Source organism: Alnus glutinosa, chromosome 3, assembly GCF_958979055.1.
Source record: "Alnus glutinosa chromosome 3, dhAlnGlut1.1, whole genome shotgun sequence".
In the NCBI taxonomy this organism is placed as follows: Eukaryota; Viridiplantae; Streptophyta; class Magnoliopsida; order Fagales; family Betulaceae; genus Alnus; species Alnus glutinosa.
In genome coordinates, this window is record NC_084888.1 from 20498792 (window position 1) to 20632446 (window position 133655).

Genomic DNA, 133655 nt, shown 5'->3' on the forward strand with positions numbered 1-133655 from the left:
CCTTCAACTATGAGACTTGCTTGGGAGGTGTTCATGTTGGGTTACGTGTCAGAGTGCTAGATATGATCGCTGCATCGGGTATGTGAGTGTTATTGTCTATCTATTAGCTTTGTCTTCTAATAGTGGATTTCCTGGGTTTGGCTGTCCCAGAGTGATTTTTTTCTTAATTGAGTTTCCACTTCGTTAACAAAATAATTGTGTTATTTAAATTTCGCATTTACATTATTTTGTTACACGTTGCACAAGCACACGGTTAAATTAGAAGTCATCTAGTTTTCAATTGGTATAAGAGCTTGGTACACTTTGTTTAGATTTAATTCTTAAGTGTTTTCCTTTTTTACTTCTATTTTATCTTGCTATATCTCAAAATCTTAATACTGTTCCTGCCTTTGATGATACGAACTATGGCTATTGGAAAGCTCGTATGTGTTTCTTTTTAAAATCCATTGATTGTTGGCAAATTGTTGAATCTAGTTAGACTAAGCGAGAGGATACAACTCTCGAATTAGTTCCTGCAAGAAACGCACGACTTTCCAATAATAAAGCCCTCAATGCTCTATGTCAAGCGCTTTCATCGTCTGAATTCACAAAATTTCAAACTGTGAATCCGCTCAAGCAGCATGGAAAATCTTAGAAACAACATATAAGGGCACAAAACTTGTAAAATCTGCCAAGCTCCAGATGTTGATTTCTAGATTTGAAGAGATTAAGATGCTTGAAGATGAGACACTCGGAGAGTTTTACACTAAGATGAGCGACCTGAGAAATTCGATGGTTAGTCTTGGGAAGTCTGTTTCGGATGTAAAGCTCATCCGAAAAATTCTAAGATCTTTGCCTGAGCGTTTCAGAATAAAGGTGAATACCATTGAAGAAAGCCAGGATATAGAAGAGATGAAGTTTGAAAAGTTAGTGGGATCTCTTCAAATTTATGAGCTTTCCATGCCTCCAGTCAAGAAGGTTAAGACAATTGCCCTAAAGGCATCCAAGAAAAAGCCAGAGTCTCATATGAAGAAGACTTTGATAATGAAGAAGATGTTATGGCAATGCTCGCCAAAAATTTTGGGCGATTAATGAAGAATGATAAATTCAAGAAGAAATTCTCCGAAAGACTGAAAAAGGCCCCCAAAGAATTTGAGCCTGAAGAAGCTGAGAAGAAAGACACAAAAGGCCCCAAATGTTTTGAATGCTCAGGCTTTGGGCATTTACAGGCTGACTATGGGAATCTCAAGCAGGGTAAAGGAAATGCCTATAATGCGACTCTCAATGATGAGTCAAAAGAAGAAGAAACTCTTGCTCAAGATCAATTTCTAGCTTTTGTGGCTCCACATGAAAACCAGGAGGATTCTCAATCCTACTTCTCTGAGCACAGTTATGAAGACGGGGAAGAACTCAAAGAGGCCTATAAAATCCTTTATGTAGAGCTAGAGAAGTTGAGGGAGACTCATAAGCAGCACATCCATGAGTTGAACAGTCTACAAACAGAGAAGAGTTCCTTGCTGCTCAAGATTCAGGATCTAGGGAGAAGCTACTGGAGACACAGCTATAGTTGGAGAGGGTTACTGATGAGAAACTAACCCATATGCTGTCAATCCAGAAGAACCCAACAGACAAGATCGGACTCGGTATGTAGCTTCTCCCTTTGTTATCCCTTCTACTTCTAGGACTGTATTTGTCAAGCCCACAGTCCCCGAGTCTCCATCCATCAGCCTAGATAAAGGAAATGAAGTAATTGAAAGGGATGTTCCGGTTAGTGCTAAGGCTACTCAGAAGCCTCATATCATTAGAATGCCTCCTATATGCCACCACTGTGGTTTAAGTGGGTACATCCGACCCCAGTGCTCCCTCTCAAAGCTCGAAGATCAAAGGTCAAGAAAGAGGTGCCAAGACCAGCTACATTTGGTACTAGACCTCTGGCACAACATCAGGCTCCATGGCATTAAGCTCCCCAATATCAGGCTCCATGGCATCAGGCTCCCCAGCATCAGGCCCCTTGGCAATAGGCTCCTTGGCATCAGGCTCCTCAGCATCAGCGGCATCAGTAACAATTTGTTTCTGCCAATCAGAATGGCAAACCCAAGAAAAACAAATCAAGGCACTACATGAAAGAAGCTGCAGAAGCTTGAGGATGATCAATTCTATATGGAGCTGCCTATATGGACCAGATGAAGTCCTGTCAACAACCATCACCAGGAAGGTAGGCATGGGTCAGAAATGATGAAGGCGTTCACCCCTTTAGGGGAAATGGGCTCACCTAGATGGTGAGGGTACACATGCCTAGGATTTGGTTCCTAATCCTAGAGCATCTGGTTTGATTGCATTGCACTATTTTCTGCAACATATTTCTGCTTACTTTGCTAGGAACCATCATTATGTTCCCCTTATTTCTCTTTTTGTTCTTGAGAAAATACTGCAGGTACTATTTAGGAATGACAGAAAAAGCACGTTGAACGGTTGCTTTTCTGTATTGGTAATTTTGATCCTTTCTCCTTGAGGGCAAACATAGAATTTTATTTTCTCTTTTTTCAATAGCTTTGTAGATATTATATGTATTTTTGCCTAATATCTAAGATCATTGTGCATTGATTGACTATGCTTAGATATGATTGAGAGTTTATGCCTGATATCTACTAAGTTTTCCTGTGCATCTTAATGCTAGATAGTTTATGCCTGATTTTGTGCATTATCCAAGGCTGCCCTAAGATACTTTTTTTTTTTTTTTTCTCTCTCTCTGACTCTTAGCTTCTGAAAATTCTGATAAGATAGATTTTTTTTGCTAAGATGGTCAAATTGACCAACTTCCTAGTTAAACCTAGGACTTAAAAATTTTGGCATTATTTTTAGGTTGCAGCACCAAGTGATCAAAAGCATTCAAAAATCAATAAAAATGGATAAGTAAAAAGATCCACTGCTTATTGTGCTATAAATCTGTTCTTGAACTTGTTCCCATAGAAACAGTCAGTGACCAAATCATTGCGGAAATAGACGGTCACTAAAGGACTAAGTAAAAGAAAAGTGTTGCATCTTAGGGGGAGTGTATCAGATGAGGGTGGCTAGGCCTTAGTAAAATAAGGTTTGACTTTTGATTGATCTATCATTGATTTTCTCCCTTGTTTAGAAAATTCAGTTGCTTTAAAGTCATATCAGTGAACTTCATACCTTATTGAGAAAGTCTTCACACACACACACACACACACACATTGCATGAGTGGAGTAATCTATTTAAAATTTCAATCTGTAGGGAAATTTGTGCTAACTGAACTCTTAACTCTCAATTATGTCTTTGCATATTGTTTGAAATGTTATTTGACTGTTTTATCAGTTGATTACACATGCGTGTTCTGAAACTATTTTTAGGGAAATATATTTTTTTGCAAATTTTCCTTAAGTTTCAGATATTCAGTGTGAAGCATCCGGACGGTATTGTCTTGCGTCTAGACGGGTGTGGTTCAGACGGCCGAACGGTCAAGTGACACGTCTAGACGCGCGCGGTTCTGCCGAAGGGTGACATGGCAGCCTGCGTCCGGACGGGATAAGTGATGTGTCCGGACGGTTACCCTACACCATTATGTCTTCAGATAGTTCTCAGCGTAGGGTCCAACAGAGGATGGAAGAAGCTCGAGCTGCCTCTTTAGCAAAAGTAAAGAACAAATAGGCTATTCCATAAAGGAATGTCCTCAAAGCGGATGTAATGGTAGCTCCTCTGGATTACATTGCTGAGATCATCCACGACAATCATTGGGGATATCTCTACAACTGTGCTTGCACAGTATATCCCAGGCTGGTGAGGGAGTTTTTATGGGTATCTGGAGGTGATTCAGGATGAGGACCATGAGATCATACTTCAGACTTTCGTTCAGGGCCACATACTTCAGATTGATCCTCAGGTCATCAATGCCATCATTGATGTTCCAGTCCTACCTGTTTCTGCCAGTCCCTTCACAGAGGACATGGAGCCCCCTACATTGGAGCAGCTCAAGGATTACTTTCATGCCCATCCACAGGGCTATGAGCGAGCTCATGCTTTTATAAAGATAGGTGCCTTTTCTCCCTCGCACCGACTGCTTGCAAAGATTGTTTTGCACAATCTATGGCCCACAGCTCGTAGGAGTGAGCTTGTTCTAAAGAGGGTCCAGCTTTTATATGCTCTATGTATGAGGATGGCATTTTACTTGTGTAAACACATCCTTAATCTTATGCTGGAGATGAGAGACGAACACTCTACCGAGCTTCCTTTGATTGCTTGATCACCAAGCTTATCATTCAGTCCGGGATAGACGTCTTTGCCGAGTTAGTGATGAGGATACAAGACTCCCTTGGCAGTCAGACTCTTAGGAAGTCTAATGCCCCAGCTGAGGTTCGAAGGTCAAGGCGAAGCTCATCAGCCTCCTCCAGTTCAAGATGATCAGCATGTAGTAGCTTCCTCTTCTCAAAACGCTCTTCCACTTCCTCTTTATGATGCTGGATATGCTCAGTTACTGGCAGCATTGAGTTCTATGCATGGAGATATCATCTCTATTCAGCGGGAGGTTCGCTTTATCAGTACTCGAGTTTAGCAGTGCTAGCTCGCTATTCATGAGTGTCTCAAGCACCATCATCCAGATGAGGATTGATTGATTTTGTTTTGGTGTTTTTGATTTATTTTGAGACAATTTTATTTTCCTGTTTTGGATAATTGTAAAACTTTATAACTATGGATTTTATTTATACTATGTTTACCCTTATCTTGTTGAGACTTTAAGGGGGAGTATTTATGGTTTTTCTAATACTCTATTTACCCTTTGTTCTTTTGAGATAAAAATGGAAAGTATTTTTTGTTTTGGACTGGGAATGTAATTTTAAACCAATCAAGTTATTTTTGCCCCAGAATGGCCAAATGGGAAGTTTGTTCGTTTGTGTTTAGCTGCATTCTGTTTGACAAAATCACTTTTATGTAAAGTTCCTACATAATTAGGGATCCCATTTATTTTAGAGTCTTCGTTTTAGTAATGTGTTTCAAGAAGTTCAAAGAAGATTCTGTGCAAATTCCTAGTCAGAAAAATCGGATCCCAAGCTTCCATCCGGACGGCCCATACATACGTCCGGACGCCCATCACTGTCTAGAAGATTCGAATTGTTCAAGCTTGCATCTGTCTGGACGTCCTAGTAACGCGTCCGGACGCTTTTTAGAGTTTGAGAAGAATCCAGTGTTCAAAGTACATCCATCCAAATGACGTGGCAATACCGTCCGGACGCCAGTCAGTGTTCGACAAATAAAAAGATTTCCTTCGCAGGCACAACAACTACAACCGTCCAGACACTATCCTTGATAAAGCAAGACGTGGAGAAGAATTGCAACCGTTCAGACATTAGGGCAACAACATTCAGACACCAGTCCTTATTATGAAAATTACGTGCAATAGAAGTGCAACCGTCCGGAAGCTAGGGCAACACCGTTTGGATGCGGCCTTGATATGGAATTGCGTGAAGCACATTATAGAAAGCCAGTTGCACAATTGTCCGTCTGGACGCTCTCAGCTACTGTTCGGATGCCGCCTAGAGAAATCCGTTCCAGACTCAATTTAGGTTTGCTGAGCCTACAAATAGAGGCCTCCAGGCATGTACAATTTATAGAATTTGGTATTGAATTCTTCAAAGCTTAGAGAGTATATTTTAGGGAGATATTGTGTTGATCCGTTAGCTCTCAAGCCGTTGTCGTTGTGCTGTTGCTGTGCTCGTTTATTGAAGTTTATCTTAGGGTGGAGCCCTAAGGTAAAGGAATCCATAGAAGACCCCTTCAACAATGAGACTTGCTTGGGAGACGTTCACGTTGGGTTACGTGTCAGAGTGCTAGATACGATCGCTACATCGGGTATGTGAGTGTTATTGTCTATCTACTAGCTTTGTCTTCTGATAGTGGATTTTCTGGGTTTAGCTGTCCCGGAGTGGTTTTTCTCTTAATTGAGTTTTCACTTCGTTAACAAAATAATTGTGTTATTTAAATTTCGCATTTACATTATTTTGTTACACGTTGCACACGCACACGATTAAATTAGAAGTCATCTATTTTTCTAAGATAAATCATTCTTTCATGGAATGTACGATTGCATTTAGCGTATGCAACAAGCCTTTTAAGTCCCTAGGACTACGTAGTGGACGAGTGAAGTTTCGTGAGGGTTAGCCATTAATGATATCCACAAACATTATGCAAATCATGCTATCCAAAAGAGTGAAGTATCACCAAAACTATGATTTTTATTCATTAGTAAGCTTAAAAGAGTAAACTCCATCTTCAAGATGAAATGGAATTTGAAAGTTTAACCATTTACAAAATGACAGGCTAAGGCATCACAAGTTTAATAAGTGTAAAGTGAACTAACACATAATTATGAGGCTTCAAATTCTTCCCAATGTGCAATGACTCAATACCTCAAAGTTTGGGTTCCCATAAGAATGAATAACCATAGCATAATAGTAAGAGTCTTGTTTTTTTTTTTTTTTTTTTTTTAGGTTGTACAATGCTTAGTTCCCTTAAGCTTTCTAATTGACCCATGTAGTGAGTGTTAGGCCAATGCTCCCAAGCCAGATGGCTTTAGGGCACTAGGTGTGAAAACACCCCTAAGAGCTTAATAACTCGAGTAAAAAAGGCTACGAAACTAACATTGAAACAAACACAATCAAGTTCACATGTCATACCTCACAAACTATGCCAAGGGATCCATCCAATAAGTCACCCAGGTTCACCCAAGACATTGAAACAAACACATCAGGTTCACATGTCATACCTCACAAGCTATGTGCTAATGTGCTCGTGATAGTTTAAATTGAAACAAACGAATCCTTAGATGCCAAAAGTAAGTAGCATGACTTTAGAATCTTTTCCAAATGATCATATGTTCAACATTCTAAGCTCACCAATGAAATTCAAATCACAATTTTTAGATCAATCAAAGTCTTAAAAATAACATGAACATGCAATTTCAAAATTTTTGGACTAAGGTGTGTGTGTGTCTTTTCTATACCCCAAAACTTAAATTACACATTGTCCTCAATGTGTAGATAAAATAGAAAGATCATACCCGGGAGATAGGATATCTGAATAGGAAGGTAAGGTTCAGAGCACACCCCCAAACTTGAATGAAAGCACATTTGTCCAGAAAAGTGCAATCCCTGGTTCTGTGCTGGATGTGATTGAGCCTAGATGAAGGTGTGCTCAAGCCCAGTGAAGAATTTAAACCTGAAACCATAAATTATATAGAGAAAAGAAGAAAAAAAAAAAGTGACTAGATGGGTTGCCTCCTATGAGCGCTAAGTTTAACTTCTTCAGCTAGACAAAGGAAAATTACAAAAATAAATAGAAATCATAAAGGCTATAGCAGTGACAATGCAGGATCTGGCCTCAGTACCATTGATCGGGGCAGATGCGCTTGAGTGTAGGACATGCAATTTTCTAGACTGAATATAATTTTAGATCTTCGTCTTGAGGCTGAAAGTTTATCTCAAAGTAGGGTTTGCTATGCCCATTTACCATGAATGTATGATTTTTTTTCTTCGTTATGAACCTCTAATGCTCCATGAGAGAAGACCTTAGTAACAATGTAAGGACCATACCACCGAGACATAAGCTTACGAGGAAAAAGTTTCAATCTTGCACTCAAAAATCTAGACAAGATTGATTTCATGGCCATGTGTTTTAGTTCTCAAGAACTTAAATAAAATTCAAAATTCTTCTAAAACACATCAAAACAACTTGTAACCTTATTTTCTTTTGATCACTAACATGATATATACCTTACATAACATATTCCATAATCAAATAAATTTATTTCCTTGATTATGCATAAAAAAATAAAAAATAAAAATCTTACAAGTTTAAATATGTACCAGGAATTTAAAATCCCATACTTGATACGCATTAAAAAACATAATAAAACGTGTTAAGAAAAATTTAAAACAACATTTTGACTTTTCCAATGCGTTAACCAACCTGTTTACACTTCAATTTTAAAGCACTCACAAACCAAGCTCAAAAAATCGAAATAAAATAGTTACTGTTGGAATTCAGAAAATTCTAGATCTATCAACGAACGAAGAACGGATCATAACTCTTTCTTTACTCATCGGAACGTGAATCCATTTGAACCATTGCATCTAAAATGATTTTTCCATGTAGAAAAAAATTTTTATATATATATATGTTACGACTTGTCAACATTGTCAAAAATTCGTAATTATAACAGCCCTTGCTAACACTGCTTCGTACAATAAATTATGAACAAAAAAACCAAACGTTCTCCTATTGACTTGAAACATTCCAGATCAAATCCTTACATATTAAATAAACATGTTTTAGGACTGAGTGATGAGTGCCAAATATTGTATATTTGAATCCCTTAATTCACATTTGTTAAACCTTTAGCTTTGTTATTTTCTGATTTCTTGGTTAGTTTTGGTGTTTCAGTGTTTCAGTGTTTTGCAGGACTTTGAGATAAAATTGCAGTATTTTTTTGGAATTTGCAAAGAAGTAGGAGAAGAAGTCTTCAGAGCCATTCAAAGCACGGGAGTTAGGGCTGACGTGGCAGCACTACTGGAGAAACAAGCACCTAGAAGGCGCTCAAGCGACCCAGAAGTCGCTCGAGTGACTATCAGGGCTGACGTGGCAGACGCGAATTTTCATGTTCTGACGGTTGCTGACACTCTAAACCCTAACATTCTTTTCTCCTATTAGGGTTTTAAGGGGTAGAGGCACCATTTTGAAAATATGGCCCTAAACCCTAGCATTTTTTTTCTCCTATTAGGGTTTTGAGGGGTAGATGTGCCATTTTGAAAATACGGGGTTTAACCTAATGTTTTGCTATAAAAACCCCATGATAGGCACCTCTTTTTCATTCAGAACATTGTACATACACATCATTTTTCAAGAGCATGTTTTTAGTTCTTTTATTTCTTTTGTAATTTAGTTTAATTTCTATCTTTCTATCTTCTCCATTTCTTTAGTTTCTTTTTTTTTTTTAATGTTTTCATTACAAGTTTGGTTTTTTTTATCAAGTATAGCTAAATTTTCAACTAAGGTTGAGGATGAAGTCTCACCATTGATTAGCAACAACATTTTCATATAAGTCTATACTATCCGATTTTATGGGTTTTTTATTTCTAATTGTTGTACTTCAAGTCAATTATTGAGATGATTCCTAGATATCTATTGTGATTTTCGGACACATGTGATGATTTAGGATAGTTTCATTTAATTGATTGCTTGGGTTTTTATCAAAATGTTGGATATTCATTGTGTTTCATTCTAAGAATATATTTAATAATTTGGTTTAAACTAAATATCTTTTGTGATTTGTGCAAAGAACGGATTCATTGAATGATTTAATTAATTTTTGAAGCAAAGTAAAACATATATAAGATTTGAATGGTGAGAACTTCGGATATGTATTGATGAACATGAGAATATGTCGCTACAATTTGGTGGGTGTGGATTCTAAAACCTTAGTACCTTTTTCTTTTCTTTTATTTTACTTTATTTTATTTTATTTTTCTTTTATTCATAAAAACCTCAAAAATTGGAACTAGATTAAAATAAGATTAGTTTAAATAAAGATTAATTTTCGCAACACAATTCCCTATGAATTCGACCTCGCACTTGCATACACACTATATTACAAATGATTCGTGCGCTTGTGAGTATTTTTAATTTGCACATCACTGAGAACTATCAATCAAAATCTTCGGAGCTGTTGGATTAAAAATCCAACACAAGCAATACAACATAAAGCTGAAAAACATGAAAAACGTGTGTACAAATCTAAACTAGGTTTTCTTGAAGTTGGCTCTGATACCACTTGTTGGGGGATCATGCACATACAGAGTAAACACAGTGGAAACCGGTCCCCGAAAAAATTTACTTCAAGATAAGGCTAAATTAAACAAGTACACAAGTTCGTAATATTTACAATCGTATTCGACCTCTCCTAAGCATGTAGGGATGTTTACTTTTGGCTGAAATTGTCCTTGCATATTGAATGATCAAAAACACGTTCTTGACGCTCTTGGTGTTCTTTATTAAACCTTCAGATCTTCTCTTTGATGACTGATTATTATTGTGAATGTGGAGTAAAAAACTATTCTCAAATCAATAGAATACGTAAAAGCAAAAACTTGAGAAGACCAAATATTCTCTCTTGAATATTTCTCATGACTCTCTTGTACGTTCTTGTGCCTTTCACAAAAAAAAAAAAAAAATGTGTGAAACTTAAGTCTCGTAGTTTTTCAACTTATAAATCAAAGAATTCTATCAACTAGTGAATGTGTAATTTATGTTTCACTATAGTCTTCTATTTATAGACTTGGATTGACAATCATGATTGGGATAAAAGATAAACTCGAGTTGTAATTGAACTAAGATTGGAGTCATAGAAGAACTAAGACTGGAGCCATAATAGAACTAGGACTCGAGTCATATAAGAACTAGATTTCCTAGTCCTAACCCTAGCCCATTACTAATTACTCTTAAGCATGGGCTTGAGTTTTATCCCTTAGACCCAATGTTTCTTTAACTCCTTTTAAGCCCATTGGAATAAATTTCAGAAGCTTAAAGCTCTTTAATGGCTTAAGCCCTTTAAAAAAATAAATTTCTAAGCTCAATCATATCTAAGTAATAAGCCACTTAGAAGTTAAATTACATTGGCCCATGTTTTATCAAATAAAACAATCCAAATAAATAAATGCATAACTGAGGCCCAAATCATATAGTCAATTTACATCAGCTCAAAAATGTAATATAATTAACTTCAATAGGCATGTGACAATATTCACACAGCACTATTAATCACAATTGATTCCACTAAACAAATGTGATTGTATTTTAATAAGTATTTTTTCGATTTAATGAATTAATCTTTGTGACGTACTTATTTATTACATATTACCCTCCATAGAATCATTTCATAGCTAAACCAAAGTCAATAAACTGTAACTTTGTTCACTACATCTTTTTCTTGATAACCTGATTTAATTACATGATTATCCTTATTGTACCCTGTGAGATTTCATCTCACTTTGCACAAAATAAAGTTTCAGTATATCCCACTAAAACACTTAGGCCCAAGCTTTAGGATAATCATTCTCATTAAATCTACATCAAGGGGAATATTCCTTATTTATTTTGTTCTTGTCAAATGATTTGGATTCCTCCTTGAAGAAGGTGTTCTCACAATGCTACATTCAATCATTCAATGCACGAAGATGTTGACCATGATTGATCTCACTCATGTATACATCAAAGTGACTTACACTTTATATCTGAATTCACAATCTTCTCAGGATTTAGAATAATCGTTACAAGTCATCGTGCACGTACATCATCCTTTATCACAGTGTTGAAAGTATGATGACTTACGTAGTCCGTTCGGTGCATGACACTACCTTGCTCTTACACCAACATATTAATCCAAAGCCCTACCTGCTTCTCCTAATCAAGATAGATCGTTGAGGTTGACATGTTATATTCTAGATGGATTTCCTAGTTCCATTTATGACTATAAACAATCTTTTATAAGTTACAAGGACCTATGACTATGATCTTCTGTGTAATAATCTCATTACTCAGACCATAGTCAAATACAATGTAACTTAGCGGCCTTACACATATATAATATGAACATATTCAAACATATATGTACATATAAAAACATTAATGTATATGTACAATGTTCAATATTATACAATTATAGAAACACATCATCAATGTAATTAAAGTTTTAAAAAAATGATTCTAGAGCGAAAACGCTCTCACCTTCCTAGCCTTCTTCCCTGACCAGTCTCCTGGTCTAGCTTCCATGGGAGGAGGGAAGCTCCTTCCTTCCTTCCCTCCCCCTTTCCCCAACTCCCGCCTCTTTGGAGGCTCCTATCCGGCAAGAGCTCGCTTTTGTCTTATTCGCCTCTATAGAGGTTTTCCGGCCAGATTTCTTTCTAGCCATATCCGCCTTTTCGAAGGTTTTTTATTTGCTTTCCTATTTGTTTTTTCCATTTCTTGTCTCTGCAACACACCCACCACGGATCCACCGACGGAATTAGGAAGGGCTTTGGATCCAAGTTTTCAAACTTAGATCTACAAGCCAGCTCCTCTTTTGGTGTGTCACATGCCTCTCAGCTGTGAAGTCTGTCGCATTCCACCTCCACCAACACCACCCGATCATCGTCTGACTCTCCCCGCCAAGGAACGTGTCCTGCATGCGCCAGTGGGTGTTTCACACTCATCAACATGTGAAGGCTCCTCCTCCCCCACAGCTTCCCCATGCCGCTACTGATGGCGGTTTTTGCTGTCTGCAATGTCCACAGCCGGAGAACGGTCATCCAGAGCTGGCGTGTGGAGTACATGCGCTGGCGCCGGCGAAAACATAACGACCGAAGTGTGTTGCCCTTTTGTTGTTGGTTTTATATTATCTTTGTGTGTCTAAATGGTTGGACTGGACTTATGCGCTCGTTCTTGGCCGGGAAAACACCGGTATTTTGAAGTTCTTCGATCTTATGTTTTTCAACTTAGATCTATTAACTCCAGATGGCCTTTCCACCATAAGCTCCACACCATCGGATTCTCGGCTCGTTCCCCTTCAATCCACTGTCAGCTGCTTCGTCTTCAGATACTCACGCCCCGGAGAGTGCACTCCACGCGCCAGAGTCTACTGCCATGCAAGCTGATCTTCATCTTAAGCAGCCACCAGCACCGGCTCCACGCAGTGGTTATATTATCACTGTTAATTTGTATTAAGTTTAATATTTTCTGTATTTATTTTGGCTGTGGTTGGGTATCGGTTTCTCTAGTAGAACCAACTTTCATATTCCTTGATCTGAAAATTGTTGTGCCAATTCCTTTTCACCCCCTGCAACGGGATTGTTACTTCCTTATCCAAATCAGTGCCCGCCCATCCCTTTCCACAGGTTTGTTTCGTTGGACAAGGTTGAAGGCCTTTGCACGGGTCATGCCCCTGTTTTTCGCTGGTTTGGTTTTATCTCCGCCTTGTGCGGACAGACCCTTGGCTTTGTTCAAGGTTGATAGGGGCGGAACCTTTTCAATTCTTATGGAATTGAAAACTCACCATTCCCTCCTTTGTTACCACTTGGGCACTACAATCTCTGATTGGGGTTTATTACCTTTCTACTTTCTTGTTTGTCATGTTTGTAATAATTGTTTTCTATTAAGCTTTGGTATGTCAAGGCTTTAGTTTGAAATTTCGTTTTCAAGTATCTAAAAAAAAAAAAGAAAAAGTTTTAGACACCAGTCTCAACAGGGCTACCTTGATGGACCAGGATTGGGAAAAGCTATGGGTCAATTTATTAAGTAGTGGGTTGTCCTCAAGGGGTAGTTTAATCGGCTGGAGACCACGCCTCATGAAGCGGAAGTTACTAGTTCGAATCCCCCTTTCCCTTCTTGTGTAGACATATAAAAAAATAATAATAAATAAAGTAGTGGGTCAGTTACCCAAGTCATGTAATGTCTATATAAAGCAGTTTGTCAATATTAACTCAGTACAACAATTTAGCATCAGACTATTGAGCGGAGGTTCTGGCACCTCGAAGAGCCAAGTTATCAAGTTCTTTTCTTTACATTTACATTCACTAAAAATCCAGGTCGATAACAAAATTCTAGCTAGATTGTGGTGTATTGAGAAATTTTAAAAATTAGGGTTCCATAAAGCCGAAATTGGGGATTTTGATATTTTGGCGTTAATGTTTCGAAATTGATGAGTGGGACTTACTTATAGATGTTAGAACAACATGTGGGTTCACTCAAATTGCAACGAGTTCAACTAATTCGAGCGAATTTGAGATTTTTGGTTGTTTATAGACGGAAGATTGGGGATTTCGGTTTTGATTTCTAATTTCTTCAAATTGATGGTTCACATACGAAATCGTGTTAAATTAGTGTTAAATGAGAGAGAAACGGGGTTTTAGGGATTCACTTAGGTGCTAATATTTGATTGTGTAGTTGGATATTAGGAACAGATTAAAATGAAGAGATTGTTGGATATTGGAATCTGCGCTCGGAGGGAGGTAATTAAGTAGAATTGGTTACTCTATTATTATTTGATATTTTACAAGAATTAATAGTTAGTTATTTTGATAATTTTTAGTATTTTTACATGTTGAGTTATATATATATATATACACTTAATTTGGGAATAAATCATGCAAGCAAAATTAAAGCAATCTATAGGAACAATATTGTTGTAAAGCAAATTAAAAAAAAGCCTCTATTTGTTCTTAATTAATTAACAAGGAAAAATGACATCATGTACAACAACTTAAACTTAAGGCCCATCATCACCATCTCCAATCAAATTACAAATATCTGAACACTCCACCAAACTGCATGCACAAAACACAAAAATAATGGAAGATTCTTCATTATATATATATATTGGTAATAATGGAGGATCGATTATTTAAAAAAAAAAAAAAAAAGAGTTACCAGTACTGACGGCTTCGAAACCCTTGCTTGAAAACAACTAGAGGTCTGCAAAGAGATGGATGTTGAAGAGAGCAAATATTACATGATATTCAGAATATCATGAAAAAAAATTTCAAAATTTTGATTTTTAGAGAAATTGCGTATGTGCGTAAGTACCTTCTGAGATTAAGAGGACCTTCACCTGGAGAGCCATCACCACCCCGGATGCAAGTGGTGACACACTTGATTGTGCAAGACTCTGCTTTCCTTGACTTGGGCCTTTGTATCCTCGCTCTCTTGCAATCCTCGGGCGAAACACACTCACCTGAAAGTGTCTGCGGTATATTCGACAGAGTCTCTGCTTCTGGGGGTGCTTCAATTGCTCCTGCTCCTGCTCCTGCTCCTGAAGTTATCACAACAGCAGCAGCAAGCAACCCAGTTACTGCCAGGCTACAGCTCCCAAGAAGACGGAGACCACTGCTCTTAATTGTGTTCTTCTTCTTCTTCTTCTTGTACATTATTATACTACAACTGTAATTCTTGATATTAATGCAGTTGACGACTCCAAGATATGTTGAGCTTCTTTCAAGGATTCCCGGACTTGGGCTATTATAACTTAGCATTCTCCTGCTGCTTTACAATCCAAAGAACAGAAGAAAAAAAATGGTCTTTCTTTCCCGGATTTAATTTCCTTATCTTTTCACTTCCAGTGGCAGACTACTTGTGGTCCTAGTCTGCCTAAGCTTCTACTACCAGCAGTTTTTTATATTAATATTTTTACGTCCTGATTGAAATAAAATACAATAAATACTTATTGATTTTCTGTACCAACCAAACGGGGTCTTATAGGCCTGCCCATTGTAATACAGCAGCTTTATTGCATAAGAATATAAAGATCTCGTCCAAAGTCATTTGAATACCCCACCTACACGTGGAGCTTAAGGATAGGATCTCGTTTGATTTGATTCTTACTGATATTTAAGAGTAACCTTATCGATCTCATAGGGTTCTAAGAACAAACTTCTTTAATACTGTTGGTACAGTTTCTGGTATGATGTGAATCTGCACGTTCCTTTGATGTTCTTCACGCTTCTTGATAATTCTGCAAAACAACAAAAACTAGGGACCCTTCCAGGGGTTCCGCTCCGATGCATAAGTTAGCTTCTGTGAAAAAATAATGCTTTATGCATAAAATTTTGAAACTTAGTTTATACCTGAGGTATGGGCCTATTTATAGGCAAAGAGGTGAAGTCAAACCTGGATTAGGACTCCTGCTCCATGTTGATCTAGAACTGCTGTCAGAGTTCTAATTGGATTTTAATCCTTTATTAAACTTCTAATTGGATATCTTCTTAGACTTCTGATCTGATAATTCTTCTTATTTGATTGGAGCATAAGTCTTATCCCAATTCTCTGATTTATCTGAAGTAGTTGTTAAATGTCTATCTCCTCCTTGGATCGGGTTGAGTGGAATTTATCCCCAACAGTTACCCCCCAATTCCCTTATTTGAAACTTGCTTGAATAATGGGAATTTCATGTCTAAGGAAACCCGAGCTTTGTCTCTTTCTGAAAACCTGCTAACCTACAAAACCTGAGGGTTAAATCTTACCCCACATTACCTTCTTGTTTTTTCTTAGGGTTTTCTCCATGTCTCTTGAAATGGCTAACTCCTGGAAAACTCGTGGGTTAAATCCGACCCCCCTGGCTCTCTTTATTTCTTTCTCTCGGCAATGATTGATCCGAGAATGCTTTCTTGTTGCTCTCGGCAAGGACTGATCGGAGACTCTCGGCTAGGACTGATCCGAGAGTTTTTCTTCGTGCTCTCGGCTAGGACTGATCCGAAAAGTTTCTTCTTCGTGCTCTCGGCTAGGACTGATCCGAGACTCTCGGCTAGGACTTATCCGAGAGTTTTTCTTCGTGCTCTCAGCTAGGACTGATCCGAGAAGTTTCTTCTTGGACTCGGGTAGGACTGATCCGAGAGTTTTTCTTCTTGTACTCGGCTAAGACTGATCCGAGACTCTCGGCTAGGATTGATCCGAGAGTTTTTCTTCGTGCTCTCGGGTAGGACTGATCCGAGAGTTTTTCTTCGTGCTCTCGGCTAGGACTGATCCGAGAGGCTCCTTCTCGGCTAGGACTGATCCGAGAAGTTTTTTCTTTGCGCTCATCCCTGTTCGTCTCGGGATTGGGCAATCCCGGCCTCTTGCGCAACAATTCGGCATTCTGCTGAGTTAAGGATTCGATCTAGGCTTCCAACGCTGCTATGCGATCTTGATCTCCACCGCCGGGGGAGGGAACGGTGGAGGCTGCGAATTATTCTGAATAACTGGCTCCATTCCAACTATGGGCTCTTCGTTTGTCTGGCTTTCGGAACGTGTGTTCATCACCATGCTGGATCTTCTTTTTCTTTTATGAGGAACGAAAAATCGTTTCCCACAGACGGCGCCAAACTGTTGGTACAGTTTCTGGTATGATGTGAATCTGCACGTTCCTTTGATGTTTTTCACGCTTCTTGATAATTCTGCAAAACAACAAAAACCAGAGACCCTTCCGGGGGTCCCGCTCCGATGCCTAAGTTAGCTTCTGTGAAAAAATAATGCTTTATGCATAAAATTTTGAGACTTAGTTTATACCTGAGGTATGGGCCTATTCATAGGCAAAGAGGTGGAGTCAAACCTGGATTAGGACTCCTGCTCCCTGTTGATCTAGAACTGCTGTCAGAGTTCTAATTGGACTTTAATCCTTTATTAAACTTCTAATTGGATATCTTCTTAGACTTCTGATCTGATAATTCTTCTTATTTGATTGGAGCATAAGTCTTATCCCAATTCTCTGATTTATCTGAAGTAGTTGTTAAATGTCTATCTCCTCCTTGGATCGGGTTGAGTGGAATTTATCCCCAACAATTACATAGTCTACCATGACAACGGAGTTTGTAGCTTTGGCTTCTTGTAACAAAGAAGCATAATGTTTAAAGAATTTATCGTTGGAAATTCCTATTTGACCTAAACCTATGCCACCTGAATCTTTACATTGTTGTAGTCATGCAACACTGTCTCGAGCTTATAGCCATATTTATAATGGCAAATCAAAGCATATTGGTTTAAGTCATAATTATGTAAGACAATTACTCATTGATGGAATAATTACAATTGATTTTGTGAGATGTATTCAAAATTTAGCATATCAATTAACTAAAGGACTTGCAAGGGACTTGGTGTGAAAAACATAAAAAGAAATGGAATTAAAGCCCGTAGAGAAATAGAATGATCACTAATACTGAAAACTCAACTCAACACTTAGAAATATCAAGATCTTTGGTTCAATGAGCTAGATGTTGGGTTCGCAAAGACCATATATTAGATTAGTTTTAAACCAATTTAACATCCCAAGGTTAAGATGCTTGGAACCTGTAATGTTATTGTAGAGGGTGTGCATTATCCACTTAATAGGGCTTATAACAAGGCACTTTTGATAAGCCAACTTATATGAGTGTTAGAAGTTGTGCCACCTTTTATGATACTAAGGTTTTATCTCTAGAACGCTCTTGAAACCAGGATATAGACACCAGGCCAATCCACATGTTGGCTTATAGAACCACACAAAGGGTTCAAAGCTTGTGTACCATGATATCCTGATTATCTTTGACATATTATCACCAAGTGTAGGTCAAATCCTCGAGACACCTTCATTTATGCATGAATTTGCAAAAACCATCATGGTTATGACAAGTTGCCTGTCTCATAAGATGTAAAGGCTTCGCCTTTGTGCACTATAAGATTTTGTTTCCAGACTTTACATATTTGTTCCATCTACAAGTGGATTTAGTATAAGAATCTCTGGTACCATATAATCAAACACTATTTGGATGTGATACTGCCTACAGAATACGTAGTGCAGTAGTTGTATTTATAATTGTACTAAGCGTATCACATTTACAAGATAGATACAAGTAATTCAAAATACAAATGACTTTCAAGATCAGACATCCCCTGCTGTACACTATCCTTGAGTAGTTTGTTGAGAGTTGCAGTTACCATCATCTAATCCAACGGTTAGAAAATATAAATAGATGTGCTTCATTGATTAGAAAAGACAACTATATATTTAAGACACAAATATCAAACAAAGGGACTAAAAGGATGATCAAGTGTTCTTCTCCAAAACAGATAGTGCCGGTGTCAAATAATTATTGGCTTTATCAGGCAAATGAGCTACCTGCACGCATGAAAGAAATGCAGTTTTTGTTTTAAGCCACTAAAAGCCCAAATAAAAATATTTAAATCTTTTTTCAACAGACGTTTTGATTTTCACTCACCAGCTCATAGAGCTCCCTCCCTTGCTCAGCAACATATTCATAACATACCTGCACACATGAAAATATCACCTAAGATTTATCCAACTTTAAATATAACCTCAAAACCAAACAGTTATACCCACATCAAAGCTCTTGTTTCTTGCGGTTGAATCATGTAGTGCCTTCACACAAATATCAGCCACGTCAGCACAGCTGATGCCCTAAATATTAAGAGAGAGCCATAGAAAAATGGAAGTAGTTTCAGTTATGTGCTATTTATGACTTACGAGGGCAAATCATTCTAGCTAGATGAAAAGGATTCATGCTCCTTTCCCCTAAAAGAAACTGAAGAAAGGAAAAGAAAAGGGTTTGTTTTAAATGCCAATAGTCGAGATTCAGGTACTGTTAGTAAGAATAAATCACTCTCACCTGAGAAATCCTGTTTCCTTGATCAAATATGAGCGCACGTTGACCACCAGGTTCCTCCTGCAAGAACCGAATACTAATAATGTTTATAGGTTTTCTATTGGAACCAACAAAGCAATTCACAATCCCTTTCCATGTATTTGCTCAGGGAAAAAAAAAAGCAAATGAGGAATGCTAGACATCCAAACACTTTGTTCCAGAATTTGGTTCCAAACTGATGTGTCATAATTTCATCAATCATTTTGAAAAATGTGTTACAATCCTTTGGAACCAAATTCTGGAAAAAAGTGTTTGGATGTCTAGCATTTCTCATTCACAATAGAACTAGACAGAATTATCAGTCTCAACATTATATACTTGAGGAGCAAAATTCACAAATGAGTATCACAAAAAAGAAAGGCACAAATATAGTGACTAGCTCCATATATACTTTCAAATACTTCTCACACAACCTTTGTGGTGTATGCAGATGCATCATCCACAACAATTTATGGACTTCTACAGAAGCAACTGGAACTATTTCAAAAGTTCTACATGTTCCATGAAATACGAAGCAGTGCCACTAGATCATACATTTTAGCATTACCAAACTAAAAGTACTCATCACTGTAGCTATTTGTAAGTATCCAAATCCTAATACGTTGTGACTTTACCAAAGCTTAACAGTGTCAATGGTCTAGGATTAAAAATTCTGAGTCAATATTCCATTGCACCAGCATAAATTTTGTAAGGAAGCAATATATAACCACATTTCTCAAACAGAAAAAAGTAGAAATAAAAGAAGCTCATATATGTTAAATGGCTTCTAAACAATAGTTGACAAACCCACCAAATTTTTGGGTAAGAAATATATAGCTTTACCTTTAGTGGACCAGGACGAATGATTGTGTACCCAAGGCCTGATCTTCTCAATGAATCTTCCCCAGCCTGGAGAAGATTGTATGATATAGCACTTTAATCATGTGAGAAAAGGTAAAAATGAGAAGAATCTTTTAAGGCAGCTGAAAGACAAACGAAAAGAACGGACTAACCCTCTTAGCTTTAAGAACCTGCTCCCTTCTGGTAGGTTCTATTCCTAATCCTGTACATGAAACTAAGATAAAGTCCGTTTCTTGCCCAGTCTGCAACACGTCAATTATGATATTCAATAAGCCGATTGAAAATATACATACATCCTAGTCTCCATATGAAGCCAACACTAGAAATTTCTGTAGAATATTCATCGTCCAGTTAGTGACACCTCTTTTACACTGTTCCTTCTGTCTCATCGACATTCACTTTCCACTTTGATGCAAACATAATTTAAATACAGTACAGCATTTCAAAACAAAGAAACAGGATTTTAATAGTGATTTCATCATTGAGGTATGTGGCAATACACTTTTGCATTACTGGACAATTAGTCAGAATAACAATCATGATACTGTTTGGGTTTTTCTGGGTTTCCTTCTGTTTGGGTTTTTCAGGTGTTTTTCCCCTTCCCCTCTCTTTCCTTTTTTGGTGTCCTTTTGTATACTTCCTGTATGCTTAGGGGCGCCTTTACGCTTTTAATAAAATTCTCTACTTATCAAAAAAAAAAAACAATCATGATACTGTTTCCTCTTTATTTAAATTAAAGTGTTGACTCATTTCATGATATTTCTTAACCTAGACTACCAGAAAATAGCTTAATCCACATAAAAGCCACCAAATCAGTTGATAAATTCACAAGATTGCTGAAATCAAGGAAAATATGGGCTTGTATAAACCAAGAACAAAAGTTATTTGAAATGTCATGTCATGGATTTCCATCAGCAACTAGACTTCACTGCTTCTAGTCATTGTGAATGGTGAAGGGGTTTGATAGCAATTTATTCAGCAGTAAAATAATTTTTTTGTGACATGCTAAATTCTCGAGGAAAAAGAAGAATATTCTTCCTAAAACCCTTAAAGGAGGAGGCTATATTAGATGTTAAAATAGCTAGAAATGCTGCAAAATGCAACACATATGATTTGTATTGATATCAAAGAGGTTGCTTGTGCCATTTGAAATGTTTTCTTTGGTGGATTCATGCCTAGGCGAATAGTCGATTTGTATGCTTGTTAATGGACTATTGGCAACACTCGGAGTTCTATTATGTGGAATATGGTGCCTTCATGCCTTTTGTGGCGTCTATGGAAGAAATAAATGATAGAAGTTTAGAGGATCATGAGAGGTCTTTAAAGGAGATAAGTCTTTATTTTTCAACACATTGTACCTTTGGACAGCTGCTTTGTTTCTCCTTTGTAATTAGTTATCAAGATTTTCTTGTTCTTTTTTGTCCCTACTACTTAGATGCTTCTCTTGTATATACTTCCTATGTACGTGGGAGCGCCTTATGCTTTTAATGATATTTTGATTACTTATAAAAAAAAATTGTAGCATACAATGTCTATCACAAGTATGGTCAGAAGACTAAATGTTGCATTATGAAAGAAAATAACATCAAAACACATAAAAGCACCTACAGGCGTGGCTTTTATATATTCCAATATAAGCTTAAAGCTTCTCGGGTCTTGCTTCATTACTGTAGGTCCTTCAATAGGTCTCTGCAACAAGAATAATAAACTGAATCAGTTGTGAACAAAAAGTACTGTCCATGAAGTACTAGACCATACATGATTGGAAATCCTTGTCCCAAAATGTATGATTCAAGCTACATCAGAAGAGGGAAAAGGGTGAAAAAAGGACTTGGACAGCTTAAGTTTTGGTTCCTCTTGCTCTCGATTGGATAAATATAGTGACTACAGTGTATGAATGGATCAATTAAGGGGTATTCAGGATGACATAAACGGAAGAATCAATGCATTGCTTCTGTGATTTTTTTTTTTTTTTTTGATGAATCAATGCATTGCTTCTGTGATTATCAACAGAATAGAAAGCATCACTAAAACAAAATACAAAAAATATATGGTGATGCCTGGAAAACAAAGTACACATCAAGAAGATATCAAAAACTCTTAAGGCATTATTTCTAGATCACCTATATCGGATCCTAGTGGGATTATGACTGATAATTCGGTCAAAAAGAAAACAGTTTCATGACGATAGATGCCAAGGATTGAGTGGATTTGGATTGTAGGTGTTGCAGGGTTATGGCCTGAGTCCCACACCAGGCACATATTAGGCCAATGTATTCTGTATAACTAGGTAAGGAGAGCTCTAATTATGACATACTCTTTTAGAGTACGCATGGATATAGTTAATGCATTCTCAGTTCGTGATAAATGGTATTATAGACAATTTGATAATGCCATGTTGTTCAGTGGCTTTCCTCAACGAGGAGGCTAGGGATCAAAATAAGAGAGACTGTGGTACCTCATCATTAGGAAGGATGCCAAGAAGAAATCCTAAACAGTAGCAAAGCATACACATTCTCAAAGCATTATAAATTTGATTAATTAATGTTAAGTATTTCTCCCTTCATAGGGGGAAAAAAGCAGCTACTCTGCTTTTATACAAGTTCTTTTGTCATTGAAACTCCTAGGCACATACGAAGTGGTGTGCATACCACCCTAGAAAGATAAGTCCTACATTAAGTGTTAAGTCTCACATTAGTTCCTTACTAACTGAGACTTAGCTTTATAAGTGATTTCAATGAATAAATAGTGCAAATGTAACTAGTGCTTTCCCTAGGTCATGACAAATAATATAAGAGCGACCTAGTAATATCATGTGGCGCTAGGGCACTGCATTGTGATGTTGTGTATGCGTGCTATTTGTTACTCCTATGTGTTTTAACAGTTTTGCTGGGTGAATGTCAAGATTAAGCAATAGGGTTGTAAATGAACAAAGCTACTTGTGAGCTTGCTTGGGATCAGTTCGTTTAAGCTCGACTCGAACAAGATTCAGTTATTAAACGAGCCGTTCGTGAGACGAAACTATGCTTGATTATTAAACGATTCATACTCGTATAAAACTCGGCTCACTTGTTTAAAGTTCGTGAACAAACTCGTATATATTTATTAATATTTACATATATGTTATATAACATTCATATATATATATATATATATATATATATATATATATATATATATATATATATATATATATATATATATATAAGTAAAAGTGAAAGTGTCATATCCAAAACGCACTTAAACACATTATGTACAAAACACAATATATGTTACATAATGTACACACTTCAACCAAAACCAAATGCATAAAAAAAATTTTAAAAATAAAAAATAAAATAAAATAAAACAAACAAACAAAACGCAAGTTAAAGTTCACAAAACGCACAAAATGCATCAAGCCATTTTGGAACCCTCTAGTTTTTCTTCCAACATGCACAATGCACTACAGCTAGCATACCGCCAGTCAATAATTTTCTTCCCACACGCAATCAGTTGCTGCCTCGTCGTAACACACACTCGTCAAACGCGTCAGCTGCCTTTAAATTCACGCCTATCAACTTCTTGGCTCTTTTAACCCTTCCTTTAGCATTCTCACATTTAAACAAATACTCTTCTGCAAATAGCCCTTTCTCTCTATGACTGTATCCCTTCTTCTTCAAGCTCAAATCTACACGGCATCTTGCCAAAACTCCTCTTTGCGGCCAGCGCACCGTGTGGTGGCCATTGAGACTGAAACCTTGCTTTCTTTGGCCGTGTGCTGCTGTCTTCTGGGGGGGGGCATGCTAGTCAAAACCTTGGTTGTCTTGGGTGGTGACGTCGTCACGGCAGAGAAAGATACTGTAGACAATTTCGGAAGAAGGATTTTTCCTTGGCGAGTCGAGCCGAGCTCAGCTTTTGATACTCGTCACGAGCTCGGCTCGGGACGAGCTCGAGCTTGAGCTTGTGAGAAATGTAAACAAGCCGAGCTCACACAAGCACTACTCGCCCGAGTTCAGCTCATTTACAGCCCTACTAAATAAGCAATGTGTAATGGCAGTTCTGGATTTCAGGGCAATGCCAATGTTCATTCAATTCAATCTAAAGGAAGAAAGAAGAAAAAGCATGATGCTGCTGCATTTTGAAGTGGGGTTTACAATGATCCTGCAATAGAGAGTACCTTTTAATATCACTTACATTCTAGTCAAGGATTAGGTCTGCAAAATTGTGGAATGTTTTGGACCATTTACAATACTTAGTTTTCCCATAATATTAATAGCTAGTAATCTATTAGCCAAATCTCAGTAAATGTTAGTACAAGTTGGCTTTATGATTGTCCCTAAAATATGACAAGATAGATAAATGTAAAAAACTAGAAGATCAGAAAAAATACATGTATGAATGAGTGAAAAGATTCTTAGAAGCAACTTCCTTTCTATGTAATGAAAAAAATGTTTTTAAGAAGGAATGACCAAGTTCAAGTTGAAAATGGCAAAAGGACTTGAGGACAAAATGACTTGGAACCTCACCATGAAAAAGAGATTATTCTACTATTTTAAAGACAGTGAACATCTAAATTTACAAGGATAGCGTAAGTAATGCAAATTGTCATTCCTGATTCTTATTTCCACCAAGCTTTATCTTTATATGCTAATAAACTATTCTGCACTATTCTAAGTTGAATCAACCAAAGATCAAGTGATAATAGTAAAATAATGACACAGAAAAGCATGCAAAATTTATTTTCTCACAACAATGTCAATAGTGCAAGTAGAAATCCCATGCTAATGAAAAATGCCATAAACAGAAGGAAGGCAAACATTATCCAAATTCATGCCCACGAGATCAGTCAAGGAATCAACAAACCTGTCTTCTAGGCTCAAATCGTATGGTTAATGTATGTACAAGGAATGGGTCTAATGGTGGATCATCTGGCTTCACTGGGCGGAAGGACGAAAATGGTACTCTCACCTGCCAATTACATATAGGGGAAGATATGGAAACTATGTCCTGATTCAAAATGCTAATAAAAGAAAAAATTGGAAGACAGCTTGGTAGCAAGAAAAGAAACAAAGTTTATTGAGTAAAACAAAAGAGTTCCTTACCCTACAAAATCCTGCTTTCGTACTAAATCTTGAAAAATACAATTTGCTTTGAGTTGCGTCTGCTGAAGGACCAGCTTCAAGAATTAAAATATAAGATCTTCCATTTCCACCGACAGAGAGAACAAGGCCCTCATACCTAAACATGAAAATATTGATTGTGGAAGCATGAAAAGCCCTTACAGTTGAGGTATTGGTTACTCAATAATTAATCTATAAATAGCCACCAGTCACAGCAAGCTTCCATTGATATTGAGAGTATCACACACCTGTCAAGAGTGCGACCCAAAGGAAGTGGAAGCTTTTTTGACAGTTCAACATACCCTCCTCTAGTGAAAACATATCCTACAGAAGAAAACAATGTTAAAGAAAGTAAAAATACTGATTCTTTAACCACCATATCCCCTTTGTATCCCTTGCGAATGTGGTAGAAGTTTGAGAAGAGCAACCAAGAGCCTTTCTCAGCTCTAATTGCCTCAAACTGAACATGACGGTTCACCTAACATTCATAATTTCTTACCTGAGAAGACAGCATCTCCAGTCTCAGTGTACTCAAATTTAGCATCCATTCCTCCATCATACTTAGCAGCAACTACATCCTGGAAGTAAGTTCCCTGACGAACTTCCCACCCATTCAATGAATCTGCAGATTTAAACTTTGCAAGCAGAAGCTTGCTTTTGCTGCTTTTTCCTGCTCGCAGTTGTGCGAGTTGATTGTTGTAGTCCTGTAATTTGTATTAGACATCAAGTTTTCCAAAGCAATTTCAATATGGGGAGTTTAAGCAGAGTGTTAACTTCAACAGGGTGGTATTGTAACATGAAGATAGCACTGTAGTAAACATAAAATTCCATGCTTTAATTTTATACTAGTCAGGAAAAAACAGGTAGGCTACTTTCATGCTGTAAGGAATCTTGATGAATACGTGCTAAATAATAGGGCCTTATGGTTTGAGCGCACAGACAGAATTTCAAGAGACAGGTAATAGAGATGTTTCAGGATGGGGCCAGACCTGAAATGCTTTGGTGAGGTTGTAAACCCCTCGGTGATCAACTCTGAAGAGATCCCCAGTGATGGCAGAACGAGCAGTAGCACAATAGATTACTTTGTTACAACCTTCCACAGCAGCCTTGACTGTCGAAGGATCACCCACATCCCCAATCACAACCTCTACTGACCTTGGAAGCATGTTCACCACTTCCTCATCCGCCTTCCTCACTAGAGCCTGATGATCATGAATAACAATCAATGCCTTGATAACCTTTTGGTGAATTTAGACATCCCAGAAAAAAACTTTCAAATTTTGCATAAGAAAATAGATACACATGGACTATTTTCTGCTACTTGAATCAGCTTATACCATAGGGTTCAGTATATGTTGAATTTGAAGATATGAGTGCATATGAACAAATCAGAGTTGGAAGTATGGGGGACTTCTACATAATATTACGATAATAGCTTCACCTCAAATTCAATGCACCAGACTTCCAATTCATGGATAAAAGGAGACCCCATAATAATGAATATCCTAGTCTCGGGCAGGTAAAATTCATTATATTTTTCATTTGGGAATTGGGGGAGGCTGTCACATACATAGTAAGAGACTGCAATGAAAGCTAAGAAAAGAGAGATCAATCAACCAAATTGTGAGACAAAGCAACGACTATATCAGTTGAACAAGTCAATTGTATACATTATCAAGTCACACCAAGTGAATAAAATTTAATGGAAAAATATGAGTTAGACATTGCAATTCAGCAACAATAAAGCCCATAGTCAGAGGCTATACCGTCAAGGCTTCCTTTCTCTTAATGAATAAATTAGAAAATATACAAACATCTTGCTGCTTGAAGAACCAGGTTAAGCCTTTCCTGTATGAATCTTATTTCGATTGCCATTTATTTATCCAATTCAACTAGAAACCAAACAAAAGAATGAGTTAGGGATGAGAAGGCAATTAAGGAAAACCTTGACAGTGTAACCCCTGAGCATGAGCTTGCGGACAACAATACGACCGATCCGGCTGGTGGCTCCAACGACGAGAACGGTGGTATTCTGAGCCCCAGGAATGGCGAACTCGCACATTGGGCCTTCCCTGATGAGGAGGGCGTCGAGGGCGTCCTTGTCATCAGCTCGAGTGGTCCTGGAGATCTGCCCCAGCCCTGAGAACTTCCTCCACACCTCATCAAACAACTGCCTCGACCTTCGCCCCAGCCCCACTGGGTTCACATCATCCAAGCTTATCGAAACTGGAGGCTGCTGCTTTTGTTGTTGTAGTTGGAAGGTCTGAGCTTCGTTATCAGCGTTACTATTCTCATGATCCTCTGCAACTTTCTCAGTCTCGGCCCTGGGGAGTAGGAATTGATAGCTATGGCGCTTCTTTTGGACGCGAAGCCTGGTGGTGATGTAGTCGTAGCAACTGGACTTTGGGAGAGAGAGGGTGCCAAGAAAACTGGACGGAACTCTCGAGTGGAAATGGTACGCGTTGCGGTTACTGAAACTGGCACTTGTAGTTGTTGTAGCTGCTGCTGCTGCTGCTGCAGTTGCAGTCATGGTGTTTGATGAAGAATTCTATCAATTCAGACCTCTTTTAAATATAAACAAAACAATTTACAAGTGGATAATACATGACGAAGATCTGTTTATTATTATTTTTTTATTATTATTATTATTATTATTATTATTATTTTGAATTTTGAGTAAAAGAAAGAAAGAAAAAAAAACAGGGACACCAATGGGTGGTGGCGTTAGAAAGAGAAATGGAAGATGGAGTGTCGACAACCACAGAATGTGATTTGTGGTTTCAAAGAGAGAGAGAGAGAGAGAGAGGGAGAGAGTAAAGAGACTGCGCCACGTAGACTGCCCAATTTCCTTTCGTTTTTCTTTTTAGTTTTGGAGATTTTTATTTTATAATATATATATATATACACACACATAAAGATCGAGTATAATGAGTATATATCATTAGTATAGGCACAAATTTCTTTCAACGTAGTTTGAAGGAATTTGTTTCAATTCAATCTATAAATTTGTCATGATCCCTTTTAACATGTGAAAAATACGTGATAAATGTATAGATCGATTTAATTTGAAAGAAATTTTTATCCTTCTTACATTTAATAAAACATTTATCAAGACAGAATAAAAATTTTATATAAAAAACTTCACTTATAACCTCTGATTTTTTATTACTTTTAAAAAATGGTACTCAAACTTTAAAATATGACAAGTTAAGATATTTCATCTTTCAATTTTTTTCAATTTCAACCCTTCGTTAGAATTTTCTGTTAAATTCTATCAAAAATTTTAAAATATCACTATATTTATTTTTTTTTTAAAAAAAAAAAATAATTTTTTTTTTTAAAGATTCATACATGAGTATTTTTATAAATTCTGTTAAATTCTAACCTATACCTAAATTATAGCAAATTTTTTTTCTTTTTTATCCGTTGAAAAAAAATGAAGGGCATTTTAAGAATGGCAAAAAAGGTTGACGCGTCGGGTCAGGTTTACCCGCCAATCCGTTAGGGTCAACCCGAACCCAACACGTTTAGCTAAACGGGTCAAACGATTAAACTCTAACATGACACGCTAATTTGTCAGGTAACCCGACTGACCTGTTTATCTAACGAGCCGTGTCGATTAGACATGACCTATTTTTGATAAACCTTGAAGAAATATGAAGAACGAACACAGTAAAAAAATAAATGTTCACCCTCATCATCTTCTTCAATCCTCTCTTACGCGCTTTGAGAAGGAACTCGAAAATGAGCCAGTCCAGTAATGCCTCTAGCAATCCCATGCAGTATAAAACACTGCACAGAATGGATCCAATATGCTCATAACCGATCCATCGTATGCTTGCTTTGCTATACAGCTCGGATGATGGAACCAAGAAAACAGGTGCCTCAATCAAACCTCTTGTCATATTTGTTGCCACAAACAATAATATTGGAGTCTGCATGCCAAAAGATGACCGATCCATCCTATTCCTATGCTTGCTTTGCTACGGCCCACGGGAGAGTGAGAGGACGACGCAGACAGGAATAGGATAGTAGGATGGACCCTTATCACAAGCCTGCCAACTATTAATTTTCTCTCTCCAGCAACCCCTATATATATATATATATATAAAGTACAAATGAAAAGAAAAAAGAAAGAGCAAAAGCTGGCAGACAGATGACAGTGTCAATCAAAATGAATTCCTGCAGTGTTGGATATGCTCTACTTATTTTTTTTCCATCTTTAAATAACACGGTCTACAAAAGAAAAAGAAAAAAAAAAAAAAGAGAGAGAGAGAGAGAGAGGGCTTCGAAACTAAACTCCCTCTGACATTCCTTTGTAAGAAAATATTATCTAGAAAGATGAGAACAATTATACTACACTTGCCACCCAAGGACGACATTCTTACAGAATAAAAGCGGATTGTAAAATTAAAGAATCACCAAATTGGGCCACAGTAAGTAAGACACGCATCAGTACACTAATACCCCCGAGCAACACTGGTGTTAGTGGTTTGTTGAAGAGGGCGGCTCCTATCAATAAACTTCACTTGCTCCGGGAGAATTGAGTCGCGGATCATCATCTAAATGAAAAAAAAAAGAATATTTCCCTAACAAGTGAAAATATGAACCAATCTCCTGTTTTGTTCCCCACCACTTTCGCCCATCAACTGACTGCCTACTTTCCAGTAATGGTCTTAGTGGAGCAGCACAAAACTATGGTCTACCTCCCCTCTATCTCAAGGGCTTTCTTCAAAACTCCCATATCACTATGTACAAATTGGTCATCCAGCATTGCTGGCAACCTCTGCAGCTCTCTGTCTCATCATCTCCATCACAGCAGCTCTTCGCCGTGAATCCGACTGCTGCTGTAGCCTCCTTAAGTGTTCTTTTAGATCTCTGAACAAATCAAAAATAATAATAATATATATAATATATCCTCAACAGCACCATTAAAGGAATGGAAAAGGAACAAAATTGGCAACTAGTTGATCCATAAACCTGCAACGCGGTACGTGGCATTCAGATTCTTTGCAAGCTCGAGCATGAAGTTGAAGAAGATACCACATTTTCTTACAGAGAACACAACCTCCAGATGCACGCGTTTTGCATTGTATTCCATGGCGAAAAAGCCCCTTCACCTTGCGACAATTTGGGTACTGGCAAAGTGCAGAACGACATTGTGATGCATGCACCAGAAGATCAAGCATCTTCCTAAGCTGCAATGTGAAATAAGCAACGATATCAGACCCAGTCTACAAAAGATGCGAAGATCTCCATAATACATAGTTATAAATGTCTTTCCTTAATATATGCACTGGGTTAGAAAGGTATAGTAATACAACTTCTTGCAAAGTCATGGACAAAGAAACACAAACACTTATGATAATTACACCCAAACACCATGTGATAATTCTAAACCACAAACGGAAGGACGGGGGTTGGGGTTTTTCCAGGCAAAAGAAACAAAAAAATTAAATTAATTAATTAAAAAATAATAATAATAATAATAATTAATTTGATCAGGTAGAGGTACTTGGATTAATGTGATGCAGAAGAGGACTGCAATGATACACAAGAGGTTGCAATATTTACCAAAGGAGGTGATAAAACAGAATCTTTAATTACAAGCGAGATAAATGATATGCAGCACCTGTACAACTCTTATTTGCCTTGCTTCTTTATTCTGAGCATCACGATCAGCCACGGATGGATGGTTTGTCAACTTATGAGGATGATCAATACCCCCATCTTTTTGATAACAAGCATTGCATACATCATAATCAGGGCATACTTCACATCGCCAACCCTGACCAGTTTCAATGTCAAGATGACATATATTGCATGTTGTCACAAACGCAGGAGCAGTTGGATTATGAAGATGGTAAAGGACCATCATCGAGGAATGTTTAGCCCGGCGTAAGGTGTCATACTGATAATGATTTCCTTGACAAAGACTCAGAAATGCCTGTCTGGTATCAAAGAATTCACTCTCAAGAATCTCATCTTTGTCCTTCGTATCAGCAAGTACATCAGTAGTTTCAACCTGCAGGATTGAAAAATGTGACAGTTATGAATTTGCTTAAAAACATTCACTTTAAAATAATATAGTCAACTGGTCAAGGAACATACTGGATAGAGGGCATGTTTTTCCCGCTGATTGATTGGATGTTTTTCTCTTTCTTCACGTTTCTGTTCAGCCTCATAACACCTGTGAGGATATATGCAGAGAGAACCCATATGACGTCAATAGAGAGAGAGAGAGAGAGAGAGAAGAAAATAAAAAAAATTAAAAAAAAGGAGAAGTAAAGACAAAAGTCTCAACCATAAACTTGCAGGTTCAAAAGAATCAGAGGAAACTGCGGATTCAAAATCAAGGAGCCAACAATAATAAAAATAATAATAATAATATAGTGTAATCAGAAATAAAAATTAATTAATAATTAGCTTTCTCATTACTTATACAAATAATTAATCAGCTAAAAATAAACCAGGACATTGAATTCCTATCTTGTGCAACCGAAGTTATGAGCATCATATAGTCTAATATGAGCAAAAAGACATTGGAAATGTGCAACACGAGTTTAGAAGTTTGAGCAAGATGACATTGAAAAAACCCCCCAAAAAAAAGAAAAGAAAAAAAAAAAAAAGCTAGCCAGTCAATCGAGCAAGCAAGCCAGTCCTCCGGGTGAAAGCAAGGAACCATCAGTTATAGAGAAATGAGTAATAACAAATGAACCAGCCCAATAAAATCCATAACTCGATTTTTTTTTTTTTTTTTTTTTTGATAGGTCCATAACTCAAAATTATGGACATGTGATGAAGAGACGTGAGAAAAAGAAAGTCCAGCTACAGGTTTCAGAGAAACAAGAGACTTGGCACAAGTACCCACTTAGCATTTTTATTGAAATAACTTTGACGCCTACAATCAAATATCTGTGCACTGGCACAAAAGTTTTAGGATAATGAGAAAGTTTGTAACAAAAAAATTTATTACAAATTTAAGTAGCTTGTGATAGTGGTATCATTATCTTGGAATCTGGAGGCGTCTGTAAATTTATTACCAACCTTCTCCTCGTGGACAAAATCAAAGCTTTACATGTGAGAGAAACCTTATGAATATACTTACATATATCACAGCACATTAAATTAACTACTATCTATAACAATACTGCAGGTAAAGGGTGCAGAATTCTTACCTATCACAAAGCTGAAAATTTTTGCACTGGTTGCAAACCCAACGGTTTCCAGATACCATTAGGATACAACAGTGTGTGCAAGAATGCTGTAAATGAACCATGATAAAATCTTCCTTCATTGGGGAAATGGTTTCTCCGAGCTGGGGAGGGAGGAAAAAGCCTCATAAGAACAAATAATATCATCTCAAAACAAACAAGAATCACTTGAAAAACCAGGAGATTATACCAGTTCAACAAATACTTCTTTCTTTTCTTTTCTTTTCTTTTCTTTTTTTTTTTTTTTCCTTTTTGCATAAGAATCACTAAAAAAATTGTAGATTTTATATAAATAAACTCCAAGATTCTGTTAGCAAGAATAGAAAGAGAAAAAAGCTGAAAGATATGGAATAGAAAAATTACTTTATGCATGAGTAGCAGATCCTTCGATGCATTAGCAGAAAGATCAGACTGGCCAGATGCTTTTAGAGCCCTCTTTGTTATGGTCTTCTTAGTTGTTCCTTTCTTATTCTGTTTTTTGCCATCCTCTTCTTGACGCATCTGATAAATAAGATCCTCCGCAGCACCAGGCCAGTAGTCACCATCAAAATATGGCAACCTAGCTGCAGTTACCTTAGCCTTACATTCACCACTAGATACAAAGAAATGGTCGTATAAATTAGTGAGATCAACCACAATATTTTCCTTGGCAGCTTTTCTTAACATGGCTAGATACCTGAAATAGAAAGCATTCCAAACAAAGGTTAAATAAGAACAAAGATGATTTTAGGGTGCTCGGTACTGATAATGATTGACAAAGTTCTTTTCTAAAAGTTACAAGGCTTACCATTCCCGAAGCTTATCGGATTTAGGTGTTTTTTGAATTTCGGGATGACAATATAAAATGTAATCTTCACCCTTTAATGGAGGACAAGCCCATATATAGCAGCTAGTAAAACCTCGTTTCTTGCAGTACTCAAGGTATCCAATCTGAAAAAGAGAATCAGAGGTCAAGGCCAAAAGCTCCAACTGAAAATTCCAACCCAACAGAATCACAGATAAGTGTAATCAATTGAGAGTCTGGAACCTACCAGAATTTCATGGTAAACAAATGTACGAAGTGCCTCTCCAGTAACTGCTTTAATCTCTGGCCTGAAATACTTCACAGAGTCCAGGTACGACAGATAAACACGACGCTGGTTTGGAAATAGACATTCAGATCCAAACTCTTGAACATACATGCCAAATAGGCAAACTTCTACACCCTCAATCTTCTGAAACAACAAAACTACCTGGAACAAAAAAGACTTAGCGCATGACTACCACCACAGCAATTTTGTATTACTAGCAATGCAAGCCTCTGTCAACACTAGAGAATGTATCAAACTCATTGAATATCCTCCATACCTTGGATTTATACGGAAATTCTGTCGGATAATTCTCTTCTTGAAAAATTTCAAGAAACCGCTGCTTCACTTCCAACTTTTTATCAACAGATGACACAACTCTAATTACAAGTGATTCTGCTCCAGCAACCTAGCAATATCAATTTTTGGAGATCAGCTACTAACACGTGATATTTTGACAGTCAGTGTTTGCACTCTTTTTGAGATTTTCCCCTTCTATAAGGCATGTTAGATGTCAGTCACCTCTTGGGGAGTAAATACATAATACCTCCTGACTTACAATTCCACCAAAATGGCTGACCAAGCCACATGGTATGTATCATTTAGTATAGACAGCAAATATGCACGAATAAACTGACTACCAAAAAAAGAATATCTGTAAATATCTGGATAGAAGATTCCAAGTAAGCACCAAGAGCTCAAGTCCAAGTAATCAAGCATTAGACTAACTCCCATAAAAGATTCTAGTGATGTAACTAAATCACCTACACTTACTTACCACATGCTTCAGCTAGATAAGAACTTCATTAATTTCTGAATCAAATCCCTTCATTCTCTCAAGATAATAAAACAAAAGAAGGTAATAAGTTCCTCACTTCAGAACCTCAGGTCATATTCAATTATATATGAGTAGTTTGTAAAATTTCATCTCTGTAATGTTGACAAACAGAAACCTAGACCCCTTTTTAACAGAAATTTCAAAAACATGCACTAGTTAGGTTGGCCATCAAACTGAAAGCTAACATAATCTAATGGTATAAATAAAAGTAAACAGTTTTCACTTATTCTTCAACAACAAAATTCCTACTCCTATCACAATGAACTGCACATATTGCAACTTAATCATATTTAGCACAGAAGATTTAAATGAGAAAGGCATTCTCTCTCGTTTCAAAATATATATATATATATATATATATATATATATATATATATATATATATATATATATATGTTATATGCAATCACCTCATCATAACTTTTCCCTTGAAGCCTTGCCCTCTCTTGTCTTTCCTGCTTCAGCCTCCTAAATAAACGCTGCTCTATGTGGTCACTAAGAATTGTTCTTGGCAGATCTTTAGCCCCAAGAACAGCACTCTGTGGTAAGGGCTTACGCTCTCCTCTTTCAACCTCTTGTATATAGCAATTTGGGCAAGTGTATTCAGCTTGTCCACCATCGTTTCTTCGACCATTAAATAAAGCACAAATTTGATGTTGCCAAGCTTCACACTTATCACATTGAACCCACTGCAAATTATCATTGAAGGTTTAATACAAAAGAACAGTTCGAGATAAAATCACAAAAACAAATGGAAAGGAAGAGAACATACCCATTCTTCAGTCTCTTCGTCATTTTTCTTCTTCTCTAGCCTTGCCTTTGGAATGTTAGTACCATCAACAATTATGGTATCTCCACGAGCCTCATTATAGCATGGAATGCAGAAATAATGTCGTGTATCACCTGCACCCATGGTATAATACATTGCATTTCGCTTGATGCGAGCACCACATGGACTGCAATATATAGGTGGTGGTTCAAAAGTGAGCTTCTCAACTGCACACAGCTGACAAGAGTTCTCACTCATTGAATGCTCCATTGCTTGATTCTTTTCTGCCTTAGCTTTACTCTGTAAATAGGAAAGAAGTGAATTATCATCTAACATCTAGTTATAAGGGAGGGGAGAGAGAAAGAAAAAGTGAAAGTCCAACAACAAAAGACCCTTAGAAATCATATTCCTAGTCAACAAGGACTTTTTTTATAAGTAGATCAATTTTATTAGAAAGCATAGAAGGGCCAAACCCAAGTACACAGAGATTATACATGGGAGACATCCAACTAGGGAGAATCAAGAAGGACTTGAAACACCGATTCATAATACTTACGTCCAACAGTTCACTTTAACTTAGTTATCCAAAAAACTTAAGCTTATAAGAAATGATGAATTGAATCATTTAATTAATATTTTCAAATTCTATCTCACGTGTAAGATCAAACTCCTCTACAACCGAGGGTCAACACATAAAATATTTAACTGAAATGGAAGATAAATTGTAGAGTCAAGGCTCAAACTCTGGACTTCAACTAGAATACCATTTTTTTTATCAATAATAATTTAATAATAGAAAAGACAAAGCTCTTGTACACGAAAAGTATATAAGAGATGCAACCACTTTAAAGGCATCTAAAATCTAAAAAGTTAACAAGATCTAGAATATTCAAAGAGGAGAAATTAGGAACATAGATTACAGCCCAATCCAAGAGAGATCTCAAAAAATATGATTTCAACCAGAGAACTTTGGACTCACAAACCTCAAAGACACAAATTCATTTCTCTCCAAATGCTACACATTAAGAATACAAGAATAACTTTCCAAATACCCTCTTTGGGATGTCCCTGCCCTTTAGTCTTCCAACAATGACGCAAAGGTCTTTAATTCAAACCCTGACTCTATAGTTTATCGTCATTTTCAATTAAAAAATTCCATGTGTTGTCTGGTCTCAAGCATGATGGGAGTGGTAAAGTATTAATTAAATGATTAAATTTATCATTTCTTATCCGTTTATGCTTTTTTAACTTAACATTTTGGAATAAATGTTGATTTAACCTAGTATTAGAGTCGAGGTCCTTTGAGCTTGTTAAATATTAATTAAATTATTAATATCATTATTGCCTATCGGCTTAAGCTTTTTAATCTTAAACTTTTGGGACAAGTGAGGATTTACCATGGTTTCAAAGTTGAGATCCTAAATTTGAGCTCAAGCTCTACAATTAAATATTTCACATGTTGTGCCTCACTTGTTAATAAAGAGTTTGAACCCACACGTGAGGGGGAGTATTAGACTATTAATTGAATAAATAAATTCATCATTTCTTATAAGCTTAAGCTTTTGGGATAACTGGTAATTTAACATACTCATAATACTTAGTATGTCTTCTGTTAGACTTGACATTTCCAAGTAGTTTATGGCCTCTAAAGGAAATTGTGTGAAATGTCAATTTTGCCCACTTTAAACCATTTATATTACGGCATAATAGTAAAATCATTTTTTTTATGAACAATAATAATTTTATTAAAAGGAAATGGTAAATCCCTCACACACGAAAAGTATACAAGAGAACCAAATACCCTAAAGGCTATTACAATTTAAAAAACAAATCGAATCTACCAGATTCTCTGAGTCAAATTAGGAACATTTACAATAACCCAATCCAAAAGAGATCTCAGAAACGAGGATTTTTGGAAAAGCACATTGGACTCGCTATCCTCGAAGAGACACCGATTCCTTTCTCTCCAAATGCTCCACATTAAGAGAACAAGAATAACTATCCAGATTGCCTCTCTAGGGTGTCCCTTCTACCAAACAACATGAAGTGAGGTTGACTCCACTCATTCCCACTTCTCCCCTCTCATATGAATCCCTTCTATTTCCATCTATACTACCAAACTAATGTTAGGAGATGGCTTTAAAGACCACCATATTGGACTTTAAACTTGCATCATAAAACATATTAAGATTCTAAAAAGGGTGAACATGGGGATTCTCCTAACTTCTTGTACAATGATTTTCAAAAAGAAAAAAGAAAAAAAAGGTGATAAAGAAAAGATGGAGATAATGCTCTATGTACTAAGATGATCAATTATACTCGGAGCATAGCAAGAGGCTCTTGGAGACATTTTGTATAAAAATAACAATAAGGATGATCTCGTAAGGGAAACTATAAAGGACTAGGAAAGGGGAAACATTTAAAAAATGTAAATGTATGAAAAAATGAACATAATTAAAGACTCAAAGGGGGGATATTTGTCCTCTGATGCAATGCATGGAAAAGATGCATGGTGTGAAAAGTTGACAACTTAAGATGGGAACAGAAAAGTAGGATATTTGTCCGGTGCGAAGTATGGAAAAGATTAATGAATGAATGCATGGGAAAGAAGAACAAGATTGCATTACATCTCAAATACATCAATATCAAAGATCAGGAATCCAACAAATAAACAAACATATATGAAAGACAAGGCTGAAGGACAAGATGACATATCAAGGGGTGGACATACAGGATGCGTATCCCAATTAAATATAAATTACAAGCACACAAAAAGGTGATAATACATTCTCGTCTGTCTATGGGGGCTGTCAGTTCAGCGGTTTTGCAAGATACAAGTTTATGTCAATTCACACATACCAATATCGATTTCGTTCCAAAAATTCCTACGTAAATGATGGCAACACCAACCTTCTCGACCAAAAAGAGGGAATGATGCAAAACCATCCGAAAATAATCCAACATTTTAGCATCATGATAAATAACAAAAAAGGGTTAATTTGGAAGCAACATCAAGGAATGATAATTCCTGATGGTCACCAAAACGATTTCTAGTTGCGAAATAAGGAAAACTATCCTCTGTAGTCATAAAGCAAAGTTGAAGCAACAAAATTACAAATGTAATTTCTTGTGATCTTAAAGGGGAAAAAAAAAGTCTCACAGCCTAAAAGATGGAACACGTACTTTAAATCAGGTCAATCAAATCAAGATGATATTCTAGCAAATCTTGGGGTAAAAAAATGTATCAAATATTTTAGTGTGCCTGAAAAAAAATTATAGTAACTAGCTTTCAGTAAACTACCTAGAATTAATGCCACCCAAGAACTGCAAAGCAAATCCATAAACTTACCTGGCCAACCCATTGCCTGAGACCTGTGATATGCTCCCTAACCTGCTCTGGAGTGAAAAGTTCAGTCAATGATACACCCTTTATTTTTGGCTTCCCAGACTTGGTACCTGCCACATGTTCGGCAGGCTGTGTCACATTTTCTTGCTTAGCTGGATCCATCTCTTTCTCAAGTTTAATATTTTCTTCCGTAGACAAACCAGAACGCTCATCATATGCAACAGGTTGACTAGCAGGTCTTTGGTTGCAGTTATCATTCACATCATCATGCTTCATCTCAGCAAGACTTTGTCCAGAATTTTCAGCAACTTCTATCTTCACTTCTGGCAACTCAGACTTAATAGGCATACAAATCTCACCATGTTGATTACCTTGGAGATGAGTGTCCTTCCCCCCATGGGATTCACTAAACACAGAAACCGATAGTGCAGAACTTTCACTCTCAGGAATAAGAAGAGATTGGGAGGAATGCTCTATCTTCATGCGTTTTAGAGAAGGTTGTAGATCTTCCGAAGTTTCAACGGCTGAGGGAGGCTTCGGGATCAATCTAGCTGAAGTGTCTCCGGTATGATAGGATTTACAGGATGCACTAATTGAACTAGGCAAACAAGAACCAGAATCTGTTCGAGAACGCACCTTCAATCTTGCACGTAGTTTAAGGTTTCTTACGGGAACACAAACAGGGCAACTTGGGCTCCGGCATTTCTTATGATGTTCAAGCAAGTCCTTGGTTTGACGGCAAGAGCGACTAGGGCATGGAGCCAGATTGCATTTACTGATGTGCAACAACAAGTCTTGAGCACTTGCGCAGTGAATTGTTCGACATTTCCCTTTGGGATAATCACATACACGAGCATGTTGCAAGAACAAAAGCCACCTCTGTTGATTTATATACGTCCGTTCATGGTTTGCATTACCAGATCTACTGGTAACACCACTTAAATTAGGGGGCTCAGCAGTGCTTCTACAACCAGCAATTTGACCAATAATACCTTCTGATGACAAATTATTACACTGAGCCTCATCTTGCCTAGATATTCTCTGACGGAAATCCTCTTGGACATGGTGTTCAAGTGACATGCTCCTCGGTATGTGATTCCTGTCTTGTGATTGAACATTCCATTGACCCTGCAGGGCTGATTCTGATTGTGCTCCAACAGAAAGGGGGTTATTATCACTTTGAGAATCCGTAATGAGTTGGTTTGGATGCAGCAATTGATGCATTTGTTGAGAATTTTGAGACTGTGGTGAGCAGATATCAAGCTGGGCAGATGGAAGAGGGAGATGGGAAGCACCCTTGGATCGGTCTTCAGCAGAATTCTGCTGGAATTGGTTCTGCATGTCAGACAATTGGAACTGTTCCGAAACTTGTGAGGGCATAACTTCATTGTGGTGCTCTGCTCCAGGCTCACGCTTCACTTGGCTACCTAGATCAGAGGTAATCTGAGGCTGACCAAAAGATTCATTATTCAACATATGCGGGTGCTGCTGAATGTGCTGCTTCTGTTGCCGTTGCTGTTGGACAAATTGCTGCCGATGTTGAAACTGATGTGGCTGTTGCTGAAATTGCTGCTGTTGATGAGGATGTAGTAGATTATCTCTGGAAGTCATTGGAGCTTGGAAATTTATCTTTTCCGATTGATCAACTGATTGAGGCTTAATATAGACAGCCTGTTGCGTAGCTTGCAAATTCGAATGATTTATCAGAGGAGAGTTAGATTTGGACATAGATGGCAAGCTAACTGAACCCAAGTTCTGAGTGTTCATCATTGATCCAACAGATGTTGCAGCACCATAAAAGTTTCCAGACCCAAAAGAATCAGAATTACTCATTCCATATCCATCACCTGTTATTAGTTTGTTTGTGTGAGAATGCTGAGTTGTGCAAAAATGAATATATGTACATCTACACAAATTATAATGTAATAAACCTATGGAAGAAGCCTGAGAGATTACCCTGCATTAATGGCCGCTGATGCTGATCGATATGCTGCTGCAAAGGTTTGGGTGAATTAGCATAAGAAGCACCAGTAAGAAACCCCTCAGAGGTGCCAGATTCATTCACAAGTTGTAAATTATTCCCAATCAACCCTAAACCACCATTTAAAGCCCCATTTGGAAACCCATAAGCTTTCTGCTGCAACCCAGACCTAATTCCCCCACTGCCCATTTGACTACCAAGGTTGTGCAATATACGGCTATTTTGACCACCAAGATGCTGCTTTTGTTGCGGTGGTTGCGACACCACCGTTGACTCAACAGTGGAAAACCCACCACCATTATTAGCAGATTCCAAGTTCATGAAAGACTGATTGTTATTGTTATTATTGTTACTATTACTATTAAATCCGGGAGTAGGAATCATTTGGCTTGTAATTGTTTGAACACCCATTGATGACATGTTTCCACCAGAACTGAGGGAAAAATTTGCAGGAAACTGCTGATATCCATTAGACAAAGGACCTGCAAGAGTAGAGATTGTGATACTGTTGCAAAGAAGCAAAGTGAATAGCATTAGTAAAAGGGCCATAGGATTTCACATTACCATCAGATCTATTGAATGAACCACCATGTATGCCACCAGCACTAGATGGCAATAGGCTTCCAGTGTTGATCGATGTAGGTGCTATGCTATTAGGTCCACTAGCAGAAATCATCGAAGTATCCACAGAAGATGCAACAATCATAGTTGAATTCCCACTGTGTGACATACCAGGTGTTGGTATCATTGTACCAATAGGAGAGGAAGAATTAACAAGCTGCGGATACTGTTGGTTCTGACTATTCAATTGTGAGCGTCTAATCAAACCTTGCAAGCGGCTCTCTAGAGTGTCAAGGTTCATGTAATCCTCCTATGATAGGATTTACAAACATTAGACAAGGGGAATAATACACTGCCACTAAAGTAATTTTCAGTCAGCACAAAACAAGTATTATAATAGAAACTCAAAAAAAAAAAAAAAAAAAAAAAAACAAAAGGTTTCTGTGTTTTTAGCATGACTTTGAGAAACAGAGAAGATAAACAATTGCTTAAATAAAGTTAAGGACAAAAACTAAAATACCTTTGTATGAGCAGCTCTTAATAAACCCTCCTCTAAACGTTTCACAATATCCTTAAACTTCCTTTTTTCGTGATCATTAAGAGGTGGCTGCTGCCTCTGCCGCTGAAGTAATATATTAAAGCTGCGACAAAAAAAAAAAAAAGATCACATTTTTCTCAGCATTCAGTAATCAACAATTGCACACATCTCAAAAGCAGCTTCTTAGATAATAGTAATGACCATCTATATTACAAGCATAAGAGTACGTGTTAGATAATAGCAAGAATACTATCCCAATAATGATCCAATAAAAAAACCTTACCTTCTACCAAAGAAAAAACAAACAAGAATAATAATTAACTGCAGAACATTGAGTATAACGACGGTGACTGCATAGATAAGGTGATTGTCTGCTCTAAAGGCTATAAAATCACAAACAACATTCAAAACTGAAGCATCAGAGTTTTGCTTACAAATTCCATCTGCACTCTACGGAAAAGCATGACAGATCAAAATACTACCTCTGAGAAAACCAAGTTAGGAATGTTATACGTATACTAACTAATAATTTTGCATATGAATTTAATTGGGATACTTGTTTAAATTTTAAAAGAGTCAAAATAACAGTAGAGTCTAGTCTTACATCTTCTCTTGCATAGAGGCGCGTGCTCTACCCATCTCCGGCTCCACGGTGAACAGCGTGCGGAGGCCACCGCCAGTGGCGGCAGCGCCAGTGGCCAGATTATGCATTTGCTGAGCGAGCGTGCTCCCGTTCTGCTGGGGCTGCGGCAGCCCGGCCTGGTTCTGCACCTGGCCTGCCCCCGACGACATATGCGCCTGCACATTCATCTCCCAACAACCAAGAACCGCATTACTCTCTCAAGTCCTCGCCTTTCCACCTGCTACTCATTCCTCCACACTGACCAACAAACAAGAATCGCATTCCAAACCATCAGTTACCTCGAGATAGCAAGAATTCAGTGGAAATAAAAGAGGTGGATGCGAATTGTAATTCTAAGCGTTGTTGGGGGGCAATTAGGTAATTGAGAAAATACCGAAATTGGTTTAATTTTTCGAAATTTTAGTGAATAAACCCTAAGTGAGGAGGATATGGATTTGAATCCAATCGAATCCAATCGGTGAGCAGAGGAGAAACCCTAGAACGAACCTGTGGGGAGAAGCGGCAGCGATCGCGGGAGAGGAATCGGTCGGCAAGTTCCGGAGGTAGATGCGCGACGATCGGCGATTGTGGTCCGATGAGATTAAAGGAGAGGGGAATTGAACGATGTCGGTGAGAGAGAGAGAGAGAGAGAGGGAGCGCACGAATTGTGCACGTGCGGTGAATTCGACACGGGCGAAGGGTTGGAAGAAGAAGAAGAGGAAGAAGAAAGAAGCACGAGCACGAAAGGGGGGTGGAATCGAAGAGAACTAAAAGTCAGTGTGAGGGAGAGAAAGGGACCTGAATTATTATTTCGTGAGAGGGGGTAATTGCCAATTGGGGGTTTCAATTTGGGATTAATTTTTTCTTTTCTTTTCTTTTCTTTTCTTTTTTCTCAGAAAGCACGAAGACAATAAATGTCTTTTTTCTTTTTTTTCACAAAGAAAATAGTTGTCGAATTTACGATATTGCCAATGGATTTATCCTCTATGTATTCCTTTTCAATTTCTTATGTTGGTCCCTATTTTCTTTTTTTATTTTCCAATAAATTTGTGTTTTTTTTTATTTTTTCAGTGTTTGGTTTTGAGTAAAAAATTTTAGAAAGGAATTAATTGGGTTGTTTTTTTTCTTTTTCTTCAGTTTTTTTATCAAGTCCCGTAATCTGGATCGGGTATTTATTTGGGTTGGATTAAGATATAACCCAGGAATAGCATTTGGTGGGCACGCCCATGCCAAACTTGCAAGTTGGGTTGGGCCCCAAAGTTTAGGGACAAAATCCTCTCTTGTGCAAATCAAATCATCTTGAACCGGAGATGAGGCCGTTAGTATTTATTTTTTTAGACAATTTTATCCTTTCACTTAAACAAACCGATCCAAATGCAAAGTTTAAGGCTTCAAGCCTACAGTCAATCAAACCGGTAGAGTAATTATGCCCTATATATATATATATATATATATATATATATGGGAAATTACATAAATATCCATACGCATCTCTTACACATCTTCATACAACCAAACTTCAAACTAAATCTCATAAATTTAATGATAAATTTGAAAAATGAGATGTGTAGACGATGTATTTATATCATTTTCTATATATATTTACATAAATGTTATACACTACAACGAATGTTACATACCATACAAAATATCATAAATATCTTGCAAAGTTGATGTGGCAAAATCTAATAATCTTCATATATGTGTGTGTTTGTGTGTTTTTAACAATAGCTAATCTAACTACTAGATACTGTCACATCAGTTTTATAAGATATTTATGAGAAGTTTGTATAGTATGTAGCATTAGTTTATACTCCACCCCTTTGTCACACTTGTGTAATGCTTGAAACTAAATTTTATCCTACAACTATCACATGGTGCTGATGTGGCAGTCCATCCAACCCTTTAATCAATCTTTGTTTAAAAAAAAAAAAAAAAAAAAAAAAATCCAATGGTTGGAGCTGCCACGTCAATTGTGGGACAATTATGTGATAAAAATATGACATATAACATTACTCTATTCTACTTTTATTTTACTATGCTAACGTGACAATGTCTAATAGTTATCGGATATTTGTTTTTTAACAAATGCTTATCTAAGGGCTGCAACACCCTGTCATGTCACTATAATGAAATAAAAGTGTGGTATTTAACATTTATTTTATACTTATAAGAAGAAAAAAAACAAAACAAAAATGAATGGGCAACACGAAAGAAAGAAAAAATGCTTAATAAATAATAAAATCACTCACTTTTAGAATTTGGAATCATTTCAATCCTTACAATCTCTAACACACTGAAAGCATTAGATGCCTTATTAGTTATTAACTACGTATTTGAATAAGTGCACATGTACTTGTGTTTGGCAATATGTTAAAATTTGTCAAATAAATTGTGTTATTTATCGAAAGTAATTAATGTTAGCTTCCAAACTACTCGAGCATCATTCAATTCGGCTCAAACTCCTTATAGCTACAGGATATTGGGATAAATTAAAGCTCATATTTGTTTATTTTAATTAGTTAAAATTTAGTTTAACTCATCCTAGTTAGGTGATAAAGTAAGTGTAACCAAGAGAGGTGAAGCTGCAGTTGCAGCTGCAAGAGCTAATGGATAAGGGCTTTATTCGCCCTAGTGTATCTTTGTAAGGAGCTTTGATACTATTTGTGAAGAAGAGAAACAGTATTATACGGATGTGTATAGACTATCGGAAGTTGAACCGAGTGACGGTAAAAATTAATGGTACGTTTGAATATAAAAATAATCTTGATTCTTTTTGCTATAGTAACGGGTTTTTTTTAGGCGGGCCAAGTGTTTGAATAAATTTTTTTTTTTGCCCCGAATGAAACCCGAAAACACCACGAATTTCGATTGAAATTCGAATTCCAACACAACACAGTGGACCCATCTGGAAACTCAGGCGTCAGAGGGAAAGCGTGCAGGTCCTATAGGAAAAAGGTGAAGGTTGATATGCATGTAAGCCGGTGATAGTGTTGTGAAGAGGAGGCGGCGGCCATGCACTGATCTGCTGCTTGCACGCGTCGACGCGTGTGGCGCATGCGCTAGCGAGTGAGATCCACTAGCAAGCGCATGTCCACCACGCACCTGTGTGTTGTCGAATGGAAGAGCGGTTGGTGGCAGAGAGGAAAGGGAGACGCCTTGATCATTGTGGCGAGGCGCGTTCAGTGGTGAGGCTCCTGGAAAAGAACAAATCTGACGTTGAAAATTAGTTCTGAGAAACACCCTGGATGTAGCGGATTCGGACCGATGAACGGCATGTAGTGGCTGAACACAGACCAACCGGTGAGGGGAAAAGCCAATAGAGCTGTTGATCCAAGAAATTACCTCTAAAGAGGCAGAAAGTGAAAATTACAAGATAAAAGCCTTAGAGGAGGCATGAGCATGGTGAAGCGGGGGAAAACCTCAAAAGAGGCAGAAGATACAAGAGAAGGGGGAGGGAAGTTATAGGAAAGGGGGCTCAGCTTCCCTCCTAAGTCGGTGTGCACAGAGAGAAGGAAGAGTTTAGAGAGAAGGGGGAGTTTCTCTTTCTAAAAATGATAGTATTATAGTCATTTGATCATTTGGTTTTTTCCTACAATTTATGTTTTTTTTTAATTATTATTTTCCACTATTATATGCGTGTATTTATCTTAGATTTAAAAAACAAATTAATTTATATTAAACGCAAAAATAAAATAAAAATCCCTATTTATTTTAGATTAAAAAAAGCAAATTAATTTATATTAAACGCAAAAAAAAAAAATCCATATTTATCTTAGATTTAAAAAGTAAATTAATTTATATTAAACGCAAAAATAAAAATAAAAAATCTTTATTTATCTTAGATTTAAAAAAGCAAATTAATTTAAATTAAATATTAATTTTACTAGTAATTTTTGTAATCATTAAACAATAATTATTTCAATCATTATTCCACACTAATTTTCATAACTCTAGTCATTATACACAACTTTTCATACCTCTAATCATTTCCTACCATGGTTATTCGTGAAAAAACAATCTCATATAACTCTCACGCAAACACCTTTTACTTGCCTCAAAATTCGCGAACCAAATAATAATTCAATTCTAATTTCAAAAATCAAACACACAAATACACCATAAGTATTCCCTGCCAAGGATCGATGATTTGTTCAATCAATTGCAAGGAGCCAACGTCTTTTCGAAGATAGAACTTCGGTCGAGGTACTATCAATTGAAGATCATGAGTGAGGATATATAGAAGATTATGTATAGAACCCAAGGTGGTGGTGTACATGTCACGGCATAATTAAGCAATGCGAGATTTAGCACTCATGACTATCTTTATAAACCACCAACTCTATGAAGGCTATTCATCATCTTCCCAATGTGAGATAGAAGTATTACAAACTACCCCCTTTAAATCCTTGACGTCCTCATCAGAGCCACTTCATACAGTACTCTAGTACAACATGGCCTAGCGTCACTAGGTGGTTCTCATGTCATTTATAACGATTCAAAGAAAAGTGATAGCTACATTTGCGCTATTACCCCAAAATGACTAGTCGATTTGGAGTTTTTCTATAATCTTTTATAAAGTCCAGTTTCACTTAGTAATTAGGCAATGTGAGACTTAGCAGTCACTACTATCTTTATAAACCACTCACTCTGTGAGCTACTCTTCATCTTCCCAGTGTAGGACATGGGTGTTACAATCCCAACAAAGCCAACAAGGTGGCAGACACGTTGAGATGGAAGTCAAGGGTGGAGGTGTCAACTTTAGTGGTCATGCAGTCATAGCTAATTATGGGGATGGAGAAGCTCAATAAGGTCGTTCGGAACACTTAGTCGAACCCCGTTCAGAACACTTAGTCGACTTATTTAAACGATTTTTGGTTGAAAAGGCAACCATTTGGTTGCCTTTCTTTCTATTTTTAGACGAGAGGGGAGAGAGAGTTGTGAGAGTTAAGAGTGTTCTTTAGAGTTTTTTTCTAAAGAGAATCAAGGAAAAGTTAAGGAGAATGAGACTGAGGAAAAAGTGTGACTACAAAGACACAATCTCTCATTTTTCTCCCTCTTTGTTTGACTTAACTTGATGGTTTTGTGTAAAATGTAATGTTGTTGTGGTTGTGTTTATGTTTGTGGAGTGTTAGAGTGTTGCTGGAAGGATGTTTTAGAATATTTGAGGAAAAATAGGTTTTTTCTCGTGGGGGTGGTGTTGTGTGCCTTAAAAGGTTGAGGTTTGAGTTGCATGTGGGGTTTTGGTGTTGAGTATTATGAAGGAAAGTGTTTGGGGGTGATAGATGGGTTGGTAATGTTTTCCACATATAAGTGCAATTTCTATAATATGTCGTCCAGGCAATTTTAGTTCCATCCGGCGAGCACGCAAGAATGAGCCTAAAAAAGGACCGAGGCATTGATTTAGTACCTCATTTAGAATAGGTCTCAACGAGGTCATGTAAAAAGAAATGAAGGAAAGGACTCGAGAGGCTTGTTCGGTAGCCTCATTTGGTATGTGTTCAAAGGAGATTCAGGCAGAATGGCTTGTGCGGTACGAGATGTTTAGTAAGGAGATCCGAGAAGGTCGTTCGGAACACTCTGTTAGACTGCCTTCGGATGAGTACATTAAAAAAAAATGAAAAATAGGATTTTTACTAGGAGAAATGAGATTGTTTAAAGTCTAGTAAGGTCTTAGAACTACGGATATGATGTAGAACATAATGTATAATGTGGTATAATGCAGAGGAGTTCGAGAACGAATAAACAACAAGTAGCAAAAAGGGGAATTAAGTGAAAGTTGTAAGTAGAGCCTTCACCCAGTCGAATTTAAACACTTTACATGAAATGTTTGTATTGATCAAATGCATTGATGTTAAATGTTTTAAGTGTATATTGCATGCATGGACTTTCAGTAAATATGAGCCCTATATTTTACGTTGTTTAAATTAGGGAAAACTTCAATTAACCCCCATGAACTTTCCTCGTGTTTGCAATCTCCCTCCTCCACCAAAGTTCAAAAACACTTGATTTAATGTTTCCAACTTTCAATTTTTTGTAATCTCAGCACTTTGTTTGGAGTTTTTAAAAAATCCTAACGATGATGTTGAAATTGCCAAAATACCCCTATGTATATATTTTTATAAAAATTATTTGTAATTTAAGGGTAATTTTGTAATTACATAAAATTTACAAGGGTATAAGGTTCATTTTACCCTTTGACTGTCTAATTTAATCCTAAATCCTAACATGAAGGATGAGACTGCAAAAAATTGAAAGTTAAATAAACTAAATTGAGAGTTTTTGAACTTTTGGAAGAGTGTAAAATTGTAAAAGTGATGAAAGTTCAGGGGGTTAAATGGTGTTTTCCCTTTAAATTATAAAGGAAGTATGCTACAAATGATATTAACAAAGGTAATAAAGAAAGTACTAAATGAAAATGGCATGTGCTTGCTTTATCGATGAATGGGTAAGTAAATGAAAATGTATGGTTACCTTGCTTTATCGATGGCTGAAGAAATAGGCAAAGCAAGGATTGAGACGCTTGGTGATAACTCAAGAAACAACCAAGTATGTCACCAATGTTGATGGCTCAAGAAACAGGCATAGGTCCTGACATTGTGTGTTTTAAGTGACTTTTCTTTTCTTTTGTTTTAAGTAGATATAGGAAACTAGTTAAAATACGTTATATCAACATGTGTGAAATAGATGGAATAAATGGGTGTGAAAAGTAGCATTACTCTTTTAGGTAATGTTTACATTTTTGTATTTATGGAAACTGAAATAGATTTAAAGGAAATGTGTTAACTCATTTGTGTAAATGGTTAAGGTCTCATGTCACACAATTGATTTATTTCTCTATTTACTGAGTCATGGACTCACATTTCCATATGTCACATTCAAGCCCTTTAATTTACATATGTTAACCTTTTACTTTTGTTATAATTTGATGTTTTGTATTGTTTTTGTGTTTTCTTGTATTTTACAGGTTTTGGAAGAAAATCCATAAAATTCCAAGATTATGACGAAGTTGGCAAACTCACTTTTGGAAAGATTCAACTCCAAATTAATTTTGAATTTAAGAAAAGAAAAGTCGACAAAATCCATTATTTTTGAAAAGAATCCAAAATGAGAACGTCACTGCATTTTAATCATAACTTTCGACTCAAGTATCGAATCGTGATGAAATTAGTAGCGTTGGAAAGCTAATACAAAATGTAACAAATATGTTAGAAATAGGTTTTTCCTAATTTGGAAGTTTACTATGTCAAAATCACCTCACAATAAAGGACCACAAATTTGTACGAATTTGGAGTCCTTTTTCTACTTGTATTGAATTTCAGAAAAGGAAAAAACTTGTACTTATTCTATTTGGACTAGGAGACCTATTTATGATTTTTTTTCTAGGATTCCTAGGGCCTCTTTAATCCCTATAATAAATAGGTCTCTAACATTTGAACAGAAAGACATAAGCTTTGGGGAAGAATCAAAGGATACTCAAGAATGAAGTTTTCTCTAGTTTTTCTTTTCCTTTATTATTTTATTAAGAGGATGAGTTCCATCCAAATTAGTTGTAGTTAATTACTTTTGTTAGGGCTCGATTGAAGCCCTAGTCATGTCTCTTTAAGGTTTCCAATTAGTGCATTTGCTACAATTCATATATTGATGCTTAACTTGATTAATTATAGTTTCTTGAATTCCTCACATGTTTGTATTTGGCTAGCATAGGCTTGTATGGATTTGTTATTTATGTCAATTTGGATGATTGAGTCTTGAGCATAATAGAGTAACGAAAAAAACCCGCCACAAATTCTTGGATTTATTAACATAAAGACAATTGGAATAGATATTATGTTCCAATTTGAGTGTGTTTACCGATTTCCATAGATTTATGCTTTCTTGAAGAACAACTTAGTAGATATCATATTAAATCCTTCAAGGAAGAAAAGAGTGAGTAAATACAATGCCTAACTTGTTGTTCATGAACTACCACTAATTTACAAGTTGCCCCCATGAATTTTTATTTGTTACACTTGGAACCACCCCTAATGAGTGGGCAGCCACCCTTGGCCACCCACAGAAGAGCCGGAGGGTGGCTGTAACCACCCTATATTTTTTTTTTTTCCTTTTTTTTTTTTTTTTTTTTTTTTTTTTTTTTTCCTGAAAATATAGTCTATTCCTTAAGGGATAATTAGCATCTTCGTAAAAGAATAATTATTTCAATAGGAATAACTATTCCAGGAATTAGATTCTTATCAAATAAAAGAATTTCAATTCCAAGAGTCTATTCTACAAATCAAACGAAGCTTTAGGACTGGCAATCCAGGTTGGCGTGTCAGGTTGACCGACCCGCCAACTCGTTCAGGGTCAACCTTAACATGACCCATTTAGTTAATTGAGTCTGAGCCTTCAACCTTAACACAACACATTTAAATAGCGAATGGCACGACAAGACAAGTTTGATAAACAGGTCAACCTGACACGACCCTTCCAACTAAGCCATTTAGTAAACAGGCCGTGTTGGGATAACCCAAAAACAACTTGTTTGACCTGTTGTTTAAAAACTAACTCAAATAAATGCATTATCTATTTGGCTAGCAGGCCACCTCAAACCCCCCATTGTTTTTCTTTTTTTCTTATTTTTTTTATTAAAAAAATTAATGTTTTAAGTTTTAATTTTTAGGTTTCTAATTTTATATATATATATATATATATATATTATTAATAGTGACACATATCGCGTTTTTATTGGACATGAGGTGATAGCCTAATGGTTTTTGTCAAGTTAGTGGACAAAAATTGACTTTAGAGAGTAATTTGTCAATTTTTCTTACCACGCGGACCTCTCAGTTAATTTTTATACCACAATAAGTGATTTGTAAATTAGATTAACCATGAAGATCAATTTTGCATCTTTTTCCTTATATAAAATTCTAACCCGCTAATTTCGAGTTTAGTTATATTGGATTTACAGGTTATGTAACAAATTGACAGTCAAAAAATAGCATTTCTAATTTCTCTTTCCTGATACCAAATCTGCACAACCATAATATCACAATGAACATGAACAGTAGCACATATAAAGTGCAGTGATTGTCCGATGCCATATATAATTTCTGCAACTTTCTTGTGGTACTTGGGGCCCTGATCCTTAAGGGGAGAGAGAGCGCAAACCATGTTTTAAGCAATGCAATAAGAGAAATGGTCTATTTACATTTATTGTAATTTTTTATTTTTTATTTATTTTTAAATCAACCATTGAATTTGTAGGACCACATTATTGTCCAATAGTTGAGTTAAAAAAGAGACGACATGTACATGTGCCAGGTTTCATGCAAATAATTAATAAGAGAAGATGGTCAGGACTGGGCAGAGGAAAACATTTAAAGCAAACATCAACAAAGGAAAACAAAAAAATACAGTAAATCCAGCCACAACAAATGCCCTACTTCTACGCCTAACATAATGTTCATAAACTCTATAAATTCCTCAGGACCCCGACTATTGTATCATCCAAATAAATATCACTTAGAAAGTAGTATGTTTTCAGCAGGCACCTGTCCCGGTTAGAGGTTTGGACAATGGCAAGTAACCAAATCAATTATATGTCGAAGACCGGGGTTTTGGTGGTATATAAAAAGAGTTACCACAGTCAATTGGAGTTTGCAACAATGGATTCCATCTATCAAAAATTATTCGGCCACCTCGGCCAATTCTTCCACGAAATTTACAAGGTGGTGCAGGCACATTATTTCTTGTTGACGACTTATCAGATGGCAGTTCAATGCCTGCAGCTGCCAACTTTTCTGGAACTAGAGGTTTCGTGAACAACAAAATTGGTTCAAGAGGATCCTGCATCATATAATCCCACATAAGAATTCATACTTGGTGATCAGATCGATATTCTGCGAGAAAAAGCAGATACTACCACATTTTACAGAGTTAATTTTTTCTTTTTCTTCCTAAAACTATATATTATGGTCTAGCTAGTAGATACTTAACTCATCATACCGACAAAATTTCAGCAATTACTTTTGGATTCTGTCTCCCTACCGAGGAGAGATGAGAAAACAGGGGGAAGAGAGAAGAGGCGCTCCATAAAAAAGAAGCAAGAGGATGAGATTGGGCAGAAGAGCTATTGGAGTACCATTTTATGAAGCCATCCATGTGGTGCATGTCGCCTCCTAAACTCTTGCTTCATGCTTGCTGAGGGAACCATTACCATGTTGGAGTCTGTCATAGGTGGATTTTGTATTCCAGAAGGCCGTGTACGGGGACGGCTGTTTGCAAGGTCATCTGAATCCACATATTCCTCTTCACTAGAACCAAACTTGCAAGAGAAGGGTGCAAATCCAGGAAGCACCAAGCTATCTTCCAGGAGTTCAGTTTCATGCTGAAAACGCATAAGAAGTCAGCCAACAATTAATAACATATTTGAGACCAATTGAATTGGCAATTACATGGCCCACAAAGGATCCACCCCTCTAGTCACTTGCCTATGATCAATAAGACGGCCGAGTGAATAGATGCTGGATTAAACTCATGCTATTCAAACATGGTGTAGATGCAAGGATTAAAATAATTCAACGAAGAGGACAGCTCAACCATGCAAAACATACATTTTTACACCATACCCAGAAGGATGCATATTTGGAAGCTAACACTATAAAGGAAATCTTTAGTTGAAATATCCCAGTTCTGTAAAATTTTCCAGCATCGAACTGCCTCATTTCTAGCATCCACATACATTACAGCAAATATATATATATATATATATATATATATATATATATATATTATTTTTTTAATAAGTAAAGTATATTCCAAAAAAGCGCAGAGGGAGGCAGCCCAAAGTATAAAGGAAATATAGATGATACCTCTAAACCAAAGAGAAAGAAGAGCACAAATCTAAAAAATAAGAAAAAGAACAATCAGACATAGAATGTAGCGTTACTCTTTACGTAAACAAGGTTTGTATTACTAACTTCTTCAAATTAAGCAAATCAGACTCACAATCTTCAAAACTGCGTGCATTCTGTTTCTTCCATAGACACCACATCAAACACAACGAAACCAATCTCCATAACGGCATCAACACCTGGTTGCCCTTTTGCCCCCTCCAACTCTCTAACATATCGATCACCGAATGAGGCATAACCCACACAACAACAAACACCTGCAATATTATACTCCACAATTTTGTAGCAATCATACAGTGCATGAACAAATGATCAATGGACTCTCCACAATTCTTACAAACATAGCACCACTCCATCACTATAATATTCATTTTGCGTAAATTATCTAAAGTTATAATTTTCCCTAAAGTCGCCGGCCACATAAAGAATGCCACTCTCGAAGGAACCTTAACTTTCCAAATATTCTTCCAAGGAAAAGAAGAATGAATAGAAAATAGATGATACTTTATAGTAAGACTACACTTTAAATGATTTCCTTCTCGAAGGAATCCAACAAATTTTATCCTCTCATTCATACCTTACTTTAAAAGAATACATCTCAAAAAATCTAGAGACCACTTCCACCACCCAATTATGTACAGTTCGAATAAATAAAACATTCCACAGAATGTTACCATTTTGTCTCTACATATTCTTCGCCACCCATGTATCCTTACCACACGCAATAGTAAACAATTTTGGAAAAAGGAATTTGAAAGGTAAATCTCCACACCACACATCATGCCAAAACAAGACTATAGAACCATCTCCGACCTCATATCTCACATGAGCTGCAAAAGCATCCCAATCCCTCCTAATACGTTTCCACACTCCTATTCCCAAAGGACCCCCAACCTCCTTAGAACACCTACCACCTCTCATACTACCATATTTAATATCCAACACCTTTCTCCAAAGAGCATCCCTTTCCATAGCAAACCGCCATACCTTACCCAATAAGGCTTTATTAAACTGAATAATATTTCTCACTACTAACCCCCCCTCCCCCCGAAACCTTCGATGAACAAATTGTAGACCACTTAACCAGATGAAATTTAAACTCATCTCCAATACCTCCCCAAAAGAAATCCCTCTGAAGTTTTTCCAAGGGATTAACCACTCTCATAGGTATAGGGAAGAGGGACAAAAAATATGTTGGCAAATTCAAAAGAATACTATTGATCAATGTTAACCTCCCACCCTTTGATAAATACAATCTCTTCCATCCCGCCAATCTATTTTCCATCTTCTCAATAATGCCCGTCCAAATATTAAGATCCTCATACTTAGCACCCAAAGGAAGACCCAAATACTTGATAGGAAGCGAAGCCACACTGCACCCAAGAATGCTAGCCAACTCCTCCACATCCCCTACATCTACAGGAACAATCTCGGATTTCGACAAGTTGATTTTCAGCCCAGAAACCACTTCAAAACACAGCAACAAGCATCTCAAAAATTACGGAATTGTTCAACATTAGGCTCACAAAAGATCAAGGTATCATATGCAAATAATAAATGAGCATAGCCTCCTGATATCTCGATCCCACGAAGAATCCAGAGAGTTGGCTGCTTTCCACCGTTGCAGACAACATCCGACTTAAAACCTCCATCACCAACACAAACAGTAAAGAAGACAAAGGATCCCCTTGTCATAGACCTCGTGAACAACTAAAAAACCTCGATGGCGACCCATTAATGATGAGAGAGAAACGGAAAGTTGAGATACAATGAGCAATCCAACCTCGCCATCTCTCCCCAAAACCACATCTCTCCAACAAATAAAGCAAAGACTCCTAATTTACATGGTCATAGGCCTTCTCCAAATCTAATTTGCAAATAATACCCGGTGTTCCATAGCGAAGCTGGCTATCCAAGCATTCATTAGCCATCAAAACAGAGTCTAGGATTTGTCTCCCCTTGATAAAGGCAGTCTGTGAGTGAGAAACAATCTACCCAATATTGACTTCAACCAGTTTGCCAGAACCTTCGAAATAATTTTGTATATTTCACCTATCAAACTTATTGGTAGCGTTTAGACTCTTCTCGAATTTTCCACTATTATGAAATTCCTTTAGAACTGCAATAATATCAGCTTTTAAAACCTCCCAACATTTTTGGAAAAAAAGCCATAGTAATGCCATCAGGACCTGAGGCCTTATCGCCTCTGAAATTTCATACTACCTCCCAAACTTCACCTTCCTCGAACTCGCGTTCCATCCATATTCTTTCCCCATCATCAATGGAAAAAAAAGATAAATCATATACCCTTGGTCTCCATTGATATTGCTCACAATACAATTTTTACAATGTGATCCTGAATAACTGTGGACTCGTCAGTCAGATGTCCATCCACCATTAGTGACTCAATCGAATTATGTCTCCTGTGCGAATTTGCCAACTGGTGGAAGAACTTCGTATTATTATCACCCTATTTTAACCACAATGCCCTTGATTTTTGTCTGCAACTAACTTCTTCAAGATAAATACTCCGCTCTAAACTTCTAGAGTATTATTCTCTCTTGATAATTTCATCTACCGATAATAGTCTCTCCCCTGAAATCATATCCAGCTCACTCAGACCCTTCTCCATTTCCTTTTTTTGCAACCCAACATTCCCAAACACCTCCTCATTCCATTTTTCAAGTCAGCTTTCAATGCTATCAAATTTTGGGTGAACACATAACTTGACGTACCTTCATAAATTTAGGATCCCCGCCACCTCCTAACCTGCTCCACAAAACCTTCCCCTTGCAACCACATATTTTCAAATTTAAACGACCCCTACCCCATCTTCCCACTCCACAATCTAGTAACAAGGGATAATGATCCGAAAGTAGTCAAGGGAGGCGTCTTTGAGAGACCTCTGGAAAAGTTCCCTCCCATTCTGTAGAGAGCAAGAATCGATCAATTCTTGACCAAGCACGACAATTGGACGACGTGGATCTCCCCTCGACCATTGGAATATCCATGAGACCCTGTTCAAAAATAAAATCAGAGAAATCCACCATTGCCTGTGATGACCTCACTTCCCCACCTCTTTCGCATGGAGACCGAACTATGTTAAAATACCCCCCCCCCCCCCCCCCCCCCTCCCCACCCATACACCAAGGCAACTTCCATATATTCATCAAACCAGCCAGCTCATCCCAAAGCCCTCTTCTATTCCCGTCGTCATTAGGCCCATAAACACTCGCAAACACCCAATCAAAATTCTTTGCCACACTTCGGAACGCACATGCTACCACATACCTCCCCACGCAATCCTCTACCCTCTCTACCACTCTCCTGTCTGAAATTAACAAGATACCTCCCGATGCCCCTCTCGAACCCAAATACACCCAATCCACATGAATACACCCCCAAACACTACAAACCACTTCCCTACTAATGACCTCCATTTTAGTCTCTTGCAAACACACAATATAAGCCTTCCATTCCCTCAACAACCTTCTCATCTTTATTCTTTTCTCGGGCTCATTCATGCCTCGCACATTCCAAGAAATTATCTTGGGCTTCATAATTAACATTTACCAACCCTCCTCTTTCTATCCAGCCTAGATGACTGACCTCCTTTCCCATCGTCATTTACCTTCTTATCATAATTAATGGACCAATCCAACCGTTTTCTCTCCTGCTGGCCTTTCATCCCTGATGTGGAGATGACCATAGACTGTGGAGATGACCATAGACAGTCTCTGTTATCGTTTGATCTCTAGTAGCTTTAATCAGTTTCCAGGATGACTCACAGAAATGATAGCACCCATCTGGCCAGACAGTTGCGGCCCTTCAATAGCAACCCCAGAGAAACCTTTGCCCATTCTCTCTTCATCACGCTCTGTTTCACACTAAAATGTGTCTATCAAAACCACCGTTGTAGCCATGCTTGAAACTGCTGGCATTGGCATCACTCCTCCAAAATCAATATCGGCAAACTCTGAACATACCCCGAGCTTACCTCTCACCCCTATGGCATATTTTGAGGAGACCACAGACTGTCCCCCCTCTGAGAAGACCCTAGACTATCCAACCTCCAGACACACCAACATGCCCCCGTCAACTGCCGAAAGTTCTTTGGCTTTTGCCTTGGCAAGATTCTCACCCTCAACCACCTCGTCGACGACCTCAGCCCACTTCTTGGTGCTAATTGCCTGAGGCCCAGCTAAACTCGTACCTGCCAACAGCAGCACACCAGCAACAACCTCTGCCCACTCCCAGGAACTAGTTTGGCCCTCTCAAACTGCATTGCCTCTAGGGCCAGCAGACAGTTGGATCCGACGACATTCTCGGCTCCTCCGATTTAACTCTCCACTAAGGCATCAACTTGCGAGGTGACCGGCGAGAATACACTTGCAACCGGGTTGTGCGTTCATCTACACATGGCTTGTTCAACATTGGGTCTTTCTACTTCAGCCTATCCTTGCATTGGGCTCTAACATTTTCGCTCACCAACCCAACCTGCAGCCCACCTGACTCCCCCACATCTTTATTCTCAAGGTCTAACTCTAACAGGCCCAACCAACGCTCGGCTTCTCTCTTAAAGAACCTTAGGAAACTCTTCAAATCTTCCAAATTCTTCGCATCTCCCATATTCAGCTTCATAGCGTCTTTCATTTTCAACGTAGATACACCCGCTCCTGCAGCGTGATCCCCAGCCTTCGATTGTGTGCTTTCCATCTTTGCTTCCGTACGAGACCCAGTATTGCCCAGACTGGCCTGGTGCGATAGCTTCGCCAATCGTCCTTCCTTCTGAAGCCACCATGTTAGAGCGCCCATCCCGACGTAATCCGGACATTGCTGGTGCTACAGCAATTTGCTTCCCTTTAGTTTTCCTTCCTTGACGTTATTTATCGTAATAGCCTTTCAACCTTTGCGTCTAAACCCAGTAGTCCAACCATCCCTTCCCGTTGCTGCCTTCTAGGATAACAACAAAACTTCACCTCCCTCCCCCTCCATACTCCGACAGCTCAAGGAATCGCCCATGCTCGTTCCCTTGTCTCTGCACCACGTACGCTGTGCTCCCTTGACGATAAGTTCTCCAATTCTCGTTAGAATCATCTCCCTTGATGAACCCTTCCATTGCTTGCATCAACCAGAACAAACTCGGCCACCTTAGGATGACCGCCCGAAATATACATCTACTCCTCTCGGCCAACTGCACCCCACCACTAACCTCAGACCGAAACTCAAAAGACTTGGATTCCACACAACAAAATCCTAGGTAACCCATTCCTCCACCGAGAAAATGGTGTGTCCATGACAAAATACCCTTGGCGAACAGAATTTTGATGGTAGACCTCCACAACAGTCCTCACGCGCCAACACTAACCTCACACGCTACCCATGAGAGTGAGAGCCAAGCTCCTTTACCACCTCTTGAGTACATTAAAGATTGTATTCTATTCAGCAAATGATAATCTAGCCAAGGTATTACACAAATTCAGGTGTTCACTGAAGTCTTCAAAAAGAGAATGTTAACTTTCTTTTCATTTTTGATAATCAATACTATCATTTGACAAGGTGCCACAGGCAGCAACTTAAGTACTTCATAAGGAGGAAGCAAAAGGGCACTCCAAAGGGTAAACAAGGAAAAAAAAAAGAACGAAGACTAAAAAATCAGGTACTAAGCTTATCATCATCAATAACTTTAATGAGATTGGTTTCTTACTTATCAAAAAAAAAAAAAAAAAATCATCAATAACATCAAAGAATGACCCAGAGAACCAAAAGACGGATGCATCAAAACCCATTCAATAGAGCCTTGAGAAAACTCAGGGCTATAATTCGTCTATCCATACACACCACATAACACAGTAGTTGCTCTCCATTCAACTAGGCTTTTCCCACCGCCAAGCTCCCTACACCATTCAACAACTGAACTACAGAAGTTGGTGAAACCCAATGGGCTCCAAAGAAAGATCGAGCAAAGGAACAGTGGAGATGCAAATGATCCATTCATTCTCCTCCTTTGTACACAGAACCAAATAAGGATCACATTCCTATCATTGTGCTTACAAAAGTTCTTGCCCATCAAAATGCAACCTAAATCCATGGTCCATACACACACACACAAAAGAAAAGAAAAGAAAAGAAAAGAAAAAGAGGGAGTTCTAGTACAGCAGATGCTTTTCACGGGAAAGTACAGTCAGTCAAATCACAAAGTAATAAGATATATGAATTGAATTTGAACAAAAAAGAAAGTACAGAGAAAACGCCAAGCGTCAGTTTTCAGAAATACCATGCAACTATGTAGAATGTAAGTTAAAATTCTCTAAAAACAAATTCATACATTAAACAGAAAATCACTGGAGCCTTCCCAGATATACATGAGATCAAAGAAGATAATACACATCATATGCATACCTTATACTCCATTTGGATCCTTTGAAGGCTAACTTCAGTTTCCATTACTTCTCTCTTTATCTCCTCTCTCTGCACAAAATCAAATACTGAATAATGAGTCTTATAATTCAATACAGGAGATTTGCATTACAAGAAGATAAAACTACCCAGGATATATTTTGAAAGTTCAATTAGAAAGAACAACCTTAATTAAGGCCTCCAACATGGTCTTGGCTTGGTCGAGGTTGCGCCTGACCTGAAAGTAGTTAAACCAAAGGTAATGTTTTTGATCATATATTTGATACCAAACAAAAAAGACAAATAAATTACTAAGACAACAGAAACGTATAAATGCTTCTGATAGATGAAGTGTATTCTTTCTTCCAGTATATATCCAAGGACAAAAATTATCTCATGCAACCAGTACTATCCAAATAACAGAAATTCAAGAGCAGAAAAGCAAAAGTGACATCACACCTTTTTCATGGATAATTCAAAGGCCCAGATTGACTTGGAAAACATGATTTTTTTTTTAATTGATTTTAGTTACAGTATCTTGGTCTTTGAGGCTAACCATAGTCTAGAAGACCCTCTTAGCAAACACACTTCTAGTATATCTCCGTGGGTAAGCTGGGAGACAAAGCGCTTCACTCCACCATTATCTGTTTCGTAGGTGCCAACCAAGCTTTCTGCTGACCCAACATTGCCTATTAAGTTGACACGGTTATTAAAGTTTTGAATTTTTCTCCTTTTCCACCAATGAACTCTTAATGCATCATTCTCTATTTCACTAGAATACCTATGCATTCATTATTCTAGTATTCCTCCTCTTTACATAATTTAATGCCTTTTTTGCTGAAGTTGAACAGTGATAAAAGAAATCAACTAACTACCATTTTGTATTCCATCCATATAAAGATACATTACATGGAAGTAGGGGTGTAAACGAGCTGAGCTACTCGTGAGCTTACTCGGGATCGGCTCGAATAAACTCGACTCGTGCTCGAATCGATTATTAAATGAGCTATTCGTGAACACGAAAATCAAACTCGATTATTAAACAATGCAAACTCGTATAAACTCGGCTCGGCTCGACTCGATTAAAGCTCGTGAACCCGCTCGTATAAGGATCGACTCGTTTATTAAGGCTCGACTCGTATATATATATATATATGTTAAAAATAAGTTTTAATTTGTTAATATATAACTTATTTGTACAATATACTATATATAAGAATGAATTAAGTAACAAATAAAAATAGTCAATAAATATTAATTGATTATAATTATTTGGTTGTATCAATATGTATATAAAATAGTAAAAGTGAATAATATTAATACTTAATTGTTAATCATATAATCATATGATATAATGACAATTCAAATACTTAATCATATAATTCATATTATATTATTTATGTAATATAATATGATTATATGATCATATAATAATATAATTAACATTGTAGCATATAACATGTAATTATTGATTCACTATATTCAATGTTATAACTTATAAGTATTATTATTAGATACTTATGAATCATTACATCACCGTCATCACGTGATTCAAAATCTAAGATCATATGAGCATACAAATAAAATGATTAAGTATTTAGATACTTAGATACACTGATTCATATGAGCATACAAATAAAATGATTAAGTATTTAGATACTTAGATACACTGATTAAGTATGATGTAAGATTTTAAGTATCTAATAATTATTAATAATACTTAGAGTCTTAGATACAATGATTAGGTATATAGATTATATACATAAGTATGAATTCATATTAATTATACGAATTATAATAACACTTTTTAAACTTAATCATATTATTCATATATAATGACAATGTAATTCATATAATCCCAAATTAAGTTATTAGGATTGGTCGATTGGTTCGATTGGAATTACTAATGTGTTAATTATGATAATAATTTAGGTGTTATCATTAGAATTTAGATCATATGATATAACATTGTGCATTTGTGCTACATAACCATTAGATATGAATCATATGATCTAAGAATTATCATTAGACTTTAAAAAAAAAAGGTATTATTATCATTTGATATATAGAACCATATGAAAATATAATTATTATAATTATTAATGTTTTAACTTAATATTTATATTGACTATTGTTACATTTTTTTTTATTTATAATTAAATGACATAAATTTCCTACAAACCAGTAGGTATGAAATTTAATACAACTCACATATAAGATTAACATGTGTCCCTTAACATGTGAGAATCACATGTTTTAATAACAAGTGCTTCTTGTAAGAATTCAATGTCCCACATGACCTGACACATAAGACAACTTATTAGACTCGATCTTAATGTGTAAATTAATCCTCCTTTATTAATTGTTGGTTAATGGTTAATTAATACACCTTAATAAAGTGTTGGTTAATTAACTACGAGAAGTTAATGATTCTTATTAATTAATTCTAACTTTGATGGAAAGTAGAATTAATGGTAATAAAAGAACAAATGTTAAACTCGTATAAGCTCGGCTCGACTCGACTTGACTTAATTATTACCGCTCGAACTCGGCTCGAGCTCGTGATGAATAAGCTCGAGATCGGCTCGGGCTCGTGATGAATGAGCTCGAGCTCGTAATGAATGAGCTCGAGCTCGGTTCTGGCTCGCTCGAGCTCGGCACTGGCTCGCTCGAGCTCGGCTCATTTACACCCCTACATGGAAGGCAAAGATAGAAACTTATAAGGAAAAACTTCACTAACCCCATTGAATTGTCGCCACTTTTGCAATTACCCTCCTAAACTTAAAAAACGCTCAATTATCTTTCAATTTTTTTATTTTTTTTTTCAATTTCCCCCATCCGTTAGGATTTTCTGTTAAGTCCTGTCAAAATTCTACATATACCCCTGTTTGATTTTTAAAAAATTATATATATATTTTTAAATATTCAGGCACGGGTATTTTTGCAAATTCTGTTAAATCCTGACCAACACCTAAATCCTTACAATTTTTTTTTTTTTTTTTTTTTTTTTTTTTTTTTTTTTTTTTTTTTTTTTAGTATGGGTATTTTGATACCTCTCCGTTAGAATTTTCCATTAAATCCTAACTGATGGGTGATATTGCAAAAAAAATGAAAGATGGATACACTATATTGAGAGTTTTTGAAGTTTAGGGGGATAATTGCAAATATGATGAAAGTTTATGGAAGGTTAATGAAGTTTCCCCGACTTATAAAGAACAAATCTTGCTGTATACCTTAGGACATCATGTTAAAACGCTACTATAATTGAGCCTGTTTAGCTTCAATGATATGTTATGCAGAGACTTTAATCGTGCCAGGGACAGTAGACAAGGTACAAATATTGGATCCATCCCACATGCCTCTGGTCAAAAATAAAAATAAATAAATAAAACATTTTAAATTCTAACCAAAGAGCGTCTGAGTTTATATTTGATAAATCTCCAATGATACACAAAAGCTTCATTTTACCTTAAGCTAAAGATGAAGAAAAAAGGAAATTTAATAGTTCAGCTATGTCATCATGCACCAATGTCTACACATCAAAAAAGTCCGAGTATCTGACACCTAGTAAGCGGCTAACATTTCAAAATTCTGATTTTTTTTTTTATAGTAATGTCAATTCATTAATAAAGCGTAGAGGGACGCAACCCTAATACACAGGAAGTATACAAGAGTACCCCTAATAGGAACGAACAAAAAATAAATTAAAAAAATCTGCATAAGTAAAAACACTCGGGCTATGATGAGCCGCTATCCAAATATATAACGTGTTAAGCAAACGCTTTTTGTAGCTCCAACATCGATGTCTCTACACCATCAAAGTGCTGCGTATTCCACTCCCGCCAAAGAAACCATATTAAACACAACAGAACTAACCGCCAACCTTCCTTAATTGGACCATACCTAAACGACGCGCCCCAGCTACTAAAAAATTCCAGCACCCTTCGTGGCATAACCCACTCTACCCTAAATAAAGTAAGAATGTAACTCCATAGATCGGGGCAACTTGGCAATGAAGTAGCAGATGTTCAATGGACTCCCCACTCTTTTTACAAATAAAAAACCACTCAATCACTACGACATTCCTATTTCGCAGATTATCATGTGTCAAAATTTTACCTAAAATTGTTGTCCATACAAAGAAAGCCACCATTGCCGGAGCCTTAACATGCCAGATACTCTTCCAGGGAAATGAAGGGCCATCTTTCTTATTTAAGGACATCACTTCAAATAGACCCCTTTTGGAGAGGCTCCAAACTAACCTATCCTCTCCATGTCGAACCAAAATAGAATAGAGCCGAGCGAAGAAAGAAAGTACCATCTCCATCTTCAAATCCTAGATTGGACGCATAAAAATGACATTCCACTGAGTAACTCCATTTTGAACAACCAAATTATCTGCCACCCTCGCATCTTGATTCCTCACAATACTAAACAAAACTGGAAAACATTGTTTCAAAGATCTATCTCCATAACACAAATCATGCCAAAAACTTACATGTGACCCAACCCCAACCTCAAAACGAACAAAGTTACGAAACTTTCCACACGCCCACTCCAAAAGTACCCAACACCTCTTCAGAAGGCAACCCACCCCTTAGACTCAAATTTGATGCCTCTCCATAATGCCTCACTCTCCCTACCGTATCTCCACAACCATTTTCCCAGCAGAGCTCGATTAAATTGGATAAAATTGTGAACTCCCAATCCACTTGATTGTAATGGAGTACAAATCCTGTTCCAATTCACTAAATGAAATTTTGCCACATCTCCAATGCCACCCCATAAAAAATTCCTTTGAAGTTTATCAAGTCGATTAGCCACTCCCATTCGAATAGAGAACAACGACAAGTAATACGTAGGAAGGTTCGAAAGAGTAAATTTAAGAAGAGTCAGCCGACCACTCGTCGACAAATACATTCACTTCCATCCAGCCAACTGTCATTCCATTTTCTCAAGAACACAATTTCAAATAGAAATGGCCTTATAAGAAGCACCCAACAGCAAACCCAAGTATGTCATAGGAAAAGATGCGACCTGACATCCAAGGAGTTGAGCCAACCCTTCGACATCCTCCACCTCACCGATAGGAACAATTTCTGATTTTCCTAAGTTAATCCTCAATTCTGAAGCTGCCTTAAAGCATAAGAAAATACAGCGTAAATGTCAAATTTGTTCTGCTTGCGCACCACAAAAAATTAGAGTGTCATCGGCAAAAAGTAAATGATTCACAACTAAAGCATTAGAATCCCTAGATACCACTAAAAATCGTGTCAAGTAACCCTAATCCATTGCCGCAATCAAAATCCGGCTCAATGCCTCCATAACCAACAATAAAGGTGAAAGTGGATCTCCTTGTCGCAACCCACGAGTGCTATTAAAAAATTCAGACGGGGTTCCATTCACAAGAATAGAAAATCTCATCGTAGAAATACAAAATTCTATCCAAGCCCTTCATTTCTCCCCAAAACCACAACGCTGCAACAAATAAAGCAAGAAGTCCCAATTAACATGATCATATGCCTTAAGATGATGCTTTCATGGACAGAAGAAAATATAAGGCAATTTTCATTTTTTAGACACCATTTCTCTTCCCTTTTTTTGGATGAATAAGAGAAATAGGAATAAAAGTTGTTTTTTTTTTATTAGTAATTCAATCTCATTAAAAAGCTTAGTGGGCGCAACCCTATTATTCAAGAGAACCCCATAATTAGGAGAAAAAAATGAACAAAAGTTCGAAAGATCTACAAAACTGGAAAAAGCTATGATGTGCTAACATCCAAGTATATAAAGTGTTGAATATAATCTTTGGCGAGCATTCTGCTCTCGCCGAAGGCACCACATTAGATACAACGGAGCCAACCTCCATACTTCCATAATATTAACATGCCTTACCTGACCTCCCCAACTCACCAACAAATCTTTCACCCTTCTAGGCATAACCCAATCAACACCAAACAAACTAAGAATAGAGCTCAATAAATCTCTAGCTACTTCACAATAAATCAAAAGGTGATAAATGTTCTCACCACTCTTCTTGCACATGCAACACCACTTCACCACCACAACATCCTTCTTTCTCAAAATTATCCAACGTCAATATTTTTTCTAAAGCCACCGTCCACCAAAAACACCACCCTCAAAGGAGCCTTAACTCTCAAAATACTATTCCAAGGAAAAGGGGATCCATTAGGACTGGTTAACACTTGATAATAGACTTCACTTCAAACTTGCTCCTTTCGAAAGGACTTCAACATATTCTATTCACATCTCCTTCTCTTACTCAGAAAGAATATTACATCTCAAAGAATGAAAATACCACATCCACCTCCCAATCCTGTACTAATCTAGTAAAAATTAAATTCCAATGAATATTCCTATCTTGGAGTTGCATATTATCCACCACCCACACATCCTTGCTACATGCAAATACTGAACAAGTCCGGACAAGATATTTTCAATGGTATATCCCACACCACACATCATGCCAAAAACTAACCTTTGACCCATCACCCACCTCATATCTAACAAATTTTGAAAATGTTTCCCACCCCCTCCTTATAATTTCCATACTTTGACTCCAAATGGCCTCGTTACCTCCTTAGGGCACCAACCTACCCTTAGACTATCATATTTAGTATCTATCACCAATCTCCATAAAGCCTTTCTTTCTGTTGCATACCGCTACAACCATTTTCCCAAGAGAGTTCGATTAAACTGAATCAGATTTCTAACCCCAAAACCAGTTGATTTCATTGGAGTACAAATTCTCGACCAGTTCACTAAATGGAATTTAAACTCATCCCCAATTCCACCCCATAAAAAATCTCCCTTAAGTTTCTCAAGCCTATTTGCCACACCCATTGGAATAGGTAAAAGCGACCAATGATACGTAGGTAAATTGGAAAGAGTACCCTTGATCAGAGTCAATCTACCTCTCTTGGATAAAATAAAACTTGTTCCATCTAGCCAACAGACGTTCCATTTTTTTAATAATGCCATTCCAAATAGATATAGCATTATAAGAAAGCATCCAATGGCAAACCCAAATATTTCATCAGCAAAGAAGATACTCTACAACCAACAATACGAGCCAACCCTTCTACATCTCCCACTTCACCTACAAGAATGATTTCTGATTTTTGCCAAATTAATCTTCAATCTTGAAACAACTTCAAAACATAAGAAAATAACCACAAATGTCATAGTTTGGAATTTTCATGACAAAAAATCAAAGTATTATTAGCAAATAGTAAATGGGACACTAACAACTCTTCATTGTTCCTCGATCCCACTAAAAATCCAGACAAGAAGCCCCTATCTATTGTAGCAGACATCGCCTTGCTCAACAACTCCATAACCGCCACAAACAGTAGTGGCGATAAAGGATCCCCCTATCTCAATCCATGAGTATAACACTTCAGTCCCACATTGGCAACAGAACACGATAACCCTTGTTGTATAATATATTCACCGTGCTCATCTTAGTGAGCTTTGATTGATATATATATATATAGCATTTACAATATATAAGATTGACTACAAATCTACCTCTTCTATGTCTTCATATTGAAGTATAACTCTTCCTCATCTATACATTGAGTTTGAGTTAGATTACAATGTCTTCCTATCTCTATCTCTTCATGCTCCTATCTCTTATCTCTTTATCACTAGACTCACGTATAGGATGAGAAGTGTCTTGGGTGATCGAGTCCTTTGATGATAAGTCATGTGCGTTAATACCCTCCCGCAAGGTCAACGGGGCAGATCAGATGTTGAGCTTGAAACATAACCTTCGAAACCGAATGGAGACAAGTGGTTTAGTAAGAACATTTCTAATTGGTTCGGGCTGGGATTGAAGAGAATATCCAATGATTTATTAGCAATGAGATCTCTAACGAAGTGGAAGTTGATTTCCACATGATTTGTGTGCGCATGAAATACAAGATTTACTGACATGTACATAGCCCCAATGTTGTCACACCATAGTTTAGGTGGAGAAGAGAGAGAGAGATACCAAGCTCATGAAGAAGAGCTTGAATCCAAAGGAGAGGCAAAAACTTTATATTCTGCTTCCGTAGAGGAGCGTCAGACAGAGGGTTGCTTCCTAGAGCTCCATGAAATTAGTTCAAGCCAAAGAAGACACAACAGGCTCCTGTGGAGCGTCTACCATCTGGGCAGCCTACCCAATCTGCATCCGAGTAGGCTTGAAGGCAAGTGGATTGCGTTCGATGAAGGAGTAGCCCATCAGACACAGTGTGCTTTAAGTAGCGAAGAATCTTTTTTACAACTTGCCAAGTTAGTTTAGTCGGTCTATGCATGAACTGGCAGACATGATCAACAGCAAAACCCAAGTCTTGATGTATCAGTGCAAGGAATTGTAAGGATCCAACCGTGTTGCGATAGAGAGAAGGATCTTCCATTGGATCACTGGTGAAGGCCAACAAAACAGAGGAGGCTACCATTGCGGACGTGATAGGCTTGGCCTCCAATGTGTTGGTTTTCTTCAATAAGTCCAAAATATACCTGCTTTGGGAGAAAAGAAGGCCCGACTTGACTAGGAGGACTTCAACCCGAAGAAAATAGTGAAGGGCACCCAAATCTTTAACTGCGAAATCAACATTGAGGAGCTGAAGCAGTTCAATCATTGCAGCAGGGGTAGAGGCTATGATAATTATGTCATTGACATATATGAGACACATGGTGACAAAGTTGTTGCGGTAAATAAACAAGGAAACTGCCTTGGAGCCCGTGAATCCAAGATAGAGTAGTTTTTCACTGAGTCTAGAAAACTAGGCACGGGGGCCTGTTTTAAATCGTATTGAGCTTTGTGTAGCTTGCAGACATGATGTGGATTGCTTGGATGAATGAATCTAGGTAGTTGAATCATGTATACATCTTCAGAGAGGAAGCCATGAAGAAATGCATTCTAAATGTCAATTCGTTTTGGAGACCAACCTACAAAGTTAGCAATAGATAACACAATTCTTATAGTCGTAGGTTTGACAACAGGGCTATAGGTCTCCCGATAGTCAAGTCCAACTTGTTGATGAAAGCCCTTGGCAACTAGCTGTGCCTTGTGGCGTTCAACGAACCCATCAGCCTTTCTTTTAAGTTAAAAAACTCATTTGCAGCCCACAACATTATTGGCTGCCATTGGAGGAACAAGAGACCAAGTATGGTTTTGGAGCAAGGCCTTGAACTCCACTGCATTGCATTACGCCACTCAGTGATGGTGACTGCACTCGAGAAACATGTAGGCTCTACAAGGGCTGATGCAATCATGGACAATAGTGTGCGAGGCACAAGGTATCTTATTGTGCCATCCGTGAGTTTCCGTTGTTGAACAATGTGATTCTAAGCCCTTTGCGCATAAGGTGAGTGCGAGAAGGAGTATGAGCACTGGAGTGAGAATGAGTCACACTTAGTTCTGCAGAAGATGAATGTGAAGGAGTAGGTTATGGAGTTGTATTTGATGCTGCAGGAGGAGGTGTAGGACGAGTAGAATTATGTGATGGAATATGGAGAGGTGGAATAAAGGGAGCAGGTTGGGAAGCATAGGACTCAATGAGTGATGATGTAATGGCGAAGGGAAACACAGTTTTATGAAACATCCCGTGAGATATACATGCGGCTAGACTCAGTCTGATAGCACTTGTAACTTTTGTGGTTTGGACTGTAGCTGAGGAAGACACATTGTTTGGAATAAAGAGAATTTATGAGAGTTATAGGGGGCGAAGATTAGGGAAGCATGCACACCCAAAGATTTTAAGGAAGGTGTAGTTAGGAGTGCGGGTACAAAGTTTTTGATATGGAGATTTATTTTTCAACAATGGAGTGGGCAACCTATTGATGAGGTAGCGAGAAGTGAGACACGCATCATCCCAAAAGGTTTTGGGAAGATGACTATTAGCTAGAAGAGCCAATGTGGTGTCAATAAGATGATGGTGTTTCTTTTAACGCATCCTTTTTGTTGATGCGTGTGAGGACATGAAACACGATGCAGGATGCCAATGGGTTTAAAATAGGTATGGAGGTTGCGATATTCGCCACCCCAATTTGTTTGCACACTCTCAATTTTTTAGTTTAGTAAGCATTCAACCATGGCTTGAATTTGAAAAACACAGGCATAACATCAGATTTAGATTGAATGGGAAAGACCTATGTAAAATGACTGAAAGTATCTATGAAGGACACATAATAACGATTTCCATCGATAGAAAGAGCTGGAGAAGGCAGTGCAAGGAGTCGATGTCTTATTAGGAAAATGGAAGATAAAACTAAGATAAGACTCGGTTGACTGTTCGAAGAGCAGGATGACCAAAGGGCTTGTGCTAGTGATCGGTGGAGGTTTGCTCACCTACAAGTGCTTGTTTTATTGAAGAGGAAGAACTAGGCGAAGGATAGAGTTGGTAGAGCCCATCCTTAATTGGGCCTTGATGAAGTGAGATTCCAAATTGACAGTCATTAATCACAAAATAAAATGAATGAAATTAAAAAAACACTGAGTTATCATGAGAGAAGATTTTTGCAAATTAAAGGAACATGAAAGAGTTGTTTAACGAGATATTGACGACAAGTAAGAGTGAGAGATGCAGAACCAATGTTCGTTATAGGCAAAACTGTTCCATTTCCTACACAAATCTGATCCTGACCATGGTAGTCCTCAAAAGAGAGATTGAGATGTTGGAGCTCACAAGTAACGTGATGAGCTGTCCCGGTATCGAGGTACCAGTTATCTTCAGTAGGCAAGGTAGGGGAAAAGTAATAAGCCTATGGATTGTGCTGAGATTCAGATGGAGGTGTTGAATCCTACCTTTGACAGCACCGAAGTGCAGTGTGACCCAGCTTGCCACAAATTTGACATGTAGGCCGTGATGAAGAGGCAGTGTCATTGGAGAAGTAGGAGCCACGACCTTGGTTGATGGAGGAAGAACCACGACCACGATAGTAGTCTTATCCACCGGAGGAAGATAACAAGCCACGGTAACCTTAGCCTCTAGACATGGGAGACCGAGAAGAAATATTAGCAGAGGGCTAGGCAAGATCAAATGGACGGGAGCTGCTATTCTATAAGCATCTCATGGGCAAGAAGATGTCCATAAAGCTCATCAATGGATAAAGGATCCACACGCGTTGTTACAGAGGTAACAAACAGGTCATACTCAGGTCTGAGACCTTTGAGAAGGAAGGAAACACTTTCAAAGTCGTTTAGGGGCTAACCAGCAGCAGCCAGAGTCTCACTCAAGGTCTTAATGGTCTGAAAATACTCAGTGATAGAGGCGTTCCATTTCTTGACTGTGGCTAATTGAAAATAGATATGCACGACGCGAGCCCGGGCTTGAGAGGCAAACATAGTGACCAATGTGGTCCATAAAGCATGGGTAGTAGCACATCCTACAGCATGAACAACATAAGGCTTAGTGAGCGTGGAAATTAGCACGCCATGGATCATTTGATCCCTTTGGCATCACGCAAGATACTTCGGATTGGCCATGGTGGTAGGAGCACCAGCTTCTGTGCTGGTATTGGGAACAATTTGGGCAAGTGGCCAAGATGAGCCATCTAAGAACCCGAACGCATCTTGACCGCAGATGTAGGCAAGGAGTTGCGTTCTCCAAGTCATGAAATTCCCTTTGGAGTACTTGATATTCAGGGAGTGATTCATGTTAGGGACGGTGAAGACCACAAACATGGGAATGGTTGGGTGGGGCGGTGAAGCAATGGAAGAGGTGGTGGAGGTAGAGTCATCCATAAGGATCAAAGACGTTGGTCTATATGAGGCTTTGAAAACATTAATAGAACACAATAACCCTTGCTGTATAATATATTCATTGTACTCATCTCGGTGAGCTTTGATTGATATATATATAGCATTTAAAATATATAATATTAACTACAACTCTCCCCATCTATACATCGAGTTTGAGTTAGATTACAATGTCTTCCTATCTCTATCTCTTCATGCTCTCATCCCTTATCTCCTCACCACTAGACTCACATATAGGACAAGAAGTGTCTTGAGTGATTGAGTCCTTTGATGATAAGTCATATGCGTTAATAATTGGGAAGATGAGGAGTAGCCCACATAGAATGTGTAGTTTATAAGGATAGATGAGTGCTAAAATTAGACTTTATGAGAAATTCTAGGAAACCTCCAAATTGACTAGTCTTTTTTAGGGTAATAGCGCAGATATGGCTACGCTTTTTCCTTGGTAGTTAGAAATGGTATTAAAGCTACCTAGTAACTTCAGGCTATGTGGTACTAGAGCACTGCATGACGTGACCCTGACAAGGACATTAGGGGTTTAAGGGCGGGAGTTTTTAACACCCAAATGATGAGGAATAGCCCACATAGAGTGAGTGATTTATAAAAATAATCATGAGTGTTAGGTCTCACATTACTTAGTTACTAGGTAAAACTGTGCTTTATAAGGGATTTTAAAGAAACTTCAAATTGACTAGTCCTTTTGGGGTGATAGCGCAGATGTAACTTGTGCAGATGTAACTTGCGCTTTTTCCTAGATCGTCACAACGAGAGCTACTAAAGAATCCGATCTGTGAACCATTAATAAGAATGAAAAACTGCACCGTAGTAATATAACGTGCTATCCAATCCCTCTATTTCTCCCCAAATCCACATCTCTTCAACAAATATAGCAAGTACTCCCAATTTACGATCATATCCATTCTCCAAATCCAATTTACACAACACTGATTCCCCAGATCTAATCTGACTATAAAAACATTCATCAACAATCAAAACTAAATCCAAAATTTGTCTACCATCGATGAACGCATTATGTGAATTAGAAATAATCTTTCTCACCACAGATTTTAGCTTGTTCGCCAAGACCTTGAAAATAATTTTGTAAACACCACTCACTAAGCTAATAGAACGGAAGTCCTTAATGTCCACAACACCTGCCATTCTTTGGGATAAGAGAAACAAAGGTTGCATTAAAACTCTTTTCAAGCTTCCCTCGACTATGAAACTCCTTAAAAACTGTCAGGATGTCCTCTTTCATGACTTCATAACACTTCTAGAAGAAACCATAGATAAACCATGTGGCCCCGAAGACTTGTCATCATTCATATCCCTCACCACCTCCCACACTTCTTGCTCAAATTCTCTTTCCAACCAATTACTCTCATCCGTATCAATGGAAAGGAACGAAAGACCATCCACCTTTGGTCGTCAACTAAATTACTCTAAATACAATTGGCTGTAGAATTGCACTATATGCTCCCTTATTTCTGTAGAGTTAGAAGACATGGACCCGTTGATAATTAAAGAATCCACTGAGTTATTTCTTCGATGAGCAATTGCCACTTGGTGATTTTATTTTATTTTATTTTATTTTTATCCCCTTCTCTCAACCACAAGGACCATGATTTCCGCCTCCAACTCACTTCTTCGAGAAGAATAACTCTCTTCAATTCCTTTGATATATCTTCCTTCCTCCTTTCATCCTCAAATAAAACTCGGCCCTCTGCAATAAAATCAAGCTCCCAAATACCCCCCCAAAAGACCTCTACATTACCAAAAACCTCTTCATTCCATTTCTTCAAATATGCTTTCAATGCGTTCAGCTTACTTGCCAACATTATAACTAGGTGATCCTTGAAAACTATAGGACAGCCACCATGTTTTCACCTGCTCCACAAACCCCTCTGATTTCAGCCACATATTTTCTTTTTTCTTTTTTTTGATAAACAATTGCAATTTTATTAAAAATACAGCGTAAGGTGCCCCTATTACACACGGAGTATACAGGAAGCAAAAGCCTCACCACCGACCCAACAAGAAGAAGCCCACAAAACAACCCAACCTTAAGGCCCCGAGAAACAAACCACAAAAACCCCCAAGGCAAACAACCCTACATCACATGGGTCTTGCCTTTCCTACACCTAGAAGAAATATTAGAGTCGCCATAATTAACGGAGCTTTGCAGATTCAGAAGCTCTTTTTTGCCCTTAGTCTTCTAACGCTTAATCATTTCTTCCGTAATAGCCCTGAACCTCTCGTTATGCTCCTCAGACACATTCCCCGCATACTCTTGGGACAACCTCTCCCAAAACCCAGCAACCTTCTTCCTAACATCTATCTCCCACTCCGACGTCAACTTCTCATCCATCTCAACCGAAGAGAAGGAATCTGTATGGGTGGAAGACGTCTCCAGTGCTAGAAGAAGAGAAGAAGTCTCAGAAAGTCCAACAACAGAACCCGAAAACCAAGGGAATACCGAAGGAAGACTTGGCCCGGCTACAGAACCACCCCTGGAAGAAGACAGAGCCGGAGAAACCCCAGGAGCAAGCTCCTCTCTAGCCTTCCACAAGCCCCCAGAGACATCATCGACGCCCTTTGGTTCAACCCCGTTCTTATCCATTTGTACAACACTAACACCCAAAGGTCCAATCCCTATATTGACTGTTTCTGGAACCACCTCCATCGTCTCAAGCAAAAGAGGACACCCAAGCAAACCCGACCACGACATACCCACACCCTCTATGGTATCCAACGAAGCATCCTCCAAGCCACCAGAAGAAGGACGGACCAAAGGAATCCCAGAAGAAATCTCTGGCGACATCTCCGGCATGATTTTCGACGGACGGGAAGCTAAAAGTTTCGGGAGGAATCGGGCTAACCAGAAACCCGAACGTTTACGACCCAGCCCAGTCCCGACAAAACGGTCCAAAATATTCCTTACAGCCCGACCCAGAGCCAAGTTAGACCTGTTGCCCAGCTTTCTCCACGTGCGACACTTTGAAAATTCAAATTTCAAATTCGAATGTGAGAGAAGCTTCTTACCCAGAGGACAAATAAGCTAGTCTTTGTCCAACAATTCAAGCGGAGGTGATTCCAAAGAGAAGCAGTCCACTGCTGTAATCAAATCGTCCTCTGCATGCCTCACCGACAGGAGAAAATCCATAACACATGGCTCCGCCAACGCAGCGCTCAACCTAGAACAACTACCCCCCATGAAAGGCACTGAACCTGACCTTAACACCTCCACAAAGGAGGGACCCTTCCAGCAAGGAAACATTCCCATCTTTGCCTCTTCTTCCTTCCCCTCATTATTGACCGACACATACGGGGACCCAACTCCGCAGTCCATTTTGGCAGAAAGGAAAACAGCAGCCTTTCTCAGCTCGTCTGAGAATTTGAGCCAACCCCACCCACCACGGCCTTCCGGGATCAAAATGAGCCCTTTCCGGCCACCCAAACCGAATACTGCTGCCTTAAGGAAATGGTCAGCATGGTTACTACCTCTCCGAGCAATCAAAATTTTCGACCCTTCCCTGAAGGATTTGATGAACTCTTGATCTTCTGGGAAACCCAATAGAATCTCCAGCGTCGATGCAAGCCACTCCGAGCACTGTGGACTGATGACGATTTTACCGGAAAACTTTTTCTCTTCTTCCCCACCCTCAGCCTTGACGCCCCATCCAGAACCGAGAAGACAAAAATCTTCGACTCCACGAGAAAACTTTTCTCCATCTCAAGACACCCCCAAAACGCAGAACAGCTGACCCAGAGAATATTACAAAGTCGCCGGCGAAAAGGAGCCCACAAAGAGAAACCTTTGGTTGATGCCCCTACATGAGATACAAAGGATACCCAAGAACCAGAAAGACGGAACTCACACCCCGACTTCACAACGAAGAGAAGGAAGCGAAGAGAGAGGGTCTCCTAGCTTGACACGCGCAGACGCTAGGTCAAGGATGTAGAGAGAGAGAGAGAGCCCTAGGGATGCGTTATCTATAAACCAACTTCAGCCACATATTTTCAAACTTGAAATACCTACCATCTCCAGCAAACACACCACAATCCAACATCAATGGAAAATGATATGACAAAATTCTTGGAAGTCTTATTTGTGAGACGTCAGGAAAATGCTCTTCTGAGTCCTCTTCTCCACCTCGCACCAATCCATCTTCGCCAACGGGACCAGAGGCCGACCACCTAAGGCAAGGACGGTTGACGGCGAGCGCACCGACTCCGCAAACGACAAGGGGCCCGCTGCCTTTACCATAAAATCCCCCACCGAAGATGCACTGTCTTCCGCCCGCACCACCTTCTTCGCCGGCGAAGAATAGCCGAAACCACACCCTACCGTAGCAATAAGGAAGTCCTTAGCGAGAAGCGGATTGAAGGATGATCCTATATTGTGTTTTAAAACCCTATGTGATGTGAAGTAACAATAACATCCTTGTCGGAATCCTATATGAAAAGAGAATTAAGCAGTACCCACAAACATTATCATATACATGAGGCATGGCGCAAAAGAAGAATTGCTAAGCACAGAGAGCTGACTGTGTACTTGACTGCGCTTTGCGTTTTTGAATGATATTACTCTTACTTATCAAAAAAATAACTGCCCCGCTTCCAATTAAAAAAAAAAAAAAAAAAAACCAATTTGAATTAAAAGAGAAAATTCCTTAGTAAGTATGATTGTCATCGTAAACATCAACATACATTGCATAGCCATGTATAAAAGGAAATCCAAAACTTTGCATCAAAATAATAACCAAATGAAAATACTAGTTGCCACCAAGTAAAACAAACTACCGATTCATATATCTGCAGAATATCAAGCACTAGTTGTAGAAAGTGCAGCTGCTTTGATGAAATACTAGTTTTAGATTAGTGATAACTACGGCTACAAATGAGTGGAGCCACTAAAACCAGATTAAGCTCATATCTTGGCTCAATTCAGTTTGTTTGATGGTTGAGTCAAACACGAGACTAAACTCAAGCTTGTCAGTAAACAAGCCAAAGTTCAACCTTTGCTAGGCTTCCTAGGCCTGGCTTGGCTTATAAGCTCAAAAGCCTATGTATATCAACATACAGGATATACAACAAGACACATATATGTTATCAACATACAGGATATACAACAAGACACACATACACATAATACTGAATTAGTACATCATAAATTATATTTGCTGGTGCCATGCCTGGGCTCATCAAACCAAATGAGCTAAGCCAAACTCGATCTTGGCAATTTCCTCACAAGTGATCTCAAGCTTGTTAAGAAAAAGCATGAGTCAACTTGAGCCAAACATGGGCCCGACTCATTTGCAGCAGAGTAATAACTCTAAGACCATAGTAAGCACAAAAATCAGCAATAAATTAAATGAAAGTAGTGCAAACCTGACGAAGCTTTTCAAATGATTGTACATTATTTTCCCTCCTTTGCATCTAAACAAAAGATCACCATGAGGAATTTTAGAGACTGATGTTTACAAACTTTAATATCTAGCAAGAGAACTTTTCACTCAAAACTAACTTAAAACACAAAAGTGAACGAAGTTCAATACCTACCCTTCTTGTGTGAAGTCTGTGAGCTTTCTCCCTTGGCCTAAAGACATTGTATGGATTGGTGTCATTAACAGGTGGAGGCGGCTGTAAAAAAAATGTAGTTGAGGCTGTCAATAGCTGAACATAATGTGCACTAGGAGCAAATCATTTCATGCAAATGTTAGTATGAGAAACAAAAAAACAAATGGAGCTAGATTTCCCAGAAAGATTACTCAAGGCAGTTTCATAGCAAGTCCTGATTTTGTAGAACAGGTCCAACATGCGATTGTTTTTTAAGCCTGATATGGATTGTGCAAAGGACAATTTTAATATACAAGAAGATAATTTGTACCAACTCAAGGTTTTGTTTGTTGCACTGAAATTTGGGGGAGAGGGGAGTTTTGAGGAATCTGCATTTTTTACTTTGTTTGCTACCAACCAAAAAATGGTATCCCAAATTTTAATTCTTAAATACATTTTCCTGAAGAAAAATTGCAAACTTCAGGGTTATTCATGTGCCTCAAAGTATAACTTCCATAAAAGAATAAGGGCACGTTTGATACGCGGATTAGAGCCTGGAATAGAATAGCTATTCATATTTATTCCATTCGTTTGGTTACTTTATTATTCCTTTGATAAGCAATAAACCAATCTCATTGAAAGCGTAAGGTGCCCCTTAGTATACTGGGAGTATACAAAGAAAACACCCAAGTAGAAAGAGAAAAACGATCAAGAAAGACATTAAAGCTAAAAGACAAAGGGAACACAAAGGCCATAGTCCAAAGGTACAACGTATGGTAGAAAGAGGATAAAATCTACTCTAAGGACTGTTCCAAATCCTCAAAGCTTCTATTGTTCATTTCTCTCTAAAGGCACCGAAAGAGGCAAATAGGCGTCGTTTTCCACACCGCAGCACTCCTCGGCCTTTCGGAGGACCACCAACAAGCAAGCAAGTTGATAACCCTTATGGGCATAACCCATGACAACCCGAAACAACTGAAGAGAGAACTCCACAAAGCAGAACCACGTCACAGTGAAGAAGAAGATGATCCATGGACTCGCCAATCTTCTTACACAGGTAGCATCTATCTATCACGATAACATGCCGCTTCCTGAGATTATCAAGGGTAAGAAGCTTGCCAAAAGCCGCTAACCACGCAAAAAAGGCCGCCGTTGAAGGGGCCTGAGTGCGCCACACACTTTTTCAAGGGAAGCAGCTACCTCCAGAATAGGCCAAGGAGCAAAAGAATGACTTGACCTTGAACAAACCTGTTTTTGAGGGGACCCACCACAACTTAACAGTTCTCTCTACCCACTCTAACTGAATGCAGCGCTTGGAGAAAAGAAGCAAAAACATCCACCTCCCAATCGTGTGCCTCTCTAGAAAAGCTCATGTCCCACTGGTTGGCACCGCCCAAAAACTCTAAGTTGTCCACAACAGAGGCGTCCTGCGCTTGAGCAATACCAAAAAGGTTTGGAAAAGCTACCTTGAGGGATGTGTCTCCACACCACAAATCATGCCAAAACTTGATCCTGGAGCCATCCCCCACATCAAATCTAGTAAAGCTAGAGAAGAAATCCCAACGGTTTCTGATAAACTTCCACACCCCCACCCCAAAGGCTCCTACTGGCTCAGAAGAACACCACCCACACCAAGAACTACCGTATTTGGAGTCCACCACATCTCTCCACCACACATCTCTTCCAGTCCCATACCGCCACAACCATTTACCTAGGAGAGTGCGGTTAAACATTCACAAATTTCTTATCCCCAACCCACCCTCAGAGATTGAAGAACAAAGCTTGGCCCAATTAACCATATGATATTTGAATTCTTCGCCCATCCCTCCCCATAAAAGTCTCGTTAAAGCTTTTCAATACGATTGGCCACACAAGCAGTAATGGGGAAGAGAGACAAGAAGTACGTAGGCAGAATGGAAAGAGTGCTTTTAATAAGGATGACCCTACCGCCTTTTGACAAATACATCATTTTCCAACCGGCGCTCCATCTTTTCCACAATGCCATCCCAAATAGACTTGGCCTTGTAAGAATCCCCTAGGGGCATACCAAGATACTTCAGGAGTGGAGAGGAAGTCCCACAACCCAAGATGTTGGCCAACTCCACCACATTATCCACATTTCCCACAAGAACCAAATCAGATTTGGCCAGATTAATTTTTAAGCCAGAAACAGCTTCAAAACAAAGTAAAAAGACACGCATATAGCAGAGATGATCAGGGTTGGCCCCACAAAAAACCAAAGTATCATCCGCGAATAACAAATGAGAGATATTAACCACGGGGAGCCTAGAATCCACAGAGAAGCTTGAAAGAAGACCCTTGTCTACAATAGCAGTAGACATTTTGTTCAAACCTTCCATGACCACTACAAATAGAAGGGGTGAAATGGGATTGCCCTGTCTATGCCCACGGGAACTATTGAAGAAACTGGACAGCGAGCCATTGACCAAAACGGAGAAGCGCACTGAGGAAATGCAACAAGCTGCTATCCATGAGACCCATTTCTCTCCAAAGCAACATCAATGCAACATGTACAATAGAAACTTCCACTGGATGTGGTCAAAAGCCTTCTAAATATCCAGCTTGCAAAGCACCCAAGGCACAACAGACTTGATTAGGCTATCCAAGCATTCGTTGGCAATGACGACAGAGTCCATAATCTGTCTACCTTTAACAAAAGCATTCTGAGGCTTTGAGATGATCTTCTCCATAACAAGGCTCGATCAATATTAACACAACTCCAATAACAACTCCAACACAAGACTCCAATTCTACTTATGAGTATTGTGGGGCACAACACAATCTGAAGACTATTGAGAAGAGTTCTAATCCTATCTGGAGTCCTAATCTGAAGATGAGTTCTAAGATAAATTGTATTCTAGTTAGTTGAGAGCTAAAGAAGTCCTAGATCAATTATGTATGGGAGTCCTTGTTTATGTTTATCTCTTGTAATACTCCTATATATATTTAATGAAAGCTCATCTATAGAGCACAGTTTAAAAGGCTAATATACTAGTTCTATCATGGTATTACTCATCGTCTCTCTTGTCCTCATACACATCAACAACAAGGATGTGTTGAACGTAAACACAGACATTTTATTGATACCACATTGGCATTGCTTACTGACAACCATCTTCCCCAAAAATACTAGGATGAAGCTTGTCTTACATCATGCTATCTCATAAATTGCATGCCAACTCCAGTGTTACAAAATCAATCTCCCTTTGAAAAACTTTTCCATCCAACACCCGACTACACTTTCCTCAAAATCTTCGGGTGTGCTTGCTATCCAAATCTTCGTCCCTATAATTCTCACAAATTTTCTCCTCGCTCAAAGGAGTGTGTTTTTCTCAGGTATAGCCAAAATCACAAAGGTTACAAATGTCTCCATCTAGAACCTGACCAGATGTACATCTCTAGAGATGTCATCTTTCATGAAGACTGGTTCCCTTTTTCCAAGGTCTCTCCTTTTCCCGAATCTTCAAGTGTCTCCCTTCCTATTGTGCTTCCTCCATCATTGTTTCCTACTCCTTCTACCACTGGTCCCCCGGATTCTCCTTCCATTTTATCTTCTTCTCCCTCCGGGGCCTCCCCTAATTCTTCAAACAACTCTCCAGCAATTTTCAGTATGCCTTGTTCCACTTCCTATGCAGATCAGCCTCCTGCTGGAGTACATTCTATGAGAACTAGGTCAATGAACAACATTGTGCAGCCAAGGCAACTCACAAATGGTAGAATTCGGTATCCAGCTCCTCAAGCTTTTTAGTGGCAAAAGCTTCTCCAGCCAATATTGAACCAACATGCTGCCCCTATTCCAGAATGGCGAAAGGCTATGCAAACCGAGTTCAATGCACTTCTTCAAAATCAGACCTGGTCACTTGTTCCTCCCCATCCTTCTCAAAACATTGTGGGATGCAAGTGGGTGTTTAAGCTTAAAAGAAAGGTTGATGGTTCCATTGAACGACATAAAGCTCGTCTTGTTGCAAAGGGTTTTCATCAACAGGCCGGGTGGATTATGAAGAGACCTACAGCCAGTAGTGAAGCCTACTACGATCCGGACAGTCCTATCTCTTGCTTATCTGCTGGCTGGCCCATGAAGCAAATTGATATCCAGAATGCTTTTCTCCATGGGCTCCTTTCTAAAGATGTTTATATTGTGCAACCACCAGGTTTTGTTCACTCTACTTTTTCTAAACATGTTTGCAAGCTTCAAAAGGCTATCTATGGCCTCAAATAGGCTCCAAAAGCCTGGTTTTCAAGACTTAGTGACAAGCTCCTTCAACTCGATTTTGTGGGTTCTAAAGCTGACATTTCTCTTTTTATTTATCGCACCAAGAGTATTACCATGTATCTTCTTATCTATGTTGATGATATCATCATCACCGCGTCAGATCAAGCGGCTATTACCGAACTTTTACAGCTTCTTAGTGCAGATTTTGCTGTCAAAGACTTAGGCGATCTTCATTATTTTCTCGGTGTGTAAGTGATCAAGCTCAATTTTGGTCTTCTACTTTCTCAACATCGTTATATCATGGACCTCTTGAAGAAAACAAATATGCATGAAGCAAAACCGATCACCTCTCCAATGGCTTCTTCATCAACTCTCTCGGCTTTTACAGGTGATCCAATAGAAGATCCATCTCTCTACCGTAGTACAGTTGGATCTCTACAATATCTCTCTCTCACTCGGCCAGATCTCAGTTATGCAGTCAACCGTGTGTGCCAATTCATGCATCGGCCTCTCAAACCTCATTGGCAAGCAGTTAAAAGAATTCTTTGATACTTGAAACATACGGTCTCTCATGGTCTTCTTCTTCATCACAACTCTTCTAATACTTTACTAGCATACTCCGATGCAGATTGGGCTGGATGTCCCGATGATCGTCGCTCTACAGGTGCCTACTGTGTTTATCTTGGTTTAAATTTAATTTCTTGGAGCTCACGCAAACAACCGACTGTTTCAAGATTATCTACTGAGGCTGAATATAAAGTTGTTGCCAATACTACAGCTGAACTACTTTGGATTCGTGCACTTCTTCAAGAACTTGGAATCACTCACTCAACTCCACCAACTCTTTGGTGTGACAATATTGGTGCCACTTACATGTCGGTTAATCCGATTTTTCATGCTCGCACGAAACATGTGGAAATTGATTTCCACTTTGTCCGTGACCGTGTGGCTAATAAATCTTTGGTTGTTCGTTTTGTTCCCACTTCAGATCAGGTTGCAGACGTTCTTACAAAGCCGCTAGTTTCTGCCAAGTTTCATCACTTTTGTTACAAGCTCAACGTGCGATTTCTCCCGTTGATCTTGAAGAAGGGTATTAACACAACTCCAATAACAACTCCAACACAAGACTCCAATTCCACTTATGAGTCTTGTGCGGCACAACACAGTCTGAAGACTATTGAGAAGAGTTCTAATCCTATTTGGAGTCCTAATCTGAAGATAGAGTTCCAAGATAAATTGTATTCTAGTTAGTTGAGAGCTAAAGAAGTCCTAGATCAATTATGTATAGGAGTCCTTGTTTATGTTTATCCCTTGTAATGCTCCTATATATATTCAATGAAAGCTCATCTATAGAGCACGGTTTAACAGCCTAATATACTAGTTCTATCAATTAGTTAGCAAGGACTTTAGCATACGTGCTTGAGTCGATGATCAATCCGCGCCGTTCAATCCTTTTATAAATGGTGATCAGACTTGTTAAGATTTTTTCTATGCTGAGAATCATCTGTGAATCCCCACTTTGATTGACCTTGACCGGTCATTGCTGGAAAATGGGGCCCTAGCCTCGTCGGCCCCCCAATTCTCAACCCCGACCTACCCGTGAGATCGATTGCCCCAGACTTCTTTGGGATTAGGGCAATGAAGGAGGCATTGAGGCTTTTCTCAAATTTGCTAGGACCATGGAAGTCACAAAAAATCCTCATAATATTGATCTTGATCACGTCCCAACAGTCTTGGAAGAAACCCATGGAAAAGCCATCAGGACCAGGAGCCTTATCTCTATTCATACCTTTCACCACCGCTAAAACCTCCCTTTCCTCAAACGAAAGCTCTAACGAGAGGCCTCCTCTGCCTCTAAGGAGTTGAAAGCAAGATCATCTGGTCTAGGCCGCCAATTATATTGTTCTGGAAATAAGGTCCCATAAAATTGAACAATATAATTTCTGATATCAGGTTGATATGAAGAAACTGAGCCATTTACAGACAATGACTATGGAATTGTATCACCTATTTGAGTTTGCAATTCAATGGAAGAACTTTGTGCATTTGTCGACTTCTTTTAGCAAAATAACTCTGGATTTTTGTTTCCAACTAATTTCTTAATTGTTCCTCAAAATGAGGAATAGATATTCTTTTCTTGTTAGAATAGCACACCTATAAATATTCGCACAAAAGCTCTTGATTACTTGGCCTACATAATCTACTTTATGTTGGGCTGCGGGTACCTCCTCCCAACGCAACGCCATCATCACGCCCGTTGATAACTTTTTTTTAAAAAAAAAAAACGCCCGTTGATAACTTCTCCAACCTTTACCAGGTTGCCAACGTGGACCGCATCTTCGCCATCATCTACATGCTAGCGGGCCTAGTCTACCTCTTCCTCCTCATCCTCTAGGCCCACAAGTCCCACTCCTTCGTTCTCGCCCTCCTTATCGTCCCCATCATGGACCTTGTCTACATCAAGGGCCAAGTCAGCTTGTACAGCGGCTTCTTCATCATAGTCGCGGCCATGGCGCTCTATGGCCTCGCTATCGTGGTGGTCCAAGGTGGTGTCATTGGGGCCGCTAGTGAGCTTCCCAAGTGCTACATGCAGGCCAATGTTGCCAGCACCGCCGCTACAGGCAATGATTAATCTATTTTTCCTAGTTTTGATTTTTAGCTTGTTATTGGAAGCTGGTCGAAATGGTTTTTGTGATTAAATTAGGGCTTTCATATCCTTTTGCTTTTTTTAGTTTGAGCTTTTTGTGTTTGAATACCCTAATTTTGTGCATTTTTGGGTGGGAAAACACAATCCGATAGTATACATAATGCTCTTTGATTTTGGTTGAGATGTAAAACATAGATTATTAAATTTGATTTTTCTTCTTCTTTTTTAGTCAATGTCGGTATATTTATTTCCATTTTACATATACAGAGAGTAAAATTGTGGACTTGAGAGATTGAAAGCTAGTTAGTTATTCACGCAACGAATGTTGAGTATTCTGCCGTGCCATGAATTGGAAAAAAAAAAATTATAACATAACTGTTTGTCTTTAAAATAAAGAAAATAGCCCATAAAAATGTAAATTAGAATTGTATTATAAGAGTATTTTAGCAAATTTGATTACAAAATGATTCTATTCACCAGCGTATTGCACTATACCCAACAATAGTATACATATTCAGGGTTCTATTTTAAAACCAAACTAATGAATAAGAATAGCTATTCAATTCCACCTTCTTCTGTTCTCAATAATAGCTATTCATTTTCCCAATGATTGTTATTCTACGTACTAGACGTGCCCTAAAAATCTCAGCCTTCATTATCTAAGACACTTTCCTTTTATGAATTATTCTAGAAAAAACCCGTCAGGATGCAGCCTAGTGGTCAAAGGGCGAGCTTGGGATGAGTTGTAGACTCGGACATCCTTGGTTCAATTTCGCACTAGGAGCTCCAATGGATTACCTAATACAAGGTTCTGGCAGGTGGGGTCGTGTATATGTGGTTTACTCCCAAGGGGTGGGTCCGAAGGGCCCTCTACCTTGGTGAGGTTCCATGTCATAAATATATATATATTCTAAAAAAAAAAAAAAAATCAAGTAAATTCCCAAGCAAACCAACAATCAAATTTTTTTTTTTTTTTATAAGTAATAAATTTATTAAAAAAGCATAAAGGCGCTCCTAAGTACACAAGTAGTATACAAGGGAGAAACCAAACCAGCCTAAAAAGAAAGAGACCCAACAAACCCGCGAGACACTAAAAACTCAAAAGACGTAAGACCCACGAGGCACTCAACACTACATCATGTCAACCTTGCCTTTCCAACGCCGGGAGGTTGCATAATCATCGCCAATCAAAAAAAAAAATATTTTGACCATAGAAATATTCTCATTGACAAAAAAAGAAGATGCATAATTATGAAATTATATTCTAGAAAAAGAAATCACTGCCCCCCAAATAACTGAAAATAAGGGGAAAAAAAAATGAGGTCATCTTCATTTGTATTAAATACTACAATTGAATACATCCAAGACTAATCCAAAGCCGCAGTTAAAAAAAGGAACACGCAATATAACTATAAGGTAACGAAACTAACCTGCAAACGCCGTAAAATAGGCTTTTGCCATCTTTCACGCTGGACAAAGAAAAGAAAAGGAGCATCATTATTCATGTCAGAACAAACACCACTCAATCCTGATCGGCAGAAGAAATTTATAAGTAGGAAATCTTATTATTATGTAATGTAAATTGGCAACAAAATAATTTTCCAAACCTATGTGACAATGTTCTACTATCTTTCTGCAAGTTTTCCTATTTGGTTCAGTGCACTAGACTGGGGATACATGAAAACTACAACAGTGCCTATTTCCAAAGTTATAACACTATCAAGTTACTGAAAGGTCATTACACCCGCATGACTATGTTCACCATCACCTCATTATAAAAATAATATAGTAAGTCATTCAGAAAGCTAAATAATTAGACACATGAAACATACATTTTGCAAGTTGAAGAGACCAATAAGGTAAAACTTCGGTTTAAACCCGAGCTGACTAGCCAATGAAATAAAAAATAATATTAATTAAAAAGATAAACTATATTCCTTAGCTGAACAAGGTCATTACTTCATTTCTGTAACCTCAAAGGCCTTTTATCAGTGCCTTTCCATTAGGTAGGTTTTGAAATTCCCATTTAAACTCTGGGTCTGAATGTGTAGTGTCCACCCAAGCATAACCCCCTTAGCATTTTGTGTTTCTAGTGTCACTATGTTGAACATCTAGTACGATATCAGTCCCCAATTATGCCATAGGAATATATGCTGAAACATTGTACTGATGCAGCTCAGCTACTGTAGCTTGTGCCCATGAGAGTATAATCTACCCACCTTAAACTTATATCGCTTACCTTGAATGATTTATTTTATTTATTAATGTTACTAACTACAAGTCACTGTTATTAGTCACTGTTAGGTCTCTTTTAGGGCCTGCTTGGGATTACATTTCAGAGCAATAAATGCGCTTTTATCAGCTTAAAGGCTGTTTCAAAGAAAAAAATGGTTGTTTGGTATTCTTCCCACAATGCACTTTTTTGCCCCCAAAAAAACTGAAAATTGTGTTTAAGGAGAAGCTTCAATTTGAAGCTTTTCTTGAAACGCACTTCAAATAAAAAATGCGGGAGAGTTTTGGTTTAATGAAAATCACACTGCCAAAAATATCCATACATATTTCACATAATTACAACAGTAACACTATATATACATCTTTTCCCATGCCCCCATGCCCTCTTCTGTGAATTTGAAAGCTAGGAATTTTGAGAGCTAGAGAGTCCTGTCTGTTTGCTTTAAGAGTTGTAAATTTGAGAGTTGGAGTGACAGTCATTGCGGTAAGTCCAATTTCTCTTTTAATTTTGTTTTTCGATTTGTTAATTCGACTTGGTCTTTTGGGTCACCGCCGCCATTAATGTACATACGAGCTTTTGTGTTGGAACCGATGGGGTTGGGTTTTGGGGATCAAAGAGAGACAATCTTTTAGGGGTCTCAGCTGCCATTAATGTACACTACCGGCGTCAAGCCGCTTCTCCTTGACATAGCGGCTCCAGCCTTTGGCGAGCACGTAGCTTTGGCTACGTATTGTTCCAATATGAGTACTGGAAGCACCAGCACTTGTCAGACTCATCCTCGAAGTTCGTCCTTGAACATGGTTTTTTTTAGTGTCATTGACTAGTAGTTGTTATTGATGTTCTACACGTTCTAGGATTGCATCTTGGTGGGTGGGGTTTTGGAGGGTTTGAGCCAGGCTTAGTGTTGGTAGAAGAGTTGGTGTGTCCAAGAAAGGTCGACTCTTGAAGAAGAAAAAGGGAGAATTGGGTTGGTTCCATGATGGAGTGGTGTTGTTTTTGTTGTAGTTGAGTACACGAGAGTTTATGGAAGAGAAGAGAAGTGGTTTTTAGAAATTTTTGAGAGTGAGAAAGAGAAAGAGACAACGGTTCATGGAGAGGCTTGATGATTATGGGTTTGAACTGGTTTATAGAGTATGGAGCTGGTGTATATGACAACATATGGGTTTTTTTTCTTGATAAGTAATAAATTTTATAGAAAAGTGTAAGGCGTAGGTACACAAGAACAAACAAAACAAAAGAAGAAACCCAAAACCCACATGGAGCAAACACGCTACAAGAAGAAACCCAAATAAACACTCAACCCTAAGACCCTCAAACCCGAATTAAACACAGGAACAAACAAAACAGCCCCAATAAACTGCCCACAAGAAGAAGCCCAAATAGACCCAAACAAACGCTCAACCCTAGGACCCTCAAACCCAGAAAGCACAAGGAGGATACACGCTACCGAACGTGAGTCTTGACTTTCCTTTGCCGTGAAGACATGCTTGCATTGCCGTAGTTAATAGAGCTATTTAGATTTCACAACTCCCTCATAGCTTTGTTCTTTGGACGCCCAAGCTTCACAATCTAAAGAATGTTCTTTTCAATGGCATCCAAAAACTCCAAGGAGGGATCCTCCTCTTCAATGACAACACATGGGTTTGGGTCATTCCACATGCACTAACCACTTTTCACAAGAAAATAATTTATTAGGTTTTGGTGTCATTAGCAAGCCTGGAAATAATGGGTTCTTAGTGACCGACAGTGCACCACTTTTCACAAACTGATCTTTGTAAAACTTTTTTCAACCCCCATTGCGTAAGAATTTATGCAAGTCTTTAGGGTGGTTGCAAATCTTTACAATTTTCAACCCATATCACATTAGAAGAGGAACAATTTTCATTGGCTTTGCTTTTCTTGTACTTTGTAAGACATTTATTAATAAAACTTATTAACTAGCTTGTTCAATGTTTTTAATACTAATTGATTCAAGGGTAAACTGCTGCTATGCGTGTTATTGTGCAAAAAGAGTGTGTGTCAGGTTGTGTCATAGGTCATAGTCACATGGAGGTCCAATTTCAAAGTTCAAGTGATCAGCATGGGTCACCTTCACATTAACGTGTCTTACTTGCAGTGTATGAACCAGAGTATAGAATCAGTTGAGCTACGTGTAATGTATCTAGAGGATTGAAGTGTTCTTGTTTTCAACATTTCTTGTATTGTTTTAACCATAAGTCCAACTATTATTGTAGAACCAGAGTATAGAATCAGTTGAGCTACGTGTTATGTATCAGCTATAGAAGTTTTGTCCTTGGATACACCGTCAGCACAAGAGAAAAATATGACTGATTATGTGGGTTGAGCTACGTGTCACGTGTCTTCTTCCCTCCCTTTCTATCTGGTGCTTGAGTATGTGGGTTACTGATTTGCTCTTTGGGAGTGAGCATCCTTCACAACGTAGGTTTCTTTGGAAGTGAGCATCTTTCACATTTTCGTTGGGTTACAACTGTTTTGTTAGAGGTTGAGTTGCATTCCTATTTGTGTTATAAAAGTCTCATGACCACAGGCGTTTGGTTTTATATTCTAGTTTATTTTTCTACACAATACAGGGAAAGGGAGAAGACTACAAACTAGAGTTCAAAAAAGAACAGAAAATAGAAGTGTAAGGTGGTTTTGTATTTAGTTACCAAATTGTTTAAATCCTTGGACCGGGCCTGCCCTCCTAGATTCCGTGCAGCTGAAACTGGGCTGGGGCTCCAGATCCACAGAGCCCGCCTTCAAGCCAGACTTTCAAGCCCGAGACTGATTTGGACTTGAAAAGAATAGCCCTACCTTTCCTCTTATCAGGCTGCACGCGGGCCCAACCTATCCACTTGCAAGAAGGCCCGCTACGGGGGAGGCAACCCAGCTCCTCCAGCCCGCCCAAGGAAAAAAAGCAGCCAGCTCCACAGGAGAACACAACTCTGAAAGTCTGACTTTTCGAACCCAAACTCTAGGTCTCCCACGAGGGGAATATTAAGGGTTTTTTGGACTTAATGGCTCAAGTTGATGAGCAGGAGCGTCTAGAGGCTTCAATCTCCACTTCTAAGTTTAAAGGGAGTCATGAAGTGAAGAACTTAAAGTGCTCGATTAATTACGATGTCAGGGGTTGTGGTTTTAGCCAGGGCAAGGCAAGAAGGCCCTTGATGTAATGTAATGGTCTCTAAGTTTTGTGGGCTGGTTATGTTGCGGTATTTGGGTTTTGAGGGTCTTTTTACTTTCTTCTCTCTTTTTTCTCATTTTAGTGTTCTTTTTGTATACTTTCTGTATTTTCAAAAAAGTATGACTATGAAAAGTCAAAGCAACATTCTTACTGTTGCTGCTACTACAAAAACTAGGAGACTCCGACAATGAGGATAATTTTTTTTTGATAAGTAAATAAAGTTTTATTGAAAGCGTAAGGCGTCCCTAAGTATACTGAAACTATACACAAGAAAACGCCTAAGAAGGCAAAGAAAAACAAACAAGAAAATCAGAATAGCTAATTGACAAGGGTGACAAAAAGGCCACCGTCCAAAGATACAGCATATGAAGGAACGAGGCAATAACATCCTCCAAGGAATTTTCCATGTCTTCGAAAAATCTAAGGTTTCTCTCATTCCAAACACACCAAAGAATACAAATGGGCACAATCTTCCAAACCTCAACACTCCTTGGCCTTCCAGCCTTCCACCAACAGACAAATAAGTCGATAATTCTTCTAGGCATAACCCAAGACATACCAAACCGAGAAAAAACAAGATTCCACAAAGTGGAAGTCACATCACAGTGAAAAAGAAGGTGGTCCACAGATTCCCTATCTCTCTTGCACATGTAGTATCTATCCACAATGATGATCTTCTGTTTCCTGAGATTATCCACTATTAGAATCTTGCCTAGGTCTGCCGTCCACGCAAAAAAGCCGCCCTCGGAGGAGCCTGAGTCCGCCACACACTCTTCCAAGGAAAGCGTCTACCTACAGAGCCAACCAAGGAGCTGAAGTAGAACTTGACCTTGAACACACCTTTCTTGGAAGGGACCTAATAGAGCCTATCTGCACGATCTCGACTCACCGTGGCTGATTGTAGCACCTGAAAGAAGGAGGCAAAGACATCTACTTCCCAATCATGCGCCTCTCTAACAAAGCTCACGTCCCACTGAATAGAGCCGCCCAAAATCTCTATATTATTCACAATGGAAGCATCCTTCACCCGAGCAATACCAAAAAGAACAGGAAGAGCTTCCTTCAACACTTTATCCTCGCACCACAGATCATGCCAAAATCTTGTCATAATCCCATCCCCCACCTCAAATCTAGTAAAACCAAAGAAAAACCTCCCACCCTTTCCTGATATTCTTCCACAGCCCCACCCCAAAGGGACCTACAGGCTCACGGGAGCACCACCCACCCCACAAACTGTCAAACTTGGAATCCACCACAACTCTCCACCAAGCATCTCTTTCAATTCCATATCGCCACAACCATTTGCTTAACAAAGAACGGTTGAACATCAACAAATTCCGAATACCCAACCCCCTTTCTGAGATTGGGGTGCAAATCTTCGACCAACTTACCAAGTGAAATTTTAAGTCTTCACCCATCCCACCCCAAAGAAAATCCTGTTGTAACTTCTCTATTCGAGAAGCAACACTCCCCGGGATAGGGAACAGAGACAAAAAAATAAGTAGGCACATTGGCAAGAGTACTCTTAATAAAGGTGACTCTACCACCCTTGGAGAGACATAACCTTTATCAACAAGCCAGTCGATGCTCTATCTTCTTGATAACCCCGTCCCAAATATGAGTGGACTTATAGGAAGCCACCAAAGGAAAACTAAGATACTTTGCCGGCAAAGAAGCAATCCCACATCCTATAATGCCGGCTAGCCTTTCCACTTGATCAACATTCCCCAAAGGAATTAAATTTTACTTTGCCAAATTAACCTTCAAACCCGAAGCAGCTTCAAACAGGAGGAAAAGACTCTGTAAATGACGCATCTGAGAAGAATGAGCACTATAAAAAATCAGAGTGTCATCTGCAAACAAAAGACGTGCAAAATCTGCATTACCAACTTTGAAACCTTCCAGCAAACCCCCACTAACCGCAGCAGAAATCATACGGCTTAAAGCCTCCATCACAAACACAAACAAAAGGGGAGACAAAAGGTCTCCTTGTCTCAAACCTTGTGAGCTACTGAAGAACCCATAAGGAGATCCATTGACTAACACCGAAAACCGTTCAGAAGAAATGCAATGAGCAATCTAGGAACACCATTTATCCCCAAAACCACACCATTTCAGCATATACAATAGAAAGTCCCAATTTACATGATCGTATGCTTTCTCCAAATCCATTTTACACATGACACCTGGTTCCCACAATCTAATTCTACTATCAAGGCATTCATTTGCAGTAAGGATCGGATCGAGGATCTGCCTCCCTTTACTGAGGATAATTTAGGCTGATAAAATGCTAGAGGATTATCTTCACATACATAATAGTGAGATCTACGTTGGAAACCGCCCGGGAAAACATTTCAATAAAACAAGGTAGAAAATGTGGTAAACAAGTTTAATGAGAAGACTAGAAAATAGTATTGCTATAAACAACTTAAGAACAAGTGGGATAATTTGAAAAGAGAACGGAACATTTGGAAGAGATTGTTGGCAAGGGGCGCCTTACTCTCGTCAAGAGTACGCTTTCTAGTATTCCCACAATTTTTATTTTTATTTTTATTTTTTATTATTATTTTTTTAATCTCTTCCCTTTACCAGCTAGCATAGCCAAGAGATTGGAGCGTTTTCAGAGGGTCTTCCTTTGGGACGGTCCAGGCGAGAATCCCAAGTTGCATTTGGTGAAGGAAGACAAGTTGCTCCCCTATTCCTAGAGGAGTGTTGGGCATAAAAAATCTTAAGTTGTTCAACAAAGCCCTTCTCGGTAAATGGCTTTGGCGATTCAGGAATGAACAATATTCTTTCTGGAGGTAGGTGATTCTATTGAAGAACGGGATCCGGAGAGGGAGCTAGTGCTCAAAGGTAGCTCGAGGTTCTTACGGGGTGAGTTTTTGGAGGAATATTAGGAAAGCTTTGGGAGTTTTTTCCAACATTGTTTCCTATAACTTTGGGGACGATTCCTACATTTACTTCTAGCATGACATTTGGTGCGGAGAAAGGACTCTTAAGAGCTCTTTTCTAAAATTCTATTCCTTAGCTCGTAACAAGAAGGCTTCGGTGTCTAAGTATATGGATCTCTCCAATCCCCACACCCTTTGGAATCCTGCTTCATTAGACCAGCTCATGATTGGGAACTGAATCTCTAGACTCTTTTCTTATTCTTTTATACTCCATGAATCCTCATTCGAGAGACGTGGATAGTATGGTGTGGATTGCTCTAACCGCCATGGTTTTGCAATGAAGAGCTACTATACTATGCTACAATCTGGTGAACATGGTTTTTTTTTAAAAAAAAAAAATTATGTCAATTCATTAATAAAGCACAGAAAGGCGTAATCATAATACACAAGAAGTATACTTGCCCCTAAAAGGAACGAGCAGAAAATAAATTTAAAAAGTCTTCATAAGTAAAAACATTCAAACCATAATGAGACGCTATCCACATATATAATGTATTGAGCAAACGCTTCAGTAGCTCCACCATTGATGTCTCTACATCTTCAAAGTGCCGCGCATTCCACTCCCGACAAATACACCACAATAAATACAACAGAACTAACTGCCAAACTTCTTTAGCAGGACCATACCCAAACGACGCACCCCAACTAGTCAACAACTCCATCACCATTCGTGGCATAACCCACTGTACCCCAAATAAAGTAAGAATGTAACTCCAAAAATCACGAGCAACTTTGCAGTGAACTAACAGATGTTTAATTGACTCCCCACTCATTTTACACATACAGCACCACTCAATCACAACGACATTCCTTTTTCGCAGATTGTCATGCGTCAAAATTTTACCTAACATTGTTGTCCATACAAAGAACGCCACCCTTGCCACAGCCTTAACACGCCAGATACTCTTCCACGGAAATGATGGGCCATCTTTCCTATTTAACACTTCATAATAGGAATTCACTTCAAATAAACCCCTTATGGGGAGGTTCCAAACTAACCTGTTATCGTCTCCATATCGAACCGAAATAGAATAAAGTCGAGCGAAGAAAGAGAGTACCATCTCCATCTCCCAATCTTGAACTGGTTGTGTAAAAAGAACATTCCACTAAATAACTCCATGTTGAACAACCAAATTATCTACCACCATCGCATCTTTGTTCCTCACAATACTAAACAAAACTGGAAAACACTCCTTCAAAGATCTATCCCCACACCACTAATCATGCCAGAAACTGACATGTGACCCATCCCCCACCTCAAGACGAACAAAATTACTAAACTTCTCCCACCCCCTCCTAATATGTTTCCACACAACCACTCCAAAAGTACCCAACACCTCTTTTGAACACCACCCACCCTTTAGACTCTCAAATTTGACATCAATCACCAGTCGTCATAAAGCCTCTCTCTCCCTACCATATCTCCATAACCATTTCCCCAGAAGAGCTCGATTAAAATGGATGAAATTGTGAACTCCCAACCCACCTGAATGTAATGGAGTACAAATCCTGTTCCAATTCACTACATGAAATTTGGCCTCATCTCCAATGCCACCCCATAGAAAATCCCTTTGAACCATTGTTGGAAATTCCATGGGCATGGACATCCTAGAGAAGCTATCTAGAAAGTTATTCCAGTCCTTTGAATGTGGAGCATTTGGAGAGAAAGAAACCGTCGAATCTTTGAGGATAGTGTGTCCAAAGTGCCACTTCTTAAATCCTCCCTCTTGAGATCTCTCCTGGATTGGATCCTTGCTCATGTTCCTATCTTCTCTTCAGGAAATTTGGTGGATCTAACTTGTTTTATAGATTGTAACAACACCTAGTTCTTAGTGCTCATTGTATAGCAACTAGTTCTTTGGTGTTTTTGTTGTCTTGTACACTCTTTGTGTACAAGGATTTTCCTCTTTCTTCAATAAAACTTTTTATTGTTCATCGGAAAAAAAAAATCCCTTTGAATTTTATCAAGACGATTAGCCACACTCATTGGAATAGGGAACAACGACAAATAATACGTAAGAAGGTTGGAAAGCATACTTTTAAGAAGAGTCAGCCAACCACCCTTCAACAAATACATTCCTTCCATCCAGCCAACCGTCTTTCCATTTTCTCAATGACACCATTCCAAATAGACACAATCTTGTAAGAAGCACCCAATAGCAAACCCAAGTATGTCATAGGCAAAGATGTGACCGACATCCAAGGAGTTGAGCCAACCCTTCGACATCCTCTATCTCACCAATTGGAACAATTTCTTATTTTCCTAAATTAATCCGCAATCCTAAAGTTACCTCAAAACATAAGAAGATACACCTAAGATGTCGAATTTGTTCTTCGTGCGCACCACAAAAAATAACGTGTAATCGGCAAACAGTAAATGATTCACAACTAACACCTCAGAATCCCTATATCCTACTGAGAACCCTGTCAAATTACCCCGATCCAGTGCGGCAATCAGCATCCAGCTCAAAGCCTCCATAACCACCACAAATAATAAAGGTGAAAGTGGATCCCTTTGTCGCAACCCACGAGTGCTAATAAAAAAACCCAGCGAGGTTTCCATTCACAAGAATAGAAAATCTCACAGTAGAAATACAAAATCGTATCCAAGCCCTCCATTTCTCCCCAAAACCACAACGCTACAGCAAATAGAGTAAGAAATCCCAATTAACATGATCATATGCCTTCTCCAAATCCAACTTACATAGCAACCCATATTCCCCTGATCAAATTTGACTATCCAAGCATTCATTAGCAATAAGCACCGAATCCAAGATTTGTCGACCACCAATAAACGCATTGTGCGTTGGAAATAATCTTGCCCAAAACTGACTTAAACCTGTTCGCGAGAACCTTGGAAATAATCTTGTACATCCCCCCTACCAAACTAGTAGGGTGAAAGTCTTTCACATCCATGGCATCAATTTTCTTTGGAATTAGAGAGACAAAAGTAGCATTAAAACTCTTTTCAAACTGACCTCGAGTATGAAATTCTGCAAAAACAGCCATTAGATCATTTTTTTAAATTTCCTAACACTTCTGAAAGAAAGCCATTGTGAAGCCGTCTGGACCCAGAGCCTTATCTCCATTCAAATTCCTAATCACATCCCGCACCTCCTCCTCCTCAAACTCTCTTTCTAACCAAATACTCTCATTCGCATCAATGGATAAGAAGGATAGACCATCCACCCTTGGCCGCCAAGAACAGTTCTCAAAATACAGATTGTTGTAATACTGGACGATATGCTCTTGGATCTCCATAGGATTCTTGGAAGTTGCACCATTTATGTTACGGACCTCCGTAATGGGGATGGACGATGGTGATTTGGATGGAGAAGTACGTGGGATAGTAGGGTATTCGAGGTACCCTGGGCCTCCTAAAGTTAGGATTATTCGAGAAATCCTAAAAAACTCCTAATCAACTACGAGAGCTGAATTATAATTTTTCTTCTTCATATTATTTCATTATTCAATACCCTATTTATAGGGTTACAAAGCTAGAATTACGGAACGATAAATAAATAAATATTACAAACCCTAAATAATAAATATTAATTCTAAAGAGAGACAAATCCCTTATTTTTCTATTGGAGATATTGCTTTATGAGCAATACTCCTTATTTACCTAATAATAATAATCTACGACTCTTACCTTATTTAAACCTAATCTAATTATTCTATTAAAGAGGGCATTAATATAATTCCTATAATACCTTTGTCACATACTCTAGGTACGTAACAATTTATATTCAGAAATTCCACATGATTGGATTTACGATGTGAGTTAGGGTCTCTTGGGTCATGCTTAGTAACGTCCTTCAACTTCTATTTGCTGGAAATTTCTAGGGCAGGGACATCCCAAAGAGGCCATCTGGAAAGTTGTTCCCGCTCTTTTAATGTAGAGCATTTGGATAGAAAGAAATCGCCGACTCTTCGAGGAAAGCGAGACCAATGTGCTTTTCCTTAAATCCTCTTTTCTGACATCTCTTTTGAATTGGGCTATTGTATATGTTCCCAATTTTCCCTCAGGGAATCTAGTAAATCTAATTTGTTTTCTAGATTGTAGAAGCAATTAGGGCCTCAACTCTCTTGTACACTCTTTGTATATGAGGGTTTTGCCTTTTTTCTTCAAAAAAATTATTATTCTCTCTGCCCTTGAAGTATCTTGGCATGCCCCTTGGGGAGCGCCACAAGGTTACATCCATATGGGATGATATTGTGGTTAAGATGGAGCGCCGTTTGGCCAATTGGCAAAAGTTGTATTTGTCCAAAGGTGCTAGGGTTACCCTCATCAAGAGTACACTCTCCAACCTCCCTACGTATTTCTTGTCTATTTTTCCCATTCCTATTCATGTGGCTAACCATATTGAGAAGCTTCAAAGAGACTTTTTCTGCGGTGGGATAGGCGAAGAATTCAATTATCACTTGGTCAGATGGGACAAGGTTTGCTCTCCGATCTCTGAGGGTGGTTTGGGTTTTAGAAACTTAAGGACTTTCAATCGTGCTCTTCTAGGCAAACGGCTATGGCGTTATGGGTCTGAGCGAGATGCATGGTGGAGAGTCGTGGTGGATTCTATATATGGCAGCCTAAGGGGTGGTTGGTGCTCTCCCAAGCCGACAAGAGCCTTTGGGGTGGGGGTATGGAAAAACATCAAGAAAGGCTGGGATTCGTTCTCTCGTTTCACTAGATCTGTCGTGGGGGATGGCTCCAAGATCAGTTTTTGGCATGATTTGTGGTGTGGTGACACAACCCTCAAAGTAGCCTTTCCAGCTTTATTTGGAATTGCTCGTCTTAAGGACGCCGTTGTTGCGAATAATCTGGAGCGGTTGAGTGACTCATTCTAGTGGAATGTGAGCTTCATCAGGGAGGCTCATGATTGAGAGGTAGATGTCTTTGCTTCTTTCTTCCAATTGCTACATTCAATTAAAGTAAACAGAGACAATAAAGACAGTTTGTGATGGGTCCCTCCAAAAAAGGAGTTTTCAAAGTCAAGTCCTTCTTTTACTCCTTAACTAGCGCTGGTGGCAGATGCTTTCCCTGGAAAAGTGTTTGGCGTACTCAAGCTCCTCCTAGGACTGCTTTCTTTGTGTGGACTGCGGCTCTCCGTAAGATCTTCACCCAAGACAACCTTAGGAAACGGCATGTTATTGTGATCAACCGTTGCTGCATGTGTAAGAAGACAGAGGAAACTGTGAATCATCTCCTTCTCCACTGCGACGTGGCTTCTATTGTGTGGAATTCTCTCTTCAGCCGTTTCGGTGTGTCTTGGGTTATGCCTAGACGGGTTATTGACTTGCTTGCAAGTTGGTGATCATCTAAAAGATCAAGGAGTGCTGATGTTTGGAAAATGCCACCTATTTGTATCTTCTGGTGCCTTTGGTGGGAAAGAAACAATAGGAGTTTTGAAGACTTGGAAAGAACCTTGGAAGAGATTCTTTCTTTGTTCTATCATTCTTTGCATTGTTGGACTTCGGCTTATGTCCATCTTTTGTTTATTTCTTTTTTTGACTTTCTCACTCACTTTTCTATTTCTAGTTAGGTGTTTTCCTTGTAATACTTCCAGTGTACCAAAGGACGCCTTACGCTTTTCTAATAAAATTGATCTCTTACCTATCAAAAAAAATATATATTATTATTCATCAAAAAAAAAAAATTAAAGAGATTGTTGGCAAGGAAACTAGCCTTGGATGGGATCCGGTGAAAAAGATAATTGATGCGCCCAATGCTTGGTGGGAAAAAAAGTTGCAGGTATTATGCGTTTGCCTATATGTTTATGTTTATATAGTTCATAAAGATTTATTATTGATATTTACATAAACTTGAATGTAGGAAATTCCAAAAGCAGCTAAGTTTCCGCACTATAGGTCTGGCTCATGCTGTTAAGGTGGAAATATTGTTTAGAGATATAACTACCACCGGGGAAGGAGCTTGGGCACCATCCTCTGGGCTGGTTCCTGATGATATTGGTGGCACAACTGGTGTAGGTGAAGGCGTGATGAAGATGACAATGCTTTGTTTGAAGGTTTAGGTGACTTGGATGATGAACCCGATCTCAATGCACATGGCATTGATGATATTCCTGCTGATTTAGATACACGGATTTATCTGAATGTTGTATCTATGATGTAATAGAAAGTAGGAGTACAATGACATCTAAGAGTTATGATAAACCTGGATGTAGTATTGAAGATGTTATGGATGTTGTCCAGGGGATTGCCGAGATAGAAACTGACATTGACATCCTTAGGATTGCAACCTAGGTATTCCTTAAGAGATCACACAGAGAGATGTTTGTGACCCTTAAGGAGCCATGACTTCATCAAGCAAATGGGAAATAAAGAAATCAACCATTGAAGCGTGGAATAATGTTGTTTTGTTATTAAACTATTTGAAAGGATTTATCTGAATGTTGTTTTCTATGCGCTGAATAATTTGAAGCGTTGTGATGCTGCTTTTGAAAACTTTGTATTCTTATTTTAATGATGTTTGTTTTTTTTTTTTTTTTATTACTTATCAAAAAAAAAATGATGTTTGTTTTTTATTATTGCTTTCATTTTGTGTTTCTTTTTTTCTTTTCTTTTTACAGACATGGGCAGTAGTAATTTTTTTTTTTTGATAAGTAATTGCAATTTTATTAGAAGACAGCGTAAGGCGCCCCTAGTACACACGGAGTATACAAGAAGCAACAGCCTCACAACCGACCCGATAAGGAACAACCCACAAAACAACCCAACCCTAAGCCCCTAAAGCTCACAATCTTCAATCATATCCCATCGCCTATGTTCCTCATCAAGGGCAGAGAGGAAAGCCATAGTTCTATCCCCCTTTTCCCCGAAATACGAAGAGCATGCCATAGACAACTCCAAAGGAGATAGCTTTGGCTTCCTCCCTTTACATAAAGGCTTGGAGGTGGGTTCTTCCAGGGAGGAGGAAGGAAGAATCCTCCCTTCCGGCGAGCCCATCTCAATGGAAACTTGTGAGCCCACAGCAGAATTCTCAGACCCACGACCCGCCTCTAAGGAAGCCAAAGAAGAAACCGGAAGAGGAAAATGAGAAGATTCGGTGACAAGATCGGGATCCAGAACCGAAACCAACTCCGAACCCATATCCGATCCCTGACAAATCCTCCCACCAGCTTTCCTACGCCTAGAGGGATAGTTCGCGTCACCATAGTTGATGGAACTCTGCAAATTTAGAAGTTCCCTTTTTCCTTTATACTTCTGGCGCGCAAAAACCTGGAACTCCTCTTCCATGGCTTCCCGAACAGCCAAAGCCCCCTCCCCAAAATCCCCATCCATCGCCCAATCTAAGGGCAAACCATCCCAATAGTCATCTTCCTCCTCCTCCCACACCACAATCTCACCGTTATGATCGCCCTTGTTGACCTCCTGAAGCTCCACGAAAGGGACAGGAATCGGGGGTAGGTTGAGAAACCCCTTTCTAAAAAAGCCCTGATTCACTTGCGTCAACGACTTCTTCGTAGCACGAGGCTTTGTTGCCTTCTCAGCTGGCGGCTCTGCACCAGTAACACTCTTGTCAACGTATCCAACTGACATCTTAACGGCTTCCAAAGAATCTGAAAATAGCTCATCAGTCCATTTCACAGAGTGCTTTTCCCTCAATTTTTTTGCCCTCCTGTAATAACACTGAAAAGGCAAAGAAACCGCCACAGGGAGGGGAGAACGCAGCTTCTCACCTAAAATATCTGCTCCAGCAATAGACGGTGTAACCGGAAGAGATTTAGGAATCTGAAGCTTTCCCAAAGGAGTGAAATTAAAAGAAACAGTAGTAGCCGCCGGAAAACCCAGATCCGGCGCCGGAGAAGGGGGGAAACCGAACAGGTGGGAGGCTGGATTCCAGCTAGAAACCGCCGGAATTACCTGGGACCTGCTCGACTCACCCCCTGAAGGAGACTCCGTTCCAGAAATAAACCCAGCATCAGCCACCGACGGTGGCTCCGGCCTAGGGGAAACCCCAACAAAACCCGTAGAACCTGGACTCGCTCCCTTTTTTGCTCCCAACGCTGTATCCTCTGAACCCCCATTTGGAATCCGATTCAGAACCAACCCAGAGGACACCTCCGTTGTCGTCACCGGCGATGTTGGCGGCGGACCGGAAACATTAGGTTTCCGCATGAAACGAGCCACGCGACAACCTAAAAATTTTCGAAAAAGCCCCGACCCGGCATACCGAGTCAGGACTCTCCTCACAGCCCGGCCCAAAACCAAACAAAAACCGGGATCCAACTTACGCCACGTCCGCGTTCTCGCCTTTTCAAATTTCAAACCCTTACCCTGCGGACTTCCAGGCTGGTCTTTGACCAACAAATCAAGCGTGTTCTGCTCCAGAGAAAAGCAATCCACCGCCGATCTCGGATCAGCCTCTGTATGCTGCACCGCCGGAAGGAGATCAATCTCACATGGAGTCGCCAACGAAACCCTTAACCAGGACCGACCATCACCCGCTATGGGTATCGTCTCAGCAACGGTGGTCGGGTCCGACCTCAAAATCTCTGCAAAGGAGGGCCCCATCCACTTTGGAGCCAAGCCCAGAGTCGGCCGATCATCCTCCACAACCTTCTTCTCCGATGTAGAAAAGGAGCCGAGCTCGCCACCCGACGAGGCTGAGAAAAAAACAACAACCTTTCTCAGCTCGTCGGAAAATTTAAGCCATCCCCACCCTCTACGTCCCTCGGGGATAACAATGTACCCCTTCCGACCACCCAAGCCGAACGTTGACACCTCTAAAAAGCGCCCAGCTTTATTCCCCCCTCTCCGAGCAATTAGGACCTTCGAACCTTCTCTGAACGATTTAACAAGCTCCTGCTCTGCCGGGAGACCCAACAACTCTTCCATCACTCAAGATGATACAAGTGATAGTGATCATGCTGAAGGAAAAAATGAGAATGATTTCTATATTCTAGCAGCACAGAAGTAGTTGTTGACAACTATTATACAAAGGCGATTGCAAAGGAACCTTGTAGGACCTCTCCCCAACCGGATTATAAGTTTGTCATTTGAAGGTCCCTATTGAAGGCTTTGAAAGTTGACATGCGAAAAGGGAATGAAGAGTGTTTAGGCATGAAGTTTCAAAGCACTTCAGACATGTGGATACCAAATAACTAAACAACTTTTCACTAGTAGAACTTTTGGGTAAAGCTCTACGGATAAGCTCTATTTTCCAACGCAGTCTCAAACAAGCCCTTAAGATTTTTCTTATATGGTGTTCCCACTAACCCAAATAAAATTTCTCATTTTCCTTTTTGGAATGCCTCAAAATACTTTTCAAAAGTGAAAACATTTACTTTGTGATTTTCTTAAACTATCATCGTATTTTCTAAAAAAGTAAACAAGATTCTCATTCAAAGTCATAAGTATATAATATAAGGCATTTTAAGAGGTTAATTAGAATTTCTACTTTTCGCTAATAATTGTGCACTTAAACCAAGACACTCATTTTGGGACGGAGAAAGTAAAATAACCCCCAAAACCAAATATAATAGAAAACAGAATAGTGATTCAGCAGATTCTAGCAGATTCATTCTTTCCCAATGATGTAAAATCTCTCATATAACTGTATGGTTTTTAAAACATACCTTCTCTTTCCAATAGTTATAAACAGACTGCATAACAGCATATCTGAAAGACTGAGCTTGTAGTAAAGCCTAACATTCAAAGGAAAGGGAAAAAAGAAAATTAGAAAAGTGATGCAACCTTTCATACCTACAACAAAAAGTTGAAGAAAGCCACATTTACAAGGCAAACCTTAATATGAAAAACAATAATATTTAATGTACTTCAACAGATGATTTATGTTCCATGGATCAGAGGTGCTTAAATATGACAGATACTAATTCCTCACCCTTCCCCACCGCCGCCACCCCCCCCCCCCCCCCAAAAGAGAAAATGGGCCCTTATTCTGATGGGAAAATAAGTCACTGAGAGTATTTCAAGAATGTGCCATTTGATCTCCATAAGGTGGTTGATCTTCACCCGGTGTGTCCTCAGAAAAGTATTTATAATAAGGTGCTCGATTTGTGTTCCATTATCCCCTAAGCTTATGAGCAAGATTTGTGTATAGGTTTCAATTATCTTGGGTTATGAAATACTGATTTCAAAACCAAGTTCATTCTTGCTTTTGTAAGCCTAAGAGGTTAAGGACTACCTTACTCACAAAGTTTATTTTCTTGCTGAATTTCAGTCTCTTTAGGAACAGAGAAATGCAAACCTTTTCTATACATTTATACAGCTATAAATATATGTCAATATATCGTATAAAGTAATAGTTAATATACATATAACACAATCTAATGTCTTATTTAGCAAGACCTAACTAGAGATTGCCATTTAGTATTCATCAATCAACAACAGAGTATCAAATAGCTATTTGACAGACGAAGTAATAGAGAGTGACAACTAGCATTGATATTGATGAGAACCCACAGTCAAAACAAATTTTCACCTCAATAGCAACATCTTGTTGTAGAAGTACAGGAATTGGGGAACCAAGGGTAGGTGTAATAACTCCTGCTCTTTCTCGAGCCTTGTGATCCAATACTTCCAACTTAAAAAGGAGAAATTCAAACCTGCATTAACAAGCACACCTCATTTTTATTTTTATTTGGACAAGGACAAGCAAACCTCAATGCTTATGTTATGACTAAATTTTGTAAAGAATTGTATGAATTCTAAATAGAATTTTTGAATATTCAACGATCATGAAAAAATAACAATATATGTTGGTAATCTCAATATTTTCACAAGATTCATTATTTTCCTGCAGATTCTGTAGAATTCCACATTGCTACTAGACCCAAGAGTTGGGATTGGCTTACAGGATCAATCCAACAATTTCACATTGGAAAAGAAAAAAATTGGAGCACAGAAATTGGATATGAACAACTAGCTAGTAAAAAGTGATCCATGTAGTGAGTTTAAGTAAATTTGACTAGAGGAGTTGTCATTTACAGTTCATAGAAATGCTTAAAGAGAGATTTTCCACTGCGCTGCCTATGTCCGTTGGGTGATGCATTGCTTAGCCAAATTGAGGTGTATTCTCTTGCACAATGGAAATATAACCTTAATAAAGTTCGAGGTGAAAGAGAAACCTTCTTACTTTATTGTTCTTTTGTATAACTGTTTGGTGGTTTTCATCAAATTTTATTGATCACACTTTTTTTCACTTTTTGAGGAAGAACATTCCTATAATATTGCAGAGGACATAAATTCTACAAACTGGTTTGTAGCTAATTCATACAAACCAATCTAATAAAGTGCCAAGTGTCATTTACCATGTGAGAAGCACATATTTTTTTAATAGCATGTGTTTCTCAAATATTTTTTTAATAGCATTAATAAGAAAGCATGTACTTCTAACGTGCTAAAGGACACATCACTTTATTAAATTGGTTTGTATGAATTAGCTACAAACTAGTTTCTAGCTAATTTATGTCCTATTGTAGATTTTGTATCTTCTTCTTAATTGAGTCGGCTCTCATAAAAAAACGATAAAAATAAAGTAAAATAGATATAACATTTACATTAATGATCCAAGCATCTTGTAAAATGTATCCCTATTTTTAAACGACCCAAATGTTATATATTTTCAAGGATCAACACTTAACTTTGAAACGAGATCAAAAAATATTAGCAGATCACTCTACCCTTATCAACAGTTTATACAAAGTGCTTTTCTGAATCTCTGGAAGGGAGCTAAAAAATATTGTGCCTTTAGGTAACTATGTAAAGACTATATCAACTCAACGCCAACTTTTTTTTCTTTTTTTTTTTATAAGTAATTAAAGTTTTATTGAGAAAAGAAGCGTAAGGCGCCCCTAAGTACACATGTGGTATACAAAGGAGAACCAAAGCTAACCCGAAAACCCAACCAACAACCAAAACAACAGGAAAAGTAAACCCAAGGACCCAAGAAACAAACCACAAAAACCCCCAAGGCATACAACCCTACATCACATGGGTCTTGCATTTCCTACGCCTAGAAGAAGTTTGAGAATCGCCGTAATTAACGAAGCTTTGCAGATTCAGCAGCTCCTTTTTGCCCTTAGTCTTCTGACGCTTAATCATTTCATCCGTAATAGCCCTGATCCTCTCGCCATGCTCCTCAGACACCGTCTATGCAAACTCCTGGGACAACATCTCCCAAATCCCAGCAGCCTTCTTCCAGACATCTAACTCCCACTCTGACGTCAACTTCTCATCCACCCCAGATTCTGACCCCAAAGAAATCTCCGACAAAGTCTCCGGCTGAATCTCCGTCGAACCCGAGCCCACATCTCCATCTGGATCAACATGCTGACAGCTAGGCCCAACTCCAGAAGAAGACAAACCCAAAATAACCCCAGAGATTGCCGACGATGACGACTCCGGCAGCAGAGGAGACAACGAGGTCTCCAGTTAAAGAAGACACCCAGGAGAGCCCGATGACCTCTCTGGAGACAACTTCTCAGCCGAAGAGAAATTCTCACCCAAAACAGTCGACCCACGCCCGGAATAGGCCAAAACCGGAATATCCCCAGGGACTGACGGCGACTTATGCTCCTGCCGAATAGAACATCCAAGGGAAGCATATGTCATCGTACCTGCAAATTTTGTGATTTCCGACAAAACAGCCTCCAAACCTCCAACAGTAAGCCGACCCGTAACCATCCTAGAGTAAGACTCTAGAATCGTCAGAACCGAAAAAGCATTTCGAGTCACCGGAGGGATCAAATCTGAAACCGACAAGGGGGAAGACTCGAAGGGAGAGGGAGGCTTGACATGTTCAGCCGACGAAGATGGCTTAACCAATTCTGCCGCCGACGTCTCCGGTCGAAAGCTTCTCCTACAGGCGTCCGACAGACCGGTGCTTTCAGAACAGTCCGTTTGATGAGAGGCTTTGTATTTAGGCTTCGGCAAAAGTCGACCCAACAAAAGGCCTTTGGGCCTGAGTCCCAGACCGAACACAACAAGGTTACCCAAATGCTTCCCAAAGACCCGACCCATAGCCAACTTGAAACTGACAAAAATATTTCTCCACGTGCGTCGGTTCAAGTTCAAATTCAAAATTTTTCTCCACTTGAAACAAACTAAACCTGCCACACCTCGAGCAAAGGGACAGACTATGGGTTGCTGATTACCCGATCGACAAGGAAGAAGACCCGTGACTAGCGGACCAACCGGAGTAGACTCCAACAAAGAGCAGTCCACCGCCGATCTCAGAGCTACGAAATCTCCGCTTCGCACCACCGGGAGGAGTTCAATAGCGCCCGGCTCGTCCACAGGGATCCTCAGCCTGAGAAGCCCACGACCTACACTGGTCGTCGCCTTCACTACAGGAGACGAACCCGAGCTCACCACAGCCCGTAAACGAAAGGCCCAGATTGACAAAGGGGGAACTCGACTTTTTCCTTTCCTCCTTACCACCCTGAAAGAGCGCTTCCGGGGACAGCCTCCCACAACCCACCTTCGCAGAGAGAAAATCTGAAACCTTCCTCAACTCGCCGGAAAACTTATGCCATCCCAACCTCCACGCCCTTCAGGGATCAAAATAAACCTTCTCCTACCACTAGACCCATATGTTGACACCTCTAAGAACCGGCCGTCTTTATTACCCCCTTTACGAATAATCAGGACCTTAGACCCTTCCCTGTAGGACTTAATGAAATCTTCATCTTCAGGGAAACCCAAAAGAGATTCTATCATCGTCGCAAGCCAATTGGAACTATGGAGGCTCAGGACGACTGCACCCAAGAAACTTTTTCTCTTCTCCTCCACCCTCAACACCGAAGCCCCCTCCAACACTGAGAGGGCAAAAGATTTCGATTCTACAAGAAATCTCTTTTCCATCGAGAAACACCCAAAAACAAAGGACCTACCCAACAAAGAATTACATAATCGCTAGAGAAGAGAACCACCCAGACACAGGATACATAGTCTGACTAGCTTGCTCGACCCAAAATGCTTCCTGATGCACGAAAACTCTAACCCCGCACCGAACCCGAGCGTGGAAGGCTGACCAAAGGAAATCCCTAAGAAGCGCGCTCTCACGCGCCTCCGTTAGCACAGAGAGAGAGAGAGAGAGAGAGAGAGAGAGAGAGAGAGAGAGAGAGAGAGAGAGAGAGAGAGAGAGAGAGAGAGAGAGAGCTTGATAGGCCTCATATTCAGGGCTATTTTTGTTACAAGTAACTCATTCTCATTCTAAGTAACACAAAAACAACCCACAAGCACCAACAACTTCATCCTTGTTTCCTTACTAGATGAGATTAGGTTTTATAAGTGATTCTAAAGATCTCCAATTGTAACTTACTAGCATTTCTGGAGTAACAGTGCATATATAACTAGCGCTTTCCCTTTTTTTCTTTTATAAGAAAGGTTTTATTAAAAAAGCGTAAGGCGCCCCTAAATACATAGGGAGTATACACAGGAACAACCAAACCAGCCCACAAAGACCTAAGCCCTTAAACCCGAAACCCACAAGGAGCACTCAAAGCTACAGCACGTGAGCATTTCCTTTCCTTCGCCTAGAGGGCACACTTGCATCACATAGGAACAACCAAATCAGCCCACAAAAAGAAACCCAAACAAACCCACAATGAGCACTCAACGCTACAGCACCTGAGCCTTTCATTTCCTTCGCCTAAAGGGCACGCTTGCATCGTCGTAATTAATAGAGCTTTTCAAATTCAACACCTCTCTCCTCCCTTTGATCTTAAGACGCGCAATCTTTTTAACCCGATGGAAATCCTCTTCAATGGCATCCAAAATTGCGAAGGATCTTCATCCTCAACACCATCCGACACCCAATCCAATGGCATGTTGGGAGGACAGACACCCAAGGGGTAAGGGGAGTCTCCATCCTCCCCAATCCAAACCTCATCGCCCTTCTGACTTGTATAGAAGAGGAGAGGAAAGAGGAGCGTCGCATGGGTAAAGGACGCACGAAGGGTATGAGGGAGATTAAGAATTTGGAGAGCTCTATAAACTATGATGCTAAAGGTTCTGGTTTGATTAGCGGTAAAAGGAGGGCAAGGAGGCTAGTAGTAGTGCCATGAAGCCGAAGATTCTCTCTTGGAACGTAAGGGGGCTGAATAATAGGAGTAAACGCTTAAGGATTTGCAATTTGCTCAGAGATTGGAAGGTGGATATTATTTGCCTCCAAGAAACAAAAGTTAAGGATCCTTCTAGAAATTTTGTGCGTAGTTGTGGATTGGTGTTGTTTGGATGCTAGTGGGGCTTCAGGGGGTATCCTTATCTTGTGGGATAAGAGGGTGGTGGAAAAGGTGGATGTGTGCGTGGGGGTTTTTACACTTGCAATTTCCTTTAGGAATGTTGATGATCATTTTGAGTGGGGTTTTGTGGGCGTGTATGGTCCGAATTTCAGGATTGATCGGAGGGGTCTTTGGGATGAGCTGGCTGGGATCCTGAGTTGGTGGAGCTTGCCTTGGTGTATAGGGGGAGATTTCAACATTACTAGGTTCCCTAGTGAAAGACCTGGAGATGGTAGTGTGTCTGCCATGAGGGACTTTTGTGATTTTATCTCTGAGCAGGGTCTTATGGATTTTTCGCTCGTTGGAGGTTCTTATACGTGGTCGATTTCTTGTGATCCTCCTGTTTGGTCCAGAATTGATCGTTTTCTTGTCTCTCTTGATTGGGAAGATAGATTTCCTGAGGCGTCTCAGAAGAGGCTTCCCCGCCTTTACTCTGACCATTTTCCTATTCTCCTCGATTGTGCTAACTCTACTTCAAGAAGTAGGCCGTTTAAGTTTGAGAATATGTGGCTCAAGATGGATGGTTTTGTGGGGTTGGTGAAACAATGGTGGGATTCACACTCTTTTCATGGCTCTCCTAGCTTTGTGTTTGCATGTAAACTAAAGGCCCTCAAATCTAATTTGAAGACTTGGAATGTAGAGGCCTTTGGTAATGTGGAGAGAAACAAGAGAAAGCTTCTTGAGGAGCTTCAGGCGTTTGATTCAGTGGAAGGTAGTAGGGCTTTGGGTGAGGGGGAAATTCAAAAGAAGCTGGAAATCGTCAGTGAGATGGAGAGATGCTCACTGTTGGAGGAGGTCTGCTGGAGGCAAAAGTCCAGGGTGACGTGGTTGAAAGAAGGAGATAAATGCACAAGATTCTTCCATTCTATAGCCAATTCAAACAGAAGGTACAACTCCATTGATTCCTTATTGATTGGAGATTCCATTTCTTCTAATCCGGCAGAGATAGATGAGCATGTGGTTCAGTTCTATCAAGATCTCTTCTCCGAGAAGCACAGTTGGAGGCCTCGGTTGGATGATCTTTCCTTTGATGCTATTTTAGAGTCAGAAGCAAGGTGGTTGGAGAGAGCCTTTGAGGAGGAGGAAGTTAGAAAGGTAGTGTTTGCTTTTAATGGTGACAAAGCGCCGGGTCCGGATGGCTTCACTATGGCTTTTTTCCAAGCTTGTTGGAAGGTTTTGCGCTTGGACATTATGGAGGTTTTTTCTGAGTTTCATGCTAGAGAAGTATTTGAGAAGAGTCTGAATGCTTCGTTTATTGCTCTTATTCCTAAGACTCCAGGAGCTTTGTCTCTCAAAGATTTTCGACCCTTAAGCCTTGTAGGAGGTATCTATAAGATTATTGCTAAAGTTTTGGCTAACAGATTGAAGACGGTAATGGACAAGGTTATCTCCAAATCTCAGAGTGCATTCATTAAAGTGAAGCAGATTCTTGATCCAATCCTTATTGCGAATGAATGCCTTGATAGTCGTATTAAATCAAGGGAGCAGGGAGTCGTTTGCAAAATGGATTTAGAAAAAGCTTATGATCACGTTAATTGGGATTTTCTATTGTATATGTTGAGGAGATGCGGCTTTGGGGGTAAATGGTGTTCGTGGATAGCTCGTTGCATTTCTTCTGCAAAGTTTTCGGTGCTAGTTAACGGCTCGCCTAACGGCTTTTTCAGTAGCTCTCGAGGCCTAAGGCAAGGAGACCCTTTGTCTCCCCTTTTGTTTGTGTTTGTTATGGAGGCGCTGAGTCGTATGATTACTGCGGCGGTGAGTGGGGGTGTGTTGGATGGTTTCAGAGTGGGCGATGCTTCTTTTTCCCACCTTTTGTTCGCTGATGACACATTGATTTTCTGTGATGCTAGCTCCTCCAAGCTTCGGTCTTTGCGATGTCTCTTGCTCTTATTTGAGGCTGTCTCGGGTCTTAAGGTTAACTTGGCCAAATCCAGTATTATTCCAGTGGGGAATGTCGCCGATGTGGGAAGGTTAGCTGACATTTTGGAGTGTGAAGTTGCTTATTTGCCAGTAATGTATTTGGGTCTTCCTTTGGGGGCTTCTTACAAGTCTACTCATATTTGGGATGGAGTTATTGAGAAGGTTGAAAAACGGTTGGCTAGTTGGAAAAGGTTATATCTCTCTAAGGGAGGGAGAGTAACCCTTATCAAGAGTATGCTCTCTAACTTACCTACGTACTATATGTCTCTGTTCCCTATTCCGGTGAGTGTTGCATCGCGCATTGAGAAGTTACAACGAGATTTTCTTTGGGGTGGAATGGGTGAAGAATTTAAATACCATTTGGTGAGTTGGGAGAAGGTTTGTACTCCAATTTCGAATGGGGGGCTTGGCATTCGAAATTTGGTTATGTTCAACCGCGCATTGCTAGGTAAATGGTTATGGCGCTTTGGCATGGATAGAGATGCTTGGTGGAGAGTCGCGGTGGATTCCAAGTATGGGAGTTTGTGGGGTGGGTGGTGCTCCCGAGAGGTTGCTGGGGCGTTTGGAGTAGGGTTGTGGAAGTTTATAAGGAAAGGTTGGGAGAATTTTTCCAAATTCCTGAGATATGAGGTGGGGGATGGGAGTAGGATTAGATTTTGGCATGACTTGTGGTGTGGAGATACGATTCTGAAAGAAGTGTTTCCTGATCTCTTTGGCATTGCTCGGGTGAAGGATGCGTCAGTGGCTGATAACTTGGAGAGTTTGGGCGGGTCCATTCAATGGAACGTGAGCTTTGTTAGAGAGGCTCATGATTGGGAAGTCGATGTTTTTGCCTCTTTCTTCTAGGTACTGGACTCTACCAAGGTGAATTTTGAGAGGGCAAATTGTCCTATATGGGTCTCGTCCAAGACAGGTGTGTTCAGGGTGAAGTCTTATTTTGGTTCTATGATGTGTTCTGGAGGTAGTCGGTTCCCATGGAAAAGTGTGTGGCGGTCTCAGGCTCCTCCGAGGGCAGCTTTCTTCACTTGGTCTGCAGCTCTGGGCAGAATTCTTACCTTGGACAATCTCAAGAAGAGGCACATAATTATTGTTGATAGATGCTGTCTTTGCAAGCGGGATGGGGAATCAGTGGACCATATTCTTCTGCATTGTGATGTGGCCTCAGCTCTATGGAACAACATTTTCTCTCGCTTTGGTATTTCTTGGGTCATGCCTAGGAGTGTGCTTGACTTAGTTGCTTGTTGGTGGAAGTCTGGGAGATCTGGGAGCGCTACTTCTTGGAAGATGGTGCCTATTTGCCTTTTTTGGTGTATTTGGAGAGAACGAAACCTTAGGTGTTTTGAGAATTTAGAGAGCTCCCTAGAGGAGGTGTTAGAGTTGTTTCTCCATACCTTATATGTCTGGTCGATGGCTTATTTGTACCCATTATCAATCAGCTTTGCTGAATTTCTTGCTTCTTTTTCGCTTTCTAGTTAGGTGTTTCCTATTGTATACTTCTAGTGTACGTAGGGGCGCCTTACGCTTTCAATAAAACTATTATTACTTATCAAAAAAAACAATCTCCCCATACAGGACAAAACCTACCGGCCACTTCTGAGATTGGATCAAGCCGTCCGACCTGAAATTCACACCCTTTTCAACGATTGGAGAAGCGCAACCACCCAAAAGGGAGGGAACACTCGAGAGAAAGAAGCCTCACCGAAGAAAACTAGACGAAGGAGACTTATTGACCACTCCCCCACCTGGCTTCGGCGAGGACTGGACCACGGTCTTGCCCGAGGCATAAGAAGAAGCACGTAAAGATGGCGTCGTCGGAGCACTGAGAGCTGTCACAGCCTTGTCAAACAAAGAAGCACCCATTTGAGCACCTCTGCCTACCTTCGATCTCCGGTAATATCTCAACACCGATTTGGACTCAGACGGGTAGATGGGAGCCCCACATCCGACAATACTGGAAGGGAAAAGCGGAGCCTTTCTCCCAATGCAGCCGCCCCCAAAGAAGAGACGCCGAAGGAATCTGACCCAACTTCAAAGAAGTCGAGTGTTCGAGAAAACCCCTTAGAATCCAAATCTGAGCAACCAAATGGGACACTCACTGCTTTTGGAGGCAGAGCTGAGGCAGAGGAGGTTATCGCAGAAGGGGACCCAAAAAAAAGCCGAAACAAGACTAGAGATCGCAAGCATCGACATACCTGGAAAAACAGAGGCTTGCACGGGAGAGGAGGCGTACATAGAAGACTCCGAAACAGAAGAATCTGGCCCAGCCCTTGTCGGCAATAGAAGAGAATGCGCAACTTCTACCACCCGCTTTGCACATCCCTCGAAAACAAGCAAAGAGAGATCAGCGGCCAACGACGTGTTCAAACAAGAGCCGGCGCCTTCAGGAGGAAAGGACAATGGCCTCGCAAGAGTACCTTCAGCACTTTTAGACATCTCAGAATTGGTCGAAGCAGACAACCCGCCACCCATGTCAACTGTCGTCATCACCTGTACTCGATGTAGACCCAAAACCCAAAGAGAACTTCTTTTTTTATAAGAAAAATACTGTAGAGAGAGAGGGAGAGAAAACAAAAAAAAAAACCTCAAAACCCGCTTTAGCCTTGACCCGCAACCTCAGTCCGCTTCTTAGACTTGGGCTTCGTCATAACCCGGCCGAGACGGTAACCTTTAAAATTGAAAGTGGGTTTTAGACCCAACCCAAAAGCAAACGAACAACCCATCAACAACCCAACGACCCGACCCATCATCCTCATTAGAAGGTTCCTCCACATACGCAAATTCAAACGAGGCATAATCTTCCTCGCTAATCCTGGTGTGCCTTGGGCATAGAGAAAAAATGTTGGATGTTCCTTGCCCTGCAGTTTCAATAGCAAGTCCTTACCCAGTGGTTCCTTCTCCATCACAAAGCAATCCAGGGCCAATCTCACCTCCTTGGAGGCTACTGGTCTCACCGTCAGAAGATCAAGGTCACGCCTCTCAACCAGCGAAACCGATAACTTGATAGGGCCCTCTAACCTCACTACCTCTGCGAACGACGGTAGAGCACCACCCACAAAGGGCCAAGCCCCACCCGAGCTTAGGGAGGAGAGCTTCAAACCCAAAACCTCCTTCACATCCTCCTTCTCCACCGAATACAACACACCAACGGGAGAAGACCCAAACGTGGTTTCCAAAAAAAACCATCACTTCGCACAACTCATCAACCACTTTGTTCCAGCCCCGCCCTCCTCGTCCCTCCGGGAACAAGATGAACCCTCTCCAGCCACCCACTGCATAGACCACCAACTCCAAGAAGCGACCATCCATATTACAACCTTTCCAAACAATCCAAGCCTTCGAATCTTCCTGGAAGGATTTGACAAAATCCTTGACCCCCTGAGACCGCAAAACCTCATTCACCGCTGCAACAACCCAAGCAATACACTGCAAACCCAGTAGCACAACCCCTAAGAAGCCTTTCCTTCTCTCCTCCATTCTCAGCACAGACTTGCCTTCCCCCACCGAGAAGAGGAAAGTTTTCGCCTCCACGAAGAAACACCTCTCCAAAGCCGTCCTCTAGAGAACGGAACCCTAGTGAGACGCTGTGTGGCAACATTTACAGTTGATATGAGACTTTTTACACATGATAAATTCCGTTAGTTTTTCATACGAACTCAACACCAAATTTTGACAAATAAAAAAGGGAATTGACATTTCATGAACAAATTAGATACTCTGAACGTGAAAGATTGAGAAAATTTGTATGAATAGTGCCCTTCCAGAATGATTCAGCATTCCATTTTTTCAATATCTGTTTCCCACGAATCACCATATCCAAATTAAAAATGGGGTAAAACTTATAGTTTTTATAGTATAATTCCATTGAGCCACTAAAAAGATATTAATGGAAATGACAACATTAAAATGAAACCAACCATTACCAAACGAAGGATAGAACCAGGCAGATTAATACAACAATAATGTTTGGTATGATTACTTTTCATTTGTAAGGATCCTCCTTTCTTTGTTGAAGTCTTGAAGCCAATCCTCATCCTCATTGTCTAGGTCATACTCCACAAACTCTCCAAGCTCAGCTCGAGCTGAAAATAAATGAACAAAAATTTAAGCATGCTGCTACAATAATGATATACAACTCAAAAGAACATTGATACTAGCATAATATCAATAAAGAATCTATCTTGCCCACAAACCTCCTCTTCCACGTAAATAAGATGTTGGTTGAGCAAAAGTGCGGGAATAGTCTCTTTCATATGTATCCACAACGACGTACTGAGGAGTAGGTATCTCAGCAGCCACTTTCTTGGTAGGGATTTGATGTACCTAATAAAATACATCTTTAAAATTAATTTAAACAATAGTAACAGAACATCTCTCATAAACACCACCACCTGTTCAAGTTGACCAATATTCATACTATTGTAAAAGATAAACGTATTTGACGTTGTAATATAACTTTAGGAACAATATCTAACAATGGTGGAGCTAGAAATTTGTTTTAGGCAGAACGTATAGAACCATTTTTTTTTCTTCTTACTCAATAAAATCTTATTGTACATGGTATCAGTATGAAGAAGATTCTAAAATTGATTGATAATACAAAATAATATTGACAACTCGATAGATGATGGACAAGTATCTAGATTTAACTCTAAGATGAATATGTATAGAGATTGACAAAGTTTGGAAATTTTCCAACTTTAACTAGTCAACTATGACAAAGATAGGTGAAAAGGGGGAGGGAGGGGAGAGAGAAATTGCATTGAAACAATTGCTTGAAAAAAGGATAGGTGCCGGGGGGGGGGGGGGGGGAGAGAGAGAGAGGAGAGAGAGAGAAATAATTGCATTGAAACAAAAATTAGCTAATGCAAGACATGGTCCAATCCTTCTATTTTAAATATAATTAATATATGGAAACAAACAAATCTGCTTTTACGAATAAACATAGAAAAATAAAACAAGAGAAAAAAGTAACAGAACTCAATTTGCACATATTTGGACGAATGCTTTTACTTTAAGTTTTTCCCCCAATGAATCTCCATTGATTATATGGTACAATAACCACCTCAAGCATCCTTTGAAAAGACCAATGGGCGAAATGTTAACCTTCCTAACAAAAGCAAAGAGAGGAAGAGAGGGAGAAAATAGACAATGAAAGCGGTTTTGGTTATCTCTCATAGCAAGAGCAATGCCATATGAATAGTGAAGCCGTTACATTCGTAAATGCATACATAAACGGATAAATGTGATGGTATGAATATTAAACTTTCATAGATATACTTATCAAAAAAAAAAAAAAACTTTCATAGATATATTAGACTAGGAGTATCATTTTTCTTTAAAACAAAGTTGTGTCTCCAGCATTGTTTGGCAGTATTACCCAGTTGTCACGTAATGTTTGTGGATGAAGAATTGGAATGATCATGCGGTATAACAAGTTACAAAGCAAACAGTATTTTTGTGTGAAATTTGGGGGTGCCATGAACTTTAGCCTCAATGATTTGTGAGTATATAGCATAAATTCTTACACAAATAGAGATGATCCAAAGTATTGAGGTGGCCACATCCCCCCTTGCCTCAAGATGGCTCAGCCACTTGTACAAATTCACAAAACAGATATTTCCAGTGGTAATACAATTAGAGCATATTGCTCAAGATTTGGAAATTTTTTGGGTTTCCAGTTTAATCGGAGAGGTAAACTACATAGCAAAACCCCTATGGGATTATGCATTTAGTCCATTTATGTTTGAAAAGATATGATAAAATACAATGAAATACTAAAGTAACTAATGAGAATTTACACCCTTTTTTTTATAAGTAATTCAACCTCATAAAGAAACATAGAGGGACACAACCCAAATACACGGGAGCATGCAAGAGAAACATCCAATTAAGAGAAAGAAAAATAACATATATCTAGAAATTCTAAGAAATTAGAAAATCGAGAACAATTGTAAGTAGCCATCCAAACATAAAGAGATTTGAACATAATGGCTATTAATTCTATCACCATCCTCTCACAATCTTTAAAAATCCGAGCATTGAATTCTCTCCAAATACACCACATTTTTTTTTTGTAAGTAAGCAAATAAGTTTATAAAAAGCGTAAAGGCGCCCCTAAACATACAAGAAGTATACAAATAGGATACCAAAACAGAAAAAAAGAGGGAAGAGAGGAAAAACACCCGCAAAATCCAAAAACATAAGGAAACCCAAACATCCCAACAAAACCAGCCCACAAAACCCAGAGACTAATACATCACATTAGAGGCCCTCTTGCCTTACCCCGGCTAGAACCAAAACCCCTAACATCATAATTAATCGTGCACTCTAAGTTCTTTACTTCACAACTCCCTTTTAACTTAGAAGTGGAGACTAAAGCCTCTCGACGCTGCTCCGCATCAATTTGAGCCATAAAGTCTAAAAAGCCCTTCACAATCCCCTCGTGGGAGACCCCCAAAGTTTGAAAACAGAAGCTAAGATCAATCGCTGCCCCGGGAGGACCACCAATCTCTTCAAAACCACCTCCCCTTGAAAATTCACCCACCCTTGAGAATGGCAATAGAAGAGTGCACCCAAGCACAGGCTAGACCAACGAGAGAGGAGACCCACCCACTTCTAACGAAGGAAGGATCTTGCCACTTGGGAGAGGGAAGTCACACCGAAGAAGAGGCTGATAGACCTCATCTCGAAAAGGCGCAGGAGTAGACACTACCCCATCCCTCGCTGGTGCTAACAAGGGCTTGGCAGCAACCCCCAAAAAAGGCATAGAAGGAGCCATGAAGCACTGAAAGCCTCTGCAAGCAGACGCTCATCCAATCTACCAACCTTATGCTTCTGGGAGTATCTAAGCATCGACTTGGAATCCAACGAATAAATAGGCGCTCCAGACTCCGACATCACAGGGAGAGAATAACGCAGCCTTTCACCTAACGCATCCACACCTGAAGAGCAGTCATCGGGAACATCCAGGATTGCTAGACCAAACCCAACTAGAGCCGGAGATGGAGCCAACTCTGGCAAGGCAAACTGGTCATGCTGACCAGCTCTGGCGGACTTCCAGACAGCACCCAACTCCAGCAACTCGAAGCTGGCCTCAGACGAAGACGGCAAAGGAGGATCCCCACCAACAGGCCTCACCGAAGCAAAGGTAGCCGGCACAGGCCCACCAACGCCAAGATCTGAACACATAACGAGATCCAGGTCCACCACAGAGGACACTGTCGAACCCACAGCGAGGATCCATAACTGGTGCAGAGGACATCGTCAAACCCGAAGCAGGCCCACCGCGGGCAAAAGTCATAGAGGTCAAAGCTAATGGCACTCCTTCTCCAACACACGTGAAAAGAGCCAGACCCAGATCTCCAACTGACCCGAAAGCTAGGTCAAAAGGCTTCTACATTGCAGGGGCTTCCAAACTGACATCTCCAACAAGCCAACAGCTCCACCACTTGTTGGGGCATGACCTACTCTATCCCAAATAGACAGAAAATCAATTCCCACAAGTTTTTGGTTACATCACAATTGAGCAAAAGATGATCAATGGTTTCCCTACTCTTCTTTTTTTTTTGGATAAATAATCATTTTATTGAAAAGCGCAGAGGGGTGCAACACTAATACACAAGATATATACAAAGATAAGGCACCACTAAAGGCGAAAAGATCCATTACAACCTAGACTCCATCATGTCCTTTTAGAAAGGACAATCAAAACTTTGAACGAAATATTAAGAGCATGCATATTAGATTCAAAACATGCCTAAGGGTATAAGAAAGAAAAAATTTCAGATAATTTTATGCCATGTTTAGACCTTTACATTTCCGCATTTCTGTTTAATAAAGGCTTTTAAACTCATACATTTCATATGTTCGTAAGAGCTCTGTTCCATTTATGACCTTTGCGTCTTTGAGGCTTCTAGGTTAACAAACCTTAACCTTAGCGAGTTGGGGGCATTACACTATAGCATCAGAAATACCATAAGTACCCCTATGCGTTGTGGTATTTGTCAAAATTTGCCCCGACCCTACCAACGCCTCTACGTACGACTGTTTACCAATGGTCCTCAGCCGGAGTTTTCAACACCCCTGCCAATAGACTAACACCCATACTTGTCGATTGGACACCACCTTGAGATTCCTCAATGATTTTGTTTTGTACCTAGCGTCGTTAAACGACTGGAAAAGTTCTAAAATCCTTCGAAACTCGAGAGCGAAACCTCTCGTGCCCTTACCATCTCTTCCTTCTAGTATGATAATAAATCTTCTCCAACAACCACTTCCATACTTCGCAAGAGACAAGAAACGACCATGATTGTGAGAGCAGCACTGGGCGATGAAGACTTTGTTTCCAACCCTGGGGGATTCACAAAATCCTTCATCTCCTTTGCTTGAGACAGAGCCTCCATAGTCGCCAAAGCCAGGACGCACAAACTTTGCCCAAGAAGATTGAACGTAGAATTACCCTACTTCTTCCAAAGATCTATAAAACATATCCCTCTACTATGAACTCGAAAGACTTGGATTCAACGAAAAAACCATCTCGAGTTCCCCATATCTCCTTTTTGATACTAGATTTGGGTAGAATACTGATAATTGATAACTTGAGAGAAACTTACACCTTATTATCCTCCATTTTCTCTTTTATCTTCTTTAATTCACTTTCATGAGATATATGAGTCAACTTTCTATGCTATTTTATTGCCAACTTTCCAAATCATTGTCTACCATTTGCCCCCACCTAAATTCTCTCCTAACCATTGGAAAAAAAAAAAAAAAAGCGAGAGAGAGAGAGAGAGAGAGAGGGAATTTTTGCATTGATTGTATTAATGTTCCTTAAAGTAAGGTAAAAAAGAGCTATTGTCATACACGAAATACAATAATGTTAGACCAATGACCCTTAGATTAAACGATACTGGAAGGTTAAGAGATTCATCTTGACAAGACGTCCAGAGTAGAAGATTCCATGAGCCTTATTGACACAAAATGCCCAACCATCCCATCACGTGAGGACTACATTTTATATGCATACATTAGAAACATAATAATGTTTTTTTTTATAACTCATTGGAAACATAATAATGTTCCCATAAAAGTTGACCAATCTGCCATATTAAGGCAGTGCTCTTGCTCCGGAGCCACAATTCACATAATTAAACCTATGAATTTGCCTCTTTATTAGGTTGGTATAGGTTGGGTGCTTTAACCATTCAGCCATACATGCAAAAAGGCTCTAGCGAGCATGTACTAGGAACTTCTTGAATTATTTACTCTCTTGTCATAAAACCACAACCCCATGATAATAAATCTCAAAGTATCACAGATAAACAACTGGGTTTTCAAAATACGCACAATCTTATTCTTGTCCATGTTGTAGTTTTAAATATCTAGAACAAAGCAAATTACAAATTACTCAGGAAACAACACTTGAAGTGAAACATTCATCAAGTTTTTGTTTCAAATAGCCATCACGCCAATGAGCTCTAGCTCAAGTTTGCACCTTCTCCCTCGTTAAGAATATGACAGAGGGTGAGGTCCACGACCCATCAGTTGCAGACCTAACTTACCAACTAAGAAAAAGAAATGCTTCGAATAACCATGACAATGTTGACCGGAGGGCATCTTAACAAAACACATGACACAGGTAATCACAGTGACTAACCAGCTAAAATACACAATTCTTACTAAATGTCACGCGTGCAAACTTTTTGATAAAATGCCTCAATGAAACCAATCATAATTAACAGAAAAGAAAAAGAGAAGGGTAGGCATCTTACGTCGTTGTCGACATCGGAGGCGAGACGGAACAGATGAGAATTACGGGTGGAGGAGGTGGTGGGGGCGTCGTCATCTTCGAAGTCCTTGACGCTCTTGACGATCGGAAGCTTCTTGTGAATGTCGAGCGGACGAGGCCTGAACGACAACCGACTCATCTCTCCTTCTCACGTCGTTCTGGCCACCATTACTAGACTTTTATCGCATCAATGTCCCTCAGCTTCTAAAATTGCATCCATTTTCAAGAGCAAGAACTAAAGTCTCTCACAGTAACTGCCAGAATTGCCAAAAGAACATACTTACAAAATTAGGGTTTTTTGTTGTTGTTGATGTTTAGGGTTTACTTTCTCCTCTATGCTCCGCTTCCCTCGTAGTCGTAGCAAGGGGTTGTTCTGTGGTTATGTTTGCTAGGGTTTGGTAATGCGAACAAGCCAGTGAGTTCGGGGAGCGGGGAAGAGACGGGGGGGTTGGGGGTACAGACACAGGGGACGATTGGGGGAAATTTTTTTACTTCTTTTTTATTTTATTTTTTATATTATTATTATTAGGCCCGGCTCGGTATTATTAATTATGTTCCAGAGACAGGAGGCAAGTTGGAACCCTTTTTCTTCTCTCGTAAAAGGCGACGTAAGAGCATTCCTAGTAGTATCACTAAATTTTACTCACCAAAATAATTAAAAATTAATTCTTTCTATTCTGGTGAACTACTTTATTAAAATTCTCCCAGCAGCCTCACCATTTTAACTAGTCAATATTCACTATTCCATTTGAATAATATTTTTTCAAATTTTTTTATTATTTCTCTATTTAATATTTTTACAAAGAATCCTTCATATTCATGAAATAAGGACATTATCGTGTGAGAGAGATGGGAGATAGGAGAAAAAAATGAGAGAAAAAAAGAAAAAAGTGTGTTGATCATGTGAGAGAGAAAGGTGAAACAAAATTTAGTGAGTGAGTTGATAAGTGAATATTACTCATCAGAATTGGTGAGTAATTTCACTCATCAAAACTTTTTGGTTAAAATGATGAGGCTGCTGGGAGTGGTTTTTTAATGTTTTCATCAAATTGGCTCACTAAAATAGCTAAAAAACTATTTTGATGAGGCTACTATGAATGCTCTAAAAAGGATAAAACAAAACAAAACAAAACGGTTAGGATTTGATAATTGAAGGATAATTTATCTTTTTATGTTGGTATGAGATATCTAGTTTGGCAATAGTAATGAGAATAGTTAAGGTCACCTCTTTGCCAAGTGATTTTAATTGTGAGATTAGGTTGTCCTTGCATTATAATATATTATGGTTATTTGGGTTTCATATTATATTGTTTTGTTTGTAAATTTTTTTTCCACACAAGAGGGGGGAGATGGGATTCAAACTAGTGACCTCCGCTTCATGAGGCGTGGTCCCCAACCGATTAAGCTACCCATTGGAGACTTTTGTTTGTAAAATTGATATGCCTTGATTATGTTCTTATTTGTATTTTTCCATTTTTAAAATCTCTTCATTTAGCCCTCTTGCCACTACTCATAATCAAAACATATGAAAATTGTTACATGTACTTAAATTTTTACAAATAGAGTCTTACTAACTGATGTAGAGCTTATTTATTGGAAATGATCAAAACAATTAATAAAAATAAATGTTACGGGTATCAATAAATAAGCTCAACATCATCTTAGTAAGACTTCATTTGTAAAAGTTTAAATACATATAGCATTTCTCAAAACATATTAACTAAAGCAAATTATGCGCAGTGGAAGCGTGATTTGAATAAGATGTTGATGACTGAAATGCACTTTTTGGTGTTGTCTCAACCTTGTCCAGAGTTCCTAACTTCGGATGTTGCTCAAGAGGACAAATTGTGATATGTTCGTTGGCAAAAGTCTAATGAGATAGCAAAATGCTACATCTTGATATTTGTGTCAGATGGACTCCAACATGAGATGCATGACTTTTGACTCGCTTCAAACATATTGGCTACTCTAAATGAGAAGTTTGGTGAAGAATGTCGTGTTACTAAACAGGACATGACAAATAGCCTAATTAATATTAGAATGGCTAAAGGAACTCCAATTTGCGATCATTATCAGGATATGCTTGCATACTTAAAAGAACTTGAGGTATTGGGTATGAAGATTGAGTGTCAATCTTAGGTGGATGTGTAACGCCCCCAAATTAGGTAATTGTGTTTACTTAACTTTGAGAGTTACTAACGGTTCCTCCAGATCAATTAACTTGTAATTGACTCGTGAAACTACCCATAATGACTTATTAGAGTAAAAATAAGTAAAATCATGATATGAGATTACTTATTTTAATCATCCACCAACGTATCATAAATTACAGACTCAAAGTTCTCCAATATTATCTCTAGAACAAACTCAAAACAACCAAACTCGCTACTACAAGTTATTCGCTTGGCATCTTCATCCTAGTGAATTTTTCGGTCTTAAGTATTGATAACCTGCTAAACCGTAAACATGAAGGAAAATAAAATAACTGCATTAGTCTATGACTTAGTAAATAAATATCTACGAAGCTAGATTTGTAATAAGCCTTAAGTGTCATTAATAACTCTTGAACTATAAACGTGAGTTTTCACAAATTGAGGTGTATTGCATTTGTTATTATGCCTAATAAAAGGTGGTTTGGTTTGAAGAGTTGTTGGGGAATAATTCTGGTGACAAACACTAATATTTTAATGCGGAGGAAATATGTTATACGTATATATTAGTTATAGTTGTATTTTGTATGGTCTACTCAAGATATTAACCCCTTTCCGGCAGGGTTGGCGCTGTCCCGAGGGATTTGTAATACAACACCGGTGCCCCGGATGTTGTACGCATACCGTTATATACTAGCAGTCATACCGAGTCTGACATCGGATGGCCCACACTACTAGTAAAGTCGTAAATGTGATCCTTCATTCATAAATGCTACGCCGGTCACAAAATAATCATTAGATCCAAGGTCCATCATAACATAAAAGTAACATCTGTGACCATAGGGTTAAGCCCATAGAGTAAGCCCATGATCGTTCTACCGCACGTACTGGTATACCATGTCATACGATGCAATTAATATAGTCCATTTATTAATATTATAAAATAAGTAATACTTGTCTTGAATAATTGTAAAGATATTATAGAGATTGCATGTCCACTAACATATCGCATGTTAAAGTGAGACTAGTTTTGTAAGTATTCACTTTTTCGTCCACTCATCCACAAGCTCGGACATCTTGGACTCCCGCTATTGCGAAACACACCTTAACATTATAAATAACCACTAAAAAATCTAACCTAAGTATGAAATACCTTAAATCGTTTTAAAACCCTAATTTAGTGATTCTGGGCACCTTCAAACTTTCAGCCTTTATCATTGATCGTTCGATCCACATGTATCAACCGTTCGTCCAGAGGTTGTAGAACGTTTGAATGGTACAAGAATGTATGAAAGACTTACCCAAAACATAATAAACCTTAACTATGATTTTTAAACAATCTAATACAAACATGTTAACGCATATCAACGTGATGGATCATGAAATTTAAGAGTAATTTTGCAACTTATTTGAAAACCATTTCCTTAAAGGGAAAATTTTCTAAACTCATCATGGCATGCTAAGAACTTGTAAAAATATGATAAATCGTAAGGACATGAAAATAGTAACGTGAAAACAAACTTAAGACTAAGGCTTACTTCAGTAAAGTAATCTCAAAATTCTCTATTCTCTCTCTTAGAGTCTTTATCTTTAGGGGTAATTACCTTTTTCCCCCATCAACTACCAACTATTGTCAACATACCCCCATGAACTGACACCTCGACTAAAAGAGAGCATCCAACTACCAACTTTACACACTTTGCCCCCTTTCGTCAGTTTAATTCGTAAAAAGACATAAATGCCCTCAACTTTTTTAAACATATTAATTTTAATATTTTTTTTATTAATTACTGTTGGAGGGCATTTTGGTCTTTAAACCAAAATTAATGCCCAAAAATGGAATATTCCGTCAAAGTTAACGGAATTCCTTGACGGAAGGGGGCAAAATGTGTAAAGTTGGTAGTTGGATGCTCTCTTTTGGTCGAGGTGTCAGTTTATGGAGGCATGTTGACAATGGCTGGTAGTTGATGGAGGGAAAAGGTAATTACCCCTTATCTTTATCTCTCAAGAAATTGGGTGGGTAGGTTGCATGGGGGAGGAGCGGTGCATGAAGGACGTAAGGGGGGCTGTATCTATAGGGGAAAGGGAATGGATAAGATTGGGTGGGTATGATTTTATTTAGACACTTTTGAACGTTCGCGGAAACGACAAGTTGATCGTTCATCAAGAGCATCAAATGTTCCCAAAGAGGATAAGGGTAAAAGCTGCATCAACTAGGACAACCATCGAACATTCTAGTGAGGGTTAATCGAATGTTCGTGCTAGGGTTCATTCAAACGTTCGAGAGAGAGCTATTCGAACGTTCATGCTAGGATTACCTTCGAACATTCCAAGGAGGATGGCGAACGTTCAAAGTGAATTAAAACAATAATTGGATTTTGGAAAAGAATATATATGTAGAATTTGAGTGAGAGTAATTGGGTTAATTCTCATTTATTTTAATTTTGCAAATATTGGTATTTAATTAATTTGGGGCGCTACATTCTCATAAAAATTTTGTCCTTGAAAGTTTAGTAAAATGAGAAAATTTATAAAATGAGCAATTAAACACGTAAAACGGCAAATGATCAAAATTATCAAAATTAAAGATGTTCAAATTTGCATGAAATAATAAACACACAAAATAATTGTCATAACAAAACAAATAAATGGATCTAAATGTCATCGTGCACCAATCCGTCAAAGAAACCATCCAGGTTCGCCTCATCATCTGTGGTCCTCTCTTGGATTATGTTGACTGCCATCGTCAAGGTTGCCTGCCTACCCTACTCCTATACGAACGCGATGACATGGGCGTCCAATGCAGTTTGCATCTGGGTGACGTCGGTGCACAGCTAGGCCATCTTGTTGATCAGCTGGGCTGCCAATGGAGGCATATCCTAGCCAAAGGGTGGCTGCTGGCACGTTGTTGTTCTATCTGACAACTGCTCAGCTGTAGATGCGGGTGCCTCCTATGCCGGCTATGGGGCTACTCGAGCTAAATGGCCCACGCTCTTAGTCACAAAATCTATGGTGAAGGGCTTTAAAGGTCTCTGGACATCCCCTCAGGTAGATGGGTCCACGTTGACTAGCCCAACTATCCCCATGATTAGGCCTCCGAAAGGCAAGGTTGTGCTCAACAACCCCCCCCCGCGATGGAGGTTCCACATAATCTTGATGACGTGGGTGGTGAAGCTGATAAGGATGTGCTAAAGCAAGGACTCCAGGAAGTGCGCCCTCTTTGGTGCAATCGGGTCAGTGCTAGAGATAGGATGGAGTCTCGCTACTACGACCTGGTAAATAAGGTTGGCATCTATTGGGAGAGTACTGAGGAGGTAGTATGTGTTAACCTCTCGTTGCTCGGTCCCTAGAGTGGTGATGATCTCGCTATGAGGAGGGTCCTGCTAGGTGATCCATGGATATGGTGAATCACGGATCATGGGATTGTGGGTGAGCCTACTGAAAATAAATAAATTTATATTCTTAAGTAACCTCAACCAAACAGTTAACCAAATATGTAAAGCAGTAAAAACAAATAACACAGATATTTGGTTATAAAGTGGAAACTATTTGCACCAAAGAGAAAATCACTCTGAGGCAGTCAAACTCAGAAAATTAATTATCAGAAGAAATAGCTAATTACAAGAAGTTCGTATTCACAACCCTTGCCTCTCTCTTAAATCCGTTTGGAGAATTCTTCTATTGATCCCTTAACTGTAGCTCATCTCCAATTAGACTTCAATGGTTGAACGGTTGAATAACAAATACGTGAAACACTATAAGAGAGATACATATAAATGTTTATGCCTAATAAACATTCTCTTAGCACAATGGAATTCTCTACATGAATTCTTTAAGAAACACTGCCTAGAAGCTCCTTTAAATAGGCTTTAGAAATCATAAAATAAGTTAGGAACGGATTTCTAGGCAGTGGTGTCCGGACATATTCTTCGAAATATTTTGTTATTGAAAATCCAAGAATTTAAGAAAAAATAATTATGCGGAATATTTTCCAAGTCACAACTCTTTCCTTTTCTTGATAAATATTCTGCAATATTTCCTTATTCAGCTATTTTATTTATTGATTAATATTCTGCAATATTATTGTTATTTAGCTAATTCCATTCTTGATTAATATTCTGGAATATTTTTTTCATTCGGCTATTTTATTTCTTGAATAATATTCTGTAATATTATTCTCCCTTGGCTATTTCCTTTATTAAATAAAACAAATAAGTTTTGACACCGAATTTACCAATATTAAAAACCCAACAAACTCCCCATTTGGCAATTCGGTAACAAAATCCAATTACAACAAAAAGCCCAAGTAAAAAAAAAAATTAAAACCCAAAGCCTAACATAAACTTATAAGAAATTTTTTGTCTAACCTGTTATCTGAAACATGAATAAATCATTAAAAGTATAGAGATTTGAAGTCGTAAAACTCAGATTAACATTAAGATTGATCATTGATAAAAAAAAATAAAAATAAAAAATCAAAGTAATTACTTCCCCTATCAAAGTAGTAATTACCTCCTATAAAAGTAATTCAAACTTTCTCCCCATTTTTGTCACGAAATGACAAAGGGTTCCAAAATAATGATCAAACATAGAAGCCAGCAATAAAAACAAACCAAAATAATGACCCATGCATGAAATGCAACACCATGAACAATAGAACACATGATATGTGCAATTGAATATATTTTTTCTTTTTAAAAATGAAATTCTCCCACCCAATATCCAAGAAAAACGACACCATAAAAACAAAGTAATGAAAGGAAGGAGCGGTTTAAACAAAAGCTGACACACTAAATAGCCTTCCAGGCACACCATTTTTTTTAAAAAAAAGAAGAAGGCAAAAACAGAATAAATTTTTCATTGAGAGCCCCGAAACACGCATGTATTTAAAACTAAAAAGACGGTCAAATAGCAAGGCAAAATAACCAAACATATATATGAGATGCAAGAAAAATATGAGCAAGATTTTTTTGCAATAATATGAGACTTAGAAAATTCACTCAACTCATGCCATGCGTGTAGTGTGCGAAAACTTAACCAACAAGGCAAAAATATCACAAATTAGGTTATAACACTTGAATTGCCTATCAAGAAAAATAAGAAGTTTGATAAGTCAAAAGTCAAACCTTACCTTACTAGTCAACCTCATCTGATACACTCTCCCTAAGAAACAACACTTTTTTTTTTTTACTTAATCCGTTAGTGACCGTCTCTTTCTGCAATGATTTGATCACTGATTCTTTTTATAGGGACAAGTATAAGAACAATTTTAAGAGCATATTCACCAGTTGACTTTTTATTTCATATTTTCTGAGAATTTATTGCTGTATTTTTTGATGCTGTAACCTAGAGAGGATGTTAGAATTTATAGGTTCTAGGGTCAACTAGCGAGTTAGTTAATTTGACTAACACACTAAATTTTTTCTCAAAAAGGATATTCAGAGTAAAACCAGAAAAAATAATTTCTTAAAGGAGCTTTGATAGTGTACAAAAGCAAGAGCATGAGCGGAATAAACTATCAAGTTTCAGATACAACAAAAAAACTAAGCAGGTATCAAACTAAATTATCTCAAATATACGTGAGGATATTTCATCAAAGCACAAAGATTAAGATATCAGTTAAAAATATATGAGATATCTGAAAAGTGGTCAAAAAGAAAAAAGTACACTGCATCTCTGTTTTTTTTTTTTTTTTTTTTTTTTTTTTTTTTAATAAAAAGAACTTAAAAAATAAAAATAAAGACAGCAAACACACAAAAAAAAAAAGAAAAAGAAAAAAGAGACATGCTTTAAGACTAAAGAACACAATAAAGTCTATTCCTAGCATATGATAAGGCATGTTTAGGACATGTCACAAGCAACAAAGGTGAGTTTAAGAATATTCAAACCTGCCTCCATTAGGAGGTTTAGATATCACTTGCAAATCAACCAAAACAGAAAAGCAGCTGCCTGACGTGTTTTTTCTGCCATCCTTATTACTAGCTCGGTCAGCAATAGAAAAACACTGTAAAAAAAATTAGAGCTGCTAGATGTTCTCTTAAAATCAAACCATTGGAAACAAAGAGATAGAGAACCTTAGATCAACACAAAAAATACTCAAGATTGGATGCAAAGCATAAAAAATAAGGCACTAATAGAAAGATGCAAAACATGGAACCCGACATGTTCTAGGATATGAGGCAAAATAAGAGCAATGATCCTAGGCATGCCATGTGACCACCACCAAACTCTAGGTGAGTCCACTACCACTCCCTTCCCCCCCCTCCCCCCCCACTCCACTCAAAGGGTGAATGATATCAACTTTCCTAACTCAAGCCTTTTTAACCCTAGGTGCAGTGTTGTGACCCTTGTCTAATTTATCTAACATAGTCAAAACAACCATCATCATATTGCAGAACCCCTCATAATTATTCATAAGATGAAGATTATCATTCTTATGCTCCGGGGGTTTCAACTTGAAACAGTTAGGTCAGGTATGACCAATTTTGCCATAGTGTTGGCAAGTAGGGACAAACCTTTGAGAAGGTTGTCTCCTATGCGGATGAACATATTTAGACATGGAAGGCTCTACAACATCTTTTTCCTTCTTTAGAGCATCCTTCTTATTCCAAGGTCTTTGGGATTTCAACTAATAATAATTTGGTCTAATATGACCAACAATCCCACAGTGGTGACAAATAGGAACAAACTTAGTTTGAGTTTGTTTCCTTAATTGAGCCTTGGATTTGGGCTTTAGACAGTTATTCATGAAAGAAGTTTTTCCCTTATCCAAACAAACTATAGTGGCATTGACTTCTTCAACTTCCACATGCTTAACAAATAAAGATTTTATTTCAAAATTAGAAGCATGCAAATTAGAGGCACCCAAATTATCAACAATCATACGAGGCTTGTTAGAAACATGTTTTAGAATAAAGAACATGTTTTCCAGATTATCACTAGAGAGTCTATTTGAGAGTTCCTTAGAGTCTTTCAATTCATTCTCAAGTGATTTAATATTTTCAATAAGCACAGTATTTTCAGATTTTAAAGAGTCAATTGAGGCATCTTTTTCATGCTTAACATCTTTAAGTTTTTTAAGAAAAATTTTATAAAAAATCAACAATTTTATAGATTCCTTATAGAGCTCATCATATGTCATCTGAAGGTCATACTTATCATTAGACTCATTCTCAGATAACTGAGAAGCATTCGTAACAAAAGGAGTCATAGATCTCACTTAGGAAATTAAACCAAACAGAGTGAACCCGCTCTGATACCAATTAAAAATAAATAAATTTTGACTCCTAAGTAACATCAACCAAACAGTTAACCAAATATGTAAAGAAGTAGAAAAAATTAATACAGATATTTGGTTATGAAGTAGAAACTCTTTGCACCAAAGAGAAAAATTACTTCGGGGAAACCAAACCTAGGAAATCAATTATAAAAAAAAGAAGAAGCTAATTATAAGAAATTCGTACTCATAACCCTTTGCAGTAGTCATTTTCTTGAATTCTAACAAGCGCCTACTTGTCTGCCTCTCTCCCAGACCAGTCTGGAAAGTTCTTCTATTGATCCCTTAACTGGAGCTCCTTTCCAGTCAGACTTCAATGGTTGAACAACAAATACATGGAACACTCTAAGAGAGATACATATAAATGTTTATGCCTAATAAACCTTCTATTAGTACAATGGAATTCTCTACAAGAATTTTTAAAGAAACACTGTCTAGAAGCCCTTTTAAATAGGCTCTGAAAATCTTAAAATAAGTCAGGAACGGATTTCTAGGCGGCGGTGTCTGGACATATTCTCCGTAATATTTTGTTGCTGAAAATTAGAAAAATTAGGAACAAATAATTATGCAAAATATTTTTCAAATCACAGCTCTTTCCTTTTCTTGACAAATGTTCTGCAATATCTCCTTCTTCAACTATTTCATTTCTTGATTAATATTCTACAATATTTCCTATTTGGCTATTTTCTTTATTAATTATTATTCTGCAATATTCTTCTCACTTAGCTCTTTCCTTATTGAATAAAATAAATAAGTTTTGACACTGAATTTGCCAACATTAAAAACCCAAAAAACTCCCCATTTGACAATTTGGTGACAAAACTCAATTACAACAAAAAGTTAAGTAACAATACAATTAAAAACCCAAAGCTCAACATAAACTTATATGAAATTCTGAGTCTGACATGTTCTCTAAAACATAAACAAATCATTAAACGGATAGAGATTTGAAGTAGTAAAACTCAGATTAATATAAAGATGGACCATTAATCAAAAAGCATCAAAGTAATTACTTCCCCAATCAAAGTAGTAATTCCTCCCCCTATAAAACTAATTCAAACATATTCCCACTTTTTGTCATGAAATGACAAAGGGTTTTAAAAGAACGATCAAACATGGAAGCTAGCAATAAAAACAAACTAAAATAATGACCCATGCATGAAATACAACACCATGAACAGTAGAACACATGATATGCATAATTGATTTTTTTTTTATTTTTTATTTTTTAAAAAAATGAAATTCTCCCACTTAATGTATGATCCAATATCCAAGAAAAACAACATACACAACCTGTTCGTAAGTCTCGACATCTCTACCAGTTACAAAAAGAAAAGAATTAAAATTTATATTCCTAAAGTTTCATGGATGTAGCTTTTCCCCCCGGCAAAATGTTTGTCCCCAATCAACACAGAGTGAAGTACAAGACCTAGTTAAAGTTATGATTCCCGTTTTAAAAAACCGAGCAATGTTTACAAAAGGTGGTGTAGGGTTTAAACATGGGTTACAATACTCATACGAAGAGAATTTGCTCTTGGGATATCGTTAGCCCTAACGAGGGAAATCTTACTGGATGGTTGCAAAATGACAAAATTGCCCCTATGGGCTTTTCCTTGTGTTTCATATGGGTGCGAGTCCCAATGGTGTCAAAATGAATGGATTCTTGTCAAGCAAATTTTTTGTTGGGCATATCTCCAAACACTCAGGGTTCATGAAAATTTTGGGCGTAACGGGATTACGAGGTTGATTGGGGTATGGTTATAATAAAATATACCCATAACGGGCATCAATTCAACACAACAAAATTTCTAAGGGAATTTTGGTCACTTTCAGATTTTGGAAAAAAATTCTTAAATTCAAATGGTCACGGCTTAGGTTTGTTCACAACACAACAATGGGGGTTGATCAAATGCATAAGTCCCAACAATCAACAAGAATCAAAGGGAATTTTAGAATTTGGGCAAAATTTCCCCAAATCCGAATGGGTTGATTACACGAGCTAGATGTGTTGAAATCCTTCCACCCACTTATTGAAACAATTCTACAACAATCCTAGATCATATACATACTTAAGATTTTTTTTTTTAAAAAAAAAAAAACTAAGTAAATCACAAACCCTAAGAATAATCTTTGAAATAATCGGTTAAAAAGTGGGCATGCCTTGTTAGATTGGTGAAATGGAATTGGATCCTTGAAAACATGAAAGGCTTGAAGAGAGATTTGGATGAAAATCATGAGGGGAAGGAGTTTTGAGAGAGAGAGAAAGAGAGAGAGAGAGAGAGAGAGAGAAGAGAAGAGAATGAGGTTCTTTTGGCGTTTGAAATTCAAACTTATTGCATTTTGGGTAAGGTCGAACATTTGCGAGTCGTGCCGAACGTTTGCCCATGAATGTTTGTTAACCCTAGGCAACGTTCGCGTACCCTAAACACATTTTTTTAAAACACTTTAAATCTAGTTAAAAGAGAAGTTTCCTTTTAGGGAATGATAATCTATATCATAAGAAGTCTGAGAGTTCAATTTTACAGTGTTTATAAGGAATGACAACTCTCGTGGTTGTTCAGTGCATTGCATCCCTATACTTCCACAGCAACACTTCAACCTGAAGTATTTTCTTCTCTCGATCAAGATAAATCATTATGGTTGATGCATTATAGTCTTAGCAAATGGAATGCACGGTTTCATTGATTGTGAACAATAGATTATGGACTTGTAAGTTTTATTATTTAAGATCTTCTTGTGTGATAACTTAATTACTCATACCACAAACCACATTCAATACAATTCATTGACCATTTACATGCAGATGATAAATAATTAATAAAGATAAGCATGTAAATAGATAATATGCTATATGTTCAATTAAACAAATCAGTGAATAACAACTTTATTCAATATAAACTAAGATGTCTTACAATAATCTTTGATTTTAAGGCACTATCTCTAATAAGAATCTCTAGAGTGGATTCCTTGCTTCACCTTTATAAGCCAAGAGAGTTTGTTGATAGCCATTGTAGTTTTCTCTCTCTTAAAGTTTGTTTGTTTCAAACCACATTCATTACACTTCCTTAAACCGGTTGAAGTTTACCAAAGGGTTAGTAAGGAGTTCATTTAAAGAAGTTAGGTTAGTGAGGAGCTGGAGCCAATCGAGGAAATAAGGAGGCAAGTGGATAGCTTGTCTGCATACAAATCATCTTAGTAATTTTACAAGGGTTGTAAGTTTTACTATACCTGTACATTACATCTTTTTTAGTGATTGATCCCCAATGTTTGGCTGCCCCGGAGTGGTTTTACCTGTAAAGTTTTCAAAGGTTTTTCACTTCGTAACCAGAATGTTTGTGTTAATTATTTATTGTGATTTATGTTTAAACAATAATTTACTTTATATTATTTATTGTTTTAATTGTTCTTGTTATTGTGGGGTTGGAATCCGGTCCTTTCAAAAATCATGTTTTACAGTTCTTCATAACTACTTACACATATTTCTTTAGATCCCACAGTGCTTTTAATTTCCTATAGCCCCAATGTTATACTTTTTATCCTTGGATTAGAGTGATTTTCACATGACAGAGCACTAGATTGTAATCATCAGGAAATCTGTCTCACCCTGACTGAGCACCAGACCGTCGACAAAGGTGACATAATCGTGACCGTGCACCAGACCGTCATCACGAGCGATTTCCACACGACAGAGCACTAGACTATCATCATGGGTAAATCGGTCGCGTCATGACTGAGCACCAAACCATCATCACAAGCGATCAACAAACCCATGGTTGTTTCACTAAATCGTCGATGCACACAATGCCCACAAGATCGAGTACTAGATTGTCGCCATGTGGGCATCATTATCAACTCTTAGACTTTACTTTCTATGCTAGTATTTATGTTATTTTCTTATTTAGTAATGTTAGGTTTTTGTATTGACTCATTTGGTGTCTAAAACTTGTATCTTTATTTGTTTGGGTCATGGGTAGTTGTGTAATTAGGTTTGCATGGAAGATGGTGAAGATTTCTTCAAAAAGACAATTTAATTGATGTTTGGACATGGACAAAGCTGTTCGGACTTTGACAAAATGTATGGACATGTAGGACTCCAAGGAGTACATGTTTCTTGTGATGTCCGGACATGTCAATGGACATGATCAACATTGAAGGCTGATGTTCGGGTATGGATAGTAATATCAGGACATGAGGAGCTCCATGTATTTCATGTTTCTTGAGCTGTCTAGACATGCCAACAGACATGACCAGGTCAGTAAGCATCACTTGGAGTGATATCTGGACATGGAGGTACATGTCTAGACATGGTGGAGATTCGAGAATGCATGTTCCCTACCATGTGGGCTGATTTCCGGACATGGAAAGTGGTTTGGGCATGAAACCTAATCATGTCTAGACATACCTTTTACATGTTCAAACGCTGCCATGCAGAATAGACTCGATTTTGCCTTTAAAAGACTAGTTTTGTTTAGTATTTCACATCTCTCGAGAGCATGAATTTTTGTATAACTTAATAGGATTTGAGTGTAAATCGTACAAGTTGTGAAATTACTACTTTTACCTTTAAACAACGCAACTGAAGTACTTGAATAAAATTGTTGCTTTTACAATAACATCTTCAATTCTCCAACAAAATATACTATAGCTTATACATTAGATTAAAATGTCATTCCAAAATTAAACCATACTATTTAAACATAATTACAAAAACATGCCACATGCAGCATATATACAGTCTGACTAGACTGACCTATCACAAGTCATCCTTGTATAAGTTAGTGACACCCGAGATCCTCAATAGAAGACATCAGCTTACATACGGGTTTACATCAATTCTTGACCTGTAACAATGATCTATGTAATTGTAAAGTTGCCACTATTACATAGGCGGATTAATGAGTCCATGGTCATACTAAGTGTAAAAATTAATGTCATTTTATTGTGAGCCTTCTTTTTAGAAATTATCTCTAACATGTGATTATAATAACATTTATATTTAGTTTATAAAAAAATATTTTTCACATGAAATTACAGTCGATAAGATAAGCACTCTAAAGTTATTTAATCATTTATGGGAAAAATATAAAAAATCCCTATTAACTACTAGCCGATTTTAAAATAGTTAAATGAATTTTCAAGTGTGATAAAGTGACTCATCAAACTACCAATGTGTGCAAAAAAGACAATTTTTTTTAGATAATACCATTATTCTCTTAAAAACTAAAATAAAAAAATTAATCAAACAAACTATTTTTTAAAATATATATATATATATATATATAAAGTAAAAGAAATTTTTAATTTTTAATTAA

General features: G+C 38.6%; 4 protein-coding genes across 4 annotated transcripts; all 4 read right to left on the reverse strand.

The window, feature by feature from the left end:
* Positions 1–14155: 14155 nt before the first annotated feature.
* On the reverse strand, positions 14156–15232 carry LOC133864597 (uncharacterized). Its single transcript, XM_062300979.1, has 3 exons — positions 14609–15232; positions 14453–14497; positions 14156–14349 (listed from the first exon to the last, which is right to left on the reverse strand). The coding sequence occupies exons 1-3, from the start codon at positions 15052–15054 to the stop codon at positions 14292–14294; spliced, it is 549 nt and encodes a 182-aa protein (XP_062156963.1). The 5' UTR covers positions 15055–15232; the 3' UTR covers positions 14156–14291.
* A 3060-nt stretch (positions 15233–18292) lies between these two features.
* Positions 18293–27731, reverse strand: LOC133863557 (protein HIGH CHLOROPHYLL FLUORESCENCE PHENOTYPE 173, chloroplastic). The gene is made up of 13 exons (XM_062299546.1): positions 27079–27731; positions 26123–26335; positions 25633–25837; positions 25382–25457; positions 25116–25251; positions 24877–24981; positions 21640–21720; positions 20184–20273; positions 20014–20079; positions 19156–19212; positions 18870–18947; positions 18748–18795; positions 18293–18647 (listed from the first exon to the last, which is right to left on the reverse strand). The coding sequence occupies exons 1-13, from the start codon at positions 27661–27663 to the stop codon at positions 18576–18578; spliced, it is 1812 nt and encodes a 603-aa protein (XP_062155530.1). The 5' UTR covers positions 27664–27731; the 3' UTR covers positions 18293–18575.
* A 1573-nt stretch (positions 27732–29304) lies between these two features.
* LOC133863904 (histone acetyltransferase HAC1-like) lies at positions 29305–42876 on the reverse strand. The gene is made up of 17 exons (XM_062300044.1): positions 42577–42876; positions 42052–42327; positions 41430–41550; positions 40913–41219; positions 40324–40830; positions 38371–40214; positions 35025–35321; positions 34663–34941; positions 33695–33823; positions 33379–33579; positions 33135–33277; positions 32711–33023; positions 32312–32451; positions 31245–31323; positions 30766–31158; positions 30114–30331; positions 29305–30011 (listed from the first exon to the last, which is right to left on the reverse strand). Exons 2-17 carry the CDS (start codon positions 42255–42257, stop codon positions 29897–29899), a joined length of 5292 nt encoding a protein of 1763 aa, XP_062156028.1. The 5' UTR covers positions 42258–42327; positions 42577–42876; the 3' UTR covers positions 29305–29896.
* Positions 42877–51363: 8487 nt separating this feature from the next.
* On the reverse strand, positions 51364–119391 carry LOC133862496 (uncharacterized). The gene is made up of 13 exons (XM_062298336.1): positions 119202–119391; positions 118901–119121; positions 113321–113450; positions 113107–113209; positions 102407–102530; positions 101541–101609; positions 85007–85045; positions 76699–76779; positions 76528–76575; positions 59554–59604; positions 59370–59438; positions 52196–52441; positions 51364–51900 (listed from the first exon to the last, which is right to left on the reverse strand). Exons 2-13 carry the CDS (start codon positions 119054–119056, stop codon positions 51646–51648), a joined length of 1371 nt encoding a protein of 456 aa, XP_062154320.1. The 5' UTR covers positions 119057–119121; positions 119202–119391; the 3' UTR covers positions 51364–51645.
* Positions 119392–133655: the final 14264 nt, after the last annotated feature.

Bases quoted from the DNA above. Each gene is read 5' to 3' on its own strand.
- LOC133862496 (XM_062298336.1), bottom strand. From the start codon at position 119,056: ATGAGTCGGTTGTCGTTCAGGCCTCGTCCGCTCGACATTCACAAGAAG. The intron at 113,451-118,900 runs GTAAGATGCCTA...GTATTTTATTAG, and splicing joins CCTCCGATGTCGACAACGAC to GTACATCAAATCCCTACCAA. The intron at 76,780-85,006 runs GTTAGTTTCGTT...TTTTTTTTACAG, and splicing joins CTATTTTACGGCGTTTGCAG to CCGCCTCCACCTGTTAATGA.
- LOC133863904 (XM_062300044.1), bottom strand. From the start codon at position 42,257: ATGAATGTGCAGGCGCATATGTCGTCGGGGGCAGGCCAGGTGCAGAAC. The intron at 33,824-34,662 runs GTGATTGCATAT...TGATATTGCTAG, and splicing joins AAGGGAAAAGTTATGATGAG to GTTGCTGGAGCAGAATCACT. The intron at 31,324-32,311 runs GTAAGAATTCTG...ATATCCTCACAG, and splicing joins AATTTTCAGCTTTGTGATAG to GTGTTATGAGGCTGAACAGA.
- LOC133863557 (XM_062299546.1), bottom strand. From the start codon at position 27,663: ATGACTGCAACTGCAGCAGCAGCAGCAGCAGCTACAACAACTACAAGT. The intron at 21,721-24,876 runs GTTTGTTGATTC...TTCTTGTTGCAG, and splicing joins GATTTGAGCCTAGAAGACAG to AGACCTATTGAAGGACCTAC. The intron at 19,213-20,013 runs GTAAAGCTATAT...CGGTTCTTGCAG, and splicing joins TTCGTCCTGGTCCACTAAAG to GAGGAACCTGGTGGTCAACG.
- LOC133864597 (XM_062300979.1), bottom strand. From the start codon at position 15,054: ATGCTAAGTTATAATAGCCCAAGTCCGGGAATCCTTGAAAGAAGCTCA. The intron at 14,498-14,608 runs GTACTTACGCAC...ATCTCTTTGCAG, and splicing joins GGTCCTCTTAATCTCAGAAG to ACCTCTAGTTGTTTTCAAGC. The intron at 14,350-14,452 runs GTAACTCTTTTT...TTGTGCATGCAG, and splicing joins TTTCGAAGCCGTCAGTACTG to TTTGGTGGAGTGTTCAGATA.